We start from the raw sequence: 144,179 nt of genomic DNA, 5'->3' as shown, positions 1-144,179 counted from the left end.
TGTTTTATTATTCTGCATATCGTGCTTAATGTCTGTACTAACCTTCTGCACGTGCCACAGCAATATAATATGTGTATATGGATCGGGCTGCACGTTCCGCAGAAAATACATTTGTGGATCGGGCCGAACGTTCCTCGGCACTAATATGTTATATATGTGGATCGGGCCATACGTTCCTCGGCACTATTATGTTACGTATGAATCAGTTATGTGTAAACGTATATGATGACATACGTTGTTGGCACGCGCAGTCTGTGTTTGGAAAATGCACATTTTGATACTCTGGATGACCTACTTACTTTCTGTACTTCTTCTGACATATGGCATCAGTATATACGATTTGCATTCTGAAGAATAAGTATTTTGGTATTCTGAAAGTGTACTTACTTTTGTATCGTTTCTTTCGATTATAATACTGTTTGCTGTATTCCATGCTTTACATACTCAGTACATATTCCGTACTGACCCCCTGTTCTTCGGGGGCTGCGTTTCATGCCACGCAAGTACACCCAGATGAGTACAGGACTTTGCTAGAAGATGCTTCAGCTGGATTGGCAACTCCATTTGCTCCTGGAGCGTTGCCGAGTCAGAGTATATGTGCTGTGATGTTTGTTCGAAGTTAGAGACTTTGCAGACAGAGTCGTGGGTATAGTATGTCGGTTTTGTAAGCGGCTCCATCAGCCGATATGTCATTTTGTATTATGTGATACACTCTGTAGGATTACATATTTTGTCTAATTCGAAAACATTGATGAAAGAAAGATTTGAAAGCTTACTATATATTTCACTACTATTTAATTTCAGAGTCCGAGGAGATTATGTGTAAGATAAAAGTTTGTGGGTTCGCTCGGCTCCGGATATGGGGTCGGGTGCCCATCACACCCTAGCGGGATTAGGGTGTGACACTCTAGATCACAACATGCACTCACAAGAATGCAGCAAGGTAGTATCAGTACAAACACTACGTACCGGTATATATCATAGGCCGACTACGATTAGTATCATGCATGAATCATAAAATCGATAAAATAGACAGACCAGTCAACAACACATAATAAGATAGCCAACACCAAGTCAATCAATGATATTAACAGATCAAGTCCAGCACTGATACTAACAATCAAGTTCACCGATGATATTAACAATCAAATCAACGGAATCAAGCAATGGAATAAACCTCACAACAACATTCTCACTACTCAGTCACTGATCACTCGTGCACATACATGCTAATTGGTGTCTTTGCCCAATAGCTATGACCTGCAGGGGACTCATGGTGTCCATATACCCTCGCTCCGGAATCTTACCTCGGATCACGAGCCTTTAACTTAGGCCACATCCTCACCCCCTGTCAAATGTGCCCAAAATCTAGGTCACATCCTCACCCCCTTTCAAATGCGCTTTTCACACACACACACACACACACACACACATATATATATATGAAAACATCACTTTTAGTGAACGATTATCAAGTAGTATATCATTTTCATCAAGAAGATCATATTAACTTCTCACCACAATTGTCATCAAATTATAGATCACTACACATCGAATAACGACATTTAGCCCACATTCGCTCAATCAATAGCATATAGGAATTTCAACCACACATTATGCCCGAAGACTAGACATGTTTTCTCCTATCAATCTCATAACATATACAATCAACTAATCAAAGTCTAACTCAAGTAAACCATAACCTACCTCAACTGTAGAGCAGGAATAATGCGATCACTGCGCTATAGCCTTTCCCTTCCGTAATGCCTCGGAACGCTCAAAGTCTAGCAATTAAGATGCTAAATAAGTCACAACACTCTAGTCAACAATATCAATTCAATGAACACCCTTCCACTTTACCCTTTTCTAATAGGTAAATGCTTACTAGGTGTAAATCATCCTAACATTGGCCTTAGCAACCATAAACTATCAATTCATAAGGTTATTCATTTAAGTTATCTCTTACAAGCAATTTCTATGGTCAAGCTACCATCTTTATGAAACCCTAGGTCTCAATTCACTTAGTTCATGTCTCTAACGGTTCAATTCTTGTTTAGGAAGTGATAACCCAAGCCTTTAGATGATAATCACACAATAATATTCATAACCCACCAACTATTAAAGGTTTATTAAGTCCGAGGGTTATTAGTCTCAATTTACCATTGTAGACCCATTAGAATGATGATAATCTTAGAGATGACTGCATAATGAAGGAAGAAAGGGTTGAGACTTATCTCTCAAGAATATTCTTGCCCTACCCTTAGAATTTCGCCCTAGGCGCTCCTTGGAAACTGTGTTGGAGTTTTATGAATAAAGAATTCGGACTAAGGGTTTAAAAACATGACTTACTGCCCTGTCGACCGCTGTCGGCTGCAGCGGTCGTTCTATAGCAGGCAATGGCCTGCTGTAGCGGACCTCCACTTTCGTCCACTTGCGCTGTGGCGATCACGGAGCGGCGATCCAGTGTCCGCCATAGCGGACACCCCCATTCCCATATGTCCACGGCGGCGAGGAGCACGCCGCAGCGGTACCACTGAACCAGTGAGCTCGCTGATTCCACCAGTTTTTCACTCTACCACACAACACTTCATCCGAGACCTCACAAACACAAACAAAACAAAACATAAATGTAAAAACACCATACAGACTCACCCGTGGCCTCGGAATCCCCAACGGAGGTCTAATTTCCTACGTCACCCCAAATGGACTCAACACAACCAAACAATAATCACAACAAACCAAGTTTTCAGTTCTTAGACTTCTACATTTGAGTTTTTATTAGCTCGTTCTACCCTTGGAAAGGTTCTGTTGGGAAGGTGATCCTAGATTTTCCATAACGACCGGGAAAGTCGTTACAATTACCTTGTATAAAAATGGGAAGTTCCCATTGTACGGAAAATTACAAAAGAAGAATCGAGTTAGAAATTAAATTTTATCTTCAAAAGTTTGATGTTTCTACGTTATTGTTATTCTCTAATTAAAACTATAGAAACTTGCACGGCTAGCTTTGTCTTTTAATAAACTATTTCGAGATTAATTATATTGATCTATAGTTTAATCAATTAAGTCGGGATTAATGAATTCTTAGAAACATTAGCATGTACTTATGGAGAACTTTAAAATGCATTTTGAGTTAATTATTACACAAAAAACACTTTATCTGGCAATATAATTGGTGATCAAAGATGATTAATAATATCAATGAGCGAACCAAAGCAATATCAAGGCGCACGTACTTAAGGAAAACTGAAAGGACAAAAAGACCAAATTAGAGATCTTCTGGTTAGTCTTGTTTATTAATTTAAATTTCTTATTTATTTTTATCTTATTATCAGGAGGGATGAAATTTTTTCGTACTGAAATTATTGGGCGCCGTTCTCCTAGTTCTCATGAGGTTAATTTATGGATGATCATTTAATTTTTACTTTATTATATCTAAAACTATGAATTTTTTTTCCTAATGAAAAATTCAGCTTGTACCTAATATCATAAAAATCACTAAATATTTTTTATAATAAAAATGTCAGGAGACTTGGTGACATTTGATACTGAATATAAAAAATTTATGATACTTAGGCAAAATTGATTGTTTAGAAAAAAAGTTAGCGATCTTATATGATACTTAAACTTTTTCTTATATGATACTTAAACTTTTTCATTACAAAACATAATTTTTTAATAATTTGCGTGGCGTAAAAAAAGATGAGCTATCATCTCATAAAACTAAGCTTTCTCATTACAGCAAGAAATTACGGGCTGTAGTGTTTTTACTACCTATAGTCGCTAGGGCAAAATTAGAGGGGTGGAAGGGGTTCATTCTAGCTCTTTTCCTGGAAAATCATACTCTATACATAAAATTAGAGAGAGAACTGATGTTGAACCCCTCGATGAACTTAGGTCTTTAATGTGAACCAACCAACGTCTAGAAGTTTGTTGAATTCTAGTATATAAGCGATTGAGAATTCTAGTTATATGATTAATTTAAAGACATTCTCCACTGCTAGTTTGCTACCAAACATTTTCTTGACCAAAAATATTAATTCTTCCTTGCTTGCTCCGCTACTTCACCACGTAAACCAAACTAACACAATTAATTATTAAGAAACGTATAGAAGCAGAAGGAAAGGTTGTGGTTCACTTTCTGCTTTCATATTATGTTGCTTACTCCTAAATCAATAGTGAAGTATCAAAGAATTAAATAATATTTATCTAATCCACTACCAACATTTAATTAGGAATATCAACCTCTTGGTAGGTTGCTGTAGCTACTATTCATTTTTTAGAATGCTTTGACAAATTCCTATAGTATTTTACCATGATTTTCTCATTGTCGGTCCTTCTTTTTTGAACTGTTTTTATTTACTTTTACTTTAGCGGATAGTCTATTGGAAACAACCTCTTTACCTCTTAAGGTAGGGGCAAGGTCTGGCTACACTCTATCAACGAAGGAGCCAGGATATTCACTAAGGGGTTCAAAAATATAAAGTAGTGAACAAACAAAGAAGCTAAGGAGGTTCAACATCTAATATATATATATATATATATATATACACATAAAAAATAATTTTAACCTTGTATATCCATGGTAATTTTCGTCGAAAGGGGTTCGAACTCCTAGCCATTACCTGGCTCCGCCCCTGCACTGTACCCTCTCAAGACCTAGACTTATGAAATTACACTGGGTATATTATTGTTGTTGTAACCTCTTGGAGGGTGGGGTGGATACAAAATTCCTCAACATTATATTTAATTAGCAATAAATCTTGTGGAACAACGTCCCTTCAAGGGATAGCAACAAGTCTAGGGACTTAAAACATTATATTTGAAAATTCTTTAACAAAAATTTTAAAACGAGAAAATCCTTTCATGGTATCGACGAAAGTGAGTATAAAATAACACGACTATCGAGTAACGAGTTGTTATTTGCCCTTCAACATGAAGATCGTCGAAGGTTAAAAATGTGAAATAATAACTTCAATAATATAGTTTGCTTTGTTGCCGTTTTTTGTACTTATTAGGCTATTATGTGAGCTTTGTCGCCTAGCGGAAACCTTAAGCTTTTCACATCTTTCATTAGTGGCTGCTCATGGAAAATGAAGAGCGGCCTACTTTGGAGGATTTGTTTAAATTGATGAGTATAATTTAATTTTCATTTACTAGAAGAATTTATATGAAAAAGACTATATAGTATTGATGTTATGAAACATATGTGGCATAGTATTAGTAGGTAGGAGGTCATGTGTGGCCTAACAGTTAGGACTTGGGGTTTTGTTTTGGACCTGCTGGTACACAATTGGTCTAAATGGCGTAGAAAATAGACTAAACCTGAAAATTATACACCAGCCATGGAAACGTGACAGCTCAACTCCTTTGTTGCATTTAGTACGTACCTTTTTCTTAATATATTTTTCTTTCTTGGATTTTCCTATTCCTAATAAATATATGTATGTTTGAATATTGAAAATACATTATTTTGACCCTCAATACAAAGGCTGGCTACTATTTGAAGTTGGCTTGATTTCAAATATTGATGTTTTTTCTGTTGCCTTAATTAAGTGACTATTAGTGAGAATTTGGATAGTTTATTTTCTTTTGAGCAAAGTGAACAGTAGAATAAGTAATAAAGATTTTTAACTACAAAGTTTATTTTATGAAGTTGTCGTCGTGTGACCTATAGGTCACGGTTCAAACCGTAGAATCAGTCCTTGGTGCAAGCAATAGGGTGGACTACCTACATCATACCCCTTGAAGCACAACTCTTACCCCGACCCTGTGTGAACACGCACAGAATGCTTTGTGCGCCGGACTGCTTCTAGATAAATTTGTTTGGGAAATTCTATTTTACACATAAACACAATCGGTGTTTAGTGCTTTGGATTAGAAATTAATTGTAGTTGTAAAAGTTAAATTTCCATATAAACATTAAATTATCAAAGTATGTTACTTGAAAGTCACAACATAAAAATGAATATGTTACCTCAAATTCCCAACATAAAAATGAAATATACTTCTAAATATATAGTACTCCCTCCGTCTCAAATTATTTGTCGTTTTATAAGTTCAAGACACAATTAATATTTTTTTCTCATTTTACTCTTAATGAAATTTTGTCATTAACGGAGATGACACATAAATAGAGTAAACATTTAATGGAAAGAAATTATAACTAAGAAATAAATAAGGATAAAAGTAGTCAAATACAACTCCTAATTAATATTTCTTAAGAGGCCTGTAAAACAAAATAAAAAAACGACAAATAATTTGAAACGGACAAATAGATTGGAAAAATAGAGTTATGCCCACATCACAAAAAGCTTTTAATAAGCTTCTAAAGTTAGGTTCAAATTAAATGCTTAAAAAATACCCAATATTCTATCACCTAATCTTACCAATAACCTTATCTTAATGAAGATTAGTGTCAATTATTCTATTTTAAATATTACCCATCTTATAGATAATTAAAAAAATATTCATAAAAAAAAAAAAAAAAAAAAAACTCCTCAAAATGTCAGGCCACACACAGAGATGCAGCTTTATCTATGATCTCATTACCGGCGTCCCTCTTCTTGCTTCCCTTTCATAGTAATGATTCAACTGATGCTTCTTCTTCCCTTTCTCTTTTTTCCTCTGCATCAATAAACCATACAGTTTTTCCAAGAAAATCCCAAAAAGCAATCAAGAATTTAAAGTGCAACTGAACCCACTTCTTTCTCACTTTTTTTTTTTTTTTTCATTTTCTTTTTCTTTTTATGTGTTAAAAGATTGGAGGTTTCAGCATCGGTGCAGAAAGTTGTGTTGCTTCAGATCCCAATATATAATAAGTCCACCAATAGTAAGAAATCTGCTTGCTTTATGATTTTCCTCAGCTAAAAATATACATCATATCAGTGTGTCTATTATCAAGATAGTACATAAAAGATTCTCTTTTGTGTTGTGGTCCTGATTAAAAGAAAAAAAAAAAACCCAATACTGATTTCTTACTTTTTTTAACACATACCCTTTTGTTTACATGCTGTAAAAAAGAGGATCTTGGTTGTTAACAACAAAATGCAAGAACAAGGTGTACTAGGGCTAATGGGTTCTAGTACTATGGGTGATATTTCTTCTATGGTGATATCTGATGATCATCAAAGGCAATTAAAGGGTGAAATTGCTACACATCCTTTGTATGAACAACTATTATCAGCACATGTAGCATGTCTTCGAGTGGCTACACCTATTGATCAGTTGCCATTAATAGATGCTCAGCTTTCACAATCTCATCATCTCTTGAGATCTTATGCTTCTTCTTCTTCTCATCAGCAACAACATCATTCTCTTTCTCCTCATGAAAGACAAGAACTTGACAATTTCTTGGTATGTTTTAGTTTAATCTTTGACAATTTTTTTAGTTTTCTTGAACTTTTTTGTTTTAGATTTTTATCTTGCAAATCTGAAATGATGTATTTTTTGTTGCAACAGGCACAGTACTTGTTAGTTTTGTGTTCCTTTAAAGAACAGCTTCAGCAGCATGTCAGAGTTCATGCTGTCGAAGCTGTTATGGCCTGTCGTGAAATTGAGCAGAATTTACAAATTCTTACAGGTTAGTAAAGAACTTTTTTAACTTTTAACCTGCATCTTTTAGCTTAACTTCTATAGTATGCTGAGACTGATTCATATTTAAACTTTACAAGTTCAATCTTTAAGATTTTTAGAATTGAACTCAGTTGCGGAGCCACATAGAGCCGAGGGTGTTCATCCGAACTCCCTCGCCGGAAAAAACACTGCTTTTACATGGTTAAAATTATTTTTTATGTATATATAGTAGATGTTGAACTCCGTATGTTTACTTTTTTATATTTTGAACCTCCTTAGCTAAAATCCTGGCTCCGCCACTGATTGAATTTATCATATTTTTTAAAATATGGCTTTAGACCCATTTTATGTTGCAATCTTAGTGAATTTTTACATATAAATATATACTCCTAGTCAAAAGTAGTTGGTTCAGATGAATTCGATGCATGTAGAAGGCTTCATCCGCTTCTAATGGTCTGTATATCACAGTAAATATAAGAGAGTCATTTAACTGTCCATAAAAAGTGGAACGAGTTAACTAAAAAATAAATCAAACGATCGGCTATATAACAGGTTAAATTACACAAATAATATAATTATTCTTTATATTGTTGGTGTATACATTACATCTGTGCAAAACATAAATACCTGTTGGAAATATGTGAACCTTATGTGTTGATGTGCATGGTAATTAATTAAGGGCATTTATGCTTAGGATAATTAAAGCAATTTTTGGGTTCTTGTTTGTGCCAAAGTACAAGTTTTCAGAGGTGGGTGGTAGTGGGACCTAGAAAGGAAACTGGAATATATACATGTAGGTGGAAGGTTTAGTCGGTTGGTGATGGAAGGAGCAAATTAGAATAGCTAACAAACTAAACAAACACTAACAAACTGATGATTGGGGCTGCATTAGAGGAGTATTATATTAATAGAATATTGGGTTTCTAGAACACTTTCTAGCTAGTTTTGTTTGTGACTTCTGATTTACTTCTTGGGGTTAATCTAACAAACATCGTGTGGGATCTTAGTTTTTTTTTTCCTTCAATCATGTTTAGAGGTTGTGTATATGATATGGTAATTGTCCAAACATTAGTGTCGACATCCACCTAAAAAGCTTCTGTACTACTTGATGATTAAGTTACTAAAACGTTGGTTTTCCGACATGCTATATTCTCACTTCTCCACCACATTTTGTTACTATAAAAAGGGAGCTCGTGTTAATTATATAACCCATCATTGATTCGAAGTAGATTTTTTTTATGCATGTGATACTCGGGTCAACTTAAGTAGAGTAAAAGTAGGCTCTAAGCCGGGATTCAAAGGCGTTTAAGTTTAAGTCAAATAGTACTCTCTTTGTTTTAAAATGTTTGTCTGGTTTTTGATTTGCCATGGAATTTAAGAAAATAAAGAAGACTTTTGAATCATCTGGTTGATAACTAAAGATAAGTAGAATGTACTTGTATGTCCTTTAATCATGTGGTCTTTTACATGCCATGTGGAAGGTTGGAATTAAAGAGTTAACAAAAAAGGAAAAAACAGAGTTTAAGAAAATAAAGAAAACTTTTGAATCATGTGGTTGGTAACTAAAGATATGTAGAATGTACTTGTATGTCCTTTAATCTTGTGGTCTTTTACATGTCATGTGGAAGATGGTTTTATAGAATTGTCAAAAAAGGAAAAAACATTCTTTTTTAGATGGATTAAAAAAGAAGGTAAGACAAACATTTTGAAACGGAGGGAGTATGAATATAAAAGTGAAGTTCAATCAGGAGTGAGATTTCCTTTCATCTAAGTGTCTTTCATTTAATCAGGTTCTTAAAACAGGAAATCGAGTTTTTTGAATATCACTCTTTCAGCCTATTAATTTAGTTACTCTCTTCGTTCCAGTTTTTCTATGACAACATTTTCTTTTTAGTCCGCTTAAATAATAATGACAACTTTTTAAATTTGAAAACAATTCAACTTAAGCATCCCATTTTATCCTTATTTACTAGTTTTTTATATTCATGTATTATGAAATGTTTAAGACATCAAATTTTGAAAGTCTTATATAATCATGTTATGGAATGTCCAAAGTCACAAATTTCAAAAGTTTTTCCTTCTTTCTTAAACATCATATGCATTTCAAATTATGCCAGATAAAATAAAAAGAAGAGAATAGTTAGTTAAGAAATCAAAACTAGACATGAAAGAGATTAGACTTCTCGTAGTAGTACGTGTGCCTTAAGTTGAAGAGAGTTGTTCGCAAGCCGTGGTTATGAACTCTTTCTTCTTTCAGTTCGGAACTTGTTGTGCACCTTCAATTGTACTAGTGAATTAATCTAGACTATTTCATCAAGTATCTACTGTCTACCGTCAACACAAATTATTGGATAACTTTGGCCTCTATGTAAGAAAACTAGTACCTAGGGAAAATACTGAACTATTTTTTTTTTTCTCTTTCTGTTTTCCCCTATATCTTTATCTAAAAAGCACACATAACGTCGTTCTTAAACGCTCATCGTAACATAAAAGTAAAATATTGAAGGAAGGAGCTTTATTCTGAAAGGTTACTTGTGCAGTAAATATCACCACTTGTCTATCATGTCTATTGATCTCTCTTGAGTAATTAAGTCAAGGGCTTGCCATAAGATAGGAGTCACAGTCCTTTTTCTCCTAACGCCATCTATAAAATGGATTTAAGTTATTACGTAGGCAACATAAATAATTTTTACACTACCTATGCAATTTACTTGGTTAAATTATTTAGTCACTCTATTTTCAAGTTACCATATCAAAAATTGACAAAGAAGAGTTATATGTTAATCGTCCATTTTGCCATTTTATAAGCAACGAGATATAAGCTTAGATTTTCTTCTGTCTCGTTATTTCTTAAATGAGATGGGATGTTGCATATTTTTGATGTCTCGATCGGTTTCCTTTTTCTTTTCTTTTTTTCCCATTTATTGTTGTTTAATTCATTTGCTTTAGAGAGTTCAATTAGTTGTACAGTAGATATAAGACAATCATGAACATAATAATGTATTACGAATAGTGCCTAATTATATATCCTCAACTGCATTATTTTCCAATCAAGGGGACTATTCATACACGCGTTAGCTCTTATGCATGCATGTAAAAGCCAAAATAGCAGATTATTTTCCAGCTATAAAGTATTTATTAGTTGTACTTTTTTAATTAAGAATGTGTACCACCTGCTATTTTTTTTTTTATAGTGTTGAAAACACAAATAACATGTTGCAATATAGGAGATTATATTATTTTTCTGAAAAGAATATCCCATTCTTTTTTTCACCTGCTATTTTTTTATAGTGTTGAAAACACAAATAACATGTTGCAATATAGGAGATTATATTATTTTTCTGAAAAGAATATCCCATTCTTTTTTTCTTTTCTTTTTTCTCTTCAGGAGCAACACTTGGAGAGGGAACAGGTGCTACAATGTCTGATGATGAGGATGAGTTACAGATGGATTTTTCACTAGACCAATCAGGAGGAGGTGATGCACATGACTTGATGGGTATGGGATTTGGTCTTCCTACTGAATCTGAAAGGTCTCTTATGGAGAGGGTCAGACAGGAATTGAAAATTGAGCTCAAACAGGTTACCTCTTCAAAATTTCTCATTTCCTAAAGCATGCACATTAACAAGTTATCTTCTTTTTTGTTCAACAATCCAGTATGTAATCCACTAACACAATTAATTTGGATTTGTGCCATATAAGGCTCATGAAGGAAGAACCCTATTAGGAGTTTCATGGTTAAAATTCACAAACAACCATTTTTCAACTTTTTGTCTTTGCAAATAGCCATTATGAGTTTCAAATCCTAAGGTAAAATTTCGGCACATTGTCATGTAGTTTTACCTGTGAAATTATAAAACTCCATGATAGTGATTATTTTTCAAAGATAGGATCGAAAAGTGGTCAATCAAATTCACTGTTTAATCAAATTCACTGTTTACTTTTTAAACTGGTATACATAGATTATACACTAGTTATACATGGTTATACACATATTATAATTCATCCGCCGGATAATTTTAATTTAAGCGGTTGGATGAGAGGCTATTTAGGTTAATTCTTCCGATATATTTGAGGAACTATGCCTACACAAGATCAAAGAAGGGGACGACTGCTCTGGCCCCCATTTAGGGGCCGGGTCAGTTCCCCTTCATGGGCTAGGACAACCCATTTTCAATAGGTAAATTTACATAAATAACTACCTTATTGTCCCTTCTTACCATTCGTAGCTACCTTTTGTGTATTTGAACTTTATTTAAATGTATCGCATATGTAGTTGACCTGGGTGTATTTTGTCTTATGTATTTGGCTCATATGTCTTGTATCTCATATGTATTTGCGTTTCTTGTCTTGTATCTGAATGTATTTGTCTTGATATACATTCAGATACAAGACACTTAGGCCAAATACACATCAGATACAATATGAGTCAAATACATATGACGAAATACACTCAGGCCAAATACATATGAGATACAATATGAGCCAAATACATATGATGAAATGCACTCAGATACACTCAAAATACAAGAAGAAGAAGAAGAAGAAGCTAGGAAAAATATGTAAGAAAAGTAACGTGGTTGGCTGGGTTCAAACTTGGGCAGGCAGGGGTAGAGCCACCCCCAATAACCACTACAACCACAGAAGCTTGATGTATTTTGGTATAACTATGACTGGTAATTTACAAAATCACTGTATCTACTAAATATAAATAAATTAAAAGGTAGTTATTATCAATAATTACCTCTTAGAAGTAACTATTGCTAAATAATTATTCCTTTTCAATAAGTAGTGGGTTAGATTAATTGGGGGCCCCTTATCAGATTGGGCCTGTCAGTTGTGGGCTGACTTTGTCCAGTTGACAGGCATAGTTTAAGTTTGTTGATACATATCAAGTCCTAATTTGTAGCTTTGGATATCATTAGCTATCATTGGTTGTTGCAGGGATTTAGATCAAGAATTGAAGATGTGAGGGAGGAGATATTGAGAAAGAGAAGGGCAGGGAAGTTACCTGGTGACACCACTACTGTTTTAAAGAATTGGTGGCAGCAACACTCTAAATGGCCTTATCCAACTGTAAGTCTGTCACCTAATTTTTCATCATACATCTTCATACAAATATAAATCATTTCTTGCCAAAGCTGAAAATGCCATAGTTCCTGAAACATCTTCTTTACATGGATTAACAAACTTTGTTATTTTGCAACTACACTTGCCTGTTTCAAGGTATGCTGGTCAAAATCTCCGGTCTTGTTGTCGAATCCTCAAAAATGTACTAGTTTTGGAGGATCTGACACACAGTCTTAGCATTTTTGAAGAGCTTGAACAACATAGTTTAGAAGTGAATGTTATTATCAATCATTTATAGTCAAGATTTCCGTCATGAAAATAAGCAATTCATGCAGGAAGATGATAAGGCAAAACTTGTGGAGGAAACAGGGTTACAGCTGAAGCAAATCAACAACTGGTTCATCAATCAAAGAAAGCGCAACTGGCATAGCAACTCACAGTCTGTGACATCTCTAAAGTCCAAGCGCAAGAGATAGAGAAGAAACTGACGAACATAAATAGGTTGATGGTGAAATGAAGATAAACAGCTTTGAAGCAGAACTCTGAAATGTTAATTGTGATCAAAGACATGGGAAAATATTAGTTAGTACATTAGGCCGGATTGTAATATATGGTACTCAGAATTGGTATACATATATGGTAGACGTCGGTTTCAGTATACAACTAACACTACTTTTGAACTCTGGAATGTTGACACTGTTTCTTGTAATGATAGTAATTGTTTAGTGTTTAATGTTTTCTAAGTAGAAGAGTATCATACAAACAGGTAAGGATATTGAAGCTGATATCAACTTTTCGTATCTCTGTATTGATAGTAATGAAAATTGGAACAGTTTTATAATCTGCAGAATAGATATTTGTGTTCCTTTATTGTTTATTAGAACTTACTATTGGTCTATGAAGGTTAAGTTTTAGATTTTTAGTTTTTAACCAAACAATTTTCAACATCCCAGACCCAATTTGTGAAAGGTATTATTCGCTTTGGTCCGAACCCTCTGTAACACCTCAAGACATTTGGGCCTTACAGTTTTATCCCTTCAGCTTTAATTCGAAAAAATGCATCAAAAGTTGAATCCTAAATTCGTGGCCCCTAACTTTTCCTTCCCATTCCGATGATTCACAATGAACCACCCTTTGAATTCAATGGTCAGTGGTCCGTAGGCTGTTACAGGGATGGCTGTAAGCTAGTGATGAATCTAAAAAATGCTTAGTCGAATCATATACATGTATCAAACTATCGATCACCCAATTTTTTTAATTTTGCACTAGAGTTCAACTTTCCAAGAAAGATCGGCCTTGGGCCCTGCTTCCGGCGCTTACAAATTCCTACAATTTGACTAGTGCTAGCCTGCTACATGCATCTGCTCGTGTCCCTGAGGCTAATTCAAAATTTAAACTTACGGATTCTAATTCAGGATTGTACCACAATTTATTTCATTCACTATGTCCAATATCAATGATTGTAATTATTTAGGGGATCTTTGAACAAATATAAAGGGTTCGAATCAAAACTATTAAGTACATACGAATCCATAACTTACCCTCTACATGTGCCCTCGGATCGGGTGGCTGAGTTAAAAATTAGAAAAAGAAATTAATAAAATAGCCGATTGAAGGAACACTGCAAAGTAGAGGTGGGCATTCGGTTCTTCAGTTCGATTTTTTCAAACTTTGGTTCGGCTATTTCGGTTTCGGTGTTTTGAAGGTGGACACCGAACACCGAACTAAACTAGTTCGGTTCGGTTCTTTCGATTTCGGTTTTTTGAAGTTCGGTTTCGATTTTTTCAATTCGGTTTTTTTGATATGCACGTGACTCTGCTTGAGTCACGCATTATCTTCCACCAAGGTAGACCAACTATCAGTATAACATGGTACTTTCTCCTTGCACCAAAAATACAAGCGAATCTGAAAATCAGGAAGTTGTAGAAACAATGTGTCTTTGGTGTTATTGACCCTCTGGAGGGTAATCATTCATTGTCAAATTTCTGGTGCTACTTCCACTGGCAAAGCTACATTCACTGTATGCATTTTTGTAAATCCTTTGCCTACTGAAGTTGCATAGCTGCATAAAATAATATATGACATGATGCTCAGAGCTATGTAAATGAAAGCTGTTCTGTTGTCGTATCACATGTAATATTCTTAAGCACTAATGATAATATTAGAAGCGATAATCCAGCCAGGAAATTGGGCTCGAGCATGCTCAAAACTACATAAACCAGTAGCCAATTTTATGTTTGGTAGCACCAAACCAGTAGCCAAAACTAGCAGGTAGCACCAAAAACATAAAACTGTCTGGACTATTTAATTTTTTTGGCTAATATATAAAATTTCAGTTTAAACCGAAAAACTGAACACTAAACCCCGAACACCGAAATTTCTGAAAACCTAAATCGAAACCGAACCGAAAACCCAAAAAACCGAACACCAAAAAACCGAATTAATTCGATTCAGTCCGGTTTTCGATTTTTGATATTTATGCCCATCCCTACTGCAAAGTAGTCAATTCCACATTACTTGAGAAAAGGTGCATGAACTTAACCACAAAACATACCATGTTTGGAAAAATAAAAAAAACACATAAAAGGAGGTAGAGTAATAAATCAATTATATAGCAATGTGATGTCTTACATTCTAATATGCAAATACTTAATTTGGAATCTTTTGATTTGCACTAAATGGAATATCCAAAGAACTCTTTAATTTATCAATTGTTTTTGTAAGAAATTAGAGTTGAATGAAAAGTACTTGGAGGAGAGTGAAGCAATAAAGAGTTAATAAATGAAGTTGTGAAAACTTAATTGACGATTTTCTTGGTGGAATAGGTGTTGTATTGAGGATGAAACCTAACTAATACACCTTTCTATCAATAAACTAGTCATGTGAGGCCCATGCTAAGCCCGGACCCAAACTCAAGATATAAAAGTAAATATTTTAACTAAAGAAATATAATTTGTATTAGTACAAGTGTACAACAACAACAACAACCATATATCCATTGTAGTCCCACAAGTGGGTAGTTATATGAAAGCAAAATTTGCATTCCACTCCTTTAATATTTTAACTTCCATTTTGATAAAATTATTCACTTCAAATCAAATGTGGAGGCAGAATTTGACATTTATAACTTATGTATCCTAATTTTCTGAAGTTATTTAGTTCTAAATAAATAATCTATACGTGGGTAATGAACTTTTAAGACAAATACATAATTTAACTTGTACAGCGGATGGAGCTGCTCCTCTCTTAATTAGGAATTAGGGGTTCGGCCCGGGTCCAAACTCAAGATATAAAAGTAGATATTTTAACTAAAGAAATATAATTTGTGTTAGTACAAGTGTACAACAACAACAACCATATACCCATTGTAGTCCCACAAGTGGGTAGTTATATGAAAGCAAAATTTTCATTCCACTCCTTTAATATTTTAACTTCCATTTTGGTGAAATTATTTACTTCAAATCAAACGTGGAGCCAGAATTTGACATTTATAACTTATGTATCCTAATTTTATGAAGTTATTTAGTTCCAAATTAATAATCTATATATAGTTAATGAACTTTTAAGACAAATATATAATTTAACTTGTGCCGCGGATGGAGCTGCTCCTCTCTTAATTAGGGATTAGGGGTTCGAACATGGGTATGGAAAAAATCTTTGGAGGAAGCGTTCCCCCCGAATAGGCGCGATACAGTGCGAATTATCTGGATTAATTGGGCTCAAATGCGGATATCGAGCACCAACCAGAAAACTAAAGAACCTGAAAAATGAGGTAGGAGGTTCGATAGCTTTTCAAAAGTAGACCTTAAAAACAAAAAACAAAAAGAATTGACTTAAATAAATAAGATTAGGACCTAAAAGTAATTAATTAAAAAGTTTTAAAAAAATTTGGAAATTATTATGAGGACTACAAAAGTCCTCAGGTTCGATAGCTTTTGAAGAATAGACCTTAAAAATAAAAAATAAAAAAATTAACTTAAATAATTAAAATTAGAACCTAAAAGTAATTAATTAAAAAGTTTTAAAAAAATTAAAAAATTATTTTGAGGACTACAAAAATCCCCACACTTGCTCTTATATATAATAGTAAATTAATAGACATTCCAGAAAATAGGTATGTTAACCAATGTACGTACAATTTCAAAGAGAAGTCTCTTTCTTTTACAGAGTACAATAATTTTTTAATCATCCAACAGAAAAAAATAACAATAATTAAGATCTTAATTCTGCATAAATTTAAGTTAAAAAAAATAATCCAAGTGCGATCTTCCACATCAGTTTCTTCACGTGAAAAGCCCAAAAAAAAATGCGGGTGGGGGGTGGGGGAAGAATTTATCACTTGCTTAACATGCACTCTTTCACGGGTTCTAGATTTATAATTCTTAGTCGTTAAGGTAGTCTTTATTTTATATTTTTATAATTTATTAAATAAGGTCTCACTAACCTACTACCAGTAGTAGGTTAACACTAAAATCCAATTATTTTTTCAACAGATGTCCTTTCAGCTAATTAAAATACTGGGTTGGGAACTTAATTTGAAGCTAGTACTATTTGATAAAAACGTTGACCAAAGACAATTCTCCTTTCTAAATCATCCATCTTTTCTTTTTCTTTCTCTCGGCATCATTGCTACTTTCAAGTTTCAACTCTAATATGAAAAAAACAAAAATACATTAAGAAAAAGTCTAATATTAGCACGTAAAAGTCGGCATCCAATTAATCATTAATGAAGTGAAATGTAAATCAGAAAAACTTAGTATCGGTTATGTGAATTTTTCCTATCTAAATCTTGAAATACAGAACTACCTCATAATGAAGTAAGGAAAGTACCAAATATTTAAGTAAAAAAACTCATGACTATTTTCAGACTTTTAAAAATCTAAATTCTTTAAAAATTAAGGGTGTGTCTACTTGAAAAATAAATGAGTTTTTTATTTATTTTTTAGGTGTTTGGTAAGTAAGCACAAAAATATTATCTCAAGAGCATTATAATTAAGTAAGATCTAGCAAAACACTATGAGGTGGAATGGAATGGGGTGTGGGGATTCGAGGGCGGCGGGGTGTGCGATGGTCAAGATGTGTGGGGACCCGGTGGTTGGAGGTGTTGGTAGATGGAAAAGAGAAAATGAACTTGAAATGTTACTTATAGAAATTATTTTTCCTACTTCCATTGGAAAGTTATTTTTCTCGTTTTCGTGGAACTTGTTTTCCTAGAGAAATCAAAGATGAAAAAATTAAAAATATTTTTTGAAAAAAGTTTTCTTCCATACCAAGCACGCCCAAAGTAAAAAAAAAAAAAAAAAAAAAAACCAAATGTGGCCTTCTATATCAGTTTCGTCACATTATGAGAGGCCAAAAAGAAAAAGAAAAAACAAAAACAAGAATTCAGCACTTGCTTAACATGCACCATTTCACGGGGTTTTTAGATTAATTAATGTAGTTTTTTGTATATATTTATAAAATTTATTAAAAAAAAAAAAAAGGTCTTGCTAAGTAGGTTCACTAAGTCTAATTCTTTTTCACCACTGGTCCATTTCACCACTGGTCCATTCAGCTAATTAAAATTTAGGATTGGGGACTTTGAAAAGTATTTGATATAAATATTGACCACCCAATTGTGAGAGAATTTTCTGTTCTAAATCATCCATCTCTTTTTTTTCTGCATGAGTACTTTCAACTGTAATATGAATGAAAATATATTTAAAAAGGTCCCACAGGAGAATTGAATTTTTGATCCTTTACAAATTTTATTTAGTTTTATGATCTTTTTATAAGAAATCTTTATTTTTTTTACACATAAGATAAGAGATTTGAAAAAAACACATAAAAGATTTGAAAAAATTATTTTCTTCTATTCAAGTTGTAAGAGGGTAAGAGGTTCTATTTTCACCCACTATTAGCACTTAAAAATGTCGTATAACTGTTAATGAAGTGAAACGAAGATCTTGAAAATAGGATTCAAATTTAGCAACGAAAACACAGGTTAGGTGATTTTTTTCCCAGTCTTTGGAAGGCAAAGTTACCATATATTAGTGTAAGGGAATTACTAAATGACAAATTTAAGATTTAAATTTTATGAGTTCGATATTTAATGTTCTTTGTCTTGAGCTTGTTGTATTTTTAAAAGGGAAAAGGACATAGAATGACCAACGGGCCAAAGTAATCCCACATTTGGGCCTAAAACCGTGAGCTGGCTGGCCGACCCAGCTGCCCAAATGCCTTTTAAAAAAAAAAAAAACTTTCTGTGGCGACTTTGTAGCCACTAAAGATCAATTATTTTTTAGTGGCAATTCCAAAAGTCTCAACTAAAGGTTAAAATTCATATTAAGCCTTCAACAAATGTTTCAAAACATGTATAATATGTGTATACCTATACAGTGATTGAACTTTTAAAAAATATTTCAAAACATGTATAATATGTGTATATTTATACGTTGATTTAGCCTTCAAGAAATATGTCAAAACACTTGTGACGACTTTTAAAAGTCGCCGCTAAGGGTTCGCTGCAAACTTCCGTTTACTTTTCTATCTTCTACTAGGGATTAAAAAAGAAGAACTAAATAAATAAACTAAAGTAACCATCATCGAAAACTTAACAAACTAAAATATATCAACTACAAATTATAAAATTAGTAAGTATACATTTATTAAACATAAATTATACGTTAATTATACATAAATGATACCTTAATTATAAATTTACTATGCATATATTATACAATAATAATACAGCTTCTATACGTATGATACATATTCTATACATATACAGTAGTGATACATATTCTGTATAACAATGATACGATTTCTATACGTATATGTATGATATATTTTTTATATGTATGATACACTTTCTATACAAGAATGATACAGTTTATATACATATGCTGGAATTATATATACACTTTCTATACAAGAATGATACAGGAGTAAATACTCAAAATACCCCCCAATGTTTGACCAAAATCTCAACTACACACCTAACCTTTGCGTTGGTCCTATTACCCCCTGGACAAAAAATTTCAGTATTAAAATGCCCTTTTTTGCTGATGTGGATAAGAGCGTGACTACACCGCTCAGTGACGCGTTATAGCCTTTAAAAAAAGCATCTGACGTGTTTTAAAATACCAACTGGACTGCCACATAGATAAATTTAAATTCCCTCCATTTTTAGGCTACTTCATCTTCTTCTTCACCCTATTTAATACCCATCTCCATTTTTTTTTTTTTTGTCAAAATAATACCCATTATAAATTCATAAAACATAAAAAATAATACCCATCCCCCGAAAAAGTACTATATTGCAAATTAATACCACTAAAAGAAAAGATCATCTAAGATCTCATAAAATAAACAAAAAATCAATTTCAAGACCCAAATTCCTCACAAATCTTAGCAATTATTCTTATAATCACTGTTTTCCCAAATCAAATTCAAAAAAAAAAAAAAAAAAAAAACTGAAGAAAAAAAATGAAAAATCTGGAAAAAAAAATACAAGGTTGAAAATCTAATTTTGTTAAAGAAAATCTAATTGGAAGTAGCTTGTTTGGAGTGGCTGCTTATTGCTTGGTTGGAGTTGTTTAAGCACTAATTCTTTGAGTTGATTTGGGGAGAAAATAAAACTCCATTGGTAGGAATTTGGAGAAAGCTATGAAGAGCACCAAGTGGGTTTCTTTAAATTCTTAATTGTTTGATCAAATTAATGGATGAACTTTGTTCTACTTGGTGTTAGAAAGTTTCCTTTCACATTTGGGTTTGTTTGGATCAGATTTGAGGAAGTTGGTGTGATTTTTTTTTTCAACTCCTAATGAAGATGATGATGATAATGATGATGTTGATGAAGATGAAGGAGAATTGGCTATGGGTTTTCGGATGCTCATACTGAAAATGGAGTATGGAAAATTGAGAGTTTTTTTTTTGTTGAAGAAAGGTAGATGGATGGACGAAGGGGGGAAATTAATAAAAAAATAGGGGAAATTAAAGATGTGACACGTGCGCCAGATGCATGTGGACAAGCGCCTGTTAATAATTGGGGATTGTCATATTTGACGGCCACATCAGCAATAAAAGACGCATTTTAATACTGAAAAAAATTGTCCAGGGGGGTAATAGGACCAACGCAAAGGTTAGGTGTGTAGTTGGGATTTTGGTCAAACGTTGAGGGGTATTTGAGTATTTACTCGTTCGAAACCTAATGGAGTAAAAAATAATAATCTTTTGGCAAAGCATAGGAAACCTATGCCTATTCGGGCAAAGTTACATAGAATCTATGCCGAAGATGGCATACTTTGCCTTGTAAGGCAAAATTTTATTTATGCTTTAAGGCATAACTAAATGTTTGCTGGTTCCGGCAGATTTTACCTTAAAGTAGACTTTTAGTTATACCTTAAGGCAAAATCTATCACATAACGCAGACTTTCGGTAAAAGTCTTGCCTTGTGAACTTTTTTTTTTTTTTAATTCACTGAGCGAAGGTTCAAATTCAAAACCTAAGAGTATTTTCGGCCATCTTTTTAACCAAAGGATAAAAATAAAAAACCAGCAATTTGAGGAGAAAAAATAAAGACCACCCAAAAGAAGGGTAATCCGCGCAAAAAAAAAAAATTAATTATCCTTTTTTGCCCTTTAATCTTCGTTTCTTCTGCTTGTTATAGGGTTTGTAATGTTATGTTTTGTAAATAGAAAACTATCGTCATGTTTCATAAATATTTCTCCTTAATATGTATATATACGTAATTTACCCTTTTTTAATTGGGCAATTTGCACGATTTCCCTTCCTACAGGCTGGTCTTTAATTTTTGGTCCGCTATTTTTTAATCTTTGTCCTTCGCTTAAAAAAGTGATCGAAAATATCTCGAGAATCTCGGTTCGAAACCCAATAGAATAAAAAATAATAATCTTTTCTCAAGGCATAGGAAACCTATGCTTATTTGGGCGGAGTTACATAGAATTTATGCTGAAGACGGCATATTTTGCCTTGCAAGGCAAAAATTTATTTATGTTTTAAGGCATAACTAAATATCTACTGGTTCCGGTAAATTTTGCCTTAAAGTAGACTTTTAATTATGTCTTAAGGCAAAATTTTCCACATAAGGCAGACTTTTTGTAAAAGTGTTGCCTTCTGAATTGTTTTATTCACTAAATGAAGGTTCGAATCCAAAATATCAAAGTAATTTCGATCACCTTTTTAAGTGAAAGAAAAACATTAAAGACCACCCAAAAGAAGGGCAATCCGCGCAAAAAAAAAAAATTAATTATCCTTTTTTGCCCTTTAGTCTTCGTTTCTTCTTTCCTGTCTGATTGTGTTTGTTTTCCTCTTTTTTTTTTTTTTTGGGGGGGGGGGGGGGTGGGGGGTTGTAACTTTGTCTTCTTCTCTCTTATCCTTCATTGAGTCTTTATGTCTTCATTGGTGAAGGTTTTAAAATGTTTTTCTCTCTTTAATAGTCAATTTTGATGGAGTAAATTAGTAGGGAATAAAATGGGTGTGCTGAAAACAATGACTATGGTTGAAAGTGTAGAGGAGTTTGAAGAGAGCGGGCCTGAGAAATTTTTCGATGAGCACAACTCCGGCGATCTCTTTTTCCGGTGATGCAGTGTAGATTTTTTTTTAAAGGAGCAAAAGAATGGAAAATAAAAATTGTCCTCCTGTTCTGTGTGTGTCATATATAAGTGTGTGTTGGTATAAAAGTTGTATATGGAGAGGAATTGAAGAAGCCATTTTTTATTTGAGAGAAGGTTAGGGAAAAGGGAGAAGGAGGTGGGGACGGGGGCATGGGGCGGCGACCTTTTTTTCTTAATAATTAATGAAAAATGGTCATTTTTTTCTTTTCTTTTATATTTTTTGGCACTTTAACACGTGGCAGTCAGTAATTGGTGCGTGAAGTTACTTTTTTGCTTCAAACTAAGACTGAGTTAAAAATGACATATTAATATAAGTTTAGAATTATTTAGGAGGATAATAGATTTCTCGTAAAATTTAAATGTCTTTTTTTAAAAAACGTGTCAAGTTGAGGGGTGGTGTATTCGAGAAAAACTTTATGATGTGTGAGATATGCCATGTCATATTTGTGTGAGGGTCTTTATTAATTGACAAGTATACAATATGGGTCCCACTTTATTTTAACTTCTCCGTCTCTTCACTACAAATTAAGTGTGAGGGTCTACTCCTTGTTGCTTTCCTTCACCCTTGGATACCCTAAATTCCCCCCCCCCCCCCCACCCCCCACACACACAAAAAAGAAAAACCCCCACTCCCACACATTAGTTAGACCAACCGCCACCTAAGTTACTCGGGTGCGGGTGTCCGATATGGGTGCGGATCTATATGTCGGATCCTTCATGATCTAAATTTTAAGATTCGGGGATACGAATCCAGTTATGGATACGGGTGCGGGGATTCGGCTAAAAAAATTCAACTATCTAAAATTAAAGTTATAAAACCTAAATTATGGAATAATATGTGGAAAACTTGAGGAAAAAATACTGATCAAGAAGAGAATCCCCAAAGGAGATAAAAAAAAAAACAGAGTGACATAAAAATTTTTATATACAAGACATTCCATTTTCTTCAATTTTACCTTATCTTTAGTTTTGATTAAAAAATCATTGAATCTATCCAGAATTTCTACATCGATTTTGGTCAAAATATCCAAAATCGGTTGACCAGATCGGGTACGAATCCCGATCCCACACCCACACCTATGTTGTGTAGACATGGGTGCGGCACCGAAAGTGACGAGTCCGAGTAACATAGATCGCCACTAAGCTTGATCAGTACTTGACAAAAATACTTTTTATCTTTATGTAATTTGTTCACCCAAGCCATCTGATTGCACTAATTACAAAAAACACAACAAGACACAGTGAAAAGAGTTAGTAATGTTTTGAAATTAGTATTTCCGTGATTGATTAATTAAAGTCCTTCGCCATGAAGAAGATATTGAAAAATATAAAAATCTTGCATTTTACTTTCAAGTTATATCTGTGAAATAATAAACATCTATTAGAATAACTTTCTGATCATTCCACCAACAATGTGCACAAAATTACCATAGTGCCAAGTAGAGATATATACATAAAAATGATAAATCACACCATACCGTTAACTTGAGTTAAATTTGAAAAACATAATTATCTAAGGGGTTGATACTGAAGAAAAATTTCAATGATAATTGATTTGATTTGGTTTTAACTAAAAAAGGTCAAACCAAGACCAAATCAACCCGACATTATATATATTTATTTTAAATATTATTTTTATATAAAAAATTTATTAAAATCTACTTTGTAAATATTTTTTAACTTTGTCATAGTTTTTGTTTCTTAACAATTTAACATCATGTCTGTTCTCGCAATTTTATATCAATGTCCATATATATTAACTTCAATGAATCCATTACACTCCTGATGTTTTCGTTGTCCTTGACAGCTATCCATCTCTTTTAATCAAGAAATTTCAAGTATATACGGTTTATAAAGTTAGAAAGAGCTCATCTTGTAAAAGTTGAGGCTCTCATGTATGATTTGACTTTTTCGGCTTTTATGAAGTTTTGATTGATATTTTTGTGCGTAAGATTATAATGAACTGAATTGGGTATGATTGTATGAAATTGTGTGGCATTTACATTGTACTTCACAAAAAGCAAATTAATTTCGTTACAAATACATTCGACCAAGAAGAACTCGAAAATTTTGAAAAAAAAAGTCGAGAATCTTATTGATTTTTTTTTTTTTATAGAATTGATAAATTTAATAAATACAAAACCCAAAACTATCAAACCTATCTACACGTACCAAGTATCAAATGAAGAAGATAATTATATAAATGAACACAAAAAGAATTGGTTGAAAAAAATACAAAAAGAATTGTTGAAAAAAGTAAAAAAAGAATTGAGTTAAAGAAAAAAATTGATCTAAAAGACCAGACGATAGAAGAATTATTTGAATTAAAGAAATGGAGTTGCTGCTTTTGGTGAAAGAAATAGCACCAAGAATGAGAGGGTGAATAGAAGTGGGATCCATACACTTTTTAAAAAGAAAAGTAATCACTCTCACATTGCCAAATCATATTTATGCCTCATTCACCATAAAATTTCCTCTGTTTTCGATGTGTTCTCTCCTCTTATTAAATCGTAATGTCCAAACAAAATTACAAGGTAGTGGACCACTGTACAGCTGCAGCATATATGAATGTTACTTTAGACTTGTCTGCCACATTTATCTTTCCACGAGGCCTATGTTCATGCGTCAGATTTTCTATGCTAAACATATCACATTATGTATGGACCCACCATTTATTAATTTTAATTGGGCAATTTGCACGATGGTCCTTGTCTTTAATTTTTGTTTTCAATTAGCTGTTCTTTAATCTTTATCCTTCGTTTAAAAAAGTGATCAAAATATTTTGAAATTTTGAATTCGAAATTTAATAGAGTCAAAAAAATAAAAATCTTAAATATAGAAAATTTATGCCTATTCAAGAGAAATTACATAAAACTTATGCCAAAGATGACATACGCTGTCTTGTAAGGCAGAATTTTACCTTAAAGTAGACTTTTAGTTATACTTTAAGGCAAAATCTGCTATATAAGATAATTTTTTTATAAAAATCTTATTTTGAATTTTTTTATTAATTGAGTGAGAATTCAAATTCAAAATTTTAAGATATTTTCGATTATTTTTTTAAGTAAAGGATAAAATTAAAGACCTGTAATTTGAGGGCCAAAAATTAAAGACTACCGGACAATCCGCGGAAAAAAATTATTTTAATTGTCCGTGGAGAGAGAAAAGTCTAACTTTATCAATTGGTGCAAACACTTGCAACAAATTTGATTGGTTGGAGCAAAAGATACTTTTATTTTAAAAAAAGTGAAATGGAAAAGAAAACGTAGAAGAAAAGACTAGATAGCAAGATCCGTTTTTGGTTGCGTAAATATCTACTTACATTATCAAATAGTAAAACTTATGTCCAAAATAAATTATAAGGCGGTGGACCATTGCACGAGACATATATGACTGCTATTTTAGACTTGTCTGCCACATTCACATTTACATTTCCACGAGGCCCATGTTCATGTGTCAGATTTTCTAATATATCACGTAATAAATGGATCCTTTAAGCACAGTGTTATTTGGTAGGTAGTTAAAATTCTTTAAAAATTATAATTTTAAAATTAATTAATTTCATTTATTGAAATTAATTTATATTATTTAAAAGATGATATAAAATAATTTTAATATAGGTGAAATTAGAGAAAATATCCGATCTCTTGAGATGAAATATATTTATATTTTATTTAATTAAATATATAAATTTATTCCAAAATAAATTTATAACTTTTAACAAACATAATATAAAAAATTAGTACCAAAATATCATAGGTTATATCATTCACCAAACTACACCCATGTTATAACAGCCAAACTCACAATCGACTGCTTATGTCTTTGTGTATCTTTCTCTAGCTTTCTTCCAATATCTTCTATACAACCTTCTTTTTGCAGCTCTGATTAAAGTGAAATCCAACACTCTTGAAGATGGTTGAGGCCTTTGTGTCATTTGCAGTAGAAAAATTGGGAGATTTCTTCATACGGGAAGTTTCCTTTTGTTTAAGTCTAGGAGAGGATGTGCTGTGGCTGCGAAATGAGCTGCTGCTCTTTATGCAGTCTTTCCTCAACGATGCAGAGGAAAAGCAAAGTGAAGATCAAAGAGTTCAACAGTGGGTGTTTGAAATCAATTCTGTTGCCAATGATGCTGTCGCTATACTGGAGACTTATAACTTCGAGGCTGGTAAAGGTGATGACGATAGATTTGCTAGTTGTCTGAAGGCTTGCACTTGCATATGTAGGAAGGAGGCCAAATTCTACAATGTCAGCAAGGAGATCCAATCACTCAAGCAGCGTATCATGGATATCTCTCGCAAACGAGAGACTTATGGTATTAGAGATATCAATAATACAGGAGAAAGACCGAGAAATCGGCCAAACAATCGGTCAGCCATGGCTAGAACATTGAGGAGAACTACCTCTTATGTAGATGAGGAGCAGATTTTTGTTGGCTTTCAAGATGTTGTAGAAAGACTGCTAGCTGAACTTCTCAAAGCAGAACCTCGTCGAAGCGTCATCTCCATTTACGGTATGGGAGGAGTAGGTAAGATCACTCTTGTGAAAAAGCTGTACATCAGTCCTAATAGTATCTCTAGCTTCACGCTTGGATATGTGTTTCTCAGGAGTGCTTAATAGTATCTCTAGCAAGCGCTTGGATATGTATTTCTCAAAATTACATCATCATGGATATTCTTAAGAATATCATAAAATCCATCCGAGATCGCAACAAGGAAATTCTAGATTTGTTGGAAATAATCAAAACAGATCTAGAAATTTACCTTCGTGATCTATTAAAAGAACACAAGTATCTTGTGGTGGTCGATGATGTATTTCAGAGAAAAGCTTAGAAAAGTTAAAAAAAATCATTTCCAAACGGAAGCAGAGTTATTATTATCACGACTAAGGATGATGTCGCTGAAAGAGCAGACGACAAAGGTTTTGTCTATAGACTTCGTTTCCTAGGCCAAGGAGAAAGTTGGAACCTCTTTTATAGGAAACTACCCAATATTCGGGCAATGGTTCCAGAAATGGAAAGGTTAGCTAGATATATGGTGAAAAAAGTGTGGAAGTTTACCACTTGCAATTGTTGTATTAAGCGGACTACTTTCGCATAAAAAGGGGTTAAAAGAATGGCAAAAGGTAAAGGATCACCTTTGGGGTACATTAAAGATGACTATCGAAATCTCCTACATACTATCATTGAGCTACAATGATTTGCTGACTGCGCTCAAGCAGTGTTTTCGTTACTTTGGTATTTTTCCAGAAGATCGTGTGATTTATGCTGAAAACATTATGTGGTTGTGGATGGCTGAGGGTTTCATACCAAACGGAGAAGAAAGTGCAGAGGATGTCGCTGAAGACTTCTTGAATGGGCTGATAAGACGAAGCTTGATAAAAGTGGTAGATTCATTTTGGGAAAAAGTTATTAAATGTAGGATTCATGATCTACTTCGGGATCTTGCCGTACAAAAGGCATTGGAGGTAAACTTCTTTGACATTTGTGACCCAAGAAAGCAATCCATATCATCCTTATGTCTCAGACATGTCATTCATGATCAAGCACAAAAGTACCTCTCACTTGATCTTTCTAATTTCAAGTTGAGGTCAATAATGTCAAATCAAATGAGTCTTATAAAGTTCCGTAATGTGTTCCAACATATATAGGTGTTGTACTTGGATATTCGTGGTGTCACTATACCTATAGAACCTGATGCCATAGGAAGTTTGTACCACCTCAAGTTCTTAAGCTTGACAGGTATTTGTGATACACATGAATAATATTACACATGCATGATATTACGAAGTTTTTTGGCATTGGCATTAGCAGTGGTAATTATTGACAGTATAAGAAAGTTGATAGTTTATTTTAATGTTTTGATGGATCTTTAGTACTTTATTCATCTTATATTCCATCTAGACACATGTTAGCGTTGATTAAAGTATGTGCTTAATCAAAGCTTTTCATCCTCAGAAATTGTTATCTCCAATTTGAATTTTTTACTCATAAAAGAAATTGATTTTCAGGTTGCAGAGGAAGAGTGATGGGGGAGATTTGTTTTTCATCTGGATGCTATAGTGTAGTTAGCTGTAGAGCCTAATCAGGTAGAATTTATTGTTCTGCTTCATTTCAGTGGCATTTCCCTTGATCTTTTTATTTTTTCGACCTACTTATGTAAAAATCTTTTTGAACCATATATTACAATGCAATGTGATGGACTTCATTGTTATTTATATATGAAAACATAGAGCTTAAATCAAATAATAGAGTCTATGTGACTTATGATGATGACAAAGCTATAGGAAACTTGTGATATTGAAAAAGCTGTACGAATCCTTCTTTTCACTTTCCTCATAGTTAGAAAGAATATAAATATGATCTTTCGGCCAACAAACAGAAGGTAAGGTATAATAAGCATCACATTTTATCAAACATTGTAAGTTAGTTCGAGGAATCAATATACACTATATCAAATTGTTGGCTTCAGTACACATTAGACTTTGGCTGAACAAATCAAACATTATAAGTTATAATAAGCATCACATTTTATCTTTATGATTAATCGCAAATGCATCACTTCTCTATTATTCTTTGTCTTAAATATGGAATTCGCTCTTATGCTTGATGCACAGCTTAAGTGCATCTCATGCTCAGTTAACCCAAGGTCAAAGTGATTTCCTTGAGGCTGCTCTCGGCTCTAACAAGGTGCTTTTGAGAAAATCATCATTTTTCTTCTGGGGCTATTTATCTGATCTCAGTTATTGTATGATGATGCTTTAGAACCAATAGATATAGTAATGGTCCTGTGTGTGGACTTATAAGTTGGTTATCTTAGAGTTCTTTTTCTGTAATGCAGTCAGCAATTTTTAATACCCTCAAGTTTCTTGATTGGGAGAATTAAGTGCCGTAAAAAATGCCGCCTAAACATGTATTGTTGAAATTTGTGGAATGTTCAAAGCAAATGCTTTTGGATTCTCACATTTATGCACTTAGCTTTTTCATTTGTATGTTATGCACTCAGCTTCTTCATTAGAATGCTATCATACGACTAAAGGAAAAGAAGACGCATACTCTGGAAGCACTCAATTGTTCAGTTTCAGTTCCTGTTCTATTTCTTTGCAATATGAAAGTTGGAGTCTCTGACATCTTGCACCAACATTAATTCCTCTGATATTGGAACAGGCCATGGTCCATCTAGTATTTGTATACTCTAGCATATAATACAATTGCGTACACTTCTGGGCAGAGCCCGAATTACATACTGGAAGTAAACAAAGTAACACCACTATGATCATATATGGTTTCTGTGAATTGACTTGGTAATTGAGGAGACATCATTATTCCTCAGGAAAAGCAGGTTTCATAGAAAATACGATACAGGGAGTATGAACAGAACGTGCGATAGCAGCAGACTAATAACTTTGCGAATGCGCAGTTACTGTACTTAATTTTAACCAATTTTTTAAATTTCAGGTAATACGTGGAATTTACTTTCTTCTTTCATAGGGGTGTGTGAGTGTGTGCGTTTGTGTGGTGATCTTGAATCTCTTTTAGCAGCAGCAAGTACTTTGTCAACTGTCTTTTGTGAAAAACTGATGTGTGCCATCGTCTTTCGTTTTTGTCCTCTGTAGTGGTATTGGTGCTGTCTTTCCAATTGATGTAATGTTGATCTTAATTACTAGCATGAATTGCATGTAAAGCAGCATTCAAGTAGAGGGAAGAGGTATCGAAGGGGGTTCCATCTGGTAAGCTTAAAGCAGGCCCTATATCGAAAACATTTAGAATTTATGCTCTTTAGTGTGTTCATTGGAAGTGGGAGTTGTCCACGATGTTAACCATGCAGAATGACTTTTGTCCTATGAAACAGATATCATTTCTTAATAACATCATTTTGATGACACTCAAATTTAGTTCCTTTGAAGGTCAGATCACTCAGGCGAAGAAGGCATGTAATTAAATCTGAGTCAGTAAATTAGACTTCTAATAATTGATTATTTTGGCATGCATTGCGTCTCTGATTTTGGAGTAAAAACGATGGCCTTTATGGCTGGTAGAATCTGTCTAAAACCAGAAACAACGAGGCATAAGATGTTTGAGAATGTGTGTATGGAATCAGAAATCCAAAAAAATTAAGGGACTATAATTGTCTAGACGGGACAATAAAAAAATTAAGGGACTACAATTGTCTAGACGTATGATACACTTTCTATACAAGAATAAAACAGTTTATACATAAATTATACATCAATGATACATTTTCTATACTTATGTATGGAATATGTATAATATGCAGGGGCGGAGCTAGCCCTTCGGGTGTGGGTTCGGTTGAACCCAGTACCTTTGGTCCGAACCATATATTTGTATTAAATCTTTTATCAAATATTTACAAATTATTAATTTAGAACCCAATAAATTTAAAAAATTAAAATCCTGAATCCACAAATTTCAAATCCTGACTCCGCCTCTGATAATATGTGAATCATTAGTGTATAATCAATGTATAACTAATATATACTATATATATGATTAGTGAGTATACGTTGATGATACATATTATATATGGAATATGTATAATATGTGAATCATTAGTGTACAATCAATGTATAATGTACATACTAATGCCTATATGATTAGTGAGTATACGTTGATGATACATTTATTATACAGAAATTACACAACAATTATAAAAACCTATGATACATTTTCTATACATATACGGTAGGGATACATATTAATACAACAATGATATATTTTTTGTACGTATGATACATTTTCGATACATAGTTGATCTTCAGTGGTTTTTACCAAAAAAAAATAGTTTTTTTTTTTTTTTATCTTTAGTGGCGACTAAAGCCGTCACAAATAATTTTTTTTTTGCAGCGGACTTTTCGTGGCGACTAAAGTCGCCACAAAAGATCGTGTTGGCTACACTTTGGGTTTAGAGAAACATGGGCCATCCGGTGGGAATAGTTTGGATCGGACGGCCCTTTATGTCCTTTCCCTTTTTAAAATTATGAATTTAGACATAATATTTGTTGTAATGTTAATATAAATTTATATTTTGTTTAAAAATATTGAATTCAGATGCAACCAGTAATGCAAAGCAACATCCACCTCTGGAAATACCAAATAAAATAGTGGCGCCTCTGTTGAAAAAGAGAAGAGCCCGGAGCCAAAATGACTTATTTTTGCAGCCATTAGACCAAATAGGCTGCCTTTTATTTTTTATACCACAATGCACTGTTCATAGCCGGATTTACTTGCATTTCGCTACACTTGTAGCGAAATGCAACAAATATTTTTTTTTCCTTTGCATTTCGTGAATCAATTCACGAAATAGGCTTATCCTAAATTTTTTTCTTCTTCGTGAATTAAATCAACGAAACTGATTTATTAATTTTTTTCTTTGCATTTCGTGAATCAATTCACGAAATAGGTTTTTTTTTTTCTATTTCGTGAATTAAATGAACGAAATTGATTTATTATTTTTTTTCTTTGCATTTCGTGAATCAATTCACGAAATAGTTTTTTTTTTCTATTTCGTGAATTAAATGAACGAAACTGATTTAATTTTTTTTTTGCATTTCGTGAATTAATTCACGAAATAGGTTTAATTGTTTTTTTGTATTTCGTGATACAATCAACGAAATAGGTTTTTTTTTTGTATTTCGTGTATTAAAAAACGAAATAGGATAATTTTTTTATTTCGTTTATATAAAAACGAAATTGATATATATATATATTGCATTTCATTGGTATATCAACGAAATAGTAATTTTTTTTATGAAAATATTTTTTTTATTTCGTTCATATAAAAACGAAATTGAAATATATATATATATATATATTTGTATTTTTTTTATGAAAATATTTTTTTTATTTCGTTCATATAAAAACGAAATTGAAATATATATATATATATATATATATATTTGTATTTCGTTGATACATAAACGAAATAGGATAATTTTTTTTTTTTGCATTTCGTTTATGTTCCAACGAAATAGGATTTTTTTTTATTTCGTTCATATACCCTTTTTCTGCTCCCCACTTTTACCCTATATTATTTTACCTTATCCTCTCCATTCTCCATTCTCCATTTTCCTTCTCCATTCTCCATTCTCCCTTCTCCAGTTTCCGTTCTTCCTCTACCTCCATTCTTTATCTTCTTCCGTTCTTCATTCTTTTCTTCTTTTTTCTACTAATCCTATCACAAGGATTCCTCAACTTTTGCTCCATAATCTTCTTCAAATTGAGGTAATTTATTAATTTTATAAGTTTTTACATATATTTTTTGATTTAGTCATTATAAATTAGTTCACATTTATTTTTTTGATTTATTTATATCTTATACTTAGTGTATTAGACTATAATAAAGAAAACAAAAGTTACAAGTTTAATTAATCAATAGTTGGTAATTTCAGTCATTGCTTCAATTAAAAAACGTTTTTAAAAAATGTTAGTAGAGTTTATTGGTCAACGAACTACAATTAAAATACTTAAAAAATCGTTGAAGCTACTGATTAAAAAGGTATAAATTTATATTATAAAATATTCTTTTAGTTAGTCATTTTCATAGAACAACAGTTAAAAAAAAATGAAGAAATTGTGAGGAAAGTAAGATTGTTAAATATAACATAAAGATATTTGTATCATTTGTTGGGTCATTTTCTATATTCAAATGGTCACTAGTCGTTGGAGATTATTTTCTGTTGATAAGCATGAAGAATTTTTAATTTTCAAATTATAAGTATAAGATCAAAAAACTGTGAGGAAGTTGAGAGGTGTGGATTTGGGGGAGTTTGAGCAGTAGGTAATATGCAGTATGATGAAGGAATCATCACTGCACTTGTTGAGAGATGGCGTCCAGAGACGCATACATTTCATATGCGGACTGGCGAATGTACCATCAAGCTGCAGGATGTCGAGGTGTTATATGGCATTCCCGTGGATGGCCACCCATTGGTGCAGAGAAATGTTAAAAATATAACTAAATCAAGGTGGCAGGAATTGATGTACGACCTTACTGGTTGGTTGCCCGGAGAAGAAGCCTTTATAGGTAATAGCTTGTTGGTAATAACACAATTATCTAATCATTTGGAAACCTTGATTGCCAATAATGATATTATTGATGAACACACTGATGAGGCTGAGGTACAAAAGAGGGTCAGGTTATACCTGCTTTGGTTGATTGGTGGCAATATATTCCCTGATAATACTGGTTCAAAGCTTAGTTTACACTTTTTGCTTGACATAATAGACCTTGATGCAATAGGCGGGAAAACTTGGGGAGCAACAGCATTATCATACTTGTACAATTATTTATGCCGTGCTTCGATGGCCAATAACCGTGATGTTTGTGGATTTATTGCTTTGTTACAGGTTCGTGAATTTCAATAATATATTGCTCTACTTCAGTAGAAATAAGAGATCAAGCAGCGTTCTTATAACCACCATTACCCAAATTTTGAAAAATGAAATTAGGAATCGAAAGTCGAGCTTTATTATAAACACTAAATGTACCACTATATATAATGTAATCTGGATTATTAATATTTGTGTATAATTCTAAATGTCAGCTAACCATATTTCCTTGAGTTGTCACGCTAACAATTTAAAAGTATTGCTTGATACACGTTTAAATAGTCAACTTCTCTGCTATCTTTTAAATAATATTTTAGATTTTCTAGTGTTATAATTTGTATAATAAATCATTAAAAATTATAATATTGTCGAATAGCTTGCACAACAATAGTAGCGCATTATCGGAACCCAACCATAACAACACAATTTTCATGTGTATTTTCGGGTTATTTTATTTAATTCAAAAAATATTTATATAGTTAAATTTACTTATACAGGTTTGGGCTTGGGAGCGAATAATCTCGATGCAGCCATTACTTCGTCCCCCAAGAGTAAACGAACGAGATATTGTATTTGCGCAGAAGTGGACTCGTCGTGGAGTTCGTGAAAGCGAGGCACGAGCTGTGCTAGTAGTTTGTAGGGATGTTTTAGACAACCTAACTGATGATCAGGTATTATTCCTTTTAATTTTTTTTTTTTGATAAGAAATGTGAAAAATATAGCAACAATAGAGTTTTTATAGATTTGTTCATTTTTTGCTTAATCGTACTATGATAATGGGTTGGTTTTGTTTTAATTTGTTATAGCTAATTTGCTACAACTTGCTACTTGTTGTGATATTTTTTAGATCCCATTTCTTCTTTTAGCATAATTAGTATTTTGTCTAGGTTTGTTTTAATGGCTAGAAGGTTACTAAAGTATTTTATTTTGTTTTTATTTCCATCAAAATTCATTATGGATTTTTCAAGTTAGCCTGTTCTTGTTATGCTTTCGAACTGAATAAAAAAGAAAGTGCTACTAGCAAGGATTTGGTCATGATACACTTTCTACTATTGAGTATTTTTTATTCTTCATTTACACGGTTTGGAAATGATGAAATTTTGTGTATTTAGAAGGAAGAAAATTGCTTGAATGTTCTAATCTTTATTTAACTGAAAATGCATAATGGATGTTTGTTGTAATGAGAAAATTTATAATATGTATTATAAATTATAAAAGACTGTATAATATTTTTTCTATCATAGTTTGCATGGGAGCCTTATACAGAGGCCATCAATGATGGACTTCTGGAGTGGTGCCGACGTGGCCAAGACATTTGGATGGTGCAGTTGCCACTCATTTGTGGGATCTACCGAGAGTGGCACATGGCAAGTCGGGTCAACAGACAATTTGGTAAGGAGCAGTCTGTTCCGGGACCAATCCCCCACATAGACCATTTCATTTTCACTGGACAAGCGATTTAAGATAAGTCTGGAGATGGGGAGGAAATTTGAGGAAGCTGAATATTTGTGGGAACGCCGTCAGGAACTAATAGTTGAAGCTCCATATACTACTGTAGCTCTCGGACCGGATTCTGAATATTTTAAATGGTACCGGAGGTACTCCCGCACCTTGATAGGAAATCCAGAACGTACCGTGGATAGGGGATACCAACATCTCGCAGGGAGGCACGAAGCACTGGTATGTAACTTTTGGTGCATGTCAAGTTAAATAGACAGTTAATGATGTACTATATAGTTTTCTAACATTTGAGTAAAAACAAAATTACTAGTAGTACTAATTAATATATCTTGAAAAATGGTCTAAGAATTTGACTTACTACACTCATCCAATGCCAGTATTCAGGCAAATTTACCATGAAAATCTTAACCTAGGTGCTTCGATTTTTATACTTTATCTCTTTCGTTATTTAGCAAAAAGATTGTATAATAATAAATTGACCATGATTATGAATGTAATTTAATTATATTTTCTAACTAAATCATCATATAAAGGATTTGGAACCGATTTACATGCAAATACATGTGTATCATATGTATTAAATATTATAGTAATATTAATAACTATATCGTGATTTCTTTTTGCCAATCAGTGGCTTTCTTACGTCACTGTTTGTTATATATTTTTTTGTAGGCTCGTGGAATTCATGGAGTTAGACATTTGGCTTACAGTGTTCAGGAAAGTCCGTCAGAGTGGCCTTCAGATTCTCAAGGTATGAATGCATTGATGCAAAGGTTTATTAACATGTCGATTGAGTCTCTGAATGCTGCTGCAATGGGGACGAGGTTGACATTTAATCCCGAATATTTACCATCAGCAGTTTATGTGGCACCGCCTAAGTTTCCAACTGGTCGTCGGGATCGTGCAAATGTACGTCGTGCTGGTAACCCACGGGGTCGAGGTTAGGTGGGCCACCAGCTTATTGATGACGATCAAGTTGACGATCTAGAGCCACACCCAGACCCAGCTCATTCATTCTGTTGTAATGTCGGCCCATCTATGTCTGCTTCCTATCATCCACCTACGAATTTACCCACCCCATATCACCCATCCAGTCCACATGACCCACATACGAATTTACCTAGCCCATATTATTCGTCGATTGAATTTTTCGACCTATCTATGAATGGCCCAGAACCTCCATGTCACTCATCTATGGATATACATAGCTCCCACTATCCGACCATAGATATATCTGGCCCATCTATGATTCGTTCAGAGGCTCCATATAACTCATCTAATATGGTCACTCCACAAGCATCATCAAAATTAAAAGATTTCACCCCATTTAGCAATTCCTCACAACCTTGGAGCCAACAGGCTTTGGACAACCTCCTTTTCCAAGTTCCTCAGACTAGTACTTCATCTCAACCTCCGGCTAATTTTCCCTGTGATGGAAGGAGGCTCAGTTTTAATGATGCATATGTACCTACGCCAGATGTTCAGGACTTAGAGGCACAAGTTCGTTTCGAATTTAAATTTTTATATATATAATTTAAGTGTCGCATTAAAAAGTAACTTTTATTTTGTGTGATATTTATAGGGTGCGGAAGGGATGCATGAGGGGGTTCCTCCGCGCAGATCTCGTAGGGATCGCCGGCCAACACAATGTGGCACTGGTGGGAGGAAAAGATGCACACGTCGGGATGCATGAGGAGCTTTAACAACTTATTTTGAAAATTTATTGTGTATCTATGACTATTTAGACTTATATATGACTTATTATAGTGACATATATTCCGTCAATATGAATTATGGTGTATTTTAGACTAATTAGGTGTATTTCTGACTAATTAGACTTCTATATGAATTGTTTTTTTAATAAATACGAAAATTGCATGTGGGGTTTAGACCTTTCTGCACCATGTATTTTTCTATAAATAGTCTTCCATAATACCTTATTCATCTCACCACGCTAAAACAAACTCTTTCAAAATGTCATCGTGGAATCCATTCTTCTGGAAACGCGGCCCAATGACATATCACCCAGGTGACATTTTTGAGTCAATGGGTAGGAAATGGGTTTTGGAATGTGAATTTGAGTACTCGCTTAATCCAAGCGAGCGCTACAATAAATAATACATTAGCAAAATGAGAAGAGAATGGAACTACCGCCTGGATGAAGCTCATAATATTGAGATCGATTTAAGAAGTCGTGGGCTGCATCGTCCAAAACGTCGTGCAATAGGCATGCCGCTCACATCACCCTAAGAACTGAATCTTGCATTGAACCGCATTTGCGAAGAAAATAATAGGATGCGTTTGCGATGGTTGCGTTTGGAGGGACACAGATTGGGGTTATATGTTACTCCTGATTGGAACCCAGACTGCGAAATGTCTGATGAAGATGATTTTCCATAAGCATTTTCTGTTGTTATGTTGGCTAGTTAAGTATTGTATTTGTACCTTTTCATTTTTCAATGTTATTTCAATTTGTATTTTATGCGAAATTCTATCGTATTCATCTTCATCTTCATATTCCTTTCCATCTCGTCCATCTTCATTATCGAGTGAGCGATTTCCCCCTCCCATCTGAGAGCGTCGTAGTCCAAGCCCCACAGTTCACAGCGCCGTAATCCAACTCCCTTCTCCTTTATGTTTTTTCTTTAAAAACCATCCACTGAAAAAAGGTTTTTTAGACATTATTGAAGTTAGTTAGATTGAGATATAGATAATCGAATACGATGAATATTGGTTGAAAGTTTATATTTTTTTGGTTGAAGTAGTCCGATTATTTATAAATTGGATGAATGCAATTGTAAGAAAATGTTAGCTCTTTCAACAGCCAAGACCAAGAAATCCGTGTAAAAAAAATTGGGATTAGACTTGTCCATGCTAAAAAAAATTGTCCCTGCATTTCGCAAAGTATGCAACGAAATATAAAAGATTCTTAAAGTATGCAAAAATGCTTGGAAAAGATATATAACAACAATGCTTTTGCCAAGATTCTTAAAATGAATTGAAAGCTATTGCCTAGTTTTTTTTTTTAGCTTTTGACTTGTACATGTAAAAATTTTAACAATCCGCTGGCAAGATTCTTAAAGTATGCAACAATGCTTGGAAAAGATATATAACAACAATGCTTCTGTCAAGATTCTTAAAATGAATTGAAAGCTATTGCCTAGCTTTTTTTTTAGCTTTTGACTTGTACATGTAAAATTTTTAACAATCCGCTGACAAGATTCTTAAAGTATGCAACAATGCTTGGAAAAGATATATAACAACAATGCTTCTGCCAAGATTCTTAAAATGAATTGAAATCTATTGACTAGCTTCTTTTTTAGCTTCTTCTAAACGTATGCAACAATGCTTGGAAAATATAAGTGCAATAATGCTTCTGCCAAGATTCTTAAAATGAATTGAAAGCTATTAACTAGCTTCTTTTTTGGCTTATCAATTGTCCATGTAAAAAGCAAAGAAATTCGTTTCCAAGTTAAAAATAAATTGAAAGCTATTGACTAGCTTCTTTTTAGCTTCTGACTTATCCATGTAAAAAGAAAAAGAATCCATTTCCAAGAAAAAAAAATTGAAAGCTATTGACAAGCTTTAACAATTTTTTATCCTTGCATTTCGTAAGGTCAGCAACAAAATATAAAAAACTTAAATTTGACAAGTCCATGACGAAAAGTTATTTATAAACTTGGATTACTCCAATTTTTTATTTTACATTTTCGGTGCATATGCAACGAAATGCAACAAAATTTACATTATAAAGAACTTTAACCGGTTATTGTTATCTTCGGGTGAGCGTTTACAAGCAAGAGCCATTTTTTTAATTTTGCATTTCGCAAATTATCTAAAATCTTCGACTGAGACTTAACAATCCATTTACTATTCAAAAAATGTCGAACAAAAAAGAGAACACTCCTGGAAGCTCTTCCTCACCTTTTTCTTGGGCATTCCCGGAAAACAGAAATGATATCTTAAGTTTAGAGTCACTCAACAACGACTGGGGAACATAGGATCCATATGATTTTGAGATGGACATGTACAACCCGCACATGCTTGACGAACGAGAAGATGATTTTCGGATGCTGAAACAATCAGATCCATGTGAGTACTACTGCGGATTACGCCGTGAATGGGAGCATAGGTACCATGAGTCAAATATGCTCATGAATGAGCTTGAGCAACTGGGGGAACCCAAGCCACGTCGTTTCTCTGTGTGGATGGAACGCAGGGATATGGTAGAATATGAGGTAGTTGTGAAACAAATTCGAAAGGAGAATAATAGGATGTTGGTGAGACGTTGTAGGTACTATATCCTTAAGCTCGTTGAAGAACAAGCTGCAGCAACAAATCGCACGCTAACAGAACATGAAAGAGCAAGTGTTTTAGCACACGAACTTTACAAATCGGATGATGACATGCCTAACGAACGCCCTTAGACCAACTATGTATTATGTGTTTTAATTTTCACTTATAATGTAATTTTATGTTCATTCAATAAAGTGTTGTGTAAGTTCTATCCAACAATAACTGTTAAATTAAAGACAAAATTAAACTCTACAATACGAACTCTACAATACAACATATTATTGAAGGACGACAACATATTATTGAAGATTACATAAGATAACAACGATTACATAAAATAACAATAACATAGAACTCATGAAAAAACTTAACAGTAAACAAGCAATAACAACTACTGAGTACGATTGGGGCAACGATTTTTATTATGACCGGTTTTCCTGCAAGTTCCACACCTCCTAGCTATGCGAGCAGGAGCAATATCTATTTCATTCCTCCTTCTAGTTGTTCTCTGGGCTCCAGAAGTTCGCTCGTATGCAGTGTTTGCAATTAAACAGAAGGGACTTGCAGGCCAATATGCCTCATCACCCAAGGGAGAAAACTTTCCACTGTATGTTTGGTTGCAATACCTACAACTGTAGTACTTGCTAACATAGTCCTTAGGCTGAATTTTACGGATCCGACAAATTTTAATTGCATGGGAACATGGCATGTGGTAGTTTTTCCATTTCCCACACGAACATTTTTTTCTATTGTCAGAGACTTTATGGACATTTCCACCCTTAACTTCGTGTGCAAATGTCAGAATCTCGAAGACCCCAGTCACAATATTGTAGTTCATCATATCAATGTGCATGGCGGGCCTTATCCCAATATTCATGGAACTTCTTATCAACACCCGACGGCCAAGTCTTCTTATTTACCATTAGCAGAGCAGCAAGGGCGCTTCTTTTAACAAAATGATCAACAAGATTTTTAAAGGTCAAGCGAACCATGGCAGTAACAGGCAATCCACGGGCTTTCTTCAATAAACCGTTGTAAGACTCAGAGACATTTGTCGTTATAGCCCCCAACCTATAACCACCGGAATTAGTATCAAGACCTCGGGCATACAACCCAGGTCAATTCTCTTAATCCCCACAGAGTCTCGGGCATGCAACCCTAAACTCAAAAAAAAAAAAAAAAAGGGCTTTAACTTGCAAAAGAGGTCGCACAAGTACAAAAGAAGGGACAATAAAACAAAGTAGATCAGCGTCAGAGCACACAAATACTAAGCATAGACATAGTGCAACGCTTAGGGAAGGATTAGTCACTCCTTACCCAAATAATATCCTACCTTTTTCCCAAGCCTACATTACAACACCATAACAAGCCCTACGTGATTCTATGCTAAGGTTTCTCTCATTAGTGGATACTTACATGACGGCCAAGCTTATGGAATTACAATTGTAAGCATTGAACATCTTTCTGAGCTTGAGTGTACTTCTCTAGATGTCTCAAAGTTCAAAAATACTGAATATGTGTGAAAAAGGGACTTTCTTTCTGGTGAGGGCACTTGAAACACGAGGATAAGTATAGTTCATAATCCTTGTTTGAAGCAAAATGAACCAATCTTGTCGATCTTTAGGTATGTCTGAGGTACCACTTGAAGCTATAGGAATTACCAATAAGTCGATCTTGGTTTGTTGGACGATAAATAATGGTGAATTCTTATGCACAATACTAATTGTTGGTACCAACTGAAGTCGGGGCATGTTATATCAATCATTGTTATTATTAAAAAAAAAAACAATTTTGTTGGATTTTGCTTTCGTGATTTTTTTTTTTTCTTAATTTTATTTTTTATCGTTGCACAGTAAATATAGTTCAATGTTGTTGTGTTGTTACTAACTCTACGAGGTATCGACATCTGGTCTTACCATGAAAGATCCTCGTATTTCTCCGCTGAAACATGAAATTGGGAGAACATTTTTGAGTAGCTTAAAAAAAATAATAATAATAAAAAAAAAGCAAGTGCACATCACTTTCCGCTGGAAGTATGCGAATTTTTGTTTGTTTAAACTGGGACAGAATTTTTGAGGGGGCCCTAAAAAATTCCACCAATGGCACATTTTGAGAGAAAAGGCACGGGCTCATCCGGCCGCACAGTAGGACACTGCATTGGCTCGTCCAGCCCCACAACTGGACATCGAGGGCGTCATAGTCTAAAGGCATCATTCTCATCGCTTAAAGGCACCATTTCATGGCCCAAGGACCTTACCTTCTGCACTTCATTCGCGCCGAAGCAAAGGCGTTACCCTCCACACCAGCATTGCTTTATTATTTTCAAATGCCTCTGCGTATGCTCGCAGCCGCATTGCATTGCACCTGCATTGCTCACCGCCTTTTATTACTGCCTGGGCCATGCACCGCCCTTTTAAATTTCTGCATAAGGCTGTACACCGCCTTTCATGTTGCATGGGCTGCGCACCGCCCATTTAAATTTCTGCATAAGGTTGCTCACCGCCTTTCATATGTTACATGGGCCATGCACCGCCCTTTGTAATTTCTGCATAAGGCTGAGCACCGCCTTTCATGTTGCATGGGCTGCGCACCGCCCATTTAAATTTTTGCATAAGGTTGCTCACCGCCTTTCATATGTTACATGAGCCATGCACCGCCCTTTGTAATTTCTGCATAAGGCTGAGCACCGCCTTTCATATGATGCATGGGCTGCGCACCGCCCTTTGCATCGCTTTTATATGTTACATGGGCCATGCACCGCCCTTTGTAATTTCTGCATAAGGTTGTGCACCGCCTTTCATATGATGCATGGGCTGCGCACCGCCCTTTGCGTCGCTTTCATATATTACATGGGTCATGCACCGCCCTTTGTAATTTCTGCATAAGGCTGAGCACCGCCTTTCATATGATGCACGGGTTGCGCACCGCCCTTCGCATCGCTTTCATATGTTACATGGGCCATGCACCGCCCTTTGTAATTTCTGCATAAGGCTGAGCACCGCCTTTCATACGATGCACGGGCTGCGCACCGCCCTTCGCATCGCTTTCATATATTTCATGGGTCATGCACCGCCCTTTGTAATTTCTGCATAAGGCTGAGCACCGCCTTTCATGTTGCATGGGCTGCGCACCGCCCATTTAAATTTCTGCATAAGGTTGCTCACCGTCTTTCATATGTTACATGGGCCACGCACCGCCCTAGGTAATTTCTGCATAAGGCTGAGCACCGCCTTTCATATGATGCACGGGCTGCGCACCGCCCTTCGCATCGCTTTCATATGTTACATGGGCCATGCACCGCCCTTTGTAATTTCTGCATAAGGCTGAGCACCGCCTTTCATACGATGCACGGGCTGCGCACCGCCCTTCGCATCGCTTTCATATGTTTTATGGGCCATGCACCACCCTTTGTAATTTCTGCATAAGGCCGAGCACCGCCTTTCATATGATGCATGGGCTGCGCACCGCCCTTTGCATCGCTTTCATATGTTACATGGGCCATGCACCGCCCTTTGTAATTTCTGCATAAGGTTGAGCACCGCCTTTCATATGATGCATGGGCTGCGCACCGCCCTTTGCATCGCTTTCATATGTTACATGGGCCATGCACCGCCCTTTGTAATTTCTGCATAAGGCTGAGCACCGCCTTTCATGTTACATGGGCCATGCACCGCCCTTTGTAATTTCTGCATAAGGCTGAGCACCGCCTTTCATATGATGCATGGGCTGCGCATCGCTTTCATATGTTACATGGGCCATGCTCCGCCCTTTGTAATTTCTGCATAAGGCTGCGCACCGCCGTTGGAAATCTCTGCATAAGGCCGCGCACCGCCATTCATGTTGCATGGGCCATGCACCGCCCTTTTGAAAATTTCTGCACAAGGCTGCGCACCGCCCTTGGAAATCTCTGCATAAGGCCGCGCACCGCCCCCTTGAAAATTTCTGGATAAGGCATTGCACTGCACCTGCATTGCTTTATTATTTTCAAATGCCCCTGCGTATGCTCGCAGCCGCATTGCACCGCACCTGCATTGCTTAATTATTTTCAAATGCCCCTGCGTATGCTCGCAGCCGCATTGCACTGCACCTGCATTCTTCGCCGAAGCAAAGGCGTTACATAGCACGACCGTTCTTCATCCTACACTTTGCTAGGACCATTCTAACAACACTGGGGCAAAATTTTGATTGGACGATCAAAATTTGCCATAGCATCCGTTAGTTATCACCTTTCGAACTACATTGACCTGATTCTCGTGATTGACGAGATATGTAGGAAGCTCTATGCAGAGTTCGGTCACATCGGGGCGAGAATCATTCTTTCCCCAGCAAGTATACAATCTTGCACCCCCAGCATCTCGTAGCTCGATACTGGGGCAATTTTGGAAACGATGACGTGGGTATGCGAGCGTTTTTTTTTTCGGCCCTGAACAATCCTTCCCCTTTTATATTTTTTTTTTCTTTTTATCGCAACCTTGCCGACAAATTGAGAGTATTGTCAAAGCTCTACCAACGTCTGACCTCTTTCTCCGTACATATCCTTTTAGCAATTCTTTGTCGAGCCAAAATAGGTTACATGTCAACGTCTTCGTCCGAAAACTCTTTCATCGTCTGCGGTCGAAGAGGGACAAGTTGTTGACACCTAATTTTGGCTCGACGTGCTTATAATTAACGTTTTGGGGGGCCCTGATTCGTTAAAGAGCACGAAATACATTTTACACATTTTTACATTTTTTATATAATTTATTGATGATTGTCCTTATTTTGGAAATTTTATCAATTTATTGTCATTTTTTAAGAATCATTATTTTTCACATGTATAGCGCAATACTACCATTTTCGTGCAATTAATAATTGTTTCTTAATTTTATAGCAATACATTTTTATATCTTGCACATTAATATTTATATTTTATACTTACGCTATTATTTATACATGTATTAATTAATTATATTTTTTAGTGCAGCCCGACAGTTCAGAGAAAATCGGAGCAATCAATTTTTAAACGCAGAGTAAAATTCGATCAAGTTAAGGTCTCGTCACCTTTTAAAAAAAAAGAGTTGATTGAGGTAATGAATCGGGGACAAAGGGGTATGACTTTTTTTTTTTTTTTTTTTTTTTGAACAATACATCACACCACTTTGTTTTATAAAGAAAGAGAAGGGGGTAATTTTTATTTTTTTTATGAACAGATACATACATACACGCACAGGAGATTTTTTTTTTTTTTTTTAGATTTACCTTCCCTCTTCTAAACCTAATTATTTCTCTTCCCTTCTCCATTTTCAGCCGCCACCACACCTATCCCATTCTTTCTATTCCCTCTTTTTCTTCCGCAGCCCCACTCCTTTTCTTTTTGACTTTTCCTACCAATTTTTCTAAATTTATTACATTTCTTTTGACATTTTGGGGAGAGGGAGGACAGATTTCAAGGGATTTGTTTCCCTTGCTTCAGAACTTCAATTTAATACGCATCTTCTTTTTACCTCTCTCACGTTCATCTCCAAAAGGCTCCCATCTGGGACTTTCTTGTTCTAAAAATTTTGCCAACCTTTCTCTACTTTTTTTTCCTTATTTACTCTTTCTAACTCCAACCTTCTGGCTCTTATCTCTCCTTTTCTTCCTATCCCTAAAAAAAACAAAACAAAAAACTTCAACCAAAGCTCCATTCCCATCTTCATCTGTCTTCTATCATCTCATTTATTCTTTTCTAGCACCACACTTCTTCCATTAATTTTACTCTCACCATCAGGGGAGTTTTTTTTTTCGAATCTGGTGTTTTATTTGTTAACTGACATCTTCCCCCGAGCATTGGTTATCGCAATTAGCCAAACTCCGGCAATCTTTGTTGCTTTGTTATATTTGTTTTCGCTACTGTTATTTTTATTGCCTTTTGGATATTTCAACTTATTCAAGCAAATACTACACTTTTGGCCGATGAAGAAATTTCCGTCGATTTCCAAGGCCTTCCATGTACAAAGACGGGTTTTTTATTTTAAGTTTATTCATTATTTTTTTAATTCATCCGATAATTATTTATTCTCTTACTAACATTTTTTATTAAGTCTCATGCAAGTATCTGAAGTTGTTTTTTTTTTAAGATTACACTCAAAAGAAGTTCAAATAGCTTCTTAAATTATTTGTTTATATTTTTTTTACACTATTAAATTATGCAAGCATAAAATATAGTGAAACTTTACTTTTTAGGGTGTAGGTTAGTGGTATTTATTTATGCTCTGCTTAGGTGATTTAAATTTTATGTGTTTTAGACAAATTAATATTAGGCAGTTATTATTTTTGTAGCTAATATTCTTATAGTTATCATATTTCGCTAGAGTTCTAATTAAATAGCTTAGCACACTTAAGTGAATAAATAGGGTGCTTTGCCTCAATATTTAGGCTTTAGAATATACTCTCATAATTAATTGATTAGGCGTACATACTTAACTAGTTAAATTAGTTAACTCACTTCGAGTGCAAAATAATTTCATGTCTATTTTTATACCTTTGTCACATACCCAAGCTTCTAAGTTGCACATAACTTTTTTTTAATAATTATTATATCACATATGTATAAAATACGTATTGCATGATTATTCATGTGCATAGTCATATTAGTTATTCTTTAGTCTAAATTATATTAATTTTTGTAAATAATAAAGCTTTTTTTTACACATCCCTCGTATAGTTAAATTGGTCCAGCCGGGAACCACATTTGTGGATTCTGAAGGATGCCTAACACCTTCCCTTCGGAATAATTTGAACCCTTACCTAGAATCTCACTTATTTTCGTAGACCATGTTAAGCTGCATATATTAATAATTTATAGGTACCCTAGTATACCTTAAATGCTAGGTGGCGACTCTGTACATTAATTAATTATTTTAGAGTTCCATAAGTTGTGCTTTGTTTAGCCTTCGGTTAAAATAGGGTGCAACAAGGACAACGAAGAAATGGCGATAAAGATTCATCGTCCGTAATTGGCATCTCACCATAAATTGGTGAGCCATCGGCTGTAAATGAACTTGGACATCGTCCGGTTATAACCACCGATAGTTCAGTATCATTTACGAACATTTTACTCCTTAAGACACGTTGCAGACGATCATATTTTAGGGAAATTGGAAACCTTTGCCCTATTTCAAGACCACGGTTGTATCTAACCGAACCTGCTTCATACACAACTTCACCACCCCAAAATAAATACACTTTAACATGAGTTTCCGTCATCTTTTATGAAATATATGAGAGAAAAAATAAAAGTTGAAGGATATGAAACAGATAAGAGAAAAACAATAGATGAAAGATATGAGATGGATAAAAGAAAATTGAAAGACTAAGGATATACCATAAGTAAAGATAGGACAATATTTATAAATGAAGAAAAGTAAAAAATTTCGCAAATTAAGTCACGAAATGTAAAAGATATTATTTTGACAACTATTTAATGCTCGTCTGAAACTGATTGAACCAACAGAAATGAACAAAAAAATAAAATTAAAACCATAGCGATATGGAGAGCAGAAAAACAGTAAGGGGGAGGTGGGTTTCGTTATATACCTGCGAAATGGAACAAAACATTTCTTTGGTATATAAACGAAAAAAAATAAATTGTTTTCCTATTTCATTTTTATATACATAAAATACAATATATATATATATATATATATATATATATATATATATATATATATATATTCCTATTTCGTTTTTATATAAACAAAATGAAAATAAAATTATTTTCCTATTTCGTTTTTTTATTCACGAAATACAAAAAAAAAACCTATTTCGTTCATTAAATTACGAAATGCAAAAAAAAAAAAAATCAGTTTCGTTCATTAATTCACGATATACAACATAAATAAATAAACCTATTTCGTTCATTAATACACGAAATGCAAATATATATATATATATATATATATATATATATTTTCTAATTTCGTTTTTATATGAACGAAATAAAAAAAATTATCATATTTCGTTTTTTAATACACGAAATGCAAAAAAAAAATTGTAATTTCCTATTTATTTTTTTATTCACGAAATACAAAAAACACCTATTTCGTTGATTGTGTCACGAAATGCAAAAAAAAAAAAAAACAGTTTCGTTTTTATTCACGAAATAAAAAACAAAAAACACCTATTTCGTTGATTGTATCACGAAATACAAAAAAAAAAAAATACCTATTTCGTTGATTGTATCACGAAATACAAAAAAGTGGGGATCTAAAATTTGACCCTAATAATTATGTGGCTCTGTATCACAATTCTCTTGTTCAGTATTTTTTTCTAGAGAAAAAATAACAATTGATCTATTAATCATAAGTGGGGATCTAGAATTTGGCCCTAATAATTTTCTAATGCTCTATTAAACTAATTATCGTATAACTTTTATTCTTCCGAAAAATATGAATACACCATAACGAATTAATGCCTTGTAATGAATTGCATATGGTAGGTTGAAACATATCATCAGTGGCAGAGCCATATAGAGCCGAGGGTGTTCATCCGAATTCTCTTGGCGGAAAAAACACTGTTTTTACAAGGTTAAAATTATTTTTATGTATATATAGTAGATGTTGAACCCCCTTAGGCTTTTTCATATGTTTACTTTTTATATTTTGAACCCCTCGATGGAAATCCTGACTCCGCCAGTGCATACCATGCCATTTTATTTTATAGAACCACCATAAGAGAATGTGCATTGTATGATATATGGCATTTTAGAAACTACCAGAATTGCATCACATCCATCAATTCCCATATGATCTAGCCATCTTGGTTTGATTTTAAAAAAATATTAACACAAATGCGACACGGGAATAATATTGGAGAACACTACTCATGTTAAATTGGAGAACGCTACAAAATAGTAACTAATATAATAAATAACATAAATTTATTGGGGACTAATTGATGACTATATGATTGCTCCCTTTAATTCATTGCATTGAAAAACTGATAGCTGAAATATAGTTAAAATATTATGATCTCTAATATACTCAAATTAATAATTCATCCTACAATTTAATTGTGATACAGAGCCACATAATTGTGATACGGATGATTGTATCACGAAATACAAAAAACAAAAAAATTAAACCTATTTCGTGAATTAATTCACGAAATGCCAAAAAAAAAAAATTAAATCAGTTTCCTTCATTTAATTCACGAAATAGAAAAAAAAACCTATTTCGTGAATTGATTCACGAAATGCAAAGAAAAAAATAATAAATCAGTTTCGTTCATTTAATTCACGAAATAGAAAAAAAAAACTATTTCGTGAATTGATTCACGAAATACAAAGAAAAAAAAAAAATCAGTTTCGTTGAGTTAATTCACGAAGAAGAAAAAACAAATTAGGATATGCCTATTTCGTGAATTGATTCACGAAATGCAAAGGAAAAAAAAAATATTTGTTGCATTTCGCTACAAGTGTAGCGAAATGCAAGTAAATCCGGCTATGAACAGTGCGTTGTGTGGGTATTTCGTTGGATAATCAACGAAATACCCATTGTGGTATAAAAAAAAAGACAGTCTATTTTGGTCTAATGGCTGCAAAAATAAACCATTTTGGCTCCGGACTCAAAAAGAGAACCTCTCACATTAAGGAAATTTTGACGGCATTTGATAAAAAAAAAAAGGGTATTGGTAAATATTTACTTGTATCAAGTATGTACATCAAACTTTAAATTTACTACGTGAAAATATATATTAATGAACCATGGTTAAATGCAAACAAGTTATATACACGTATCATGTATTTTATTAACCGGTGTAGACATTCGAATGAGAATAAATTTTTACATATCAATTATGTCCTTAGCGGGTTATTCAAACTTATAAGAAAAGAATCTAGCACAAAAAGAGGCATATAGTGAGATAAGAATCTAGCACAAAAAAGAGGTATATAGTGAGATAAGATAAAGCTGTTGAGTCTTAACGAGAAATTTGAATTCAAGCTTTAAAAATAAAAAATGTATTATTTTTTTTTCTTCTCAATGAGTCTTATATGACATGAATATCCGTTCTTTGTCTTAGTTTAATTCGACACGAAATTTAAGAAAATAAAGAAGATTTTTAAATCTTGTAGTCTTAAATTATAAATGTGTATAATGTATCCAAAAAAAAAAAATTGATTCTAGTGATCTTAAATGTGTCATGTAGGATTTTGGATGTAAATAATTACTAAATATATAATGTAATTTTTTTTAAACGGACTAAAAAAAGAAAGGGTTTGGCCATAGAAACCAAAAACTTTTTCACTTTCTTTAGAATTTTGGAGTTGGAGTTGGATTTGTGTTTGACCATTGCTTTTGCAAATAGTTTTTTTTTTTTTATTGAAATGTACTTATTTTGATTGTGAAAAAAGTGAAAAACTTTAAAATATTTTGCTATGAAAATTTTAAATACAATTTCAAATTGTATTTGAAATTTGAAAAAACAAAAAAAAACTTATTTAATTTTTAAAAAAAGTGAAAAAAACTTTTTGAAAAAAAGTGAATAATTCTTATAGCCGTTTCCATAAATTGAGGAAGCACATATAAACATAACACCATAGAACCTTTGTAGACTCAATCGAAGCAACGACTTTGGATCCTTCCAACTACTTGTCAACATCGCGAGCCGGCAAATCAGCAATGGCTGCCGAACCTAAGTTGAACGTAACACAATAGAACCTTCCAAAGCACGCCTTTTCCCCTTGATTTAGCAGCCAGCCACTTTTAACTTTGTACCAAGCAAGTACACTCATAGTAATTCACGAATGCCTAATTAATTCAAACTTTTCAAAAGTTCAAATCCTCCAAAACTAAATCCAAAATATGTACTCCCCGTTTCAATTTATATGAAAAGTTTGGGATGAATTGAATAAAGAAAACTTACTTCTGGACATTCAAGGAATCAAAAAGAGGAGAGACCGGTAGAGCTCATCTTTTCTAAAGTGTCACCAATAAAAAGTAAAATACAAATAAAAGCTATGGCATTCAATCTCATATTGCAAGAAATCCAAGAATTTCTAGGGGCACTAGCACGAGCAAAAAGTCCCCAAAGATAAAGGCTTTCATCCTTCCTGAATATTCTGGGAATTTTCTTCTATTAATTGTTTTCGAAATGCCGATTTTCCTGTCCATTTAACTGTACACGACATTTAAGAAAGAGGGAAGACTTTTAAAACTTATGATTCAAAATAAGCTTTGAAAATTTAGGTGGCTGTAAATCATTCATAAAGTGAATTTGTTTCCAAATTAAGAAAAAAGTCATTCATTTTGTTACGAATTAAAAAAGAATATGTTCAAATAAATTAAAACAGAGATAGGATTACTTAAGTAAATTCTCCTAATCTGAATTTAATATTATTATCTCTCTGTTAAAGTTGGTCTACTTGATTTTATTTTTTTATACAACAATGAAAGTCTAACGTATCATTCTTAGTCCAACTTGCATCTTCCTCTTCATCTTCAGTTCAAGCAGTCCTTTACCAAGTCAATTTCTCTTTCTTTTTGTTCACACACAAACAAACACCATTTTCAAATTTGTACTTTCTTGCTCTATATATCATCTCACACAACCTTTGCTCATCATTTCCCATCTGTGTTTTTCTTAATTTGGTTTGTCAAAACTCTTCTTGCTGATCTTTTTTTCCCTCCATTCTGCTATTTTCAGACTTGTTTTTGTGACTGTGATTCTGGTAATCTGTGTCAAAGTTGAGATCTTTACATCGATTGTAACTGATATATGCTCTGACGTTTCTGAATTATATAGCTTTGACTTTTGTGGTCAGTTTTGTTCTAAGAGGTTTTAAACTTGAGGATTAAAAGAAGGTGTTTTTATGGCTCAATTGTCTTATTCTGATTCTATGTCTTCACAACATGGGGTTCAGGTTGTCCCATTTAAGACATCTACAGGATCACTTAGGGTGTTGTTGTTGCATGGAAACTTAGATATTTGGGTGAGGGAAGCCAATAATTTGCCAAACATGGATTTGTTTCATAAGAAATTGGATAACTTGTTTGGAGGATTGGCAAAACTTGGGAGTAAAAAAGAAGGAACAACAAAGATTACTAGTGATCCTTATGTCACAGTTTCAGTATCCAATGCTGTTGTTGCTAGAACATATGTGATTACCAATAGCGAAAATCCGGTCTGGATGCAACACTTTTATGTACCAGTTGCACATTATGCATCTGAAGTGCACTTTGTTGTTAAAGATAATGATGTTGTTGGATCTCAAATTATTGGTGCTGTTGGAATTCCTGTGGAACAGCTATGTTCTGGTGAACTGATTGAGGGAACATTTCCAGTTCTCAACAGTAGTGGAAAGCCTTGTAAAGAGGGAGCTGTCCTTACTCTATCAATTCAATTCACTAAAATGGAGAAGGTACTGTTATTGTTGGCCCTGAATTTCCTACCTTATTTGAATTCTGTCGTAGTTGTATTTTACTTCAAAAAGGAAAACTTAACCTTTTTTGGAGGAAAGGGCTTTGGAATTCTATAATTGAAGATACTTCGTTCCCACAATAACATAATAGCATCCAACATGTAGTACTTTAGGATTATAGAGTTTTGTTTAGGGGATATTAGTGTTTTCATATGTAGGTTCATTGACCGAACAATATTAAGTATTATGCACTCTTTTAGTATACTTGATTTGTCGTCATTCATGGTTTTGCATTTGTTAGCTTCCGCGTGATGCCTAATTAGTTGGATCCCAACAGGTATCCCTTTACCATGGCGGTGTGGGAGGAGATCACGAGTATCAGGGCGTGCCAGGGACTTACTTCCCTCTTAGAAGAGGCGGCAAAGTAACACTTTATCAGGATGCTCATGTTCCCGATGGAAGCCTTCCGAATTTGTGGCTTGGAAATGGAGTTCAGTATCAGCATGGACAGTGCTGGCAGGATATATTTGATGCAATCAATCAGGCTCGTCGGTTGATTTACATTACAGGATGGTCCGTGTACCACCTAGTTACACTTGTTAGGGATAATGACAATGCTGAGAAGAGCATATTGGGGGAAATTCTCAAGAGAAAATCCCAGGAGGGTGTGAGAGTATTGCTGCTCATATGGGATGATCCTACTTCTAAGAGCATTTTGGGATACAAAACTGTAAGTACTGTAAGTACCTAGGGACAGTTTTCTGTTCTTTTTCCTTACAAGATATCATATCTCTTAACTTTGCTTTCTTTGAGCAATAACGGGTCATTTGGTTGCTGGTTAGAGTTATGTAGAGATTAGTTATGTAAGGATTAGTTATGCAGGGTTTAGTTATTCCATGTTCTACCCTGCATAACTAATACATAGATAACCGCATAACTTATACATGTATTAGTTATACGAGATTGTAAACGGTAACCAAGCGCCGTACTTAGTGTGTTGAATTTTATACATAGCAACTAAAATTTTACCAAACACGGTACTAGTTATGCTAGTTTTAGTACATGAATAATTCACTTCCTAACCAGCAACCAAACGACCCTAACAGTTAGGTAATCAAAAAAATAAATTAAACTGTAGTTGAGAAACATAGATAGAACGCTTAACTCAGTCAATTGATAAAGGGGAAATCTAGAATCTTATTGCTGACTAATTTTTATCTGTGTGCCATTCAGGAATGAGCAAGTAATTAGTATCATTTAACATAAATTCTACCTATATTTCTGGTTGATGATTGGCATAAACATGTATGTCTTTTTAGCATGAAATCTTACTCTATGTACTATCAAGAATGCAAAACTAGATTGCATTATCTACCAGATAGTCATACTATTGACTCTAAGTCGGAAGCTTTATACAATGATATAAGCAGTACATATTTTTCTCTGCGAATCCAGTTCTGTGAAAGAAGTCTTAATGAGTTTTTTGTGATATGTAGGAAGGAATTATGGGAACTAATGATGAAGAAACTCGTCGCTATTTTAAGCAATCTTCAGTGCACGTGCTACTTTGTCCTCGTTCTGCTGGAAAAGGACACAGCTGGGCCAAAAAACAGGTTCTTTTCTGACATATGACTTATGCATACAGTATTTAGTTACCATTTCTGAAATTCTTGTATTCCCAACCATTCATTTCAGCAACTGCTGTACTTGGACTGAGATTTCTTTAGAATGAGTATATTCGCTTATGTAGCTTCTTATTCTTGCCTGAATATTTATTTCTGAAGTACTTATCACTCCTGAGATTGTTTTAGGTACTGAGCCACTTTGATTTTTTGTCAACAGGAAACTGAAACAATATACACACATCATCAGAAAACTGTGATAGTGGATGCAGATGCTGGTAATTACCAGAGAAAGATTATGGCTTTCGTTGGGGGACTTGATTTGTGCAAAGGGCGTTATGATACTCCACAACACCCTATCTTCAAAACGTTGCAAAGTGTGCACAAAGATGACTTTCATCAGCCTAACTACACGGTAATATTTGAATATTATGTCTGTGATGTATTACTTTTGACTTAACTTTCTGTTTGTGTGACTAATTAAGTTGCAAACTTAATCAGCCAAGTCATAAATTTAGGCACTTGGTAGGCTAGTTTCTTACAAACAATTGAAATTTGACCTTTGTCGTACTGATCTGTTTGTTACGTATATCTTTTCTTGAACTTCGGCAGGGCCCTACTACTGGTTGTCCCAGAGAACCTTGGCATGATTTGCATAGTCGGATCGAGGGGCCCGCTGCATATGATGTCCTAACTAACTTTGAGGAGCGCTGGTTGAAGGCGTCAAAGCGCCATGGACTTCAAAAAATGAAAGCTTCACATGACGATGCATTACTCAAACTTGACAGGATTCCCGATATTTTGGGAATAGCTGATGTCCCTTGCCTAAGAGAAGATGATGCAGATACGTGGCACACGCAGATTTTCCGGTCGATTGACTCCAACTCTGTTAAAGGCTTCCCCAAAGATCCCAAAGAAGCCACTAACAAGGCAAGATTTTTGCTTCTAAACGTTTCAATTCTGTAAAACACATGCTATCTATATGCCGTAAGGTAACCAATGTGTTGATTTCTTTGCTTTAACAGAACTTAGTATGTGGTAAGAATGTGCTGATAGACATGAGCATACATTCTGCCTATGTAAAGGCAATTCGAGCTGCCCAGCATTTCATCTACATCGAGAACCAGTACTTCCTAGGGTCTTCTTATAATTGGAGTAACTACCAAAATTTAGGTGAGGACTCTAAAATACTCTAATTTAAGGGGAAACAAATTTCTTATTCTCTTAATGTACTATGAATCAATTTGTCTTGAATATTTCCCACGTGAGAATTACTATATAATGATTGTGTGAATCTTCTTTCTATCTCTAGGTGCAAATAACTTGATACCAATGGAAATTGCTCTAAAAATCGCCAACAAAATACGAGCAAATGAGAGGTTTGCTGCATATATAGTTCTTCCTATGTGGCCAGAGGGTGTTCCAACAAGTACTGCTACTCAGAGAATACTCTTTTGGCAGGTATATTTTAGTCCACCGTTGCAGTGACATAGTCTTCGTCATACAAAAAGTGATTATAGTAATCTGATATGATTTAGTGATTTTATTTATTTTATTTTGGGCCTAATTGCCTGTTATTGTTCAGATTTTGCTGCATATTTTATGCATGTTGCATCTTCATAACCAATATTGTTTGTATTTTGCAGCGCAATACCATGCAGATGATGTATGAGACAATTTACAAAGCTTTAGTAGAAGTAGGACTGGAAAACACATATGAACCCCAGGACTATTTGATTTTCTTCTGCCTTGGCAATCGTGAGGTTCCGGAAAATGGAATCACCACAGTTGCCAAAAGTTCGAAGCCAAGTACACCTCAAGTAATCGACTGTTCCTCTGACTAAGCTAGCTTGTTTTCATCATTCTCCAATAATTATCAGTCTCTGATCTTTGTTATAAATGTAATTCTTCCTTATTCAGGAACTCACTCAGAAAAGTCGACGGTTTATGATATATGTCCATTCAAAAGGAATGATAGTGGATGATGAGTATGTCATATTGGGATCTGCAAATATCAATCAACGTTCTCTTGAAGGCTCCCGAGATACTGAAATCGCAATGGGTGCATATCAGCCTCATCATACATGGGCAATCAAACACTCTAACCCACACGCGCAGGTAAATTTTAAGTAAATAGCTGTTACAATTGCAATGGGTGCATATCTGCTTCATCATGCATGGTCCTTTATGTTTGAGGATAGGTTCAAAATAGTCTCTTAAGTATGCACTGATCAGTTTTGGTCCTTTTAAGTTTGCCAAAAGTTAAACACTTTCAATTTCCGTCAAATATTTAGCAATTTATGTTCGTTAAATAGTTTCCTTGAGCCGAGGGTTTATTGGAAACAACCTCTCTACTCCAAGGTAGGGGTAAGGTTTGCTTACACTCTACTCTCCCCAGACCCCACTTTGTGGGATTACATTGGGTATGTTGTTGTTGTTCGTTAGATTTGACGGAAACAATGGAAAAGAAGATTTAACCATAAATACCACGAAAGTGCCATCAAATCTTAAAATAAGCATCACAAAAAACTGCATTAGACACCAAAAAGACATTCAAAATAGCAGAAATTACACCTCAAAAAGCTGCACCAAGTTTTAGAAATAAATCAAAAATTGTACCTCTAAATGTGAGTTATCGCTTATTTCCAGTTTCAGACAAAAAGGAAGTCAAATTTTGATCTGAATCTCATCCTTCGGATAATTGAACACCTTTACTTTTCATTAATCCCGGCAAATTTAACAGACATAGTTGGTAAATATGACAGAGACTAAAAGTGCTAACTTTTGGCAAACTTAAAGGATGAAAATTGTTCAGTGAATACATAAGAAACTATTTTGCACCTACTCTTAAACATAAGGGACCATTTTTATTATTTTCTCCTTTTCATTACCCTTTGAAACGTTTCCTGTACTGCAGTGCATTTCTCCTTTTAACTTTTCATGTATTTCATTCCAAGAAGCTATATTGTGTGACTCAGTTGCTATTGCATCTCGACTGCAGATATACGGCTATAGGATGTCTCTGTGGGCAGAGCACACAGGAACACTGGAGCAATGTTTTGAGTATCCAGAGAGCCTTGAATGCGTGAGACGGATAAGAGTGTTTGGTGAACACAACTGGCTACAGTATACGGCTGATGAAGTAACTGAAATGAGAGGCCACCTTCTAAAGTATCCTGTTGAAGTTGATCGAACGGGTAAAGTCAATTCCCTTCCTGGCTGTGAAACTTTTCCCGACATTGGAGGGAAGATAATAGGTACATTCACCGGTGTGCAAGAAAATCTCACCATCTGATCTAGGGGATTCTGCCTTGTGTAGCTTTTGAAAAATTTCAAGAATCCTCATTCTGCAGGCCTGAGATTATTCATTCGCTTATATTGTTTCTTGCACCATTATGCAATGGTTCGTTTTCCTGTCCGTTGTTTGCCTAGTGTTGGTTGTGCAAACTAGAATGAAAAACATGCTTTTGTATTTTGATGATTTTGACTCAATAGCAGTTAAAAAAAATAAATCATTATGATTATTGTGATCGATTGAAGAATTTAGTAGTATTTCATTGATAGAGCAGTTTTTTCCTCCCTTCAATAGAGTAGCTTTAATATCCTACAGGTACAACATGTGTTAAAGCCCCAAATGCATACCTTGAATGCACATTTTAATGTTAGAATTCATGATGGCGATCTTTGCAGTTGAGGCTCGAACTTCTCCAGTGATTGATGAAGTCAATGACCGGCTCGTACTTCCATTCGCGGGTTTTAATATATCCTAATTCCTAAGGCAAAGGTGCAAATATACCTCTAACTTTGCAATTTAGAGCAGATATACCCTTCGTTATAAAAATAGTGTATATATACATATGCCGTTACAAAATGGTATAAATATACCCCTGCCGTTACAAAATGGTGCAAATATACCTTTTTCGCTGACGGGATTTAAAAAAAAAATTATTTAGGTTATTTATTAATTAAAAAAATGCTACGTGACTTTAAAAGAAAGTCTACCCATTTTTTTTAGTAGACATACTTTTCTAAAGCCACATAGTAGAAATTTTTCTGGTGGGTCGGGTCTAGTTTGTTTAAAAAAATAAGTCTACCCATTTTTTAAGATGAACTAGACCTGACCCGCCAGAAAAAAAAAAATTACTATGTGGCTTTAGAAAAGTATGTCTACTAAAAAAATGGATAGACTTTTTTTTAAAGTCACGTGACTTTTTCTAATTAAAAAATAACCTAAATGATTTTCAAAAAAAATTCTCCAGCGAAAAGGATATATTTGCACCATTTTGTAACAGCAGGGGTATGTTTGCACCATTTTGTAACGAGGGGTATATATACTCTAAATTGCAAAGTTGAGAGTTATATTTGCACCTTTGCCCTATATCCGATAATGCAAGATTCGATTTTCACTATGTTATTCTTCTACACTTCTCCTTTATCTCGTCCTGTCCCTCAGAGTGGCGGAGCGTCAAGACGACCTATGGGTTCGGCAAAATTCATTAGCTTTGTGTTAAAATCATTTATTTTTGTTTTTTTTTTAAAAAAAAAACCCACCTAATATGCATAAATAATTTATCCAAAACTTAGTAATATTTTTTTTTTTAAGGAATTCATAATTCGTACCCTTAAAATTCTAGCTCCGCATCTGGTCCCACACACCAAAAATACTTAAAGAAACATTATTTGAACTAGTTTTCTTTAATTTAAGCTTGGAGATTTGATTTGAAGAAATAGTTTTGTAAAAGTGTTGCAAGACTTGAAATAATAGTCATGTGTTATTAGTTGGTATGTTCAGGACAAATTTCTTTCAAGAATAATAATTCAGGTTTTTTTAATAAGTAAAATTCAGAGTTGGCATGGTGCATTTAATTACCACCTTTTGACAAACTGTTAATTCATGATGTGTTTAGTTCACCCAAAAACAAAAGCCAAAGAACAAGCATATGTTTTAAAAATGCACGGCTTGTGATTGGATGAAACAAGAATATGAAAGTAATTTTAATATTCCTCAAAGAATGGGATCCTTGGAGATCTGTGCAATAATATATAAAACCAGCTGTTTCAAAATTCATGAAATAAAATATACGAGTTCTTTTTAAATATTATAGGAGTATTAACCAAAATAAGAAGAAACGGTATAATTTGGTTAAAGAAGTGTACAGTAATATATATAAATATATATATATATATGTATTTTTGTAACACTTATGTGTTTGGTATAATTTGAAAGAAAAAGAAAAAATAAATATTTCATAATTTGTTAAGTTTAGAAATGATTTCAACCCAAAAAAAAAAAAGGAAAAACATCGAAGATGAATTTTTTTTTCTTTTTCCAAAAGTAAATTAACTGAACATTCTATTCATCTTTTAAATAAAAGTTGAGAAAGGATTCATGTCCTAGTAAAGATAAGGAAGACAACAAATTTGTAACTTTTTACATACTAATTTAATAGAACATAAAGGAAGCTAAAAAGATGACATTGACATACTTCCAGCAGTAATATACAAAATTTCCAAGTCACCCTTCATAGTTTTCTCAGAAATGCAAACCTCTTCCTTTACGTGTAATTTTGAAAAATGACGTTAACCACCGACAATTAACTACTTTATTAGGGAAAATATTAATAATCATCTTATTTTCTGAGTACCCTTTTCAAATTTTATACAATTCTCAATTATAATTTAAGATAAAAGTTAGATTTATGTCTCAAAATTAAATAGTGATGCCATAGGCTCAAAAGAAAGAGTTTACTTCTACGGATTTGGGGCATAATTGATTTTTAGTATCAGTTTGTTTGACTTTTCATCTTTCTAATTTGGTTACCTTTTCTCTTTTTAATTTCTTTTATTATTTCTCATTGATCTTTATGAGCCTGCTAAAATGATTACCTAACCGGCGGTCACACTCTGATAATTCGTGGTAACCAAACACATTTTAGTTTTTATTTCATTTTATAAAGTACCTCTCAAATTTTTTCTTTAATGTGAGATTTTTTCAACTCCTAAAGTTATATCTTAGTCTGAATAATAAGATTAGGATTCTACAGTAGTAAGAAAGCTTCATTATAACTTCATATTAAAAAGTAAATGAAAACAATTAACACCAAAAACTAAATGTCAAACTTGGTCATTTGGGGTTAAAACTTAAAATCGAAGAAAAACCATATTAATTTGCGTTTGCACTGTATGCAATTCACTAAAAGATAAAACACTCTTTATTAAGAGATTTTTTCTTTGAGACTCAAATACAAAATTAAACTTTTAAAACTCGTTTTAATCATTTCAGTTACTCTATTGTATTGGTACTGTTCGATTAGTTTTTAATAATTTATTTTAAAATGTGATGTAACAGTCGCAATGTTATTAGAATACCTCATCGTTACGCGTAAAATAATAATATTTTTTATTATAACACATAAAATATAAATTAAGCATTGTTTATATATTCGTTGAGTACAGTTTTTTTGCTATAAGGGCTTGTATAGGTAAATAGTCAAGCATGATTTTAATTTACATGATAAAAGTTGCATTAATAGAAGTTGTGTGCCCCCAAATCACAGATAAATATTTCTATCTTCCAACGATTTTTGAGTTGCTAAACGAAAAGTTATAATTCAAAAGATATTAAATTTAATACGCTACTCAAATATCACTTTTTTTTTTTTTTTTTTTGAAAAAAGGAAAACAGTCTACTTCGGACCTAGTGGTAATAGTACACAAATATATTGTCTCATTTCGTTCGTCCATCATTTCTTAAGAGCTTGTGCTCATGTATCACCTACGCATCCTTGTCTAAATAAATACATCACAACACCCCTCCCCCCTCACCCCCCACCTCTCTCGGTGACTGCCTCCCTTGGTCTTTTATTTTTTGTCTGCAACTCTCTTTATTTGAACTCGATACTTCTGAGTCATCTTCACAATGAACGTAATTAATTAATCTCCCTTTTTCTTTTCAATTAGGTGACTGCCACCCTTTGTTTTTTGTTTAAGGCCACTCATTCTACCTACCAAAGTCTTTCACTTCTCAAGGATGACCCAGTAAAATGTATGACTAAATTTTAATAGAGATCATGCAAATTTAAAAATTAATGTCTCTATTTAATCATAATTATTTGTAGTTTAGTATTCTTACAAGATATAAATTTTTTTAACTTCACATACCAGTATTGTTATTTATATTGATCAGGTTTAATTCAAGCTAATAAGGTGTAAGTCATGTATTTGCATTAATTATCTTAGATCTTGTTGTAAATATTTTGGCAACTAATATAAAGATTTGAGTAGTTAAATTCAAAACTCTATAATATTTTTATCATTTTGTTAAAAAGTAGTCAGACTTTCTTTCTTTCTCTTTCAATAACAATGATTTTTTAAATTTAATATTGTTTAAATAAAAATGAATTATAAAATTCATTATTTAAATTTCTTGGGGCCTTAAAATTGTTTTGGGCCGGGGGGGGGGGGGGGGGGGGAATGTGTTCTAAGACCCCTGCCACTCTTCCACCCTAGCAATTGCAATGTTTAATTGGCAGTATTAGATAAAATTCTTATTAACTTACAGATAAATTTATATATTATTTTATATAATGTAAAATAGAAAATAAAATATGTTCGTTGATAAAATGGAGATTATATTATTTTTTCATAAAAATATTTTTCAAATAAGTAAATTATGCATAACAATTTTCATTATTAATTATCATATAGCCATTCATTCATCATTTTATTTGTTTTAATAATCACGGTACGTTAAGATCGGTCTGCGCACATCTCGACTAATTTCACAATGTACCTTCTACTTCCCATCAGCACAAGCATTTGAATTTAAAATTTCATGATTCTCAACACACTTCATTAACCCCTAGACACACCTTACATGTCATCCTTGTTAATTACTACATAAGCGGTCCTTGTATTATAATTTCTTCGTCTCAATTTATATGGTACTTTTCATTTTCTCGAGATTCAAACAATGTAAATTTTGACTAACATTTATAATGTATTTTTTCATCTTATTAACATGATAAAAATTGCAACTTATAGTACTTTCGTATAATCTTTTAATATCTAATTTAACCTTAAATGTTAGTCAAATTGACTCTCGAAAAGCGCAAAGTATGATATAAATTGGATATAAGAGAAGAGAAAATGGCCAAAATCTATTACCATATTACCAAACTACACACTTATTACTTGTGGGAGTCCTGATTTTTTTAGTGTAGAGTGCTATAGGTAATAAAAAGTTTAGAACTTTTGTTCAGTATTATAAATGCAGGGGCTAGATCTTATCCAACGACTCCTCTTTCTTGGTTTGCTGTGGATGAATACATAGTTTTATTAACTGACTATCGAAATGAAAACTATGAACATTTTCATCGATGCTCCTTACAGCTCTGTCTTTTATCTTGTGCAGATCAATCGAGACATGCTCAACCCGATCAATACTTTCTGCCGCACTTATCTGCTGTTGGAAATTAAAATTTTAAAATTAAAGGACAAACAAGTTTCTCCGTTTCACTTCTGAGCAGAACATATTGTAACAATCTTTACAGATTCATCTACAATTTATAATTAATAATGAAAACAATATAACTTTGGTCATGACACTAATAAAACAATATCACTCTATTCATGCTGAGCTCCGACAATCCTTACTAGTTACTCCCACATGATAGATCGAAATTAGAAAATGAACTGATCAGCACAAATGATGAGGCAGGCAGTTTTCTTTTTTCGGTAAAAAGGAAGACTAAGGTCACACAGACCTACTTCCACCTGTAATAATCATACAAAATTACCCCTTTTTTTAATTATTTTTTCAGAAATGCAAACATCTTCCCTTGCGTATAACTTTGCAAAATGACGTTAACCGACAATACTTTCATTGGATAGAACATAGTAATTCATCTTATTTTTTTGAGTTTTGATTTCGAAGTTCATATTTTCAATTATAATTTAATATAAAATTAGACTTACGTTTCAAAATTTAATAGTTACGCCGTAGGTTCTAAAGGAAGAGTTATTATAAAATTTTGGAGAGAGAAAAATGCAATAATAGACGTGTGGCATCCAACATATGTTTGGTCACGTCCGTTTTTCAGAAAGAATTAGTTCGTTTGACTTTTCATCTTTCGAATTTGGACCCTTTATCTTTTTTTATTTGGTTTATTTCTCATTGATCTTTATGAGCCTTCTAAAATGATTGTCTAATTGGCGGTCACACTCTTTGATAATTCTTGCTAACCAACTACATTTTAGTTTTTATTTTATTTTATAAAAGTTCCTCTGAGATCGTCTTCAAATTATCTCTAATGTGTGGATTTTGTTAATTCCTAAGGTTGTATCTTAGTTTTGATAAGATTAGGATTCTAAAGTAATAACAAATCAAATTGAATAACCAGCTTCTTTATAGATTCAGATTAAAAGGTAAACGAAAACACTAAACACCGAAACTAAAAGTCGAACTTGATTTGTTTGGGTTAAAACTTATAAAAATTGAACAATACAAAGAAAAATCATTTTTATTCATTTGGTATTCGAAACTTATTGCTCATGCTACCCTGCATTTGCATCGTGTGCCATTCACTAGAAGATAAGACACTATGTATTAAGAGTTTCTATCTTCAAGACTCGAACTCAAACTTAAACTTTTAAAAACCGTTTCAATTATTACAGTTTTTCTTTTGTCTTGGTATGGCTTAGTTGGTTTTTGATAATTTATTTTTATGCAAGAATTGCACTGTTGTTAAAATGTCATTTTTACGTGTAGCAAAGTAATATATAACATATTATGCACTTCCAAATAAATAATAAATACTCTATATTTGAATAATCTTTGAGTTGTTAGCCGAAATTTACGGTTCAAAAGATGTAAAAGCTGGGAAAAAGAAGAAGGACAACTTACACAAATGACTACACTTCGAGGCTTTTTTTTTTTGGCATAGCTACACTTTTACTAATTACATTTCGTAGTTACAGTAACGTGTATTCAGATTCGGCTATATTCAATTTGGCAGTATTCATTCGTAACAACTTTTACACTGTATTCAACTTATTGTATTTAAATTCGGTTGTATTCAAACAACATAAATGCAAGGATATTTAGTTGTATTCAAAATTCACTGGATTCATTTGTATACAAAAAAATCTCCTTCGAAATACAAGCGAAAAATACATAAAGAAACACTTTATTTTACACTAAAAAAATAACGAATACACTGAAATACACTCAGATTTGAGATACAATAAAAAAATACACTCAGATTTGAGATACAAGAAAAAAATTACACTCAAATTTGAGATACAAGAAATAAAATACATTCCGATCTTAAAATACACCGCCGGAGATTTTTTCATCGCCGGCAACGGCGCCGTCGTCCAGTAAGGATCCAACCAGAAACCATTTCTTTCTATGTATTCAACACAAAACAAATACATCTCAAGCAACAATAATTATAAATACTCATATCTGAGAAATACATTCAGGTCTGAGCAAATACACTCAGATCCGGCAACATCGCCGTGGTCCGGCGTCAACTATTTCTTTCCCACCGCCGTCAACGACGAAGTCTGCCATCACGATCGATCTTGAGTCTAAAGAATTTCGATTGCAGATCTGATAAATACACTCGATCGGAGATGCTGGAGAAGATGATCGGCGACGACTGGCCGACGGTGAAGAGAGAGTGAAAAAAGAGAGAGAGTTGAGGGAGAAGAGAGAGCGAGGATTGAGGGAAAAGATTGATACAATGGAATAAGAGAAGATGAGTTTCGAATTAGTTACCTTTTGTAATTGAAATACAACATTTAGCTACTAGATGTAATTAAATTAAAGTATAGTTACTAATTATAAATATCTCTTATATGTTCTCTACACTACTTAAAATTTCTCAAATAAAAAGTTTAGTATTACTACAATTCTTGACAAATATATAACTTGAAGATATATAGTGGGGAGAAAAAAAAAAAAAGAGAGAAAATCTACTAGGGCCTTACTGTGTACACAAAATATATTGTCCCACTGTACGTCCATCATTTCCAAATAGACTTGTGCTCATGTCTCACCCACACATCCTTGTCCAAATAAAGACATCAACTCACCATACCGGCATACCCCCACGTCGCATCCAAATTCTTCCTCGGTGACAGCCTAACCTTTTTATTAGATCCAATCTTGGTCTTTGTTTTTTCCTTACGTACACCCATTAGACTACATACCAAAAAATTTCACTGGACGGCTAACTATAGCAATATTTTGATAGGCGGTAGTTTGTATTGAGTTACGTTACAATTATACTTATACTATTATAAAAACATATTATTGATAATATGGAGATTATATTATTTGAAGACAGAAATATCTTTTTAAAGTAAGCAGATTCATGTATTAATTACTATCATATAACCATTATTATTTTTTAATAATTGCAGTGTTTAAACTAATTTGGGTATAAATTGATTAATTCTACTGAATTTGAATATGAAATTTCATGGTATTTAACCCACTTCATTAATTATTAGGTCAAACACTTAAATGTCATTATTATTAATCACGGCATAAACAATCCTCGTATTATCATTCCTATATAACTAGTAAATGCACCAAACGACTCCCTTGTATTATATAAAACACATAATACTGTACTATGTATATATGTTGTAATTGTATGCTCATGCACTATTATATATTCTAACTTTATTACATAGAATAGGTTTTAAAATATGCTCACTCTCCATGTTGTTTCAACTTACGTGACACTTTTCATTTTTTGAGGTTCAAACTACATGAACTTTGATCAGTGTTTTTAAAATGCACCTTTTCATCAAATTGACACAAGAAGAATTACAATTATTATATAGTAATATACGCATAGCTTTTAAATATTTTAGTTTAAAATATTAAGTGAAGGTAATTCAATTTAGCTTCGAAGATTAGTTAATTTGATTCTTGATAACGAAAAATGTCACATAAATTGCGACAACAAATAACAATAAGATATCCAATGTAATTTCACAAGTGAGATCTAGAGACGTAGAAAAGCTATTTTCGATAAATTGAGACAGATGGAGTAATATATATACAAAAATAAGTATACAGTCTAAATTCATCTTTCATCTGCTTTTTCTTGTTTATAGTTAAAATACTCCCTCCGTTCACTTTTACTTGTCTATTACATATGACTATGACTGAAAATAAGGATGTGTGGGAAAGGGAAAAGGGAAATGGGGAGGAGATTACAACGTGGGAATTCGAACCCTCACCAATAAAGCGAAAGTTCAAATAGTCAACCAACTGAACTACTAGCTACTACTAATAGTTAATATGTTTATTACATATGACTGAAATTTTAGATCTGTCTATGCTTCATCCATCCACCTGTAAGGTGCGTATATATATAAATACTCCATTTTCGCACCTTCCTTTATTCCTTTTTCGAAACACCATAGTAATATTTCTCTTTCTACTTTCTATTTCAAGATTCACACTTCTCTCTACCACTTTCCATTATTATGGGTTTCCCATCAAACGGTTCATCACAAGACAAACCATTCAAGTTCTTGATCTATGGTCGAACCGGTTGGATTGGTGGTTTACTTGGTAAACTCTGTGAAGCTCAAGGCATTGAATACGTATACGGGTCGGGTCGGTTAGAGAACCGGAGCTCACTAGAGTCGGACTTGGAAACCGTTAACCCGACCCATGTATTCAATGCAGCTGGTGTTACGGGTAGGCCAAATGTTGACTGGTGTGAATCCCATAAAGTGGAGACAATTAGAACTAATGTTGTCGGCACACTTACGCTTGCTGATGTTTGTAGAGACAAAGGGTTGATCCTTATTAATTATGCTACTGGTTGTATTTTTGAATATGATTCGGGTCACCCCTTAGGGTCGGGTATCGGGTTTAAAGAAGAGGATACTCCTAATTTTACCGGATCTTTTTATTCCAAGACTAAAGCTATGGTGAGCTAGCTCATTGTTTTACATTATCTTATTCTGTTTATGGATCTGTTAGTTGATGTATTATCTTGTATGGATCTATGGTTAAGTAGTTTTTTTTTTATTATTATTAATGATCTAATGTGGATTCATATGTGTGATACCAACTTGTTGGTTACTAAGCTAGTTATTGCGTATGGATATATATAGCTGATTCATATAGCCGACTCAACTAATTAGGAAACTAGATGTAGTTGTTTGCTTCTTGAATTAAGGATCTAATGCATATACAGTGTATATATATAGTATACCTGGTACCGGTTGCTGGTGGGAGGTAGCAGATATCCTGTGGAATTAGTTGAGGTACGCGCAAGCTGGCTCTTGCCCAGAGAGTGCGGTTATAGAAAAAAAAGAGTAGTATTTCGCTTAGTCTAATCTAGAAGTAGTATAATATGAGTTGAGCTTAAATGAAGCAGTGAGGATTCATGTAGACGTACTCCAACTTGTTTGGTACTGAGGTGGTGTTGTTGTGATCTATGAGAAGTAGAAGTAGGTCTTCGTTCTTTGAGTGTAGAGTGCTATAGGTAATAAAAAGTTTAGAGCTTTTGTTTGGTATTATAAATGCTGGGGTTAGATCCTATTTTGGGATGTACTTATTTATTGTGATGAAGCTACTTGCTAAAATAGTGACAGTTATTCTTGTGATTACTGATTAGATCAGAGATATCGATCTATTTCCAAGATTCGTAGTCATGCTTGTGCAAATCGATCTGAGTTTTTGAGAGGAGTGGTGGGTTAATGTAATAGGCAGAGTTGAGTTCCAAAGATAATAAAATTTGATTACGGATTTACGATAGATGCTTCAAACTGCAACCTTTCCTAGAAATAGTTCTATAATGTGGCAGTATGTGTTATTCTTCTCTTGTTTAATTCTTTCTTATTTCATTGATTCGTTCTCTGTCTTTGAGCTCCATTCAGATTGTTTTATATCTTGGTCTAAAACCTTTATTTGGCAATTCGTGGAACATTTAGATCTATGGTTGTCCATGTTTGTGCTACTTTTTGGAAATGTTCTGTTTTAGGTAGCTTGATAACTCACCAACTATTATACCCATTTGGGCATGCTTAAATTATTTGGAGTGTGATTAAAACCTGCAACTATTATACCTACTTGGGGCATGCCTAATATTTGGAGTGCGATTAAAAACCTTGAACTATATTCTTATTCCGGCTGTTCATCATTTCAGGTGGAGGAATTGTTGAAAAACTACGACAATGTCTGTACCTTAAGAGTCAGAATGCCCATCTCCGCGGACTTGACCAACCCACGAAACTTCATCACCAAGATCACTCGATACGAGAAGGTAGTCGACATCCCAAACTCAATGACAATCTTGGATGAACTTCTCCCAATATCCCTTGAGATGGCAAAGAGAAACCTGACTGGCATATGGAATTTCACAAACCCTGGAGTTGTTAGCCATAATGAGATCCTGGAGATGTACCGTGACTATATCGACCCAAGCTTCACTTGGAAGAACTTCAACCTCGAGGAACAAGCAAAGGTCATTGTTGCTCCAAGGAGTAACAATGAGCTCGATGCTTCGAAATTGAAGAAGGAATTCCCTGAAATGAAGTCCATCAAGGAGTCCCTCATTGAGAATGTGTTCAAGCCAAATAGGAAGACAGCAGTAGCTTGAAACTTAGAGAAAGAAAAAAAAATGCTCCGATTTTTGTTTCAACTATGTTTCAGTCCTAATATTTGGGGCTGGCTTTGTCTTTTCTATCTTTATTTTCTTATTTCTGTTTCTTTGAGAAGAAGTGAACTCCCCATCATAGGACCTGCACCTTTTCCCTGTTTCTTTTTTCCTTTATTGTTGTATTGAATGTTGTAATGGTATTTATTTCATTATGAATAAATTGAAAAATGATATGCCAATTTGATGATAGAATTGATGCAGAGAATATACTTTGTTGTTTGTCCTCTCTTTGTACAAATTAGTTACTATTATCTCATCCTACATATAGTAAATAGGAGCAAAATGTACCGGTTAATGTCGTGTAGCTAGCTTTCTTTAGTTTCTGTATTGACTAAAATGCAAGTACTTTTTACAAGTTGAATAAGTTTGACCTAACCATAACATATTACCAACCATCTTTCCTAAGTTATCATTCACGTTCAATGTAGATAATTTACCCGTTGTTTTAATTAACTTGATTGTGTCAAATATGTTTAATGATGAAAAACAGAAAAGTGTTTACATCAATTCATATCTGCAGATGCCGAACCCAGGAAACAATTCTTGGAGTTTGACCTGCCATGTTTAAACTATTGAGTTTGAAGTGGTTTTTGCTGCTTTCAAATAAACAAGATAAGGGTAAAAAGTTGCTTTCAGTTACATTTTAAACGCTAGTAAAACTTGAATTCCGAAAAGTGGCCAGCCACGCAATGGCCATTTATTTAATATCTTTGTCCAACAGCATGGCTATTTGTTTAAAATAAATGGACTTTGACCAATTATACGTTTTGCATATTTTTGGGGCCTTCATTGAGACCCATCTGGGACCTCATACGACGTTTGGCGCATATAGGAACTTCAATCATAACGTATTTGTATATTTTATATACACTTAATACGAATGGTAACAATTAACAATGTAAGAGTAATATCTCATAATCATGAATTGAACCAACACTATCTTCATAGTTTATAATTTGGTATTTGATGTTTTGACCTCTTAATAAGTAATTATACTTCAAATTATTTACCCCTTATTCATAGGCCTACGAGAGTAAAAATATAGGAGTAACACTTAACGTTGTGATTACGTAATGAGTCTCTCTTTTTTCCTTTTTGCTCCAAATCAAAGTAAATTGATTTAGTCTTGCTGTTGTTGCATATCAAACTTGATGTAATGAAATCAGCAGATGTTTAATGTCCAAACGTGATATTTTGGTATGTGAAAGAATAGTAACAAGTGTATTTTTGTTGTTTGAATAATGTTCAGGCAAAGAAGAATTAGGTTGGAGACTACGGATTTACAGCCTCTCTACCTCCACGAGGTACTACCCTCCCCAGACTCCACATTGTATGAATATACTGGGTATGTTGTTGTTGTTAAATTTTACATTTAGGAGTTGAACATAATTTTTAAGATAAAAACTTGCCTTTCTTAATAATTGATATAGAACCCGGTTGCTTACTAAAACAAAAAAATATTATCGTTAAAGCATTAGTATTAACGTAAACAAATACTATGCGGGGGGATGGACGTTACGGGGTGGGGATGAACATGAGGTGTGTTAGAGGGCGAGGAGGACACAACCAATATGAAACGCCACTTGTGGAACTTGTTTTCCATACTTTTACTAAGGAAGCCATTTTCTTCATTTTGAAGGAACTTGTTTTCCTAGAAAAAATGTTTTTCTTTTAAAAAATTTGACCAATCAAAATGAAAAAATTGAAAAACATTTTTTGAAAAAAAATTTCCTCCTTACCGAACACACCCTAAATATCGAGGGGAATTCTTGAAGATCTACTATTTCAATGGCATAAATACATATCTAAATTATGATCACCAAGATCTACTACTTAGTTTTTCACCTTATTGTCAGTTTGTCTTGCAAATACTATTTGGATAGTAATGTTAAACATCGGACGAGGTTTGGGCCATCTTGGTCAAGAAAAAGTTTGGAAATAGATGAGTTTGGGCTTATCATGTCTTGGTGCAGACCCACATTTACAGGCCTACTTACTTAATGCATGCAGCTATGGGTGTACATGGACGGAGTTGGTTTGGTTTTTCAAATACCAAATTAAATTAATTATGTCGGGTTTTTAAATTTACAAACCAAATCAAACTAAAAAAAGTCGGGCTTTTTTGACTTTTGGTTTTCTCGGGTTTTTTTTCGGATTTTTTCGGGTAAAGTCTTCATACAAAACATATAGCTTGTGTTTCAAATATTTCTTTAGTTCTAGCTTATACAACTATCTAATTAAGGTGAAAATAACACAAAATGTGAGATGAGTGATGACATTGTATTAAAATATTAAACAAAAAATATATTGAAATCGCTAAGCCATAATGAAAATGATCAAAATCTAAAGGTACTAAGTCATGCTAATATAAGTACTGCTAATTAGTATTAATTACGACTGAATATTAAAGAAAAACTAAATTAAATTATGTATTTTACACTGTCTAAACCAATGCAAAACTAAGAAATAGATATCCAACATTATTGTTATTCCTAGCGTTAGAATTAAATTTCTTTTATTAGCATTAGTATGGATTTGGTTTTGATTTGGACTTTATTTGAGTTATTAACATCTATGGGCTATAAACTTATTGGACCATTCAAAATTCTAAGTCTAAGCTTGAAATAATATGTGAAAAGACAAAAACTATGAAAATTTTTAAAAAATATTTATAAATTACATTACAAAAAAATATGTTTATGTATAGAATATTTTTTAAAAGTGCATAAGTGTAATGTCGGGTTGGTTTGATTGGGTTTGACTTTTTTTAGTTAAAACCAAACCAAGTCAAACCAAACCACTAGTCGATTTTTTTTTTCTCGGATTGTCGATTTGGTGAAGTTTGTCGATTTTCTTTGTACACCCCTACATTGAGCCATACAGGGCTGACTGAAAGGTCTAATTGGGACTAGTGTATTACTCTTTCTGTTTCATTTTGTGTTGAGGTGTTTGATTGGTTATGAAGTTAATTTTTTTTTTTCTTTTGTAATTTTAAATATGTCATACTCATCTTTGCGACTATAAAACTTGTCATTAAGGGTAATAATAAGTTTAGAGGTAAGCTGTTTTTAAATATATAAATGTGCACTTCCGAGCACATCATCAATAGTGGAAAGTGGAATTGCTTAATGTTGTGTACTATATATACAACTAAATTGATTCACGTCATTGTGCTGAATAAAAGAAATGAGGAAAGCTATAATAAAAAATATTGAAAGAAAAGTGAAAATTTGAAGATGGATCTTCCCTCCTGACATCTGATGAGTAGGAGCCCACTTCCTATTTAGCGGTACTTCCATGACTTGCCTTTCGAGGTCATGCCTGAAAGAAAGTTACTAGACTTGTCTGGATTGTGGTCCTTTTTTGGACAGCTATTGAGACATAAGTTTGCCCGAGCTTCTCTTGGAATACCTTCGTTATAGAAAAGTTATTCTTTAGGAACAACTGAAAAAGAAAATATTATCGTATAAAATAAAACAGATAGGAAAAGTATTTTGCTTTCTGTTAATGACCAATGTTATCTAATTTTCCTGGTAATAAATAGTAAAGTAGAATAATTAATTAGCAAAGATTAGTGATTTAAATGTTTAACTACTATAGTTTCTAGAGAACCTCATGTTACAAGGTCATCGAGAGAGATATTTGGTACAGATCGGTGGACACAACTAAGAGTTGAAATGAATAAAAAGAAGAAGAAAATCGAAATAAAAATTCCAAAACCCAAAAATGAGGTCTTAAATGGACATAATGAGATTACCAAAAAAAGTACAGTAAATCACAAATATTGAACATCATGACTTCATTATTACTCTGTCCCCTCATCCTGAACTTTCTCTCACAAAAAGTTAAAATATACATTAGGTTCAATTTTTTAATCCTTCTGCTAAACTTAATTTGTTTTAAGGTATTGATTGTTTTAGGTGGACAAAAAACATTTATTGGCTCTTTTTTCTTTTTTTTTTCCAAATGTACTTTTACCGCTCAAATTACTGGTACAATATCGTTGAGATTAATTTGTTTTAAGAGATACATAAAATGTAATTTAGACAATTATTCTCAAACTTAAACTATTAAATGTCATTTTTAAACTGTAAAAAGATTAAAAAATATAGTAGTAAATAATATGAAGTGAGGATAGTAAGAAAAAGGCTAAATACCCAGATAGCCCCTTAAACTTGACACTTTTTGTAACATAGACACTTAAATTTACATAGTGACCAGATAGATATTTGAATTTGGCAAAAGTGTAACTTTTAGTCCATCTTCTTCGTGAGCATATGATCGGCAAAAATGGCCACTACGGCCCAAACCAGTAAAAGATTCTCTAACCACTGAACTCCTTCGCTTATTTCTTTCTTCCCCAAAATAATTATTACTATTTCAGTTCATTATTCAAAAAAAGTATACTTTGACAAATCGTTTTAGCTGAAGTTATTACAATTACGAATTGATTACCATAGTTATCAAAGTCTTTCTTGTTTAGATCGAATCTAAAAAGCACTCAGAGAACAATACAAGAAAAATCAATTAGCAATGCAACATTATTGTGCTTTTGAAGCCATTTTTTTTAGAGAACTTAATTTGCCAAAGAATGAGTTTTATTGTAAAAGTCCAAATTCAACAACAAAAAAAATTAATCAAGAAAAGAACTACATTAATTAAAATATGAAGGAGAACGGGGAAGAAGGTCTCTGCTACGAAGAAGTTAAAAATGGTCCATCTGTGAGAAAGGAAGGGACAGCATGGGGGGATGAAGAAATGGAGGGAGTGACCTGGCAGTGGTGGGGGTGAGAAGTGGTTTTATTTCTCATATTTGTATTTATTCTTAAATTAGTTTTTTCTTATTGTGTAATTCTACTTTTAAAATTTATATTTGTCAATTCTTTTGGAAATTACACGTGTCATTTAATAATTGGTGTATTTAACACATGAAAGCAAGTGTACTTCACGCACTAGGCCTTATGTGCATAAGTGTTTAAAAGATACACTTTTGTCAACTTCAAGTATCTATCTGATCACTATGTAAGTTTAAGTGTCTATGTTATAAAAAGTGTTAAGTTTAAGGGGCTATTTAGATATTTAGCCTAAGAAAAATGAAATACTCAATTTAAGTGATTTACGAGCCACGCATTTGTGTCGCCAATTTCGGTACCATAGTCATAGGTGATTATAGGTTTCGCTGCCTATTTGCATTTATGGTGTGTTTGGTAGGAAGGAAAATATTTTTCTGAAAAATAATTGAATTTCTTATTTATTTTTTAATTTTTGGTAAGTAAGAAAAAAAATCACCGCAAAAACATTTATATGTAATCTAGCAAACACTATGAAGGTGGGATGGGGTGGGAGTGGTGGTGGGTATTAAGATGGTTAAACAGTGGGGGTTGGGGCATTGGGTGGGTGAGGAAGAGACAATGAACTTGAAATGTTACTTATGAAACTTGTCTCTCCTTTTTTCATTGGGAAAGTTACTTCCTTCATTTTTTAAAAACTTATTTTTCTAGTAAAAAAACATTTCCTCCATACCAAACACACCCCTAGTCCGTGACATAACTCAGGGAGTATGATGAGATGGTTGAGATTCTCCCACCTTTAATTAGACCAAAAAATAAGTAAGAAAATTAATTATATTACAATAAAACATTTTCATTTCATACCCAACACACCCAAAATGGGGCTTTTAATTATAGGTGACTCCTAAGTTCTTTTTTTTAGTGGAGGTGATGATTTTTTATTAGTGGTCAAGGGGTTTTGAACTTGTCCAAAAGTTTCCATTTTGACACTTTGACCCTTAACTTTATTTTTAACACTTTGGCCTCAAGTTTTATTTTTAACACTTTGACCCACTCTCCCGGCCCCTCCCCCCCCCCCCCCCCCCCCCGCCCCAAAAAAAATTAAACCCCACCTCTTCCTCCTCCCCCAACCCTCCACCCCATGCCCAACCCCACTCCTCCCCCCTCCCCCCAACAAAAAAATAATTGTTTTTTTATTTTCTTTTTCTTTTTTTGCACCTACCTACCCCCACCCTTCCAAAAAAAAATGTTTGAAAAAAAAGTCTTGAAAAGTTTTTATTTTTGTATTTTTGCCCCCCCCCCCCCCCCCCCACTCACACACACTCCAAAAAAAATCTTGAAAAGAAGTTGGGGGTTTAGGAAAAGTTTGGATAAAATTCATGTTGTTGTTGTTGTGTGTTTGTAGTAGGGGTGGGCATTCGATTCTTCGGTTCGGTTTTTTGAAAGTGGACACCGAACACCGCACCGAATTAGTTCGGATCAGTTCGTTTTTTTGAAGTTCGGTTCGGTTCGGTTCTAATTCGATTTTTCTAATTCGATTTTTTTCAACACCGAACACCGCACCGAATTAGTAGACCATATTCTTGTATGCTTTATTTTATCTTCCTCTTAAAAGTATTATTTGTCTGATAATCATTTATATACATTCAGCTAATTATTTTGATCAAGATGGTATAAAAACCAATCCCAGATTAGAAAAAATGATTTAATATAGGCCATGAGTATTATTGAAGATAAATTTATTTATCCAATTTAAACCTATAGATGTTCTAAATAGTACATCTCACGTCCAAATTTTAATATGATGAACCAAACATCCGACAATAAACAAAATCGTTTTGTGATTATTATCAATTGTCTTCTATTTTGCATTATAATCTCTCAATAATTTGTTCCATTCTTGTAGGCCCTTTTGATTTTTGAATGGAAAATTTTCCAGTTGAATCTTTGATGGCTTCTGGAATTTAGCAGCTTCTTTCTTAATCATATACATTAATTTGGGTCTGAGAGAGTGGATTGAGTGTTGTAAAAAAAATTGTATTCATGTAGTAAATCTTCGGAAAAAAATTTGGTTAAATCGAAATACCGAAGAACGGTTGACCCGAAACCGAACACCGAACCGAAACACCAAATTTGTCATAAAAAAAAAATGAAACCGAAAACTGAATTAATTCGGTTCGGTCCGGTTTTTCGGTTTTCGGTGTTTATGCCCACCCTTAGTTTGTAGTGAAATAGATGGTTCTTCTGTTATTTTCCTGGTATGGTTCAGGGTTTAGGAAAAGATATCCAACTGATGGTTTTTTTTTGTTCTTGTCCTGGTATTTATATGATTTTGTTTGTACAAGATAACTAACAGATTTGTAGTTGTTGCAACAAGTTCTACACTTTTTGCAACAAGTAGATAATCTGTTGCAACGACTCATTCATCTGTTGGACATAGCTTCAATTATTTGGTTCTGTTTGTAGAAGATATCCAGCAGATTTGTAGTTGTTGTCCAAGCCGAAATACGCCATAGTTGTTAATTGCACCGTGTTGTAATAATAGTTATATGTTGAAACTTTATGACATTTTAATGTTGTTCTTTTTTAAAATGGTAATTTATGTTCTTGGTGCTTGTTAACTTGGTTTATATGATATGTTGATCGTGTCCAATCATAAGTGTGTGTATTGTTGTTAATAAATTGCTGAACAATTTCCAACGAGTAGTGAATCTGTTGCAACAGCTCTGTAACTTGTTGGGTTTTATCCAACAAGTAACAGGAATTGTTGCAACAACTAGTAACTTGTGTTTTATTCAACTGCTAAAAGAATTTCGTAAGCAATCTGTTGCAACAACTGACAGGCCTTGTTGCAGCAACTAAGTTACATGTTGGGGTTTTTCCAACAAGTGGAGTGACTTGTTGCAGAAACTGGGTAACTTGTTATGTTTTATCCAACAAGAGTACAAACCTGTTCAACAATTATGTCATTTGCTGCAACAGATACTACAGTTGTTGCAACAGATAATACACTTGTTGCAACAGATATTACAGTTGTTGCAGCAGATACTACTTGATCAACCCATATTTAGTGATCAACAAATGGAATCAATGATATTTAGTGATAAACAAAGAAAATCAATGATAAGTAGTGATCAATATATAATACTTAATTAATTTAATTGTATTTTATGTCAGAAAAGATGATCGACTAAATCAATATGCACTAAATCCAATGACCATTAGAGTGAATTGATGTGAACTATTTTATTCACCCATATTTAGTGATAAACAAATGAAATCAACGATATTTAGTGATAAACAAATGAAATCAACTATATTTAGTGATCCATATATAATACTTAATCAATTTGATAGTAGTTTGAGTCAGGAAAGATGATCTACTAAGTCAGTAGGCACTAAATCGAGTGATCATTAGAGTGATTTGATGCGAACTACTTGATTCACCCATATTTAGTGATCAATGTATAATACTTAATAAGTTTGATATATTTTGAGTCAGGAAAGATGATCTATTACGTCAGTATGGACTAAATCGAGTGATCATTAGAGTGATTTGATGCGAACTACTTGATTCACCCAAATTTAGTGTTAAACAAAGGAAATCAAAGATTTTGAGTAATGAATATATATATCTACTAACATCCTTAATGGATTAGATAGTAATTTCATGGATTAGATGGGCAATTCTAAGTGTATTCTTCCTAAATCGAGTGATCATTAGTGTGATTTGATGTGAAGTACTTAATTTAACCATATTTAGTGATAAACAATGAATTCAATGTTATTCAGTATAAACAAAGGAGTTCAATGTGATCAATATCGTGAATATGTTGCAACAATGGAGGAGTTGTTGCAACATATGAGATACGTGCTGCAACATATAAGTAAGTTGTTGCAATAATTCAAACAAGGTGATTGATCTGTTGCAACAACTAAGCAACTTGCTTAAGCATCTGATCCATCTGTTGAAACAGATTAGTAACTTGTTGCAACCTCTTCAACAAGTGTATGATTTGTTGCAACACTTAACTCATCTGTTGCGACATATTTTTTAATTTTTGCAATAATTTAAGCAATTGTTTGATTTTTTTTCCCAACAGGGTAGGTAATTTGTTGCAATAACTAAGCAACTTGTTTAAAAAGATAAGTAACTTGTTAAAACAGATTAGTAACTTGTTGAAACAAATTAGTAACTTGTTGCAACTTCTTCAACAGTGTATGCATCTGTTGCATACAACCACCTTAGCTCCAAATACCACAACTAATCAAAATAAATAAGTTCATAAACATCATTCACAAATAACATAAAGGACAAAAAAAAAATTATTCAATAGCAACCTTGGCTCCAAATACTACAACTTAAGTAATAATTTGTTTAGCAACTACCTTATGGGGTGTAGCAGATTTCCTTGATCTACTCCATCTCCATCATCAGTTTCTTCATCTTTTAATTCTTCTTCACTTTCTTCATATTTATCTACTGTTTCTCGGCTCTGTTCTTCATCTCTTTTTGAGGATTGATTGTCAGTTTGGCTGTCAATTTAACTATATCTTTCCTCAACATTTGCTGATTCATAAATAGATTGTCTATTTGTTGTAACAACTACAAATCTGTTGAATATCTTCTACAAACAGAACCAAATAACTGAAGCTATGTCCAACAAATTTGTAGTTGTTGCAACAGATTGTCTACTGGTTGCAATAAGTGTAGAACTTGTTGCAACAACTGCAAATCTGTTGGATATCTTCTACAAACAGAACCAAATAACTGAAGCTATGTCCAACAGATTTATAGTTGTTGCAACAGATTGTCTACTTGTTGCAACATAATGTAGAACTTGTTACAACAATTATCAATCTATAGGATACCTTCAACAAATAGAACCAAATAACTGAAGCTATGTCCAACAGATTGTAGTTGTTGCAACAGATTGTCTACTTGTTACAACAAGTGTAGAACTTGTTGCAACAACTACAAATCTGTTAGATATCTTCTACAAACAGAAGCAAATAACTGAAGCTATGTTCAACAGATTAGTGAGTCGTTGCAACAGATTGTCTACTTGTTGCAAAAAGTGTAGAACTTGTTGCGATAACTACAAATCTGTTGGTTGTCTTCTACAAACAGAACCAGATAAATACCAGGATAAGAACAAAAAAACTATTTGTTGGATATATTTTTCTAAACCCTGAACCATACCAGGACAATAACAGAAAAACCATCTATTTCACTACAAACACACAACAACATCAACCTGGATTTTATCCAAACTTTTCCTAAACCAAAAAAAAATAAAAAAATCAAAACTTCCTTTCAAGATTTTTTTTTGGTGTGTGTGTGTGTGGGGGGGGGGGGGGGGGGAGGGGAGTAAGAAACCAACAAAAAAATAATTCAAAACTTCTTTTCAAGAAAAATCATTTTTTTGGGGGGGGGGGGGGGGTGGGTGGGTGGGTAGGGGTGGTGCAAAAAAATAAAAACTTTTCAAAACTTTTTTTCTTAAAACAAATTTTTTTGGAGGGGTGGGGGGTGCAAAAAAACAAAAAGAAAAACTTGTCAATTTTTTTTAGGGGGATGGAGGGGAGTGGGAGGAGGAGGAGTGGGGACTGATAAAAAAAATTAAAAAATTTTTTGGGGGGTGGGGGTGGGGTGAGGGGTGAGGGGTGAGGGGTGGGAGGTGGAGGAGTGGGGACTGGTAAAAAAATTAATTTTTTTAATTCTTTTTTGGGGGAGGGGGTTGTAAAAATAAATAAAGAAAATCAAAACTTAAAAAAAAAATTGGGGGGAGGGGTGGGAGGAGGAGAGGGGGATTGGTGAAAAAACAAATAAAAAATATCAAAACTTAAAAAAAAAAATTGGGGGGTAGGGGTATATGGGGCAGGGGTAGCGGTGAAAGGAGGAGAGGGGGGGCGGGCTGGGGAAAAAGCAAATTAAAAATATCAAAACTTTTTTTTAAAAAAAAATATTTTGTGTGGGGGGGGGGGGTGGAGCGGGGGGAGGGGGAGGAGGAGAAGGGGGCTGGTCGGTTTTTTGGATTAAATTGGATCTTTTTGTATTTTGTAAAAAATTAAGAAGTTTGAAAAAATACATTTTGAACCTCAATCTTCTTAATCCCAAATTTAATTAGATTTTACTTTCAAGTGATCCCCACGAGTCACCTATCATAATTTCAAAACTAAAATGTCACCAATAGCTAATTCTTCTCCAAAATGAGTATTCATTTTCCTTGCGCTATTTTCACTCCCCATTACTCTTTGACAAAGGAAATTCACCAATTCATTTTGAGCCCCCACTCTAAGGCCCCTTATTATGGTGGGGACCTTATTTTAGATCCATTTTCTTACACTAATTGTTGGACCATATGTGGCAGTAGCCGCCATGTCCACTGAGAAAAAGTCACACTCTCCCTACCCACATTTCACCTTACACGTGTCACCATCTCACTCCCCCTTTCCTTAAATACCTCCTAACTTCAACCGTCTGATTCATCCTTCTCAATTCTTCCTCCATTTCCACTTCACCTTTCTTGGTTTTTCTCATCTTTAATTCACATATCAACAAATTTTTCATTGTTATTTCACTGTTTTGAGTGAAAATAAATTCTTGGTTTTCTTAAAGATGTCGACTTTTCAAGAACCAGATGATGAGTGTGGCACTTCAGAGCTTAGCAATGGAGTTACCGATGAGAAAAAAGTGGTATTTTCAGCTTTAAAACAAGAACCATTTGAGTCTGATCATCAAAATTTGGTTCCGTCAATGCCTATTGGGGTGGCTGCTACAGCCACCCCACGGCGGTCTTCCACGAAAGACCGCCACACAAAAGTAGAGGGACGTGGCCGAAGGATCCGAATACCCGCCACGTGTGCGGCTCGGATCTTTCAGTTGACCCGAGAATTAGGTCACAAGTCTGATGGAGAAACTGTTAGGTGGTTGCTTGAACATGCAGAGCAAGCTATTATTGAAGCTACTGGAACCGGAACTGTCCCGGCGATAGCGGTTTCCGTTAACGGGACACTTAAAATTCCGACAAGTAATGGGGAGATTGACGAGGATAATCCTGTGAAACGTAGAAGGAAATCAACGAACTCGGAGTTCGTTGATGTGGGAAGTTTGAATAAAAGTGGAGCACATGTTTCACAATTTGCTCCTGTGACCGTAGCCGCGGCCCCCACTGCTCCTCCGCAGGGACTAGTACCCGTGTGGGCATTGAGCAGTGGAGGTATGATGGTACCATCCAATGCCATTTGGATGACACCAGCTACGGTCCCACCAGCTCAATTAAACGTCAGTGAGAATAACAACAACAATAATAATAACGTCTTTCAGTATCCTCAGTTATGGACGATCACTCCTTCAGTGACACCTGTTTTTAATTTGGCCACAAGGCCGATATCATCTTTCGTGGCTGCAACAGCCACGAATATAAATGGTCCGCCACCAATAATGATGGCAGGACCGTTAGGTATGAAAGATGAAGTGGTAACAACTAGGGGGCCTAAAGTTGGGTCGAACACGTCTAGCATGGCCCCAGCTAGTTTAAGTTCTAGTGGAGCTAGAAATAACAAGAATAATGATGTTAAAACTCATATGTTGAGAGATTTTTCACTTGAGAGTTATGATAGAAAAGAGTTACAGTTTATGAGTCCAAGTGGAAATCATCAACAAGAAGATCCAAGTTACATCTTCAAAGCCATGAAGTCATGAAGAGAGAGATGGCGGATTAATGGGCGATCAAGAAGGCCCACGGCTTGGACCGGTGACCTTCATTGCACTTGGAAGGATGCCTGCTTAACGTCAGTTAAAGTGGTCGATCATATGTCATAATTTATAGCAGTAAAGATAGAGACAGAGTTTAGACCAAATATGCTCGAAATACTCTGTATGTACATACTAGAGGAGATTAGCAATTCACCTTCTTTTATTTATTTTTTTGATTTCCGCAAAACTAATGTTAATTAGAGGTTGAATGATCTATAACTCTATTCAGAAAATTTCCAGTAAATCAGATTATAACTGTTAATGAAAATGTTTCTTTTCCTTCAGCTTTGTCATAATTTATCTGTCTATTAAGAGCTGACAGTTTGCATTATTTATTATCTTAATTGTCATATCTATGAAGCCCTAATGTCTAATTCACTGAAGTGGAAATCAGATGACTTCCAAATTAATCTTACAATCATACTGCATTATGTGTCACATAAGTGTCTTTTTTGCACTTATAGGCCACATTTGGTCTTTTAATAAGAACAATATCAAAGTGAATTCGCATATGCAGTTTAAATGATACTGCTTTTAAACTGTAGTAAAGAAGTTTTAAATTGTCCTTACAAAAATGAAATACTTGGTAATAGGAATAATAGAACATTTGAACAATATAACATATTCTGTATTCTTATATATCCAAATTTAAGAATTCACAACAAAATTTAAATAATTTAACTGTCGCACGTTGAATTTGTCATTCTTCTTAAAACTTGTAGTAATTAAAATGTAAACTGTTAATTCTATCCTAATTCATATTCTAACTTTTCTCTTGAGATTTTCTCAACCGCTTTACGTTATTCCTCCTGTACTAAATATTATTAGTACAGTTTTCACAATTTTGTAAGTACAAATTTAACTATTTAAAACTAGACTTCTGATATTTTCTCAAAACTGGAGTTTCCATGTGTTAATATCTTTACTGCTGAGTGGAGTACTATATAAGAGGAACAATGTATTTTAAATTTAACAATCTTATTTGACTGGGATCTGGTTTTGGGAACTGAGCGTAATTATAAAGTGGAGTTCTGAAAAGACAGGTTTAAGTGCAGTGATTGGTGTTAAAAAAGTGTTGGAGACGTGCACGTGATTATCGCAAGTGTAAAGTGAATTAGGACTTGAGAAGAGTGGGGACCCGGGCTTTTAATGGATCAGCTTGGGTTTGCGTGGTCGGTGGGTGTGGCCCACGGCCCACCTCGTCTAGTGGGTCAAACTCCACCAAATGGAAGTTTCTCGATCAAAAATACAAATCATGACTCTCTCTTTGAATATATCAAATTTGCATATATTCTTCGAACATGTAATGTGCTAACTCATAATCTAGCTGCGTCCTTTATTTCCATTTTACATAGAGTTTTTAGGGATTCTGTTTTCTCAAGTTGGTACATTTGAGGCATATTGAAAAGTAATGTAATGCAGTTGTTTATGAGAAAAAAACACTCTTTTAAATCAATCCTTTAGTAAAAATTTCATGAGTTTCACTCCGTTATTTAAGTTATAAATCTCGGGTTGCATTCTTCTTTGAGTACTCATAATATTTCAACTTCAAACTTGAAAAAGGATTTTGAGGTTTGAAAAATATATTTTAAGAGTTTTTCAAATTTTTTACTAAAAAATGATCAATTGTGATTTTATGTCCAAACATAACTTCAACTATCAAAATATCATTTTTTTTTAACTTTAACTTTAACTTCAAGTACTTTTAGGGGTCGTTTGGTACACAGACTAATTTATTCCGGAATTATAATCCCAGAATTATAATCTCGAGACTAATTTATTCCATCTGGGAGATAGCATAAAATAAACCCAAGGTTAATGGGATAAGGTGGAATATTCCATCATTAAGATTGTGCTTCATTTAATAAATTTATACCTTCTACCAAACATGGTACAAAATTAATATCAAAATTAGTGCTGGAATATCTCAACTTATACCATGTACCAAACGAACCCTTAATATATGAATGAACCAACTCCCATGCGAATGTCAACTTGGATTCACATATTAAATAGGGAAATTTACTTGGGTAGAGAACATATAAGTGGTATTTACTTTTAGTAACTATACTTTACTTTAATTACATCAATTACACAAGTTCACTAATACAATAACTCCTCTCCCTTCTTCTCTCTTTCACTGCTCTCTTCCCTCTTTTCTCTCCTTCTCTCTCGCCCATCTCTTTTCTCCCTCAATTTTCTCTCCTTTTTCCCCTCTTCTCCCTTCTTCGCCATTGGAGAAGGGCAGTTAAAGTAATTAATGTTCTTCCACGGACTCATATAACCCCCAACTGGTAGCTTTAAAGAGAACCTCCAGATCTGGCCCCCGACCACCAGTGTTGCTTCCACTGAATCTGGCTCCGTTCGCCAACCACGGCAGCGCATAAGGGTTGTTGTAGTTATGAAATTTCTGGCAGATCTGGCCGGAAATCGTCTCCAGATTTGTCCGGAACTAATGATTGTATTCATAAATACGACGATTGTATTCACATTTTTGAGTTTTTTTGCATTCATTTATTTAGTAGTGTATTTGTTAATATTTGGTGTATCTATGTTTTTATGTATTCAGTTTTACTTGTTGTATTCATTAATACAAAAAGCTCGTTTATGAATACAAATACTCATTTCAGGAAAAAAAATCGTTGTATTCATGAATACAGCGAAAACAAAAATTGAATACAGCGAAAAAAATGAATACAGCGAACATGAAAGTAGCTACGAGCTGTAAATAAGCAAAATGTAGCTATGGGGGATTTTTAACCCTCAAAATGTAGTCATTTATGAAATTTTCCCTATTAAATATACATAGCATATGACAATATTTTTAATATCTAGTGCCGTAAAATATCTTATCTCAATTTATATTAATAAAAAATAAGAATGTTAAAATTTAAAATACTTATAAAAGATATATTTTCCTAAAATTATTTAGAAAATAATGATCTATAATTCTATATGGAAATGAAGGGATAGGTAGGTTGGCGAGAGGAACGCTTGTGAATGCAAAGAGGTGGTGGGGCTGGGTTCCAGCGGTGAAGTGGGACCAGGGGCGTGCTTCAAGGACTGTGGGCCGATGAAATTATATGTCATATTTTAGGACTATGGCCCGATATTTTATTTGGACAACTGCAAAAATACCCGATTTTGAAATAGCCATTTAGATTATATCAGCAGTGCGTACAAATTTACATGTTTATTCATTTCGAAACAACTTCAGACATTTGGATAAGTCTGAAGTTTTATATAACTAAAGTTCAAGCACATATGAATAAGTTTATACACATATAGTTGAAGTTCAACCATTTTTACTTGAACTTTAGGCATCGCTTTAAACATATACATTTCCGACATTTTTTTTTGAAGTTAAAATTTGTAAAATCTAATGTCTGACAAATTATTTTGATGTGGGTAGACGTTTAGGGATCGTTTGGTGGGAGGGATAGGATTATTAGTCTCATCGGATTACAATTATCCCATGTTTGACCGGTGGGATAACTCCTTTGATATCTCACTGAATTCCATTCGTATGGGATAAAAAATGAGATAAGTTATCTCATATAGAAGGTGAAATAAATTATCCCATTCTATCCTACCCAATCCCACCTATATGGAATAAGTTATCTCTTCTACCAAGCCACCCCTTAAAAATCTTCTAAAAATAAGTACTGATTGAATAGGAGCATCCAGACTCCAGATAAGGTAGCCGTGGAATTTTTACCTTAAGGTGGGGATAGCTATTGTGGTGGGTTCCATCAAGGTTCAAGCTCTGAAGTGGTCCACTGATAAAAGGGCAATTTGCAGGATTGTCTTTCGCTGGGGTGGTCTTTAATTGTTTTTCCCTCAAATAACTGATCTTTAATTTTTGCCTTTGCTAAAAGCTTTTTAGTTTCGGGTTTGAATCTCACTCAGTTAAAAATTTAAACGAATTTCATAAGACATAAGTTGGGATTCGTATGACATAAATTGAATTTCAAACTCTGCCTTAAGGTAAAAAAAAAAAAAAAACATTTTTTTTGCTAGAATTTTACAAATCTTTGCCTTAAGGCCTAACTTTTGACAAAAATAAAGTTAGGCCTTAAGGCAGAGGTTTGCCTTAAGGCTTAATTTTGGGTAAAAGTTTGCCCAAAGGCCTAATTTAAGTTAGACCTCAACTTATGCCTTGCGAATCCCAACTTCTGTCCTGCGAATTTCAACTTACGCCTTGTAATTTTTTTTTTTACTGAGACTCAATTCGAACTCAGGATGTTTGAGTGTTAAGCGAAGGACAAATGTTAAAGACCACCAATTTGAGGGATAAAAATTAAAGATCACCGCAAAAGATGGACAATCCGCTCAAAATATATGCTGATAAAGGGGCGTGGGCTCTACTACCACGGTTGTTGTTGGGCCCAAAGGAGGACAATGTACGGCTCAAATTCGATGGTGGGGCACTTAGTTATTGTTGGACCAGTACAAAGAAGTCGATGCCACGATAATATACAAAAACGTGGTTGAATGGGAATTGTGTGGGACAATGAAAGTGTGAGCTCTTCAGTTGTCCCAGTCCCAGCATGTCTATGGCTCGTGTCCTTGGTCCAACTTGTACCTGACTTTAAAAATTTTGTGGGGATCCAAAATTTTAATCATGAAACAGTTGATAATGCAATGTTAATAGTTTGTGAAGTTTTCGCGGATTGCCCTTCAAACGCACTGATCTTTAATTTTTGTCATGCGGTATAAATTGTATAGTAATTTTTAGATTTTGTTGAGTGTTGAAAGTTTTTGTCGTGACCGGCATAACTTGAGGGATGATACATATGCCGAGCAAAATCTAAACTTATGTGCTGAAGGATAAAAAATAAAGACCACAAATTTGAGGGCTAAAATTAGATACCACCCCGAAATATGGGCATTTGATTGTCAAGAGGCGGACCTAACGTTTGTAGCTCCATAGCTATTTGTGAATTTTACTCTTTGGTATGTAGTACCAGCAAGAAAAGCATGTCCTGCTAGGAATTTCTCCCGCTACCGAAACCGTACAAAATGTCATGCAACTCTTTTAATTTATTGCAGATTTCCTTGTTTCGCATGGAAATATCGCAGGATTTCTTTTGTTTGTGTTATTTTTTTATTTCCCTATAATCACAGATGCTGAATTAGTTAGAGTTCAAAGCTTCAACAAGAGAAGGGAAATCCAGCAGGACAAAATAGCGACATAGATGCAAATCAACAACCAACTCAATCAGGATAATGTAAATAAATACAAACAAGAAACTCCAGATGAAAAAAGAAACATAAGTGTATAGCATATACATCCAGCAGGCACACTGCTTCTTCTTCTTCTTCTTCTTCTATGTACTCTTCAATCTGGGGAGTCTTCTTACCATAAGCCCTTCTGTACTCGGAATCAACCCCTATATGGTAGTAGGCTCCTCCTGGTAGAAGGTTGCCAGGCATTTCACACCAATAGTCATTTTTGATGCCAAACTCTCTTCTGGCCTCATAAAGTCCAACAAAAATGTCGACTTCCTCAGGAGTGTACTGTACAAAATGTTATTAGTCAGTCAATTACAAGGCCAAAGAGATGGATTCTAAAAAGATTTGAATGCCACAACAAATTCACCAACATGGAAATTTTCGCTTACCTCATATCTCTTTTCCAGCCTCTCTGCAACATTATTCATCACACTTGCAATGTTTGACAAACTAAAAGGATGTTGACCTTCGTTAAGTTTTAGTGAAAACATTGTTGCAGTCGATCCACCCCCATAGGAGAACATGATTACCCGCTGACCAGCCTGAAGTAAAAAAAAAAAAAATGAATTCAGAAACATATACTCTATAACAATATGAAAGAACAAAAAAAGAAAAGTAAGTTGCTTTTACCAATGTGTCGTGCTTATTGTGAAGGAGGGACGCAAAAGCAGCATAGAGAGACGCGGTGTACATGTTGCCAACTTGTTTTGGTATCAATGTGGTAGGTTCCACCTTTTCATCATAAAATGGTTTAGCAACTTGTTGGGATGCCTGAATTAACCAAGCGAACAGTTTAGCAACTTGTTTTGGTATCAATATGGTAGGTTGCATGACAAATTTCCATTTTCAGTCTCAGGGCTATTAATCCTACTTACAGACTTCATTCACTGATTTAAATAGAACAACTTTACCCTTCATTAAACTTTTGGTCTAATATGTAAAGGGCCAAATTTTCCATAGGGTCCAAAATAGAGCATCTTTACCCTCCGTTAAACTTTTGGTCTAATATTACCAATCGTTAGGAAGAAGTCTCCTTTTTGCCCTTGACTCCTAATGGAGCTCCAACCCAAGGGTAAATTTATACCATTGTCAAGTGGAAGTTTCTCGATCAAAAATACAAAGCATGACTCTCTCTTTCAAGATATCAAATTTGTATGTATTCTTCGAACATGTAATGTGCTAACTCATAATCTAGCTGCGTCCTCTATTTCCCTTTTACATAGAGTTTTTAGGGATTCTGTTTTCTCAAGTTGGGTACATTTGAGGCATATTGAAAAGTAATGTAATGCAGTTGTTTATGAGAAAAAAACACTCTTTTAAATCAATCCTTTAGTAAAAATTTCATGAGTTTCACTCCGTTATTTAAGTTATAAATCTCGGGTTGTATTCTTCTTTGAGTACTCATAATATTTCAACTTCAAACGTGAAAAAGGATTTTGAGGTTTGAAAAATATATTTTAAGAGTTTTTCAAATTTTTTACTCAAAAATGATCAATTGTGATTTTATGTCCAAACATAACTTCAACTATCAAAATATCATTTTTTTTTTTAACTTTAACTTTAACTTCAAGTACTTTTAGGAGTCGTTTGGTACGTGGACTAATTTATTCCGTAATTATAATCCCGGGATTATAATCTCGGGACTAATTTATTCCATCTGGGAGATAGCATAAAATAATCCCAAGGTTAATGGGATAAGGTGGAATATTCCATCCTTAAGATTGTGCTTCATTTAATAAATTTATAACTTCTACCAAATATGATACAAAATTAATATCAAAATTAGTGCTGGAATATCTCAGCTTATACCATGTACCAAACGAACCCTTAATATATGAATGAACCAACTCCCATGCGAATGTCAACTTGGATCCACATATTTACATAGCATATGACCATATTTTTAATATCTAGTGCTGTATAATATCTTATCTCAAAATATATTAATCAAAAATAAGAATGTTAAAAGTTAAAATACTTATAAAAGATATATTTTTCTAAAATTATTTAGAAAATAATGATCTATATGAAATGAAGGAATAGGAAGGTTGGCGAGAGGAACGCTTATGAATGCAAAGAAGTGGTGGGGCTGGGTTCCAGCGGTTAAGTGGGACCAGGGGCGTGCTTCAAGGACTGTGGGCCGGTGAAATTATATGTCATATTTTAGGACTATGGCCCGATATTTTATTTGGACAAATGCAAAAATACCCGATTTTGAAATAGTCATTTAGATCATATCAGCAGTGCGTACAGATTTACATGTTTATTCATTTCGAAACAACTTCAGGCATTTGGATAAGTCTGAAGTTTTATATAACTAAAGTTGTTCACGCACATATGGATAAGTTTATATACATATGGTTGAAATTTAACCATTTTTACTTGAACTTTAGGCATCGCTTTAAACATATACATTTCCGATATTTTTCTTTGAAGTTAAACTTTGTCAAATCTAATGTCTGACAAATTATTTTGATGTGGGTAGACGTTTAGGGATCGTTTGGTGGGAGGGATAGGATTATTAGTCTCATGAGATTAGAATTATCCCATGTTTGATTGGTGGGATAACTCCTTTGATATCTAACTGAATTCCATTCGTATGGGATAAAAAATGAGATAAGTTATCTCATATAGAGGGTGAAATAAATTATCCCATTCTATCCTACTCAATCTCATCTATATGGAATAAGTTATCTCTTCTACCAAGCCACCCCTTAAAAATCTTCTAAAAATAAGCTCTGATTGAATAGGAGTATCCAGACTCCAGATAAGGTAGCCGTGGAATTTTTACCTTAAGGTGGGGATAGCTATTGTGGTGGGCTCCATCAAGGTTCAAGCTCTGAAGTGGTCCACTGATAAAAAGGGCAATTTGCAGGATTGTCCTTCGCTGGGGCAGTCTTTAATTTTTTTTCCCTCAAATAACTTATTTTTAAGTTTTGCCTTTTGCTAAAAGCTTTTTAGTTTTGGGTTTGAATCTCGCTTAATTAAAAATTTAAAAGAATTTTCGCAAGGCATAAGTTGAGATTTGTAGGACATAAATTGAATTTCAAACTCGCCTTAAGGCAAAAAAAAAAAAAATTACTGGAATTTTACAAGCCTTTGTCTTAAGGCCTAAATTTGGCTAAAAGTTTGCTCAAAGGCCTAATTTAAGTTGGACCCCAACTTATGTCTTGCGAGTCCCAACTTCTGCCCTGCGAATTTCAACTTACACCTTATAATTTTTTTACCTAGACTGGATTAAAACTCAGAATCTCTGGGTATTCAGCGAAGGACAAATATTAAAGATTACCAATTTGAGGGATAAAAATTAAGGACCACCGCAAAAGATGGACAATCCGCTCAAAATATATGCTGATAAAAGGGACGTGGGCTCTACTTTGTGCCATAAGACACGGTTGTTACTTTGGGCCCAAAGGAGGACAATGGCTCAAATTCGATGGTGGGACATTTAGTTATTGTTGGACCAGTACGAAGAAGTCGATGCCACGATAATATACAAACGTGGTTGAATCGGAATTGTGTGGGACCATGAAAGTGTTAGCTCTTCAGTGGTCCCAGTCCCAGCATGTCTATGGCTCGTGTCCTTGGTCCAACTTGTACCTGACTTTAAAAATTTTGTGGGGATCCCAAATTTTAATCATGAAACAGTTGATAATGTAATGTTATAGTTTGTGAAGTTTTCGCGGATTGCACTTCAAACGCACTGATCTTTAATTTTTGTTGTGCGGTATAAATTGTGTAGTAATTTTCAGATTTTGTTGAGTGTTCAAAGTTTTTGTCGTGACCGGCATAACTTATGGGATGATACATATGCTTATCAAAATTTAAACTTATGTGCTGAAGGATAAAAAATAAAGATCATAAATTTGAGGGGCAAAATTAGATACCACCCCGAAATATGGGCATTTGATTGTCAAGAGGCGGACCTAACGTTTGTAACTCCATAGCTATTTGTGAATTTTACTCTTTGGTATGTAGTACCAGCAAGAAAAGCACGTCCTACTAGGGATTTCTCCCGCTACTGAAACCGTACAAAATGTCATACAACTCTTTTAATTTATTACAGATTTCCTTGTTTCGCATGGAAGTATAGCAGGATTTCTTTTGTTTGTTTTTTTTTTTTTCTTTTGTGGTGGGGTGCGCCAGGCCTGGGCTGTAGTGTAAGGCCCAGGCGACACATGAAGGCCCAGGTAGTAAGCTACCTTGATGAACCTTCCCCCTTCAAAAATTGAGTTAATATCATGTGAGTCGATGACCCACATATCAGATATTAAACTGATAAGAACAAATACTGCACTTGATCTTAGCCAAAAGGCCGAGAAAGGTTGTTTGTTTTATTTTTTTTAATTTCCCTATAATCACAGATGCTGAATTAGTTAGAGTTCAAAGCTTCGACAAGAGAAGGGGAAATCCAGCAGGACAAAATAGCGAAATAGATGCAAACCAACAACCAACTCAATCAGGATAATGTAAATAAATACAAACAAGAAACTCCGGATGAAAAAAGAAACAAAGTGTATAACATATGCATCCAGCAGGCACACTGCTTATTCTTTGTCTTCTTCTTCTTCTTCTTCTTCTTCTTCTTCTATGTACTCTTCAATCTGGGGAGTCTTCTTACCATAAGCTCTTCTGTACTCGGAATCAACCCCTATTGGTAGAAGGTTGCCAGGCATTTCACACCAATAGTCATTTTTGATGCCAAACTCTCTTCTGGCCTCATAAAGTCCAACAAAAATGTCGAATTCCTCAGTAGTGTACTGCACAAAATGTTATTAGTCAGTCAATGACAAGGGCAAAGAGATGGATTCTAAAAAGATTTGAATGCCACAACAAATTCACCAACATGGAAATTTTCGCATACCTCATATCTCTTTTCCAGCCTCTCTGCAACATTCATCACACTTGCAATGTTTGACAAACTAAAAGGATGTTGACCTTCGTTAAGTTTTAGTGAAAACATTGTTGCAGTCGATCCACCCCCATAGGAGAACATGATTACCCGCTGACCAGCCTGAAGTAAAAAAAAAAAAAAAAATGAATTCAGAAACATATACTCTATAACAATATGAAAGAACAAAAAAAGAAAAGTAAGTTGCTTTTACCAATGTGTCGTGCTTATTGTGAAGGAGGGACGCAAAAGCAGCATAGAGAGACGCGGTGTACATGTTGCCAACTTGTTTTGGTATCAATGTGGTAGGTTCCACCTTTTCATCATAAAATGGTTTAGCAACTTGTTGGGATGCCTGAATTAACCAAGCGAACAGTTTAGCAACTTGTTTTGGTATCAATATGGTAGGTTGCATGACAAATTTCCATTTTCAGTCTCAGGGCTATTAATCCTACTTACAGACTTCATTCACTGATTTAAATAGAACAACTTTACCCTTCATTAAACTTTTGGTCTAATATGTAAAGGGCCAAATTTTCCATAGGGTCCAAAATAGAGCATCTTTACCCTCCGTTAAACTTTTGGTCTAATATTACCAATCGTTAGGAAGAAGTCTCCTTTTTGCCCTTGATTCCTAATGGAGCTCCAACCTAAGGGTAAATTTATACCATTGTCAAGTGGAGTCCACCAATTTCAAGCTAGAGGTCCATTAATGACAAGGGCAAATATGAGTCAATTTGCTACAACCACATATTCGGACCTTTTCCCTTTAAATAAAGTACTGGAAGAAGATCAGAGAAAATCAGTTGCACAATAAAGAAACATTTCAAGAAGAAAAAGTACGCAATTTTTAGTGCACCTGATCAAGACCACGGCTTTGGTAGCTTTCCTCAGCAGTTAAGGATTCAAAAGGGGCGAGGATTTGTTTAGCAGACTCATCAATAGAGCTGCAAATGCAGAAATAAGGATGATCAGTCCAGAGCAATCCCTTAAATAATAAAAAAGGATTCCTTTCTAACAGAAGATTTTTAACACACCTAGCATTCATTGTAAAGCAAGCGACCAAAGCTCTTCTGGACGAGCTACAGGATTAATTAAAAGGGTTCAGATGATTGTTTAAATGACTTAATTTAGAGAAATAGGAGGAAAAAAAAATGAATCTGCATGGGATTTATAAGCTACCTTGTTGTATGGTGAATGGAATACAAAGTAGGCTGCATCATCAACTGAAAATTGCTCGCCTTCCAATTTCTCATATCTAAAACAGATGAAGTAAAAGGTCACTAAAAGATTATGATTATGAAGTCTGACTCCAAATATAAGGATGTATCATCCGGGAACTTACTTGTTGCATAAACCCTTGTAGCAAGAATCAAGTGCCGTGAGATAACAGGTTTGTGAAATCTCATCATCCACCATCTGCAACAATAATTAACATCATACAGAGCACAGATGGAATATCTGAAGCCTCAGCAGTGGATATAGCAGGCTTGTTAACGATACTGAATTGTAAAAATTGTCATGCAACACGTTATTTTCTTGATATTAAATTAAATCCTGTATTTAACAATTACTGTAAGAACGAAAACTTAAAGGTTAAGGTGTCAGCAAGGGGTAGCTTTCACCACACTCTCAATACACATTACCTTAAAAACTCAGAAATAAATATAACCCAAAGCTTTGAGCAAAACAGCTTTTTGAAGTGTTGATGTGAAAACTGATTGATCAACAAGACAAGCAAGGATTAAAGGGAATTACAGGATCTTCACTGTCAAGGATGGGCTTGTAAATATCATAGACATGCGACATATGGCCAGCTCTGATCTTGCTTTCAAATACTATAGGAGCATCAGGCCCTACAAGCATAGCAATTGCTGCAGCTCCTCCAGAAGCCCGAGCAGGTCCCTTTGCATAGACCTGTGAACAGAAGTTCTCAAATAAATAAACAAAACTCATGCTGTGGACGAAACTTAAGTTGTAGAATGCATGTAAATAATGATCATACCGCACTATCCGTGCATACGTCCATATCGTCCATCCCATGAAGAGCTCTCCACCCAATTAACGCAGTTGAACAATGCAGCAGTTCCCCCATAGCTGGAATTATGGGAGTCAACTCCGTCAATGTCAGTATTTCCATGTTCCTGCTTGTTTCACAGGGTGAAGAACCAGGATAAGTTTCGATGATCAACATATGTGATAACCATAAGGTAAAGCTTTATTGGTGAAGAAGAAGGTGAAGAAAGCCAAACAGCAAAACTGATGTAACAGACATATTACTTCCCCAAGGATAAATGTCACAGCAAAATGGTAAGCTCATTTTCGGGGAGTTATTTTTGTTTTCCAGTTAGGTGACAATTAAAATGTGTGACAAACAGCATCAGTAAGCAAAATTGAGGTCCAAGATGAAATGAGGACAATACTTAATGTAGAATAAGTCACTTCGTGACATTGCATGTATTTTATAATATTTGGCAGCAACAGATATTCTATTTTGAACTAATCAGCAGTATGCCATGTAAAGACTCAGCAGTTAAGTCTCACTTGGTCACATGTCGGAACACACCATTTAGAAAATTTATTATTCTGCATTGCCTTGATGGAACGGGTGTTACCTCAAATATTCTCATTAAGAATGTCTTGATAGATTTGCTCTTATCGATAATAGTTTCAGTTCCAACGTCTAACCGGCCAATTTGCTTTGGATCAATAGCATACTTCTCCAGAAGAAAAGTAACAGCTGTCATGCTGAAGATGAAAAGTTCCGATGATAAGAGAAAAGAACAAAGTAGTAGCATTTTTGCAGGCTTAGCTAATAAAGTTAGTCCCCAGTTCATTATGACAATTTGTTAAGTAATGAAGCAGAATGATTATAGAGGTTTCATACATCCAATGTAGTTGTTGTTGCAAGCCCATGCAATCTTGTCCAGAACCAATTGTATACTCGCCTTTGCTTACCTCATCATGAGCCTCCATTTCTTCCTATACATTGCAATTTTACTGTAATTAACTCATAGAAGTCTTACTCCCTCAAAACTATAAAAGTGAATTGAATGTCACATTGAGGCACAAAAGAGCTTTTAAAGCACTAAATTATGTACCCCCTGATTGCTCGCGGATAAATAGAAGCAACACACTTGCATGACATGAGATCTATGATCTTAGATTCATAATCGTGAGTGCTTAAATAAAATTGTAATCCTAACAGTTATTTACCAAAAAATATAAAAAATTTCAGTACTATATATTGCAATAACAAAGGCATTTTGCAAGTCGTTCCTCGCTCTTCACAAAAAGTATTACTGATTACAAAGAAAACAAAAAGAAGAGTTCCGAAAAAAGTCCATTTGTCTCGCTTAGCAAAATCAGAGCACCTAAATACAGTCACAGATACATATCTGCAAGTACTGTATATATAGGCACAAGCGGATATACATTGACCGAACCAGTCTTAGATACAGCTTCATCAAGAAAGCTCACTAAATTTATATACATAAATCATATGTGAAAATATAAAAACCGTACATGTAGTTAGAGTCTTTCAGATAACAAAATTTGGCAAGGATGTTCTTGTGATTCAGTGGTCCAAGTAGTCACAGTTCATTATTCTTACTATGAACAACGAAAGTTCAGTTTTTTTCTTTTTCTTTTCCTGGATTATCACTAATTAATGACAATTACATCAATGTATTAGAATTAACTAATTTTTACTAATATGACTTTGGTAAAGAGATTTTACTTGTTCGTTTTGTCAATAACACATCATATTTTGCTTACGCCACTAAATAAGAAGGCACGCTCGAACTACAGTCTGTTCTGATTGAGCACCTCAACGTGTGAAAAAATGCTCCTTTTAGACGCTTCCAACTCATATTTTTGAAAAGCTTCTCTGTGTGTTCTCAAGCGACAATTACGTAGATAAGTTAATCATTTACAATATGTCACCTCTTTTAGTTATACGCATTAGCCTCGATAAGCCGTAAAACCTATTGATGGTGCTTGTTCCAATTGATGGTGATATGTATGATCAAAAGGTAACATATTATATATATTTAACTTTACGTAGGCATTTGAGAACACGCGCAAAAACTTTCTAATATTTTAGCCGGAAGTGCCTAATAGGAGCACTTTATCATGAGTTCAGGCGCTCAATTGAACAAACAATAGTTTGAATGTCTAAATTCAGCCAAATAAGAATGTAGATGTAACCTATAGATTTAAATTATTATATTTGGAAATTTACCAGCACAACATGAGTAGGAGGAAAGTGAATCTCCATTGCCAGTATTCCAACATTCTTCTGTTGACAAGCCATTTCCGATTGTTGCAATATAACTTTGAGCCAAAAAATTGAAAAAAAAAACAGAAATAAAGGAGAGGAAAGTTGTAAAGGAGAAAGAAGGTGAATGGAGATGTACTGTGTTAGCATGTTTGCGTTGGATTAATATAGTAATTAAAATGGTGATTAACTGAAGCCACCAATGTTGAGTTTCAATATTTCAACCAGAACCAGGGCCAGGTGGAAATTGGGAAGGGATTAGGAGAATCATTCTTCAACAAGTGGAAGTTCAAGTGGGCTACCAAATACACATGAGAGCATACACAGAAAATGGATTAACAAAAGAAAATTTCTGGGTCTTTTGGTTTCCCACCTGTGTTTTATACATATTTTTCAATTAATGCAAATTCTCATAGGAAAGTAAACTCCATACTCAGTCCCTTGTCCCAAAATGGAAATAAATCCTGAACTGGGAGTGTAATTATAAAAAAAACAATAGTTTAATGATAGAGTTCTAAAATACTCCCTCCAGATAAAAAAGAGTAACTTCTAGAAGAAGAAAAATAGGTAATTTGACTAAACTGTCTCTAATAAAATAGATATTGAGATTTCATGACATAACACTTAATAGGGGCAAATTTGAAAAAATTAGATTAATTATTTCTTGATTTAATAAGTGGACACTCTTTTTGACCCAAGAAAAAAAAGGCTTAATGGATAATCTTTTTTTATCCGGAGGGAGTATTAAGAAATGTTCATCCGTTGCCAAATATCTGCTTTGGAACTAGAATAATTTGAATTTGTTCCATAAATCCACTTAAAGGTATCGCCTAGTATAATCTTTATTAGTTTAATGATAGAAGTTATTATCTTACATTTTACATAAACGAAATTAGTTATTTTGCCGCCTAGCTAGTATTCATCTGTTACTTTTATTAGTCCTTTTTTCTAGATAGGATTGTAATTTCTATCGTACTACTACTTATTATCATAAGCTAGCTTCTTAGATTGAACTACATAAATTGCAATATCTTAATTGAAGTTGTGTTATTTTAGAAAAGTGAACAAAAGTTCTTTCATTTGTTTTCTATTTCTTTCACCAACTTAGTCAACTTCAACGATACTATCAAAATAAGAAGGAAAATGTGCAAGTCATTGATCCAAGGGTCGTTGTCTGAAAATCTCAAACCAGTAATCCAGTGGAAGAGGAAAAAGAAAAAACATACATAGCTCTCAAAACTAGTTGGTTTGATAGAATTGGAATAAGTAATTCCAACATAACATCTTGCACGAGATAATACAGTATTTGGTTAATTACTTAAATTTGATTCACGATTTTAAACAATACATCTGTTAAGTTATGTGAAAATCTATTTATTAGCAACGCAAGAATTAAGTTATTTTTAAAATGAAAATATTCTTTCATAATAAATATTCATATATAGCAATCCCCTTATTATTAATCATAACACAACAATTCCGATATAATAATCCCGGCATATGCACCATGTGAATCAATGACCCCTTATAGATTGCCCTTGTGCAACCGCAATACTCTATCCAATTTGGTATCATTGGTAAAACAAAAGGATAAAAAAAAAAAAAAGATAGAGAGGAGCTAACATCACCGAGAACTGTGGTCAAATAGTTGGAATTTCTGAACAATCACCCATTGACATGATCTTTCCCTTAAGTATATCAGTTTATTAAGGCACAGGTGAGAAAATCTGCTTAATGAATTTCAATCAAAGACTAGGTTGATGACTTTTACAATCATCTACAATCATTTCACAAACAGGTGAAGACTGGAGATACAGAACATTAGAACTAGTTGGAAACTGAAAAAAGAAAAAACAAAGGCATAAGATCTACTCTGGAAAAGAAACTACATGTAATAACAGTCAAATTTGCCGGAGCACTAGTTATTCTTCTATGTGCCGACAATAACTAAAAGAACACTAGCCAACTATATGGCCTTACACAGTGTAAGGGCCTTGTTTAGTGTCCATTGACGCGTCCATGCTCGGGAGCCTTCTTCTCGTAAAACCTTCTGTACTTGGAATCAACTTCTGTTAGGTAGTAGGTTCCTGGTGCGAGAAGGCTGCAATCCTTGCTAGTCACAAAGTCCTTGGCACCATATCTGTGCTCCATTAGTTTCATTATTTCGACGAATTTTTCAGGAGTGAACTGCACAAAATGTTATTGACATCAGTCAGAGTTATATGATGAGAAAAGAGATATGATACAACAAATTGATCGACAGCTGCTTGGATTATAAGCTTAAATAAACAGTGATGGAGTCCAAGTCCACAATTGAGTCCTAGATCAAAATTTAGCATACCTCATGTCTCGATTTCAACTTCTCTGCAACATTCATCACACTTGCAATGTTTGACAAACTAAAAGGATGTTGACCTTCATTAAACTTCAGTGAAAACATTGTTGCAGTCAATCCACTCCCATAGGAGAACATGATTACCCGCTGACCAGCCTGAGTTAACAAAAAGATTCAGAATCTGGGGGAAACATGTAGATATTGGACGTGAACAAGCAGATAGAAAAAAAGTAACTTGTATTTACCAATGTGGCATGCTTATTGTGAAGGAGGGATGCAAAAGCAGCATACAGAGACGCGGTGTACATGTTCCCAACTTGTTTTGGTATCAATGTGGTAGGTTGGACCTTCTCATCATAAAATGGTTTAGCAACTTGCTGGGATGCCTGTATGCATGATAAAATTCCATTTTTAGTTCAGTCTCAGAGCTATTTATCCTACTTTAAGACTTCATTAACCTTAACAAGTACTGGATGAAAATTGCAGGAAGACACTAGTGAAAAAAAAAATTAAGGAAGAGTAGGTAAATATTAGTGAACCTTCTCAAGATCCCGGCTTTGGTAGCTTTCATCACCGGTTAAGGACTCAAAGGGGGCGAGGATTTGTTTGGCAGACTCATCAATAGAGCTGCAAATGTAGAAATGAGGATGATCAGTCCACAGAATTCCTTTAAACAATAAAAAGATTCCTTTCAACAGAAGGTTTTTAACACACCTAGCATTCCTTAGAAAGTCGTTAAACACCAATCGACCAAAGCTCTTCTGCACAAGCTGCAGGATTACAAAAAGATTCAGATAACTGTTTAAATCCCTTTATTTGGAGAAATAGGAAAAAGATATGAATCTAGAAAGGGATTCATAAGCTACCTTGTTGTATGGTGAATGGAACACAAAGTAGGCTGCATCCACCATTGAAAATTGCTTGCCTTTCAATTTCTCATATCTAAAAAATGAAGTAAAAGGTCACTAAGAGAAGATCATTAAGAAATCTATCTACAAATATAAGGATGCATCAATCAGCAGCTTACTTGTTGCATAAACTCTTGTAGCAAGTATCAAGTGCCATGAGATAACAGGTTTGTGAAAGCTTACCATCAACCACCTGCAACAACAGTTAACATCATACAGAGCATAGCTGGGGAAAATGCCGGTATAATAAGGAATTAATAAGAGATACTGAAATTTCTTATTGTTATGCAACACACTGTTTTCCATAGTTTAAATCCTATATTTATCCAACTTCAGTAAGAAGTGTAACATAAAGGAATCAGCAGCAAGTGGTTGCTTGCAAAAGATTCTGTCAGTTCTGTGAAATACTACACTCTCAACACACACATAAAAAATCAAAAATAATATTAACCAAAGGTTTGAGTAAAATGAAACATTCATGTGACACCTGATGATCATCTAAGACAAGCAGGGATTAAGGAAATTACTGGATATTCACTGTCAAGGATGGGCTTGTAAAAATCATAGGCGTGTGACATATGGCTAGCCCTGATCTTGCTTTCAAATACTATAGGAGCATCAGGCCCTACAAGCATTGCAATGGCTGCAGCTCCTCCAGTAGGCCGAGCAGGTCCCTCTGCATAGACCTGTGAACAGAAGTAAATATCATGCAAGGCTCAGATTTCACTCTATGTATCTAGTAAGCAAGCAATAGATGAAACTCAAGTCATAGAATGCATGAAAATAATAATCATACCGCGCTATCCGTGCATACTACAAGACCATAGCGTCCATCCCATGAAGAGCTCTCCACCCAATTTACGCAGTTGAACAATGCAGCAGTTCCCCCATAGCAGGCATTAGTTGAGTCAACTCCTTCAATGTCAGTATTTCCATGTTTCTGCTTGTTTCACATGGTAAAAAACCAGGATAAGTTTTGATGATCAACATATGTGAAAGCCACAAGGTAAAGCTTTAGCTGTGAAGAGGAAAGTCAAGAAAGACAAAAAGGAAAATTGATGCAACGAACATTTAATTTTCCATGGAAAAATGTCACAGAAAATAGTAAGCAGATTTTTTAGGAGTTCTGTTTTTCACATGGGTGACAATTTAGATGGGTAACAAGCAGCGACAGCGAGCTAATTTGAGGCCCAAGATGAAGCTAGGACATATTTCACGCAGAATAAGTGACTTGAGCATTTCATGGAGTATAACTTATATACTTGGCTGCAAGAAATATTCTATTTTTGAGCTAATCAGCAGTACATCATGCAGAGGCAACAGTCAATACCTCAAATATTTGCATTAAGAATGTCTTGATGGATTTGCTCTTATCAATAACAGTTTCACTTCCAACCTCTAGCCGACCAATTTGTTTTGGATCAATAGCATACTTCTCCAGAAGGGAAGTAACTGCTGTCAAGCTGAAGATAACAAATCTAATGAGAAGAGAAACAAAGTAGAATTTTTGCAAGATTAGCTAATGAAATTAGTCCCTAGTTTCAAATTTGTCCTAAGAGACAAATTATAAAGTACTGAAATGAAATCAGACCATATGAAGGAAGTTCCTGAAGCTACTCTCTCTGTTTCAATTTGTTTGTCTTACTTCCCGTTTTAGTCTGTTTCAAAAAGAATGTCTCATTCCTTTCTTGGCAACTCTTTAATTTAAACTTTCCACATGACATGTTTTAAGACCACAAGATTACAGGGAATTTTGGTCGTTAATTTAGGATCACACCACAAGACTCAAAAGACTTTTTTACTTTCTTAAACTCCGTGCCAAGTCAAAACCAGACAAACAAGTTGAAATGGAGGGAGTAATAAAGCTAGTTGCATACCTCATTGATATAACATCTTCAACCTCAGTGCAAAAGCCCATGCAATCTTGTCCAAGACCAATTGTATACTTGCCTTTGCTTGCTCCATCATGAGCCTCCAATACTTCCTAAACATTGCAATTTTACAGAAATCAAATATCGAAAAAATCAAAATCCTGCTGTTCAATACTTTTATTTCAAATCTATCAAGTTGTTTGAATGTCAGATTTATATCAGAAAGAGCTTATAATTACCAAAACTATGTAAAGTGTACAGTTATACACAATACACGTAACATGCAAGTACAATAAATGAAAATCTATCATCTCAGATTCACAAATCCTGAGATCTTAAATGGTAATCCTAATTTTCGTGGAAGCAATTATGACTTCCTCTTTAAAACAGTAAGGTAAACCGTATACTCAATTCTGAAGTAAAATAACAATCAGAGTAATAAATTGGATTAGATCAATTTATAGGGATACTCAAAAACTATACGAAAATATATTCTCATGTCAAACATGATAAAAGATTAGATAGTTTGAATCTCGAAAAGCGAAAAGTATGATACGAATGGATGGAGTAATTATTACATCGAGGGAATCAGTACCTTCATTTTCCCTCAGCCAAATTACAGCACCAAAAATACAATTCTAGATACACATCTGCAAGTATATATATACGCATGTATATGTGTACGTATTGCAAATTTAATTACCTGTTGAAGGCAAGTAGGGGGAAAATAAATCTCGATAGCGAGAATTCCAACATTCTTCGGTTGAGAATCCATTTCAGATTTGTTTTGTTTTGTTTTATTCCAACTAAACTTAGAGCAATAAATAAAAAAAATGGGTGGATCAAGAGTAAGACCGTCAATCACCTGACCGACGCCGAGAATGTTCGACAGGAAATCCTACAAGGTCGGAAAGAGAGAGAGAGAGAGAGAGAGAAGATGAGTGAAGTTATGTGTGTGTGTGTGTTGAAGAGGCATTCGCATGTTGCGTTACATTTATATAGTATTAGTGCTCTTCTACCAGCCCCTCAAATGCAGACTTCGTGACGACCCAACATTTTTTTTTTTTTTCATTTTCTAAATACAACTTATAATATAGATTCTAATATAAAAAGATAATTACTCGTGATTAAATTAATCTTTTTTACTCTCTCGAGTCTCAAATTATTGATCTGTCATTTTAGAAATAGTTTAAATCATTTGTCATTTTAAAAGTTTTAAGAAAATTCATTTTTTTTTTTTACCATTTTATCATTAATAGTAATTATTCGTAAAACTACAAACACTTCAATTATGGGAGATGTAAGACATAGATAAAATAAATATTAAATGAAGAGAGGTTATATAAATAACGGTAAAATAGTCAAAATTTCTCCTAATTACTCTCTATTTAAAATAACTGGTGTTTTTTTCTTTTCATTTTGTTTCAAATTACGTGGTGTTTCATAAAATCAAGAAGGCGTTAATTTTTTTTTTCCCAATTTTACCCTTAATTAAATAAGTGGAGTTTTACATGATTAAGAAATCATTAAAGAACTACATTTTTTCTCAAAGAATTTGATTAAGGATAAGTTAGTAAAAACATTTCTTACTTTTTAAGAGTGTGTAATTTTTTTATAGATATGCCCATGCTAAAAAGACAACTTATTATAAAACGAAGATACTTGTATTTTCTTAAGTGACGCGTAAAAAACAAACACATACAAATTAATTTGAGACGGAGTGACTAAATTGTATACACGAGGTTGACTGTAGCATTTAGATAGTGAATGCGGCAGCTATCACATATATAAATTGTTTAATCCACGTATATAATTGAACAACTCAAAACAATTTTTATAAAACTCTATACATCAGTTAGTATTTCAAGTTATGTTATGAAAAAGAAAGGACTCATTATAACAAAATAAATTAGAGTTTAAATTTATATCCTGAGCAGATAAAGTAATCTTTGTGTGACTTGTAATTTCGAGTTATTTAATTAGATTTGTATTAGGATAAATTGTCTATATATAAATGTGACGCCTTTTTAAAACCCTCCGTAAACGTGAAATATTCCGTACCATCTTTTAACTTTGTATTTTGGAGTACGACTAAGTTAACAAGCATTTGGAATTGGAACTCGTTATACTCTAAGGGGATGTTTGGTATGATGGATAGGGAAGAATAATTCGGGGATAAAAATTTAGTACCACTATATTTCTTGTTTGGTTACTAATCCTGGTATAAGTTATTTCAGGATTAAAAATAGTGCTGGGATAAGTTATCCCTGCCAAAGGGTGGAATAACAGTCCCAGGATAACTTATCCCAGGATAAAACAATCAAAATGATAAGAATAACCCTGAAGTCTTTCAAACTCCTTTTCTACTACCTAAGGTGGGGGATATTTTTGTAAACAAATAACTTTTTCTTAAAAATTATGCAATGCATGCCATTTTTAAAACAACAAACCAAACAATCAATAAGAAATAATACCAGGATAACTTATCCTAACATAACTAATCTCAGTATAATTAATCTCAACATAACTTATACCATCATAACTTCTCTTCAAACCAAACGACCCCTAACTGCAATGCTTAGGAGTCGTTTGGACATGATCTAAAATTATGAGATGAAATAGTGAAATGAAATTGTCACGCCCCGAATCATGGCCTGGGAGTAACACGGCACTCGGGTCTTGCTTGCATGTGTCCGAGCGAACCTCATGGCTTGCTTGTCAACATGGGCATCAAAACAACATAATCTATATGATGCAATTTAAATGAATCAAGAAAATGTAATTTGCGGAATAAAGTCTTGAAATTTTCTCATAGCATGAAATATCATGAAAACATAATAGTCTGCAAACATGAAAGCACAACTGACTCTGTGAACTAACATTTGTCTATGAAACCTCTAAAAACATGTCTGAATACTAACTATCAGGACCTGGCCCTGGACTACCATAAACTGAATACTAATGCAGACTCCATGTTGAACCCCGAGAGAAGTGGGCTCACCAATAAGCTGATATCTGAAGTGATCCTACTGCGCAGACGTATGTTCCTGAAAGCCGGTATCTGCATCGTGAAGTGCAGGCCCCGGGCAAAAGGGACGTTAGTACATCGTGAATAGTACTAGTATGTAAAACCTGCTGAGATAAAGAACATGGCACAACATAGGTATAAGACATAAACTGAAACTGAATGTAACTTGAATATGAGCATGAAACGTGAGTAAAGTCTGAAAACAGTAAATCAATGGAAATACATGTATGTAAAAACTGCTTGTAACGTGGGGAACGCTATAGTATAACCGACAACATGATTCTGGTACTTGCGTCCTACCAGCAGAACACTCACACCTTGCCAGGGGTATGAGATTTAAGTAATAATAAGCATGTAAGGATCCAAACTGCATAATGAAGGTGTTGCCTCCTTGCTGACAACCCTTATCCTACGGTGGCAACGTAGTTTCAGGCTATCTGAGCCTTCTCGGTTAACTAAGCAATTCCCAAAAACATGAACTTGATATAGTTGGCTAAGAAGCCCATGATTTTCGTGAAATAACTTGTAATAACTTGTAATCATGATTTCACGAAATAACTTGTAACATGGTTCCATGAAATAACTTGTAAACATGGTTTCATAAAATAGCTTGTAAACATGGTTTCATGAAATAAGTTGTCAAAGTCTTGCAAACATGTTCTTGATTCATCAGTAATAACAATAGTTCATAATTATGTATATAATTGACTTGAAAACATGCTTGTAACTTGCTATATAAAATCATAAAGTTTCATACAAACATAATGAGAACACATGAGGAAGAATTCATGATTCATGGATTAAGCTAGGGTTCCTAATAACCGTAATGGAAGATTAGGAATACAACAACGAATATAGATACAAAATTCATGTACATAAATACATAAATACGGGCTACCAATATGTTGGGTTTAATGCCCTAGGATTTGAACTTCATGAATATCAAGAAACGGAGCATGGGGAAGAACGTAGAGATTCCCACATGTGGATGGAAGTTCTACGTACCTTAATTGCTCCAAAACTTGAATTAAAGACTTGAGCTTTGAAGAAGGTTTCCAAAATCTTGAATTCTTGAACCTTGAGATGGGTTTTCTTGAAAACCCTAGTTTAGGAATGATAATTTCTTGTTTAGATTACAAGGATAGGTATTAGAATTGATTTGGAATAATTAGAGTAGGCTTACCTTGGTGTTCTTGATGATGTAAGAGGGTAGGAAGTCGTTCTAGGGCTTGAAGGAATGAAAAATAATGATTTGAACTGATATGGACGAATATATACTGTTCTGGAAAAATTCATTTTTCGGCCCAGTTAAATACTGGCCGTATTTCAAAATACAGGCCGTATTTTGAAATACTGGCCGTATTTTGAAATACGGACAACACTGCCTCTCTTCAGTAAAATGGTCATAACTCTTTGCACAGATGTCCGTTTGACCCACATAATATACCGTTGGAAAGGTATTTCAAAGCTCTACAACTTTCATGAAGGAAGTTTTCCCAAATTCCAAATACATTTTGAAATACGGTCCGTATTTAACCATTTGACATCAAATTGCCAAATTCCAGAATGCTCAGAAATCCTTGGTTTCAGTTTACGATTTGAAATACGGGCCGTATTGTGAAATACGGTCCGTATTTAACCATATGACATTCAACTACCAGTTTACGATTTGATTTACGGCCCGTAAACTGAAATACGGTCACTGTTCATGGGCGTAAACCACCATCTTACAGCTGAAGAGGAAATTTCCAATTCCCACATTCTTTATCTGGTTTTCTAAGTCTAGGATCATGGTCAAAGCTTAGGTTAAAGGTACGGGGTGTTACAGAATTCGTGAGATGAAATCATGTTTGGACATGCAATTTGGATTTTTTAAGTTGTATGTTTTTTTATAGACATAAAAACTCTACAAGTTATGAAAACCATCAAAACTTTCTCAATTCTTATACAATCTTATCAACTGAGCAAATCATAGTTCATAACAAAATTAATACGCTACTAGAAGTCCTTTCTAAAAATTATAACATCAATTGATCAAACTTTAGTTCAATAAAATGGAAAATTAAATATGAGGTCTAGTGTAACTGCTCTTTAATATAATCCTTCCACATGAGTGGTAAGAGTAAATTTGTTATAAATATACTACCAACTTATAGATCTTTTAATATTTGATATAAATGGTTGGTAAACATGATTAGTAAATATATCTACCAATTTATGAATCTATTTTTATAAAATATAAACTTATGGATCAATTTTTACATTTAAAAAGTTTGAAATCATGATTTGGAATTCCAAATCATGTCTTTTTAAATAATTTAAAATTTTATTTTATGAGATAAAATCACATGTCCAAATGCCTCTCAGGTATTTCTTACATGGAGTAGCTTCCGTCAATATATAAATAAATAGAGAGAGGTACGATAAATAAATAAATCTGAACTTGTACGACTCTAATTATGATGGTAGTTGTGTTTCTTTTTCATTATTGAGATAGAGCACTACTTAGCTAAGCTAATTAAATTAATCTATAAAAAGGTTCTATACTAAATGCAATAATTACTTTTAGAACTTCTAGTACGAATGGACTTTATGTCTGTACAGTTTCTCATTTTTACGGACATTGCTATTAGGGGTCACGTCAAAGAAGGGCGTCATTTTTAGTAAAGATAAAGTGGTTTGATTGTCTTCAGTGATTTGTGACTCAATAATCAGCTCATATTACATCACTTTTGACAATTACTTGGTTATCCATTAACCGTTGACATCTGGCCTTTAAGTTTGGGAATTTAATTACATTCATTTTGTGCTTACAAAAGTAATTATTATTCTTCTTTTAACAATCTAAAATTATAACGTGATGTATTCATTCATTCTTAATCAAAAACTTTAAATTCAACCATTGAGAACAAACAAAATTCTACTTTTTTCATCCCAATTTATATGACACAGTTTGACTTACTACAAAGTTTTAAGAAATAAAGTAAGACTTTTAAAATTTATGGTCTAAAACAACCTTAAATATTTGTATGATTATAGATCATTTCATTAAGTGTAAAATAAGAATTTTAAAGTTAAGTATTTCCAATTATAGAAAAGTGACATTCTTTTTTGGACAAACTAAAAAACAATGTGTGCTAAATAAATTGAAACAACGAGAGTATAAAGAATCGTTTCTCCGAATGCCAAAGCAGGATATCAACCACCAAGTGCGAAACCAAGAGCATATTATAAATTCACTTAATAAAAACATTTAATAATCCTAAGGGTATGATAGGATAGATGAGATTTCTCATCTCTTAACCATACGTTTCGCGTTCGAGTCTTGTAAATGAAGAAACTCTTAGTAGGTTGCACTCTACCCCTTATGGGTCTTACACGACGCTAATTTAAATTAATTAAGCCGGTGAATTTCAGATATCAGATGGTTATACTAAAAAAAATGTCTCTGATACCACAGAAACATATGGTGGCATGGATGAGATCTCTCATCTCTTAACAAGAGGTCTCGCGTTCGAGCCTTAAAAATGAAGAAACTTTTAGTGTGGAGATTTCCGCCCTTATAGATTATGCGATGCAAATTTGAATTAATCGAGCTAGTGAATTTCAAATAATAGATGACTATACTTAAAAAATGCCTATAATACCACCAAATAGTGTGGTGTGATGGATGAGTTCTCTCATCTCGTTAGTAGAGATTTCGAGTTCAATCCCTGAATATGAATAAACTATTAGTAGGGGCATTCCGCCCATGTGGATCTTATACAACACGAGATTGGATTAGAGATTAGTAAATTTCAGATATCAGATAGTGATACTAAAAAAGAATCTCTGATACCACCTAACAGTATGGTGGTATAGATGAGACATCTCCTTTTTCTTAACCAGAGATTTCAAGTTGGAGCCCTTAATGAAGAAACTTTTAGTAGAGAGCGTTTTGCCTCTTTATGGATCTTATTCGACACAAATTTAAATTAATTGGCTAGTGAATTTCAGATATCAGATGGTTACATAAAAAAGCCTATGATACCACCAAAAAGTGTTTTAGAATGAATGCGATTTTTGCTCTTTTAACTAGATGTTTCTAGTTTGAGCCCTGAAAATGAACAATCTCTTAGCACAGAGCGTTCCTCCCCTTATAGGTCTTATGCGACGTGAATCTAAATTAATTGGGTCAGTGAATTTCATACATCTGATTACTATAGGCTACAATAAAAAGATAGTCTCCGATACCATCAAAGAGTGTACTGGGATGGATGAGATCTATCCTCTTTTAATCAGAGGCTTCGAGTTTGATCCTTGAAAATGAACAAACTCTTAGTAAAATTAAGCCCCTTGCGGGTCTTATGCGATGCGAATATGAATATATTGGGCCATTGGATTTCGAACATCAGATGGTTATACTAAAATTAAGCCTTTAATGCCTCCAAATAGTATGGTGGAATGGATGAAATTCCCCCATCCTTAAGTAGAGATATCGAGTCTTGAAAATGAAGAAACTCTTACTAAGAAGAGCTTCCCCTTTAATTAGTCTTATACAACGTGAATTAAAATTTATCGGATAGCAAATTACAAATATCAAATGATTGATTATATAAAAAGACCAATCTTTTTTCAATACTTTCTCATGTGCAGTAATATGGATAATTTCTCGAGCTTGACTTGAAGTTCACCATATGTATTATTTGAGTTCGTAATTAAAGTCCATTAAAGTTCCTTTTATCTTATGTTCTTTATCCTTCCAAGATTCACAGATTGTGTTAAGTTGGTCAATAATTATTTTCAAGGACTAAATTAATTTAAATTCTTGTTTATCTAGGAAAAAAAAGTTAATAGAACTCACATTGAAAGTACGATAAGCGCCAAAAGGTACACAACTAAAATAAAATTTAGCATGCATGTGATGGATATCAATGTATTGTTGTACTGTTGTACTTGTACATGCTATATTAGTTACCATGCTAATTATATTTCTTTCTCAGTCTCTTTTATTATTTATTTGATTCTCTTTGGATGTCAAGTATCGTTATTTAATTTACTAGCTTAAAATTTTAGATTGACATTAATTTCAACAATTTGTTTCTAAATATGATACTACTTCCCTCTAATACAAACAACAACAACAATATACCCAATGTAATCCTATATAAAATAAATAAATGCTTATTTTATTAAATATTTGAGAACACAACTACACAATCACATAGATCAAGATTAGCGTCCATGGAGATAATTAAAGACGTGTGAAGTGAGAGGCATGCACCTTAACTACTATCGCAATGCGCAAAGTGCGCAAACTGAATACATATTCATCATAAGTGATATATCTCCCGCTTTAATATATAACTACCATCATTAAATTGCATAATTTGGTATACAATTTAGTAGGAATGTATATTGTTCTGAAAAATTGTCAAGTCGGCACGAGTAGTCTGTCATTTTGGGGACAAATTTACTTTTTATAAAAGATGAGACCCCAATATACTGAATCTTTATGGACATTATTGTTCATCACAGCCAAGCCCTTGAGCTCCATTTCTTTTTGCCTTATGTGTTTCACGTGTGTATGGCCCCAAATCATCTCCTCGTCTTCGAACTCCCCTAATTTCAATTTATGTGATGTAATTCAACCCAAATTTAATAAACAAGAATTTTTTCAAAAAATAAAAAATAAAAAATTATGTTCTTAAACACGTATAATTTTTTTGTCATGATGAGTAAAATAAAAAAAAATTAAAGTTAGATTATTTTTAAATTTAAAAGCGTGTCATTTTTTTTCATAGACAATAATAAAATAACATATATAAAATGAAACAGGAAAAACATACCGTTTGGTCAATGGGGAATCATAATGTTTACCTCCAATTCCTAGTTTACGGGAGCTAAGCCAGCCTCTAAAGGTTCGACAGCATGACACATATATTAAAAACGATTCATTGAATATGTATAAATATTCTGAAATTAATAAAAAAAATGTGATTGAAAACTTGTAAAAAATATTTTGGCTCCACCTCTGCTAGTCAAAACTTTGATAAGGGTGAAAGGGGCAAAGGAAAAGAAAAGTTTTACCCAATTTTGGTAACTCCTAGAAATTCAAGACAGGTGCAACGCCAATAAATTATTGCAATTTCCTCGATCCTACAAATTTGATGTTAGGGGCAAAGGAAAAGAAAAGTTTTACCCAATTTTGGTAACTCCTAGAAATTCAAGACAGGTGCAACGCCAATAAATTATTGCAATTTCCTCGATCCTACAAATTTGATGTTACAATATAATGAAGGATAACCATACAAATAACCCTAATTCAGACGGTCATAAATGCAATCTACCAAAGGGGAGTTCAATTTTTTCGACTTGAGTCAATGAAGAGAAGAGTGAAAAAGTGAAATTAATAATTGAGGAAAGTCCAGCAGTATAATTAAGCTCTATGCTCTGTTGCAATATTATTTTATGGTCTTCAGTCTTTCAATATACTCCACAGTGTTTGAACTTGAAAACATTTTTTTATTATATTTTGTTTTTGTTCGCTTTTCCTGAAAAATAATATGTCACGATTCAGGTCCAGGCACATATTCTTCGGCTTAATAGGCTTCACAAATTTGCCCTCAGGCTATGACATCATCGAGTTTGAAAGAGCATTTATAGCATCTGAACTTGAGTTATTCCTTATAAACTCTTCATCTTTCTCTCCCATTCCAACGTAGGATTCGTCTGACTAAAGTGTCATGTGCACCTCATGTTTAAAAGCATGTTGTAATACTCCCATGCATGTTTGGAAAAAGGAAAAAACTGAATTGTTAGAAAAAGGAAAATAATTATGATACAACATCGTTAAACAAATCAAATGTATTTTTTGACGGTTGAAGCTTTTGAATAAGTCGGTCACACACTTCACAATAATGATCATATACTTCAAACACTTTATTACATCAATAAATGTCTACTTGGTCACCAAATGCATTTATGAATGGAAGAAAAATGGAAAGAAACAAAGAAAATGGTTGTTATATATAAGTTGTGTCACGATTTCATCTTGTTATGACTTCCAAAACTCATCAAAATTGACAAGGCTTTTTGTTTTGGACTTTTCTAATTTGGATCCCAATAGTGCTGACTGCCAAAACTGACCCCATTTTATTAACTACGTACATAAAATACCGCTTAAGGGGGGAAACAGATATACAAATACAGCTAGTAAAAGAAGACCTGTTGGAAGCATAGACGTATCTAGCCTTAAAGCTATAGGTATACGTAAACTCAGTAAATTTTTTATAAAGTTTATATTTATATTAACAGATTTGTTAAGTAGTTATAATATTTAATTGGAAACTTAATTATTATTTCATATTAATTTTAAATTATTATAGAAATAATTTTAAATCTTAGATTTACCTCTATATTAGAATATAATATGAAATTATAGATTGGTGCCAAAATCAATACAAAGTTGCAGATCAATTGAGTAGGGACAAGAACAGGGAATTGTCGTTTTATATTCTGAATTCCCAGTTAATGAATTTTACTTCAGAATATTTATTTTGTATTTATATTTTCGAATTCTTTATTATATTGTATATTTGACCTAGTAAGAACAGCAGAGATTTTCGTCGGTGATTTTGGAATAGTTGTTTAGTAAATGATCATCTTTTTCTATTTTGTAATTTTTGAATTTTTTAGACCACGGTTTTAAAATCTTTTTTTTTTTTGAGTAAACTATTATGAGAAAATGTTAAATCATACTGCCTAGAATTTTGAGATATTAGATGATAGTCTAATTTTTTATCAGTTACAAGTGTGATATTTGCACAAACTTTAAAAGCATTAATAAAATTTAATTGATGGCTTAAGAAGCGATATTTGCGTAAATCAACAGTTGGTTCAATTGAATATGATACGAAACGTTAGATCCGCCTTTGTGTCTCATTTTTCTGAAATTTCAATCTTACGGTTTAAGTGTCAATGACCTTTCTAACTTATAGTCTGTTCGGTCAAGTTTCTGAGAGGTCTAAAGCATTTATTTTTAAAAAATAAAGTGTTTGGTCAAGTTTTTAGGAAGAAAAAAAAAAGTGCTTTCTAGAGTAGCAAAAACTCTTTTTTCAAAAGCTAAAAAAATTTGTTTTTTGTCCAAAAGAACAGTTTGAAAAGCATTTTTGAGGAAATACACTTAGAAATACTTTTTAAAAGTTTGGTCAAATGTTAATTGTTGCTCAAAAGTATTTTTTTTAAATTAATTAGTAAAACATAAATTGTTTCTCATAAAAAATACTTTTCTTTAATATGTTAAACATAAACTGATTTTAAAAATTTGACCAAACAAAATGTCTGCAAATACGCCTTCTCACATATGGCAAGTGAACCAATTTTTCACTACTGCTTTTCAAATGTATATTTTAGTTTCCACAGTTGTTGTCTGTGATATTTTCAGAGTTCCTAAAATGTGTAATTTTTATTCTAATATAATTAATGAATTGCGACACTCCAATCATGCGCATATGGAGCAGCCGTTAATTGTAGCAATCAAAATTGAAAATAACCCATACATATGCAATTCGTGCATGTCAAATTGTCAACATACCACCACTTTTTTATTATTTTATTTAGTTAATTTTCTTGGGTTGGTGGACAAATTATATCTGCTTGATAGTAATTTGTTTTTCAACTCCTTAGTTTCAATGAGTATGATGAGTTTTAATTAAAATGTTCTATAAGATTTTTCACATCCAAACTAGATAAGCTATCTTGATGTAAACGACTGAATTATGTTGATAATGATTAAAATATGTATCCTATTAGTGCATATATGGCTTGACGTTGTTGTTGTTTTTTTTTGTTTTTTTTTTTTTTTCTCAAAGTGTGCTTGGTAGGATGAAAAATATCTTTTATAAAATAAATGTAACTTTTTTTACTTATACATCAAAAGAAAATAAGTCTATGATGAATGAATTTCACTTTACGGAACTGTATATATAAAATTTGAGATTCCAGGACTTATTATCACAAGCTTTGTAATAGGTCACGCACGTGGGATTACATCTATTTTGTCATGACCTTTTAGCCTTTAGGCAATCAAGGTCATAATTAGATGTATTAGAAGGGAATATTTAATTCCTTTCTTAATTTGACAAAATATAATATTTTAAGGATCTAACTTGTGATAAATGAAGCCCTTTTTATTTGAAAAGACAATTAAAGTTCATTTATTTGTTTTTTTCTTTCACCAACTTAATTGGTGAACTTCAAAGTTAAGATTAAAATAAGAAGGAAAAAAGTGCAAGCCAAAATTGAACAAGAAAACTTGAATGGAGGCAACTTCAAGTAATTTTTTCAGCTGAAAATCACGTTTCTGAGACTTATAAGTAAGCCATGGTGGCTCATTTTAGTAATGTCGTGAATAAACAAGAGCATTCCTTAAAATTAATAATCCAAAAAGAGAAGACAACTTAACACTACTAAATAAGTTGCCTTGTGGACCAAAGTATAAGTGGTTACGGTAGGAAAGTTGAAATTCCCCGCTCTTAAAGGGAGATACCAATGTGTATATCTCGCTCAAAGCTTAAAAAGATCGCTCAAAATTTTGTGTATGAAAAATGTATGAAATGTATATATCTGGTTCAAGGCTTAAAGCTTTCGCTCATTTTGTGCATAAAAATAGTATGTATTATGTATATCTCGCTCAAGGCTTAGAATTTCGCTCACATTTTTTTGTATATAACGTTCATGTTAGGTTTCTAAAAAATTAATACAACTACAACAAGATTGTATACAACATTCACACAATATTTAAGCTTAAAAAATCGCTCAAATTTGTGTATGAAAAATATATGAAATGTGTATATCTCGCTCAAGGCTTAAAAAGTTCGCTCAAAATTTGTGTATGAAAACTGTATTAAAAACTTCGCACACATATACACATGTCATACAAGTTTCATATAGTTTTTCTACACAGAAAATTGACTGAATTTTTTAAGCATTGACCATTTTTTTTAAGAACTATATTTAAAAAAAAAAAAATTAAAACAATTTTTTTTTAAGTATGAAAAATGAAGATCCGTTATATTTTGTAAATAAAGAAAAATATCGTTATATTTTGTAATAGAGAGTCTTAAGTAGGTAGCTTATGTCATTTTATTTTAAGCGAAGGTTTGGAGTTTGTGCTATGAGAATGAAGACTTTTTCCTCTCAATAAACTATAATGCGAATTTGATTATTAATTTGGAATCTTAACATTTTTAGTTAGATGGTAAAAAAAAAAAAAAATCAACGTGTATAATGAGGAGATAAGCATCCTTCCTTATACTTGATTACTGAGATTTCTCTAAAATACGAGGAAGATTCTACACATAAATTACATCGGCTAATTTTATAAAAAATAAAGATAAAGATTATTTTGGTCGTGGTAAAATAATTAACTGGATTAGCAGCCCATATTAGCTATAAACTCAAAATAACGCTTTATTTTTTTTACTCATTTTAAACAATTAGAACTCATATTTTCTGTTTTTAGCCCGCGAACCATAATACTTGGTCCGGGTTAGTCGTGTGAATAAGGCTACAATTTAGGAATTTTCTATTCAGTTACCCAAATTAAGCAAATATCTTTCATTCTCTCTCTTCGTTAATATTCTATACCAACTACTTAATCCTTATTTTGAAGGAATTGCAATAAGTACCATTTTTACTCCAGTGATTTTGTTTCTATTTCTCCGTAATGACCTGCATTTTTATATTTTTTTTATTGAACCTCCACTGAATCGATCTATAGAGCCTTCTAAGTTGGTTTCAATGTGTATAATTTTTGTTTTACAGGTGTATAATTGAGCATAATAACAACGTACATATTGTTATATTTCATATGTGTATATGATGTTGAATATTATATGCATTGATATTTTTTTTGGTTTCCCACCCGGTATCCGGTACCCGCATTAGAGCCCGACTATATCCGGATTCACGCACTGTAGGGCCCCATTCGGGGGGGGGGGGGGGAGCGCTCCCTACCAAGAATTTTTCCATACATATGCGTTTATATTTTAATTATATTGTCTAGTTTCTTATTTCCACAAAGTATGTATAATTATTGTATATCAAGTACGTAACATGTGTATAATTTATGAAACAGATGTTTTTCGTTTCATGTATAATATGTGTATAAACAAAATGCAGTAATAACATAATTATGTATGATGCTTTTCTTTCATGTATAGTGTGTGTATAAATGTATATAGCTCATGTATAAATTTTCATTTCATGTATAATGTGTGTATAAATGTATATAACTCATGTGTAAATGCTATTGTTGTATATCCATTAAAATTCCAGATTTATTATTGATTTATATTTTTTTAAAACTGTACACTTGAATCGATCTGGAATAATGATCGATTCATTTGTTAGAGAAACTCGTGGGATCTTTTGTTGGGAAATTGTCAATAAAATCACACTTTTGTGATTTAAGCAAGAGGCAGGCATGGTATTTCCTTTCTATTCTAGTCCTTGCTAACCAAAAAAAAAAAAAAAAATCCTTGCTAACAAAGTTTATGGCTATACGTAGTTTAGGGCTAAAACAAGTAAACTGGATCATTGGGCTGGCTAATAATACTATGAGATTTGTAGTAAATTTAGGTCTGTTCGGGCCAAAGTTAGGCCTTACGACAGAGTTTTGGCATGCCTGAATTAAGGCAGAGTTTGGCTCAAACTTTGCCGTAATAACATGCAAATTTGAGTCAAACTCTGCTTGAAGGTAGCAAAATTCTGCCTTGCGAATCCAAACTTTAAATTGTAATTTTTTAAAATTTTTTTTTTTACTGAGCGGGGGTTCGAACCCGAAACCAAAAGGTTCTATCGAAAGGCAAAAATTAAAGCCCACCAATTTAATGGCAAAAATTAAAAACCACCCCAAAATAAGGGTATTCCTGCGAATTGCCCATTAATTTTCAACCAAGTTTTGTGATTATTCACGGGCTTTAATTATCAAGGAGATAAGAAAATATATTAAGGAGCCACCAGAAATTTGAGCAATAATCCATTGTAGTGATGACCTTTCTCTGCTTGGGAGTTGGGAGTAGGCAAGATTCGAATAATTCGAGTTTAGATGATTTTAATGCTTTAATTTTGTCCAAGTTTGTAACTAGAAGTCCAAGTTAGCATCTAAAGCTTGTGACAGTCCCTTAATTATTTTAATTGAAAAAATTTGCTTACTTTAAAGGGCAAATACCGTTCTGGGTTGTAAATAGCGGGAGCTCCAATTAGTTTTTCTTATCAAATATGTAATTAACTAATAAATTTAGTTTAATTAGCTTATAAGCTCAACCAACACCCTCGTCTCTCTTTAGTTACTCCATATATTCCATGTACTCCAATTAATTTTTGTAAGTGAACTTGGTATAATAATTGAACGTAAGAAAATCGTCATATCTAATATTAGATATTTAGAAATCACTATATTTTCGTGAAATAGGGTGCCAAGCCTTATTTCAACCAATGAAACATTGGCACAATAACAACAAAAGTTCCCAACCTTTGAGGTAATGGTGAACACGTGTCTGTTTGTAGTACCATATCAGATGTGAATAAACATTGCTTTGATACTTTAATTTAATAGGATTCATTGCTTAAACTCGATAGTAATGGATGGTAGTAACACTTGAACTCGAAAATTTTATCTACTCTAATAACAAATTAAAATGTGTGATCATTTTAATGTACTCTATGCGGCACAAATCTAATTAGTTGAAATCCTTAAATGAGTATTGGACACTAGATAGGAAATAAATATAAAAATTAGTGATTTAGTACTCTCGAGTCTGATGATGATATATAATGGACCTTTTACTAATTTGTAAGGACAGTTCAATTCTGATGAGAGAGAGGAAAAAAAAAAAAGAGAGAGAGAGAAGTTCAATTCCAACGGCCCAACTGGTTATTTTGTTATTTGTTGGGCTCAACTATTGGGCTGCCCAAGCTGGAATTTTCCACTCGATGAGTCACAAAATTGGATATGCCTATATGTTACTTGGAAGTCGAAGATATCACATATATAATACGGAAAAGGGTCCAAATTACCCCTTAACTTTGAGAAATAATTTATCCATACCCTTCATTATACTATTGAGTCTATTATGCTCTTATCATTATATTATTGGGTCAATTATGTCCTTACCGTTATACTATGGTCCAAATTTACCCCTAATCTAAACGGATTGCCACGTGTCCTAATCCTAGACGCGCCCAACCCATTCCCCCCATCCGGATCAAATAATTCTCCGGATCCGACCCGGATGAAAAACTAAACTAGACCCATCATATATTTTTACTCAATTTGAAGAAAGTGTGAATCTTTATTCACTGACCAATAAGACCATGATAATACATTTTTCTGTCACACCATTTCACGGAGAATTCCAACACAAATTTGAAAAATACAGCCAAATTAAATGAGACCCATCAAGAATCATTAACCAATTTGAAGAAATTTGGAATCTTTATTATAGAGTATTATGGAAAGATGACGAGAAAATTGGTTCTTGCAACTGTAAGGAAACTGTGATTGAGTAATGGTGGGTGGGTAACGGGGATAGGGAGAAGAAAGTCAGAATATCACACACACACACACACACATATATATATGTGCGCGCGCGCCCGTGTAAATTATTAGACTCCAATTTCTTCGTAATAATATTGTTTTTTTCTTTTCTTAAAAAATAAGAATTCAATCAAATAGAAAATCTAAGGAACACCGAAATTAGATACGATGTAAGTATAGTAGAAAAAGCGAGCAAGTATGGAATCCCCACCAAAAAACCTCCGCCCATGTGTTGTGGTGTGGATGAAGAGTCAATTTTACGTAACTGGAATAGGGGCAATTTTACGTAGTTGGGTGAGATAATTTCAACGGGTTGGATCCGGAGAATTATTTGATCCGGATAAAATTATTGGGGGAAATAGACTGGGCGTCTAGGATTAGGATACGTGACAATCCGTTTAGATTAGAGATAAATTTGAACCACAGTATAACTGTAAGGGCATAATTGACCCAATAATATAACAGTAAGGGCATAATTGGCCCAAATAGTATAACGAAGGGTATGAATAAATTATTTCTCAAAGTTCAGCGGTAATTTCCTTTTCCGTATATAATATTGGGTCATTTGCATGATTGGCCTTCAAAGGCACTGGTCTTTAATTTTTGTTCTTCACTAAAACTCCGTTGGTTTCGGGTTCGAACCTTCGCCCTGTCAAAAAAATTAAAAAATATCGCAAGGTAGAGTTTGGATTTGCAAGGCAGAGTTTTGAATGTAAAACGCCTAAGGGATAGTTTTGCATGCAAAACTCAGCCTTGCGAATCCAAACTTCTACCTTGCATTTTTTTTTTTTTTTTTTTGAGCTAGGGTTCATCCCCAGATTTCGGGTATTAGGCGAAAGACAAAAATTAAAGACCACCAATTTAAGGAGCAAAAATTAAAGACCCCAGTGCCTTTGAAGGGAAATCCGCACAAAAAAAAATGTATAATATTCACAAAAGTTAAGAGAGTAATATCTAATGGTCATTTTCTTCTTGGCTAAGTTATATTAGAATTTAATTTATTTTTCGTTTCAGCACTTACCTTAACCAGTAGCCCTTCATTGCAAACTCCATTAGAAACATAGGGATCCCATGGAAATTTTTTACGATGCATTTCAATCAACACTTATTAAATGTCGAGAGAAATAAAAAGCAAGAAATAAATGGATAAAAATGTCAACATGAGTTAACCTATGTTGCTCGGGCTCTTTAAAAATCACCGGATACGTGTCAGATCCTCCAAAGATACAATTTTGAAGGATCAAACACGAGAAAGATATCATTTTTGGAGAGCCCAAATAACATAGTTTGCGACAGATGACTAATAATGCCTCTTAACACTACTTGACCTCACTTCACAAATCAATATATAAGAAACAAAGAATGAAAGAATAAATGGAGAGTTGTGACAAAAAATAATAATTCAATCTACACCTCAATAGTTGTTTGATTAAGTGCCTTGTATCTCCATCTTTCTTTCTCAACAAAATCAGCATCCAGAAATCTAGCTATAAAACTCCATAACCTATACAAATCTTCAAAGTTTGTCATCATCCCAATTGAAACAGTGATCACTAATACACCACAATTCAATTTCCCCCTCTTAATATTGTCACCACTTCTAAAAGTCTCCAAGATAGTCTTTTTTTCATCATCATACATTTTTGAAAACCATATGTGCTGCAAACACGCACAAGAAATCGATATGTTGTTCCGATCGGCAAGCTTCTGTACTAGTGTTGGATCAATCTTTTGGCCTTTCCAATCAAGTACATTGAATGCCACAGCTTGTCCTCTATTGAAATGTATCTTTGGTCCATAGATTTTCACTAATGGATGATGAATATCTTCAGCATGTGGATGTTGAAGGCGCGTTAACGCGTTTATCAGCCAATTTATATGGTATCTTGCTCTGCTACTTGTTAGTATCAGGCCTAGTTTATCAGCATGATCCAACCCTCTACATTCCAATTCATCAGAACTCATACTCGTCTCGAATTCAACCTTCTTCCATCTATTCTTGTTGGATTTGTTACCCCAGTTTAATATTTCGAACAATGTGGTTATTTTCTCTGGTTCTTGATCAGACACTTGTTTGATTTCTTGATCAGATTCTGATGTAGTTGAAGAAGAAGAAGCAAAATCATCTTTATCTCCAAATGATTTCGCTACTGGAACAAGACTAATAATGCCCAAACTAGTGGAACATTTGTTGAGCTGTGATATGCTTGAATTTTTCACAAACAAACAGCAAAAACCAGATGGATTTTCACCAAACACTTTATAGAATGAGCAAATAAGAAAATCAGGCTGAAAAATAGATAGGCCTAATGTTTCCATGTCTTTAGGACCCAATGCAGAAGCATCAAACAGGACATGCCAACCATTTTCTTGTGCAATATTCATCCATTGATAAGAATATTTTGTGCCTGTCACTTTAGACTGAAGTGGAAAAACAAACAATCCCCTCTTCTTATTACCATTCTTTTTGGCAACTAGCATTTTTCTCAATTTTCTTGAATTGATTCTCAAATTAGGCCATGAGAGCTCTGCTGATACTACTCGAGCACCTTTTTTCTTAGCGCTGTCGATCATCCCTTCCACTGCCTCATTTTCATAATCATAAACTGTAACAAGGTTGTTATTAGACTCGAATGGATATGAGTCTGCTAAAAGCTTAAAAGCAGAAGACTGGTTAGCTGTAAATACCATAGAATAGTCAGACTTAGAGATGTTCATGTATTTCATAATCCTTTTCCTCATATTACATTCTAAGTCGGACTCTTGGCCTCTGTAGAGTAACTGAGTACTCAAATTCACTGACTTGTACGAAATATTAAAGAAAGGCTCGTTGGGAGAAGCAAATTGTTGAGTAGGAGGAGGAGGAGCTGATGACGAAGAGGCGATTGAATCGTCTGCTGGATGATGATGCCCGTGTTGTTGGTAGTATGAAAAAAGGCCATTGCCAATGTAATCAAGACATACGTGCTTCGAAAGAGAAAGGTGATAGTATTCGTGTGCTCGGATTTCATCAGCAACATTAGTCTGACAGTAGTGTGGATATGCTTCTTTTAAGTTGCTAAACAATTCTAAACATGAAGGCAAACACTCATGGTTAGTGAATTGAGAATTTGGCTGGATGGCAGAAGCCATTGCATCGATGAATTCACGATGGCAAGTGATGATTATGCTGATTTTAGAGGTGGGATTTGACTCTCTATAGGAATTCTGGCAGCAAATACACTTGAAACAAGGTGATTGCATTCTTGATTTAGTATCCTTTTAGTCCTTTCTTGGCTTTTGGTTGCTACAGGAAGTGAAGTGTAAACTGTGTTTTATTTAGACTAGGCTAGAGGGGGAAAGTTAGAGCTTTACAGATCTGATTTGTACCATTTCTATCTCAACTTACAATGCCCTCTTCCATGTGTTTCTCATAGGACATTTAGTACGATGTTGAACCTTAGACTTGGTCTTTCTATGAATAGCCAGTACATAAATCATTATTTTCTGATTAAACACTTGAAAGGGTCTTTAGTCCTGCCGATTAATACTAATCTTGACAGCTTATATGCCTCAAATTTTCCATCAAAACAATCATAAGATTATATTAGCATCCAATAAAGTGTGGAACAATCAGAGATGCGGAGCTAGGATTTTTAGTTTATGGCTTCTGAACTGCAGTTCTTTTTGCTTAGTGGGTTTTGGATAGATGATTTATATATATTTAATAATTTTTTCAATACAAATACAGGGTTTGAGCGAAAGTCATTGGGTCTGCCGAACGCGTAGTTTAAGGCTGGCTCCGCCTTGGGAATATAAACAGATTCAGGATTTAAACTTTAATACTTACTAGTTAATGTTCGGGATTGTATTAGAACTCATTTGTTTTATGGGGTTCAAAAAATTATTTGTACGTATTTAGTGATTTTTCAATACATATATTACGTTCCTCCGAGTCAAAATATTGAGTTCGGATGAACCCGTAACTTGTAGTCTTCGTCCGCCCCCGGTGGAAGTGGCCTGGAAATTTAGCTGGAAACGTCGCTTAGTTGATGCATAAAGAGCAAGAAAACAAGCAGATGAGTTATGCTTTTTGTAGTGGCCGGCACTATCAATCTATTTCATAGAAACTTCACTAGAATGGAAATTTCTTAAATTGCTTAACGGGGTCAGTTTTCATAAATTGATTCAGAATTTTCCAAAATTCTGCGTAGTCTAGTTGCTTTCACTCTCCATAGTACATGTATCCCCACCAATAATGTCATTTGTAACATTCTGTCCAATTTAGTTTTGTAGGGATTTCATCACAGTAATAATAGGCTAATCTTGGATCTAGTGCTCGTGATTCAGAATAAATGTGATCCTGTTATACAGTGATGGATTCAGAATTTTTACTCAGGGGTTCGAAAAAATAACAAAAGCTAAATATAAAAAATAATATTATTAATGGGAATTGAACCTAGAACACTAGAGACAATTTTGAACACCCTGGATTGCTTGAGCTAACCTTTTGCATTTATTCAGGGTGTTCAAAAGTTAATATATGTACATAATCATAGAAAATCTACCCTATATATACATTGTAAGTTTTTACCGAGGGTGTTCGGGAACACCCTCGGTTGCCTCTAAATCCGCCCTGCTGTTATATATACATTTGTTTTTTGATACGTATATATAATTTGAGCCAAAAAATAAGATGTTTAGTTTAATCTACGGAACATGTCCTAAACCAAATGCAGTCAACATGCTAAAAAGCCTAAAAAAATATGTAGAAGAGTCAATCGGCTACACCTCAATTCAAATTAGTTAGGGTCAGAAAAAACTATAGGAATATGTATCCAAAAATAATATTAAAATTTATAAGTGGTACAATTTAGATAGCTGTATTTTCACTCTTGCCGTTTGGGCGATTGATACTATGCGTCTATGCCAAGTTCCCAATACAAAACATAGACGCTATTGATGACTTGATCAATACAAGAAAATATTTGTATAAATAATTAAATACACAGCAAAGTGTGAGTTGTATGATCCAACTAGTATTTTCGCAACTATAACATTAATGATAACGGGCTTTGGAACATCTGTATACAGTTATTCCCGTGTGATTTATCGGTCATGAGTTCGAGTCGTGAAAATAGCTTCTGATGCTTTACGTCAGAATATGTTGCCTACATCACACCATTGACATTTGCGGCTCTTTATTCAAACTCTACGTGAAAGCGGTTTGTTTCATGTACCGGACTACCTTTAACACTAACAATAACATAGCTTTGAGAAAAGGGAAATTGCTTAGCCAATTGTTGCTTTAATACCATAAATTTGAGTAGACTAAGTCAACTGCCTGATTGATTCCACACGGCCTAGTGCAGCAAAAATAATGGATAACAGATCAATTGGGTCATGTAAAGCTTTCAATCTCTTTCAAGCTTAGCATATAGTCAAAAAGCAGTTGTTCCTGTTTGGATTTTGGTAAGTAGCGAGGTTGAAGTACACAGTGACAATGAAAAAATGTTAGTACTAAAATGATTGGTAAATTATTCAAACAGGAAAATATAAATGAGCAAATTGAATTGTAAAAATACCCCGAAAGTTAAAACTGAAAAAAGAAAAACTTCTTTTTTCATTTAAGAAAAAACGAAAATATATTAATGTTGAGAGTGGGATTTGAACCCACGCCCTTTCGGACCAGAACCTTAATCTGGCGCCTTAGACCAACTCGGCCATCTCAACATTTGTCATCTTAACTAACCGTCCATTTAATAGCTACTGGAAATAATACATGACAGTGAGTACCATCGGCAAATTACGCCCAACCTGTCCAAGTCTGGGCTGATTATTGACCCGCTCAATTATTAGCTCAGTCCATTTCACTCCATACAAAGTTGGGTTGATATACAACCCAAATTGAACCACGATAAACCTTGTCAATATATTTTCAAAAATAATTTGAATTGTTATATATAGTTGTAATAAAGAAAGAAAATAGTTTTATCAGGTACTAAAAATTATAAAAGAAATTAAAACTTAGTAAGAATTGGGCGGGTTGACCCGCTTTTAGCCCATTTAACTTTTAGGCGAGTCAATATTTATTAACTCATGTCATTTTTACCCGCTCAAATTTAACCCAACCGCCCCTTTGACACCATAAGAGTGAGTCATCACTTTGGTATGAGTTAAAGAAGGTCATTTGTTTGGAGTGCATTTTTTTGCGCGGATTGTCCTTCTTTTGGGGTGGTCTTTAATTTTTTTCCTTCGTCTAATACTCTGAGGTTTTGGATTCGAACTCCAGTTCAGTTAAAAAACAAAAAAAGAAATTTCCAAAGCAAAGGTTTGAATTCGCAAGACAGAATTTGACCTAAATTTCTTAAATGCTAATGATGATAAGCCAAGGAATAAAGGCACAAAAGAAGAACCCCATAAGGTATTAAAGCGATCAAAGAGGCTTGCTACACAAGATGAAGATTCGATATTGGTGAAAGATGATATTGTTGAAAATGAAGTGCTTGATAGATGCAGAAGAAATAGGGGCAAATCTGTTGGTCCTTCTTTGGAGAAAGTAAGAAGTAATGAAGTTGTTGTTTTAGAGCCTGTTTGGATAGACTTATGCCTATAAGCTGCAAACAGCTTATAAGCTAGAAAAAAATAAGTTGAGGTAGTCTAACTTATTGTTTTTGGCTTACAGCTTATAAGCTGCTTTAGATAAGCTAAGTCAAATGGGCCCAATTATTTTTTTGAGCTTATTTTAAGCACAAAATGATTTTAAGCTGGCCAGCCAAACACTCAAAAAAGCTGAAAACAGCTTATAAGTAACTTATAAGCCAATCCAAACGGGCTCTTAAAGGAGAAAAGAAACTTGAATGCTAATGATGATGAAACAAGGAGCAAAGGTACGAAAGAAGACCCCAAAAGGCATTGAATCAGTAAAAAAGGCTTGCTACACTGGGTACCGCTGAAAATTCCCGAATCATGCAAAACTCTGCTTTGTAATTTTTTTAAAAATTTTTAACTGAGCGAGGGTTCGAGCCCTAAATTAAAGGGTGCTAACGAAGAACAAAAATTAAAGAACATTAATAGATAAAAATTTAAGACCACCCCAAAGAGGGACATTCCTGCGAATTGCCCTTTGAAGTGGCAAAAATGAATTGGGCCAGCCCACTAATTTTTCATCTTCAGTCCAAGCAAGTTCAAATAAGGGAATCTTTCATAACAGCTAGACACGATGCTCCACTGACCATTGTTGGCGCACCACAATTGGTATGCCACCGGTCAAACTTGCACAAACGTAGTTCCACATGTTTGTGAGTTGTGACGTCCCTGATCTATGACATGTTTAGAGGCCTCTTTAATATGATCATGACTATATGGTCCGCCAATCGGGGGCGGTCCTATGTGATTTCAAGTGGGTTTATATGAATCCATTTCGTTGAAAAATAACACTGTATATACATGTATATTTAATTTGTTTTTAAAAAATGTATATGTATATACAGTGTTATTTATATATTTCTTATATATTAAACTCACTTGGTAAAAATCCTAGGTCCGCCACTGCCGTCAATAGATGGTGAATTAATAGGTGCACATTTCTTTTTCTTTTGATCAAAACATGATCTTATTACAAACGTGTGATTACAAGGTCCAATTATAAGATGTTGTCTCTCATTCAAATAAATAAATAATTAATAAGAGGATGAGTGTTGGTAAACACATGGACGGTAGATCCACTGTTAGCTTTAATTAGGTTATTCACACAAACTTGTCTGAGAATTAAATTAAATATTCGTAGGTTGTAAATGATTTCCAGCTAGCAAAACATTTCAAGTTCTAAGAACGTAACTCAACCGCAAAGCTTTTGAAATCATGAAAGATTCTCATGTATAGCAAAATAAAATGAGTTTTACTTCTATCTACTTACAAAGTAAAAGAATTTTTAGGTCATCTAAAATATAACTATCAATAACAATTCAGAAAAAATGAAATTTGTAATTCGAAAAATAAAATACAAGTTAAAACATTGATACAATAAAAATTATTTACGATGCCAAATTGTCAATGTGTATAAGTTACCAGAATATGATCGATCAAAGCACACAACTCATGAAAAGACCCTATTTAGGCTGGATCAAACTAAACACTTACCAATTAAAGCAAATAAATTAAGCACCTAACACAAAGAGGCATCCTTTATTATGCCTTTTTCCGTGAAGAAATTAAATTTCAACCCATTTCCATGCAAAAGCAGAATATTAATTCTTCTCTTCTGATATAAATTAAGCAGAAGCAATTATAGGGCAACTCTCCTTTGGCAGATATAAAGTGAATATTATACGTTGCTTCACATATTAAAAAATGTACCATATATTCATAATTATCTGCCAGACGGAGTGCTGCCCTACAACTGGTTCACTTAACATGGTAAGTTAGTAGTATACACATAAATTTAATAATTTCAAAATGTATGTTTTTTTCTAGAGCATGGAGAGCCGAATTTATAAGGACATGATGAGTATATAGAGGCTTCAATATAATGACCCTAGCAGCACTGAAATTGAATGAATTAAACTGGATATGCCATTGAATTATGCCATAGGAATGAAGGATATCTTCTCATATGATGCTTGCTGCTTTTGAACATTCCATGCAAAAAAGCTTATTTTATTTGAAAAGGGGACTGATCATGATCTCCATCTCCAATTAATGTTAATTTAGATTCCAGGTACCATAATCTTGACATTTTTTCTCTTACATAACTTTTCCCTCTCTTCATATTGAGAAAGATAGAGGGGGTTATCTCAATAATAGAGGGGGGTATCTCAATAATTGGATAAAATTCACAAATTATCACTTTTCAACTAGGTTAATTTTCTGAAATTTTTATTTGTGAAATTTGAAACTTCATAACAATAATTATTTTTTAAAGACAAACGAGAAATGATCAATAGTCATTTTTTGTAGGAATAATTGGAGGAAGATATAAAGGTGACACAGGAGAGATGCCTACTTTTGCTTCTATACAAGTACTAGTCATGAGTAGGTGGCAACAATCTTTTGCTATTTGAGGTATATCCTTTGTAATATACTTCCATACATTTCTCCACACCGCAATATATTATTTGATACTGATTCGCGCAGAGAAGAATTTGTGAATTGGAATTAATTGTTACTATTAATTATATGTTTATTTTTAATTTTTTTGATGTGTGTGTGAGTGTGTGTTTGTGGAATTTAGGAGCAAGAGGAAAAAAACACAATCTAGAACCCCTTATATTCTCAGGAATAGTTATATAAACTCAAAACCACTTACTGGCCTCTGAAATATATTATTAAAATTATGGGGATTATTACAGAGAATAAAGTCAATAAACAACATAGTGGTATATATGTTCTTAATGAATCCACCCTCATTCAACAAAAGGTTATAAAAGAAGAACCGAATTTATCATCAATTAATTTGACTCCTCTTTAGCAAGTCTCTCATTCAAGATCCTCACTCCCATGTACCTGCACATTCCCAAATAAAAACAAAATCCTTTAGTAATATATCATCACAGCTTAATAAATTGGTACTATATAGTAGAAGTAATTTTGTTAACGTATCATCTCATAAGTGTAAAATGAGAGTTTAACGTTAAGTGATATATGAAAAAAGTAGTATTTGAAGTTGAAGTTGAAAAATGATATTCGGAAGTGGAAGTTGAAGTTGTGTTTAGAGACACGTTTCACTTGAAAAAAAGTTAAAAGTTTTGTGAGTAGGAAGCCTCACTTGAAAAACTCATCTTCATCAACTACTAAAAAGTTATTCTAATGTATAACCAACTATTGTTTTGAAATATTTTTTTTGAAAAAATAGGAAAAAACTCATGTCCAAACGAGACCTAACAATATAAAAAGATGTAATTTTTAACATACTGAAAAAAGTGTCATATAAGTTGAGCCAGAAGGAGTAAAAATTAGTACTAACCTTCCAAGCATCATGACAGTGGCTTGAGGATTAGTTCCAGGAGAGTAATTAAAAGTTGAACCATCAATTACCCTTAAATTATCAACCCCAAGAACCTTATAATCTTGATCAACCACTTGACCAACATGACATCCTCCATGATAATGCCAAATTGTCATCACAGTATCCTTACAAAATTGTTCCAATGATACTGAATCATTGTCATGTCTAGGCAACAAATTCACTGGTGCACTTGCTGTTAAATTGAGTAATGCTGGCAATGAAAGTGTGTCATATTTGAATTTTGAAAAAGATTTGGACTCAATTATATTTTCTATAACTTTGAGACCATTAACACATCTTTCTAAGTCCTCTGGCTGTTTGAAGTAGTTGAAGGTGACTGATGGGTTGTCATTCGGGTTTCGGGTTCGGAGCTCCAAGTGTCCAGTGGATAATGGGCCCATTATTTTTTCTAATATGAAGCCCCCTTTAAATGCTGCATCATCTAGTGCACTCATCGAATTTATGGCTTTATCCAAGGCTTCTGGTGTTCTTTGTTTTGGTGGCACTGTTGATAGCTGCCCAATCTGAAAAAAAACATGAGCCTTTTCAACTTTGTGCTCAAATAAACGTAGAAGAATTAACCTAATTAAATAGCCCTCCTAACCGCTTAAACTCAAATTAATCGGCGGATATATAATATATGTATAATTGTATATAATCAGTGTATAATCTATGTATGCCGATCAGGAAAAGTAAACTGTGAATCAGATGAAGATCCCATAAACATAAGTACTATAATGGTCCTAACTAGGTCTATTTAACATTAAGTTGATGAAAGTTTGGGTCTAACAAGAATACATTTTCTTGTCCTAATATTTCCTCTAAAATATAGAGGATTTAACTTATGTATACAATACAGTATATTTTAATCTCATGCTTATGGACCGCTGTTTGTAAGTACCTTCAAGATATTTTGATAGTGTAAAAATTATTTTATTGTCAGTTATAGAAGTTAAACTCAATTATATAGTGAAGGATAAGGACATGAAAGAGAAAGCGACGAAAATAAGAGCCATTTATACATTGTTCGAAAGATTTCTACTCCCTCTGTTTCAATTTATGTGACCTATTTCCTTTTTAATCCGTGCCAAAATGAATTACCTTTTTCCTAATTTGGAAACAAATTCACTTTATGAAATGATTTATAGCCACACAAATATTCAAGACTTATTTTGAACCACAAGTTTCAAAAGCCTTCACTCTTTCTTAAATGTCGTGCCCAGTCAAATGGGTTCACATAAATTAAAACGGAGGAAGTATTAGTTTGTTTTAACCTGTTATGATAAGTTACCGGCCTTATTTTTCAGGTCATTAATCCTATTTATTACGAATGATTACCCGTAACTGTTTGGTTACTTGATAGTGTCAAATATTTGTAAATCATCAGTGTTTAAAAGTTAAAATCGTGAAAAGAATTACCTTTGGGGACAACATTCCATAATCACTACGAGGGGTTTGGCCACTGAAGTTCTCACCAGAGGCAGCTTCAATGTAACTTCCAAATGGGGTAATACCCACAACCTGAATTAAAGAAACTTCAACAGGTACAGGTGATGGCACAAATATTGCATTCATTGGGTTGTCCATCATGCCTTGTCCAACATTGGGCTGGTCCAGTACTACTGTGATATTATGGGCTTTTAATTGTTCTGATGGGCCTACCCCACTCAACATTAACATCTGTGGGCTCCCAAGTGCCCCAGCTGAAACAATTACTTCATTCATTTCACCACTTCTCAAATATGCCTTGTGTTTTTTCCCTAATGCATCTCTAAATATCACACCACGAGCTACTGGCCTTGACACTCCTGCACAAAGTTACAACTCAATTTTTTTTAATCATAAATCTAAAAAGTGAAGTTAGTTAATCTCACTTTTTGACTGGAACTATAATACTGTTGAAAATTTGAAAAACTATATCGATAATGAGTTCACATCCATAGTTTCTATAGTACTATAGTAGTAGGTGCAGCGATATCCTGTAAGGTATATATTGACTTAAAATCTTGGATTAGTCTTTAATTAAGCACGTACTTCAACTTGGTTCCCGACGCTTTGCTTTCATTTACTCTAGTGTTACATTTTACGCGATACTCTTTTATTTTTTAGTAATTCAAAAAAGATTGATATATTTTTTATTTGAAAATTCTACCAAGTTTTCTATACTACCCTTAGTGAAATTCTCTTATATATAGTGATAAAAGTATCACCAAATGTCTAAGACTACAAGTTTTAAGAATCCTTTTGATATCTGTGTCGAAAGTCTAGCTCCAATTATATGATAGGTGATGTACATAAGGCCCTGTTACTAGCAATTCTGACTTCATACAAGCGGGTTGCAGCTTGCAATCCGAACTGAGAACAGATTTTTGGGGTTAATTAGCTTGTTCTCGCGGGAACACTATGATATAAATAAAACAAAACTATAATTTTTCTTCTTTTTTTGCATGAGAATATATACGTACCTCTAGTTCTGAACAAGATTTTGTGTACCGAAGCATGCAAAAGGAGTGTGATTCCACTAGGGTTAGCATACTCAAGAAGATCAGCAGCCGTGTGTCGGTGACCGTCCTTATCGAAAATCGTGCCACCAACCTTCGTCCCATTTATATGATCATACGTAAATCCGTTATACGGCACCACCCCAGACTCAACAAGACCGTCACGCACGGCGGATTGCCACTGCTGCACCGGTGGTTGAAACGCCACTTTATTTTCCACCCACACATACGACTCATTCACTAACTTCCCATCCCATCCCACGCGGCTCACATACTTTGTACCCGCGCGCGAGTAAAATCCCGCGTTTAAGCAGCTTGCCCCGCCTAGAACGCGTGCGCGTGCGTTGATTACACCGTCCTCGGAAATGAAACGTTGTGAAGGCGAGTTTGGTGAGAGATCGGAAAGTGCGGATCCGAATTTGGATAATAACGTGATGTTAGGGTTTCCGTAAGGGGAACCGCCACGCTCTAGTAGAAGTACGTTGTAGTTCTGAGAGAGCGTGGCGGCTAACGGGCAACCAGCAGTGCCGCCGCCGATGATTATGTAGTCATAGTGTGAGACATCTGGTGCTGTTGTTGCTTGGTGCATGAATGAGTAGTTTGGAGCTGCAAATCATACAAAGAGTTTGAACTTTTATACACCGACACGTAAAGTAATTCGTAATCTAAGCTAAAACATATACTGGCTCCGGTTCAAAATAAGTGTTCACTTAACCTTTAGCACACCAATTAAGAAAATATTAATTTTTAGAAAATATAGCCACTAATTAAATACTACCTAGTTAAAATAGTTTCTTCAATACATAAAAATTCACTTATCTAAATAGGGGTAAATTGAAGAAAATAATTAATTCCTTCTTGATTATGTAAGTGAACACTTATTTTGAACCAAAATAAAAAGGCTAGGTGAACTCTTATTACGGACCGGAGGGAATAATGAGTTTATTTTTTATGTTGTAAGCTAATATATGCACAATGAGGTTAATAGCCTGTTTGGCCAAGCTTCTAAAGACAACTTATTTTAAAAAGTACTTTTGGTTAAAAGCAGCTTGTGTTTGGTCTATTAATTTAAAAAGTACTTTTGAGCCGCAATTGGTATTTGGCCAAACTTTTAAAAAATGCTTCTATGTGTATTTTTCTCAAAAGTACTTTTCAAAAAAGTGCTTTTGGGCAAAAGCTATTTTTTTTAGCTTCTGAAAAACTGTTTCTGCTACTCCCCAAAAACATTTGTTTTCTCCCAAAAGTTTGGCCAAACACCTCACTTTTTTTAAAATAAGCATTTATTGAAAAAATAAGTACTTTCGGAGGAAAAATAAACTTAGCCAAACAAGCTATAATTGTAAGGTAATTACAGGTAAAATCTTTATGGAAAGTATTAAATTGATTACCGACTTGCTAATACACGTTAAACTGCATTAATAGGTTAAACAAAAACACAAAAAAAAAATTGCGCCGGCGATGTATGTAACATTCATCTAAAGATAATTACAGTAATTGTTCATAGAGAGGAGTATTAATAATTAACTTGAAAAATGAAGAATGCTGATTATAATAGATTAAAGAGTATAAGTTCTATCTATGACCAACGGTGTAAGAAAGAATTACATAGAGCCTGTGACTTATTTTAGTTGCTTTTAAGCTAAAATAGTTTTAAAGTACTTTTATAGTATTTGGGTAAAATAAAAAATTATTTTTAAGCATTTGTTTTTAAGCCAAAATGATAAAAATAAGCCAAAAGTCATAAGCTAGAATTTCTAACTTATGACTTTTGGCTTATAAGTCAAAAGCCATAAGTCCATCCAAACGGGCTCATAATCAGGTAATTACAACTAATTTTGTGAGAAATGTCAATTGGTAACATGATAAACATGGTAACTAACCAGTTATACTACAAGTTAAACTACATTGACAAGTGTAAAAAAGAATTCTTTAGACTGATACTGTATATAACTTTAATTCTAGATTAATTTACTTGATAGTGTATTTTTTTTTTTTTAACATCACTAGTATATATAAGTAAACTAAACTATATCACTACAACGAAAACGAAAAGGGTCTTTAACGGCAATTAAAAGACCGTGAAGTCATAACAAGATATCCGTACTGGAAGGTGCGGCTCGATCACCTCCTTTTCGGGAGAAGCTAATGCCTATTGGGCATTTGACAACAAAAATTGCCGCTAATATATTTACCTATCATTATTTTGTCGTTATACATGGGGTCACAAATTTACTACTATTAACTAGAAAAAAAAGGAGAAAATGGTAAAATTTTTGTACCTTTTTCAGAAGAACAAAAGCCATGAAAGAGCAAAATTCCAAGAAGAGCAGCAATGATCAAACCAAACTCCATTGTTAAATTAGTATATTCAAGTACTAAAATTAGAAATAAGTTCCCTTCAGTGGTGAGATATGAAAAGTAGAAGAAAAATGAGTATATATAGTGACACTCAAACAATTTAGACGGCAATAAATTTGGAAGAACAAAATATTCCTTTATGGGATTTTCAGGGTATATTTTTAAGGAACAAGAAAATGCAGGAGTTGTGAATTCTTGAATTTTGCAGTATAAGCAGAAGAGGAATCAGAAGAAGTGAAGCTATAGAGTAGTAATTGGAGAATTTATTTAAAGGAACAAAGAAAGTGACTAGTTAGGTCCAATAATTTTGTGTGTCAAAAGAAAAAAAAATATTATAGTATTCTAATTATGGTAGTAGATGAGGCAAGAGAGAGGGGGAGAGGGTAGTTGTAGGATTTTAATTAAATGGGTTGCATGTAATCAACATATATAAGGCGCCTATCTTTTTCTCTTTGATTTTATTCACATGATCATTAATTTGCCCCTTTTAATTCTATCAAATGCCAACTATTTTTGTCCTTGTCATTATAGTTACTTGATTGAGATCTTATAAGATTAAGATTCATTCGTCTAGTGAATCTTTGCTTCATTAGCTATTCTAGTTTGTCTTTCTTTTTCGTTTACTTATATGGTATTCGAATTTGCTAGTCTAATTAATTCGTATTTTTGTCGTCGTGTATGATTTAGTAATAGAAAAATACTATCCACCAACAAGAGTTTCTCCATTTTAAGGCTCGATCACCAGGAAAAAACTTATTATGACCAACATTTATGATCATTTGATAGATGATTCCTAATTAGTTATACTTTTATTGACATTTAACAGAGGAATCTATAACGATGAGTGACAACCAGATCAGATTTTATTTGTTGTGGAGCCTATATAACGATAAATAGCAACCAAATTTTATTAGTTGCGGAGCCTATATAACTATGGGCGGCGACCATATATTATTAATTGCGGAGCATATAATGACAAGTGGTGATCATCAAATTTTTGTAGCACTATTGATTTTTAGGGAACACGTGATTCAGATTTTTAGAGGTCAATTTTTCCTCGCTATAGTCATTGTTCTTGTTGGATATGATCTCTAGTTAAAGATATCATTATCAGATCTATCTCACCACACTCCTTAATGTTGTGATGTTAGATATAAGGGAAATGAGGTAAAGATAGTTCCGAACTTAGGATTTGAGAACTACACAAGATTGGATTCAAATCCTTTTGTTATGTTTTAGAATTTGCATTCTTGTTTTTATCCATGTCTCCAATATTCCCCTATATATCCTTTCCTTTTTTCCTTTTAGTTTGAAGTATATAGTTGCTGTGGTATTTGTGCTCGACCGTATGCATAAGTTATTAGATTGGCTTAATGTATATGCGGCCCCCTAAATTTGTTTTTTTTCCCCGTTTTGACATCTCAATTAAGCGTTGTTCCTATTAAACTCCTTAGCTCGTCTTCAAGTGTGTCTATCAAATCCCCTAAATCTGTTTTTTATTAGAAGCAGAGATTAAATTGAGGAAATGAAGCTGGAGTAATATTTTAGACATGTGGTAAGTTATTCTTTAGGTCATGGATGTGTCGGTTTCTGCTGGTTCTACTCATTCATTGCCAACTTAATTAAGCGCTACTCTTTTTTTCCCTCTCAATTGCTGTTAATCTTAGCTAAAAGAAGACATAATTAAATTAGAATATATATATTAGCATGTTACTAAATTGAAGATGGAAAACTAATGTAAGTCGGATTGTGTTTGATAGATACACTTAGCTTGAGAACGAGTTCAGAGGTTCAATAGGAACAACACTTAGTTGAGGTGCCAAAATGAAAAAAAGAAGCAAGTTTAGGAAGCCGCATATGCATTAAGCCTATTAGATTTCTATACAAACTTTTTCAACACATCATATAAGCATAGTTATTTGCATGGAGACAAATAAATCCCGTTATTTCGTTTGTACTGATCAATATCGTCTGGAATTTCTAAACTATACACGTTTACACATTTTAATATTTTATTACTGGTACTTACATCATATATTGAAGTTTTGTTATAATTTGCGGAAAGAGCAACAATAAGAATAATGATCTGCTCTAATTTTTTATTTTTTTGGCTCTATCATACTAACGAATAATTAGACTCTTACATTTTTACGGCCTAGACTGTTAATTGCACTGAATTTAGTTAATCTAGGATCCAATCATGGGCCGAAAAGAAACCCCTTTATCGAAGATTATATTGTTTATATACGAGTTAGTTGATAATTAAAGCTGTGAGCCAATGTTCAACAACCAAAAAAAGGTCATTTCTACTATATTAGAAGCACCGGTTGGTGCTTCTTTCGTCTACCGTCTGTGGACCCCCCCCCCCCCCCCACCCCCCCCAAAAAAAAAAAAAAAAAACTGGGCCCCATATTTTAAACAGGCCCTAAAAAAAAAAATTGTGGACACCATATTCAACAACATCCGGTATTAAAAAAATTGTGGGCCTCATATTAAACAACATCCAATATTAAAAAAAGTGAAACCCACCACATCCAAATTCACGAGAAAAAAAAAGTGGATCCCATATTAACAAAATCAAGCAATATTGAAAAAAAAAGTGAATCCCATATTTTTGGGCCCCATATTAAACAGGCCCTAAAAAAAACAAAAAGAAATTGTGGGCCCCATATTCAACAACACCCAGTATTAAAAAAAAATTGTGGGCCCCATATTCAACAACATCCGGTATTAAAAAAAAATTGTGGGCCCCATATTAAACAACATCCAGTATTAAAAAAAAGTGGAATCCACCACATCCAAACTCACGGGACAAAAAAAGTGGACCTCATATTAACAAAATCAAGCAATATTGAAAAAAAAAAGTGAATCCCATATTTTTGGGCCCCATATTAAACAGGCCCTAAAAAGAATTATAAAAAAATAAATAAAAAATTGTGGGCTCCATATTAAACAACATCCAGTATCAACAAAAAAAGTGCAGACTTTGTATTCTTAGCAAACACTAATATAATAAAGCTTTAGATACGGAACACAAATTACAATGTTATATCAATCATGTTTTGAACATAGTATATATAAAAATAAAATAAAAATTGGGCCTCATATTAATCAGGACCATAAAAAAAACAAAATTGTAAAAAAAAAAATTGTGAGCCCCATATATATTGACCCCATACTAAACAACATCAAGCAATATATAAAAAAAAGTGGAACCACCATCTCCAAACTCACGGAAAAAAAAAGTGGACCCCATATTAACAAAATCAAGCAATATCAAAAAAAAAAAATTGAACCCCATATTCAAAAAAAATAATGTCAAAAAAGACTTTGTATTCGTAGTAAACACTAATATAATAAAGTTTTAGATACGGAGTACAAACTACAATGTTATATTAATCGTGTTTTGAACATAGTATATATATATATATATATATATATATATATATATATATATATATATATATATATATATATATATATATATATATATATATATATATATGTGCATAAAAATAATGCAAATTAATAATGTCCAAAAAAAAAAAGTGCACCCCATATTAAAAAATCAAACAATATTCATGTAATTTCCAAAGTATCTCATTAAGTCAATAATGATGTATTCATTAGCGCGTGCGTATCAATCCATTAGTGGGAGCAAATGAAATTATTGTACAGTAACATACTTAAAATACTTATATATTAAAATAAGATAGAATTTAATTACTTTTTCATTTTTTCCTTACTCTAATAAATGTGAAAATAATTGTAGGCCCCATATTAAACACCATGCGTATTTGTAGCAAACACTAATATAATAAAGTTTTAAATATGGAGCACAAACTATAATGTTATATTAATCGTGTTTTGAACATAGTATCCCATATTGACAAAATCAAGCAATATATATATATAAAAAAAAAGAGTGAATCCCATATTAAAAAAATAAACAATGTCAAAAAAAAAAGTGCAGACTTTGTATTCTTAGCAAACACTAATATAAGAAAGTTTTAGATACGGAGCACAAATTACAATGTTATATCAATCGTGTTATATCAATCGTGTTTTGAACATAAAAATAATGCAAACTAATAATGTCCAAAAGGGTGGGCCCCATACTAAACGACACCAAGCAATATAAAAAATAAAAAAAAATAAAAAAAAGAAACTATATAAAGCATGGGTTTAGACCCATGCTTCATCGTCCGTTGTCCCTTTAAAAAAAAAAAGGAAGAAAAAAAAGTGGAACTGAACACATCCAAACCCACATGAAAAAAAAAATGAACCCCATATTAACAGAATCAAACAATATTAAAAAAAAAATGTGAATCCCATATTAATAAAACAAACAATGTTAAAAAACAAATGCTTAGAAAATCAAACAATTAAATCAATAATGATGGACTCTTTACAATAAGGAAAAAAATCAATTTCTACTTTGTTTCGTTTTAAACATGTAAAATTAATTTAATAATTTGAATTAGAATTATCTAAATCAAAATTTGATAAAAAATAATACGTATTTTACACCGTTAAATTAATCGAATTAAAATTGAAAGTATCAACTGATGCTTAAATATTGCTATTTTTTTATCTCAAAGAGAGGAAAATAGTTTCTTTTTAAACAAGTCTTCTCTTTTAAAGAGTATTAATAAATTTTTGTAGCAAACAAGAATAAAATAAAGTTCTAGATACGGAACACAAACTACAATGTTATATTAATCGTATTTTGAACATAGTATATATATATATATATATTATCATTATCTAAACACAACTACATATACATAAATACACTATAATCCGAAGTGTTGGGCTCGTGCGCAGCACGGGCATAGGCCATCTAGTATTATATATATTTATGAGTTGATTTAACTCGAGCAGGAAATATCAAACAATTATAGAAAAAAATGTTGGAAGAGTTTTATCTTATATTCATTTCTGCTTTTATTTTTTCTTTCCTTGATTATGCATCTGTGGATGAATTTTTAAAATGTTTTACTCTAAATTTTGAAACTTCCTTAGATATTTTATTTAAAAACATGTGCGAAACATATGTGAACACAAATTTATGCAAAAATGATCACAATACTAATTCAGTGCATGCCTCAGGTACATATTAAACTTTCCCTTACAAAAAGTGATACCTGCCGGATATATAATCTAATAGGTTTTTTGTACATGATGCCTAAGGCCTCATTTGTTTGTACTTATTGGAGGTCTGAATTTGAATGGTTCAGACCTTAAGTCATTAAGTGCATTTATTTGCATTAAAATCTAAGCACTTAATAGGTCTGAATAAGTCTTAATCATTAAGATCTTGAACCAAGTCTTAATATCATTAAGAGGTATGTTTGTATGGAACTTTTCTATCACCAGCTCCAACCCTAACCCTCCACCTCAACGCCACCCCCACCCACTCTCCACTCCAACCCCACCCATCCACCTCCACCCCACCCCACCCCACCACCCACCCACCCTCTACTCCAACCCCCCGCTCTCCACCACCCCCACCCCACACCACCCACCCCAACCCCTACCCCATACCACCTACCCTCATCTCCCACTCCACACCAACCCCACCCCCACTACCTCCCACCCCAAACACCCACCACCCACTCACCCCTCCACCCCCATCACCACCTACCACGACCACAGAACATCTCCACCATTACTAGTGAAAATGAATGTTTCATTTTTTTTAATCAAATAATATTTTATTTTATTATATTTGTACTATTTATTTTCTACTATTTAGTTATTTTTTAATTTGAATTGTATATTTATTATGTTTAAATAAATACATTATGCACATTCAGATATTGAAAAACAAACAGTCTTAATCATTCAGTGTTCAGATCTAGAGACAACATCTTAATCATTCAGACGTCTTAATCTTAATGAAAACAAATAAGGCCTAAATCAGTTATACTAATTCTATTTTACGATAGGTTAGCAACGGACTATGAAAAATCTTATTAGCTACGTCTATTATTAGCGAAGAATTTCATAGCTAATCTCTATTTTTTTTTCTTTTTGCAGTGTGCTCTCTGTGAGTACATGTAGGGTAGGTTTTAATGAGATATTGTAACAACTATTTGAGTAGCTGGAGATAATGAAAGAAATAATAAAAGTTACCAATATTTTTCCAGTAGACTCCTCCTCCAACCACAAAACTCTCTATTTTGAGTTTGAGGTCACACTGCATTTATTAATTGTTGTTCTTAGTTTGTGTTTCAACCAACCCCTTTTCATTAATATTTAATGCCATATTTAATAAATTGGATGTGAAGTAGTTCTTTCATCTCCAATTCTTTTCAAAGGTCCCAATTTGGAAAAGGACAATTTAAAATAAGTCATCAAATTCTTGATATATAGTGAAGTCTTGTTTGGTGACTAGCTAGTATAATTCAACTTCCAACCAAGAAGGTGTAGCCACAGAAATCAAACAAGTATGGCCTCAATTGGCCGCACAAAAACTGAGGGGCCAAATAGTTAATTTCTAAACTTGTTAAATCGTGAGGCAAATTAATTATTCATACACTCATGTTACAAATTTGTCAACTCTAACACGTAGATCAACTTTTGTTTTGTTTAACCATATGTATTTGTAACACACTAGCCTAATATTAAATTCACATTAGCGTGGCCCATTTAAGGGAATAACATTCCCTACAAGAAATTTCTCAATTTCATAATTTGAACCCCGAATCTTTGATTAATAGTAGAGAAGCCACATTCTTTGGTACGGTAAATATAGACCAACTTGACTATTTTCCCCTTCCAATACGAGCTCAAAGGCTGACCTCTTCGAGCCAAAGTTAAAATGGAAGTGGGTGCTTAGTCCACGAGAAAAAACTTTCGTAATGAACGGATCTCCAATGATCTAGCCTGCCATTAGATTGTGTTTCTATTTTCTAATATGATGTTATTATATGTTCCACAAATGTATGTAGCCTAGAAAACAAACTAAACAGATATACTAGTAGATAAACTCAAAACGACTTGAGTTAGCATTCGGCATCTATTTTTGTGACAAGATGGTCATCTAAAGAAAAGATGAGACCCCATTGAGTGTTTTTGAGTCCGGAGCCAAAATGGCATATTTTTACAGCAATTACACCAAAATAGGCTGTCTTTTTTTTTTTATACCCAAATGGGTATTTCGTTGATCATTCAACGAAATACCCCAGTTACTGTTCATAGCAGCAACTCTTTTTTTTTTTTTTTTGCTATTTCGTGGATTGTTCCACGAAATAGCTTTTTTTTAAATTTTTTTTTGCATTTCGTGGAACAATCCACGAAATAGCTTTTTTTTTTTTTTTTTTTTTTTTTTTTTTTTTGCTATTTCGTGGATTGTTCCACGAAATAGTTTTTTTTTTTTTTTTTTTTTTTTAAATTTCGTGAAAAAAGTGATTTTTTTTTTTACATATCATGACACAATCCACGAAATAGATGTTTTTTTATTTTATTTCGTGAATAAAAAAAGAAATAGGAAATTATAATTTTTTTTTGTTTTTGCATTTCGTGTATTAAAAAACGAAATAGGATAATTTTTTTTCTAATTTCGTTCGTATAAAAAGGAAATTGGAAAATATATATATATATATATATATATTATTTCGTGTATTAATGAAGGAAATTGATTTGTTTTTTTATTTTTTTTGCATTTCGTAATCTAATGAACGAAATAGGTTTTTTTTTTTTTTTTTTTTTGTATTTAGTGAATAAAAAAACGAAATAGGAAATTATATACATATATATATATATATATATATATATATATTGCATTTCGTGTATTAAAAAACGAAATAGGAAAATAAAAAATAGGAATATATATATATATATATATATATATATATATATATATATATATATATTTATATATATTGCATTTCGTGTATTAAAAAACGAAATAGGAAAATAAAAAATAGGAATATATATATATATATATATATATATATATATATATATATATATATATATATATATATATATATATATATATATATATATATATATATATATATATTTCATTCATGTACCAATGAAATAGGATGAATATATATATATATATTTGTGTTTCATTTATAAAAACATTTATATATTCACGAAATAAAAAAAATCTTATTTCGTTTTTTAATAAACGAAAAAAAAAATAGTTGTAAAGTCAAGACATAATTTTATTTTAAATATAAATATAATTCTAAAAAATATAGGGAGAAAAACTAGTTGTAAAGTCGTCAAACTTTAGATGGTCATAACTTTGCGCTCGGACGTCCGATTTACGCGATTTTTTTTTTTATTTTGGGTATTTTTCCGAGATCTATGCACACAAACTGCCAAAAGGCGGTTTGGCCGAGCCGATTTTTAAAAAAACGCCTTTTATCACATTCAATTTCAATTTTTCCCCAAATTGGCATGAAATTTTCAGTTTTATTTACTTATAAGATGATGATACGCAATAGATTTCAACGTAAAAATCCAGGGATAATGTATCTGTGAATGTCAATTTCACTTCTGCGGTTTCAATTTTTGAAAATAAAGCTGACTAATTTTCTCGATATATAAAGTTGACTAAAATAACCTTACAGTTAAACACTAAGTTTTTTGAAAAATATATTTTAAAAAAATTAAAAAATGGCTTTTAATCAATTTGGAATATATATATATATATATATATATATATATATATATATATATAAGATCAATTTCAAAAATATATAAAAAAACTGTTTTTTTTTTATATTTCGTGGATTGTTCCACGAAATGCAAAATAAAAATTAAAAAAAACAGTTTTAAATTAAAAAATAAAACAGTTTCGTTAATATAAATAAAACTGTTTTTTTTTTTTTTTTTTGCATTTCGTGGAACAATCCACGAAATATGTTTTTTTTTATTTTTTTATTTTGCATTTCGTGGAACAATCCACGAAATATTTCATTGGTACATGAATGAAATATATATATATATTCCTATTTCATTTTTATATAAACGAAATGAAAATAAAATTATTTTCCTATTTCGTTTTTTAATACACGAAATGCAATATATATATATATATATATATATATATATATATATATATATGTATATAATTTCCTATTTCATTTTTTTATTCACTAAATACAAAAAAAAAAAAACCTATTTCGTTCATTAGATTACGAAATGCAAAAAAAATAAAAAAACAAATCAATTTCCTTCATTAATACACGAAATAATATATATATATATATATATATATATATATATATATATATATATATATATATATTCCAATTTCCTTTTTATACGAACGAAATTAGAAAAAAAATTATCCTATTTCGTTTTTTAATACACGAAATGCAAAAACAAAAAAAAATTATAATTTCCTATTTCTTTTTTTATTCACGAAATAAAATAAAAAAACATCTATTTCGTGAATTGTGTCATGATATGTAAAAAAAAAATCATTTTTTTCACGAAATTAAAAAAAAAAAAAAAAAAAACTATTTCGTGGATTGTTCCACGAAATGCAAAAAAAAAAAAAAAAAGCTATTTCGTGGATTGTTCCACGAAATGCAAAAAAAAAATTAAAAAAAAGCTATTTCGTGGAACAATCCACGAAATAGCAAAAAAAAAAAAAAAAAAGAGTTGCTGCTATGAACAGTAACTGGGGTATTTCGTTGAATGATCAACGAAATACCCATTTGGGTATAAAAAAAAAAAGACAGCCTATTTTGGTGTAATTGCTGTAAAAATATGCTATTTTGGCTCCGGACTCGAGTGTTTTTACTTCTAGTTTTCAAGGCCAAGATCGTCATACTAATTTGGTGATGCTTTTCTTAGCTAATAATATTGTCACTTTGTGCGAAGACAGTTCAAAAATTTTCCACAAAATTAATGACACAATTAGTTGGCAGATTGGCCGTGGAAATTAATTCATGTGGAGGTGGCACGTAATTGCAACTTCTTATCATGAGCAACAATGGCGGTGGAAAATTATCCCCTCCCCCCACGCACACACCCACCCACAAACCTCCTCCCGTTATCTTTTCTTTCTAAAAGAATGACAAAGTGCGAAGTTTTAGAACCAAACAACTACTTTTATGATGAATTTAAGTATAACTGACGGTGGTTTAGTAGAATCTAAAATATATTATAAATACTTTTGAACTATAAGATCATGTCATTAAGGTAAAATGGAAGGAAATAATGTTTTAATCTTTTCACTACACATAAGGGTAAAACGGGAGGAAGTAACTTAAAACAACCAACACTAAGTAAAAGATTTTATACTCACGATTTGTATAACCACAAAAAAAAGACAGTGACAACTGTAAAATTGACTCATCAAATAGTAGTGTCATTACGGAAGGTTACACAACAAACTAATCGGTGGTTCAAACCACAGTACTCTGATTTGTACCATGATTTGCTGGACCACACCATACATAATAAATACGGAAAAGGGCTAAAATTACCCCTGAACTTTGGGAAATAGTTTATTCATACCCTTCGTTATACTTTAGGATCAATTATACCCTTACCGTTATACTATGAGGTCAATTATACCCTTATGTCTAACAGCTGCCACGTGGCATCATCCCAGCCCTTTAAAATTATTTTCCCTCAATAATTTTTTACCCACTAAAATAACCCAACCCGACCCGATTTTTTTTTCCAGCCCAGGGGTAATGGGTTGGGTCCGTATCACTTTGGCTGGAAAAAAAATAATAATTCGGGTCGGGTTGAATTATTTTAGTGGGTAAAAAATTATTTGAGGGGAAAATAATTTTGAAGGGCTAGGATGATGCCACGTGGCAGCTGTTAGACATAAGGATATAATTGACCCCATAGTATAACGGTAAGGGTATAATTGGCCCTAAAGTATAACGAAGGGTATGGATAAACTATTTCCCAAAGTTCAGTTTCCGTAATAAATATCATAAACACTCATCTGCACCAGTGTTTACAACCAAATCAAACAATTTAACCATTTAGTGATCATAATTTAAGTGATAAAAAACATACTTTGACTATAATTAAGTGGTACACGAGTAAATAAAACCGCTTATCTTGCACTTATTGATTTGATGTAAACACCGAATACAAGTAAATTCGTTACATACAATAACTTATGCTAAGTACATTCAAACCTCCCTATAACAGCATGATTGGGTCCGAAATTTTTCAGTTGTTATAGAGAATGACTGTTATATACCTATAACAGCATTACCATTTAAATAATACTTCGTTGTTATAGGCAAAAAAGATGCATAAAATCTAATTTTCATTTTTAATTGTCAATTTCTAAACTTAATCACAAATCGTTTAATGATGAAAATATATATATTCATATGATATTTTTTGTCATAAATAGTGTATTAAATGATCAAATATTTGGTCAAAATTTCCGCTCTTATTATTGATAATCATAGATATTCTATTTTTATAAAGATGGTTAATTATCATATTACTAAAAAAAGAAGATAGCTATTATATGGGGGATAATTTTACAAAGAGCGTACTGCTATAAAGTTGGTTGTTGCTGTTATAGGTGAAATGCTGTTATAGAGAAGTAAAATATAACATAAAAAATCGATTCTGAAAAATCTTAGCTGTTATAGAGAGGTGCTATAGAGAGGTGCTGTTATATGCGGGTGCCATTACATAGAGGTGAGACTGTACATAGTCCCCATCAATACCCACGTGAATTAACAAGTGAGGTTCAATATTTTAGTTGCGTAGATGGTAACAGAGGCAGAGCAGCTACTTATAGGTCAGAGTAGCAGTCTCTAACAGCAGACATTGAATAATAAAGAACCTAGTTGAAGCAAAGAAATCAATGAACTAATTATTAACCAAAAATTTACAGCAATATTACACATGGAGCAAAACGAAAGTACCTAAGCAAGAACAACTCAATTACTTAATAACCTAGAAAGGGAGGTGGAAAAGAATTGAGGGGTGATAATGCTACCATGGTTGAGAACATTTTAAAAATCCAAAAGGCGCTCAGTAAAGAGTATTGTAGGTGGAACAGGTCGCGATAATGGAACCTAGACAAATCAGAAGTGAAGGAAGGAGTGTGACATTCAAGAGCTTACTCTGCCCCAAATATCCAGCAAGGGTGATAGTTACATCTGCAATCACCCGAGCAATTGTGCCAGCTTCTGTTGACAAGAGACCCCCGTTGTAGGTTCCACGAGAAAGTCTGGATGACATGACTCGAGAGAGGAGTGATAAATTTACACCTGATAATGTCAGCCAAATCAATAGAGAGATTTAGAATTTAAGCAATGTAAAACATTACCCAAAAAGAAAAACATCGATCATCATCAAGATTGAATTGTTCCAAGTTCATCATGCTAAAGAGTTCAGTTTATCCAAATTCAAGACTGGTTAAGAAAGCTACATTCAGCAGTGAAAGCTACATTTAGCAGTGAAAGGAATTAGTAGTGAAAAGTCCAACTCGTCTTTTTTCCATCAATCAGTATCTGCACGTCAATACTTAGATTCAAAATCCTGTTTCTATTATAAAAAATGAGGTTTTAACCTACTTTAAAAGTGTCCTTTAGGTCGTAATGAGACCTTAAAAATCAGTTCTC

The 144,179-nt window shown here is 33.4% G+C and overlaps 9 protein-coding genes, 2 non-coding genes and 1 pseudogene across 23 annotated transcripts; 5 read left to right on the top strand and 7 right to left on the bottom strand.

Annotated features, from left to right (window-relative positions):
• Positions 1–6,445: 6,445 nt before the first annotated feature.
• Positions 6,446–13,487, top strand: LOC132634989 (homeobox protein knotted-1-like 7). The gene is made up of 6 exons (XM_060351194.1): positions 6,446–6,832; positions 7,024–7,356; positions 7,462–7,582; positions 10,964–11,157; positions 12,521–12,652; positions 12,982–13,487. The coding sequence occupies exons 2-6, from the start codon at positions 7,048–7,050 to the stop codon at positions 13,120–13,122; spliced, it is 897 nt and encodes a 298-aa protein (XP_060207177.1). The 5' UTR covers positions 6,446–6,832; positions 7,024–7,047; the 3' UTR covers positions 13,123–13,487.
• A 12,546-nt stretch (positions 13,488–26,033) lies between these two features.
• On the top strand, positions 26,034–30,130 carry LOC132634988 (disease resistance protein RPP13-like). 12 transcript variants are annotated; one of them, XM_060351191.1, is made up of 5 exons: positions 26,034–26,791; positions 27,512–27,729; positions 27,913–28,003; positions 28,273–28,350; positions 29,878–30,130. In XM_060351191.1, exons 1-4 carry the CDS (start codon positions 26,179–26,181, stop codon positions 28,344–28,346), a joined length of 996 nt encoding a protein of 331 aa, XP_060207174.1. In that variant the 5' UTR covers positions 26,034–26,178; the 3' UTR covers positions 28,347–28,350; positions 29,878–30,130. The 12 variants fall into 12 exon arrangements, 7 of the variants coding, with proteins under 7 accessions (XP_060207174.1, XP_060207175.1, XP_060207173.1 ...); XM_060351192.1 differs by lacking the exon at positions 29,878–30,130 and adding an exon at positions 29,720–29,869; XM_060351190.1 differs by lacking the exon at positions 29,878–30,130 and adding an exon at positions 29,268–29,713.
• Positions 30,131–50,755: 20,625 nt separating this feature from the next.
• LOC132634987 (phospholipase D beta 1-like) lies at positions 50,756–56,900 on the top strand. 2 transcript variants are annotated; one of them, XM_060351185.1, is made up of 10 exons: positions 50,756–51,746; positions 52,084–52,485; positions 53,243–53,359; positions 53,589–53,783; positions 53,981–54,298; positions 54,394–54,541; positions 54,681–54,829; positions 55,015–55,188; positions 55,289–55,486; positions 56,370–56,900. In XM_060351185.1, the coding sequence occupies exons 1-10, from the start codon at positions 51,198–51,200 to the stop codon at positions 56,661–56,663; spliced, it is 2,544 nt and encodes an 847-aa protein (XP_060207168.1). In that variant the 5' UTR covers positions 50,756–51,197; the 3' UTR covers positions 56,664–56,900. The 2 variants fall into 2 exon arrangements, with proteins under 2 accessions (XP_060207168.1, XP_060207169.1); XM_060351186.1 differs by having other exon boundaries at positions 50,757–51,746; positions 52,084–52,476.
• An 8,880-nt stretch (positions 56,901–65,780) lies between these two features.
• LOC132634986 (bifunctional dTDP-4-dehydrorhamnose 3,5-epimerase/dTDP-4-dehydrorhamnose reductase) lies at positions 65,781–68,259 on the top strand. The gene is made up of 2 exons (XM_060351184.1): positions 65,781–66,331; positions 67,555–68,259. Exons 1-2 carry the CDS (start codon positions 65,879–65,881, stop codon positions 68,005–68,007), a joined length of 906 nt encoding a protein of 301 aa, XP_060207167.1. The 5' UTR covers positions 65,781–65,878; the 3' UTR covers positions 68,008–68,259.
• A 10,971-nt stretch (positions 68,260–79,230) lies between these two features.
• Positions 79,231–80,900, top strand: LOC132634985 (transcription factor TCP19-like). The gene has a single exon (XM_060351183.1). It carries the CDS (start codon positions 79,477–79,479, stop codon positions 80,560–80,562), a length of 1,086 nt encoding a protein of 361 aa, XP_060207166.1. The 5' UTR covers positions 79,231–79,476; the 3' UTR covers positions 80,563–80,900.
• Positions 80,901–85,811: 4,911 nt separating this feature from the next.
• LOC132634983 (hydroxymethylglutaryl-CoA synthase-like) lies at positions 85,812–86,917 on the bottom strand. Its single transcript, XM_060351182.1, has 3 exons — positions 86,482–86,917; positions 86,241–86,393; positions 85,812–86,136 (listed from the first exon to the last, which is right to left on the bottom strand). The coding sequence occupies exons 1-3, from the start codon at positions 86,680–86,682 to the stop codon at positions 85,834–85,836; spliced, it is 657 nt and encodes a 218-aa protein (XP_060207165.1). The 5' UTR covers positions 86,683–86,917; the 3' UTR covers positions 85,812–85,833.
• Positions 86,918–89,983: 3,066 nt separating this feature from the next.
• Positions 89,984–90,178, bottom strand: LOC132638847 (U2 spliceosomal RNA). Its single transcript, XR_009581919.1, has one exon. It is a non-coding gene; the product is annotated as a U2 spliceosomal RNA (small nuclear RNA).
• Positions 90,179–90,284: 106 nt separating this feature from the next.
• LOC132634984 (hydroxymethylglutaryl-CoA synthase-like) lies at positions 90,285–93,594 on the bottom strand (annotated as a pseudogene).
• Positions 93,595–96,739: 3,145 nt separating this feature from the next.
• On the bottom strand, positions 96,740–101,107 carry LOC132634982 (hydroxymethylglutaryl-CoA synthase-like). Its single transcript, XM_060351181.1, has 12 exons — positions 100,839–101,107; positions 100,142–100,248; positions 99,595–99,727; positions 99,061–99,204; positions 98,792–98,950; positions 98,384–98,457; positions 98,223–98,298; positions 98,071–98,126; positions 97,896–97,983; positions 97,602–97,742; positions 97,363–97,512; positions 96,740–97,208 (listed from the first exon to the last, which is right to left on the bottom strand). The coding sequence occupies exons 1-12, from the start codon at positions 100,908–100,910 to the stop codon at positions 97,020–97,022; spliced, it is 1,389 nt and encodes a 462-aa protein (XP_060207164.1). The 5' UTR covers positions 100,911–101,107; the 3' UTR covers positions 96,740–97,019.
• Positions 101,108–117,885: 16,778 nt separating this feature from the next.
• LOC132634981 (molybdenum cofactor sulfurase-like) lies at positions 117,886–120,753 on the bottom strand. The gene has a single exon (XM_060351180.1). The coding sequence runs from the start codon at positions 119,986–119,988 to the stop codon at positions 118,153–118,155; it is 1,836 nt and encodes a 611-aa protein (XP_060207163.1). The 5' UTR covers positions 119,989–120,753; the 3' UTR covers positions 117,886–118,152.
• A 1,623-nt stretch (positions 120,754–122,376) lies between these two features.
• Positions 122,377–122,457, bottom strand: TRNAL-AAG (transfer RNA leucine (anticodon AAG)). The gene has a single exon. It is a non-coding gene; the product is annotated as a tRNA-Leu (tRNA).
• Positions 122,458–126,007: 3,550 nt separating this feature from the next.
• Positions 126,008–131,903, bottom strand: LOC132634980 (protein HOTHEAD). Its single transcript, XM_060351179.1, has 5 exons — positions 131,511–131,903; positions 129,196–129,837; positions 128,150–128,538; positions 126,689–127,254; positions 126,008–126,228 (listed from the first exon to the last, which is right to left on the bottom strand). Exons 1-5 carry the CDS (start codon positions 131,581–131,583, stop codon positions 126,174–126,176), a joined length of 1,725 nt encoding a protein of 574 aa, XP_060207162.1. The 5' UTR covers positions 131,584–131,903; the 3' UTR covers positions 126,008–126,173.
• Positions 131,904–144,179: the final 12,276 nt, after the last annotated feature.

Source organism: Lycium barbarum, chromosome 4, assembly GCF_019175385.1.
Source record: "Lycium barbarum isolate Lr01 chromosome 4, ASM1917538v2, whole genome shotgun sequence".
In the NCBI taxonomy this organism is placed as follows: domain Eukaryota; kingdom Viridiplantae; phylum Streptophyta; class Magnoliopsida; order Solanales; family Solanaceae; genus Lycium; species Lycium barbarum.
Note: the sequence above shows the minus strand (reverse complement) of the source record. Positions and strands in the feature narration are given on the sequence as shown.

Coding starts and splice junctions, on each gene's coding strand:
- LOC132634988 (XM_060351187.1), top strand. CDS start 26,179: ATGGTTGAGGCCTTTGTGTCATTTGCAGTAGAAAAATTGGGAGATTTC. Junction 26,792..27,511: donor TTACGGTATGGGAGGAGTAG/GTAAGATCACTC, acceptor GTATTTTTCCAG/AAGATCGTGTGATTTATGCT.
- LOC132634986 (XM_060351184.1), top strand. CDS start 65,879: ATGGGTTTCCCATCAAACGGTTCATCACAAGACAAACCATTCAAGTTC. Junction 66,332..67,554: donor ATTCCAAGACTAAAGCTATG/GTGAGCTAGCTC, acceptor TCATCATTTCAG/GTGGAGGAATTGTTGAAAAA.
- LOC132634985 (XM_060351183.1), top strand. CDS start 79,477: ATGTCGACTTTTCAAGAACCAGATGATGAGTGTGGCACTTCAGAGCTT.
- LOC132634983 (XM_060351182.1), bottom strand. CDS start 86,682: ATGCAACCTACCATATTGATACCAAAACAAGTTGCTAAACTGTTCGCT. Junction 86,394..86,481: donor ACAATAAGCACGACACATTG/GTAAAAGCAACT, acceptor TTTTTACTTCAG/GCTGGTCAGCGGGTAATCAT. Junction 86,137..86,240: donor GGCTGGAAAAGAGATATGAG/GTAAGCGAAAAT, acceptor CATTTTGTACAG/TACACTCCTGAGGAAGTCGA.
- LOC132634989 (XM_060351194.1), top strand. CDS start 7,048: ATGCAAGAACAAGGTGTACTAGGGCTAATGGGTTCTAGTACTATGGGT. Junction 11,158..12,520: donor TGAAAATTGAGCTCAAACAG/GTTACCTCTTCA, acceptor TGGTTGTTGCAG/GGATTTAGATCAAGAATTGA. Junction 12,653..12,981: donor CTAAATGGCCTTATCCAACT/GTAAGTCTGTCA, acceptor CAATTCATGCAG/GAAGATGATAAGGCAAAACT.
- LOC132634982 (XM_060351181.1), bottom strand. CDS start 100,910: ATGGATTCTCAACCGAAGAATGTTGGAATTCTCGCTATCGAGATTTAT. Junction 98,458..98,791: donor TCCTTGACAGTGAATATCCA/GTAATTTCCTTA, acceptor CTGTTGTTGCAG/GTGGTTGATGGTAAGCTTTC. Junction 97,984..98,070: donor GACTTTCTAAGGAATGCTAG/GTGTGTTAAAAA, acceptor CTACATTTGCAG/CTCTATTGATGAGTCTGCCA.
- LOC132634987 (XM_060351185.1), top strand. CDS start 51,198: ATGGCTCAATTGTCTTATTCTGATTCTATGTCTTCACAACATGGGGTT. Junction 54,299..54,393: donor CCAAAGAAGCCACTAACAAG/GCAAGATTTTTG, acceptor TTGCTTTAACAG/AACTTAGTATGTGGTAAGAA. Junction 54,542..54,680: donor GAGTAACTACCAAAATTTAG/GTGAGGACTCTA, acceptor TTCTATCTCTAG/GTGCAAATAACTTGATACCA.
- LOC132634981 (XM_060351180.1), bottom strand. CDS start 119,988: ATGCAATCACCTTGTTTCAAGTGTATTTGCTGCCAGAATTCCTATAGA.
- LOC132634980 (XM_060351179.1), bottom strand. CDS start 131,583: ATGGAGTTTGGTTTGATCATTGCTGCTCTTCTTGGAATTTTGCTCTTT. Junction 129,838..131,510: donor CTTTTGTTCTTCTGAAAAAG/GTACAAAAATTT, acceptor TATGATTTGCAG/CTCCAAACTACTCATTCATG. Junction 127,255..128,149: donor ATGGAATGTTGTCCCCAAAG/GTAATTCTTTTC, acceptor GTTTTTTTTCAG/ATTGGGCAGCTATCAACAGT.